This window comes from Eublepharis macularius, chromosome 1, assembly GCF_028583425.1.
Source record: "Eublepharis macularius isolate TG4126 chromosome 1, MPM_Emac_v1.0, whole genome shotgun sequence".
Classification (NCBI taxonomy): Eukaryota; Metazoa; Chordata; class Lepidosauria; order Squamata; family Eublepharidae; genus Eublepharis; species Eublepharis macularius.
Window position 1 is genome coordinate 140,620,421 of NC_072790.1, and position 144,179 is coordinate 140,764,599.

General features: G+C 42.1%; 1 protein-coding gene across 1 annotated transcript; it reads right to left on the bottom strand.

Annotated features, from left to right (window-relative positions):
- Window positions 1-3,480: 3,480 nt before the first annotated feature.
- On the bottom strand, window positions 3,481-96,156 carry PDE10A (phosphodiesterase 10A). Its single transcript, XM_054977032.1, has 19 exons — window positions 96,036-96,156; window positions 92,690-92,739; window positions 87,593-87,733; window positions 83,158-83,313; window positions 78,181-78,231; window positions 68,370-68,428; window positions 59,939-59,990; window positions 51,881-52,023; window positions 44,818-44,910; window positions 41,946-42,132; window positions 41,414-41,556; window positions 38,650-38,733; window positions 22,815-22,965; window positions 18,200-18,355; window positions 17,324-17,496; window positions 15,087-15,198; window positions 12,453-12,533; window positions 7,036-7,124; window positions 3,481-3,645 (listed from the first exon to the last, which is right to left on the bottom strand). Exons 1-19 carry the CDS (start codon window positions 96,139-96,141, stop codon window positions 3,528-3,530), a joined length of 2,145 nt encoding a protein of 714 aa, XP_054833007.1. The 5' UTR covers window positions 96,142-96,156; the 3' UTR covers window positions 3,481-3,527.
- Window positions 96,157-144,179: the final 48,023 nt, after the last annotated feature.

Consider the following 144,179-nt stretch of genomic DNA (forward strand, 5'->3'; position numbering starts at 1 on the left):
TATTCCCTCCTCTTCTCCTCACACCATGGGTACAATTAATATCTGAAGTATAGAGAAAAGTAAATCACTCCCTGATTTACTTTTACCCATGGGGAGGAAAATATGAAAGGAATTGAGGAATGTTGGAAGCCTAGGCTCATTCCCATCTCGCAATGATTAATATTCTGGGGTGAAGCAGTAAGAGTTTTTAAAAAAATGTTTCACAGCTTTGAACATTCCCTTTGTTGTTTTAACTAGAAACTAAACAATACCTGGTTGAGTTTCTTGTTTAAGATTTGAAAAGCAATTTCATACTTCAGTTTCAAGAGGTTTTTACTTTACAAAAGTATACATTTTCGCTTTTGGACACACTGAAGGTTGCCAAAATTTAACCATACTCCCCAAAATATTTTTATGTCAGGTGCTAGTTTAACTTGTTACACCACAGTGTTCTTCACTAGAATCTCTTTTTCTGTATAAAGAATTAGAAGCTATATAATCAGTTGTAATAGCAAATTCCTCTTTTAACTTTTGATATAGTTATTGACTTACAAATGAACTTTTTTGAGAAATTATTCAAAATGTGATAGGGATGTTGTATAAGCACCTGTTTGTGGACTCACACTGGAATTGGGGCAATCTCTTGTAAGAACTAACATGCCCATTTTTAACAAATTCCATTGAGAGGGAAGGCCATATATAAGCATGGAAAATAGAGTAGTTGTGTAATACTGCCAAGAACATTCAATGTTTAAAAGCACAATCCATCTATCTTCTGAGATTCTTTTAATTCTGTAAAAAAGAAATATGCTCAACTGACAAGACAGCAGGTAGAGTGAAGAGAACAGATAATATACCTGTCTAAATCCAAAACGAAAGATGTTCAGTCCTGGTTCACTCTGTCAGTGACAACTATGCATAAAACCCTCTTACTGATTGGATGGAAGCTCCAATGTGACTCAGCCATCCATTCAATCTCTATACAGCCTATTTTCTTGACAGTTCTATCAAGTGAGAATCATTATTGTGAAACAAGGCCATACACCTTTGTATGTACAATAATCATGTGTAGGGTTCACAAATAAAAAAGGCAATTTCAACACAACCTTAAAAAATATGAGCGTACAGAGTGTGTTCACTCATGCTATCTATACTACTGCAATGTGAAACAATCCACATACTTTGAATATCTGCCTGTTTTAAAATGCCACATATCCCAAATGTTTCTTGTCATTTTTTCTAGATGTGTACACAGTTCATAGGAGGGCTTTGGATAAATCAGAAATAGCTTGTATTGCATTATTGGCTTTGCTGTCCAGCTGAACCATGTCAGATTGTATGTATTTATGTATGTATGTATGTATGTGCCATCAAGTTTCAACCAACTCCAGCAAAGGGCTTTAAAGACAACTGAGAATCAGAGATGATTCACCATCGCCTTTCTCTGCAGAGTCTACCTTGGTGGTTCCCCCATTTAAGCACCAGCCTGCTTAGCTTCTGAGATCTGATGAGATTGGGCCTTCCCTTCCCAGTAAGATCACACTAGTTGTCTGTATCTATTTTCGTTAATATCTATTTGGTTCAGCCCTGAAGCAATGCTCATATATAAAACAAAGTCTGTAAAACTGATTGAAGCGAAGAGGCAGAAAATAACTTCTTCAAGACTATTTTTGAAGACCTGGGTGTTTAAAAGAAATTGTCAGAGCTCAAATGTAAACTTACACAAATGGCAAAGGATCAAGTATATTTCTGCAATTATATTTATGACTGTATAGTGCAGACATATTTATACGAACCTAAAAGAGTATGTGCTTGACTATAGCCTAAGAAAAAACTCTTCGTCACTAAAAAGTTTTTTTTTAAATTGTCCACTTCAAACAAACTTTTATGTATGCACAGTCTGTGTCTTGTAGGGGAACAGGATTGTGACAACCCTCTAGCAGTCCTCAGCCAGCTCCAAGCCCTCCACATGTCAAATGTGTTGTCGAAATGGGAAGTACACATGTCGAGTCCATTGTGCATAACCCAATCTACATGACTCTTACTCTTAAAAATTGGTGTGTGTGTGTGTGTAAAGGGTGCATGGATTAGGCCTACAAGTGATAGACTCTCCACAAGTAAATTCCATTTAAGTACTATATCCAACAGACAGATGTTAGCCAAGGCTATAGAGCAGGTATGATTTTGCTCCCCAGCAGCTCTGACATTCTCTACATGCTCAGATATTTGTGGGAACAGGCAGAACATGAAGGGAAAAGAAAAAACAAACAAGCTCCATATCCATTCAAGTCAATAGCAGAATGCTTATTGAAGTCAGTGAGGCTAATATTACACCCCATGGCTTAAGTTATATACTGTATAAAATTATATTAAATAGTTAAATGTTTGTACTAGGTCTAAAACCCAATTCTGCAAAGAGGTATACATATACTTAACACAACATAATAATCTGCAGAACTGGGGCCAAGTCAGCACAGACCTTCATTCACAGTATTCAAGTGCAATGATTTCCAAACCAGCTTGCTTGTTCAGCAGGCAACTCTACAGCTGACAGTGTCTGCCTACAAGATTAAATAGAAGGAATGGACGGGAGGAAAGAGTTCCAAGTCTTTTGGCAGTCACTTGGGAAGGGCAGAATAGTACTAGTGCGCAACACAAAAATTGATGAGAACTTCTGTTTCATTTATTGTGATGGTACTAAGATCACTTTCAACAAATATGACTGGCTGGAAAGTCCGGTTTCTTGTGGGCTAGTTGGGATTTGAAGGCAAGTCTCTCCAATGTTTGTTATAATATAACTGGCCAATTTGACTACTTGACAGATCTCTACTTGCATATTTAAAATTACTCTTACGCAGGGCACCAAATAAAAATATTCTATATTTCCAGTGTACAAATAGACACTTTCTTTAGTTTATGACATACCTTTGAGGAGCCATACATTATAACTACTTAAATGTTCAAGGTATGCAACGAAGCTGTTGTTCCCAAGCTATGAGATAGCTTCTAGAGCCTTCTATCTGGAAGTTAAATTCCCTGTCTGCAGCAAGATAAATTCAAGTACTCTAAACTCAGTGACAGTTTCAGCTCCAGAGAGTTTCTACTGGACTCCAAACTGATTACAAAAAGATCAAACATAAACATTCACAACAACAATGTGGAAATATCCTACTTACAGCAAAAAATCCCCCAAGTGAAATAGGCATTAAAGCCAATTTACTAGACTAGTATGGAATAGTAAAAGTACCATTGAAACCTCCTGCAATAAAGATAAAATTTAAAAACAATCGCTAAGATTTGCTCTCCCAACCACAACTATTTTAAATTAAGGCCTCAGCATGTATATTTACAGACCAAACATTTGTTTTTTGATAGTTGATTTTGGAACAGTTGAATTGTCAAGCTCTCTCTTAGTTCACACTGTATCAGTGAAGAACAGAAACATCAAAATTTTCCCAGTTAACATTTGCAGCTTTTATCTTTGGGAAAAAGTAAGTACAGATGCCTAAAAAGGGAATGAGGGTGATAAAACAATTTTTAAGTAAGAATCAGTCATCAATCTTCACTGGAAGTGAATCTGATGTCTCTCTTTCATCTGGCTCAGCCGGTAGCCATCCAAAAGCTTCTTCTCCTTGTATCACTTTTTCCCATTGTTTGAGATTTTCCCTAGAGAGGTAAAAAAGAGCCCAGTGGTGAACACAAGTTTACACTCTTTTCAGAATGAGGTATCAATATATCTAATTCTCAGTCTAGAGCCATAAAAAGATAAGACAGATCTTTCTACAAACCTGAAAAATGCTCTAGGCTTGCAGAAAAATCTGAAATCTAAAAATAAATAAATTTAAAAAATGGGGGGGGGGGTCAAAACCCACAAAAAGCAGCACCTGTTGCTTCAAGAAATGAATGCTCTCAGTTGTCATTGCTAGGCAACCACAATAGTATTTCCAGCCTTCAAGCTTTGATTTCTGTCAGCAAAGGCAGGGGGAAGGGTCCTTTCCAGGCCCAATTTTGGTCTTTAAGACCAAAGTCAAGCCTGGCAGCAACCACCAGCAACCTGATACCACGTGACTTGCATAACTAACCCAGGACTGGCTGCCTGCTACTGTTCAACAGCTGTTACCCCACAAAAGCTAGTTTTGTGTAGTTGTTAAGAATTTCAGACTAGGATCTGGAAGACCCAGATGCCAATCCCTACTCTGTCAGGGAAGCTCACAGGGTGACCCTGAGCTAATCACGTACAGCATAGCTTCGCTCACAGGATTGTTGTGAGGATAAAATGGAGATGAGAATGATGTAAGCTGCCTTGGGTTCCAGTGGTGGGGGAGGCAGGTATAAATGAAGCAAATAAATAATAAATATAGCTGAAGATGGGGGAAAGATAAAAATAAGTTAGTTGGTGGGTGGGAAGAAAAGAAGGAAGCAGGGAAAGGTGAGAGGATGGGAGTTGCTAAGAGGAGCGAAAGAGGAAATAATGTGGGGAAGGGATATATAGGGGAATGAGGTGCTCCCTAGAAGTCCTTGAGGTTCCCACACACAACTAGATCTGGCCTGGCGGCTGGCACCACACAACAGCTACCACTGCACAACTGGGCCGCTATCTGAAGAACTGTATTTTATTGTAATGTATGATTTTGATGCTAATGGGGTTTTATTCTGTTTATAAATGTATTTTGTATCCTGTTGTAACCTGCCCTGAGCCCACTTGCAGGGAGGGCAAGCTAGAAATCAAATAAACAAACACACAAACAAACTAGGCCATACTTTTCCTAGGTACAGGCTGCCAGGATGAGAGAAGAAGGGAAAGCTGAATACAACGGAGCAGATAAAGGCAGGTGGGCTGGTGAGTAAGGAGAGACAGACATAGAAAACGGAAGAAGGCATGGGGGGCTTTCAGAGAAGAGAAAAGGAAATAATGGTGTTGAGGAAAATGACATGTCTACCTGCAAGTCCTTGTAGGTTCTCTCTTGTCAAAGTACTATTCCTGATATATAAAAATCTTTCAAGACACCATCTGCTCTTTTATTTATGACAATTATTGTTTCCATTTTTGACAGTTCTTAGAGAAACCTAAGCAGACCATTTTGTTTTGCAAGAACTATGCATATCCTCCAATTAAAACTTCCCCAAACTACCAAATATGATCCATTTGTGCTATAAAAATACAAACTGTTTTAAAAGTTCACTAACAGTGTGTTAGTTTGCACTGATGACTCTAAAAATGTGACATGCATGTGGACTGCTATCATACTACATGTCTGGTTTTGTGGAAGGTCTGAAACAATCTTAGATATGTAATCTATAGCATAAATAAATATACGGTAAAATGTTCAGTTTTTATAAGGAAACCATTTTCTACTGGGACATAATCACTATTGAGATAGAATTGTCATTAAGCAAGGAAGACCATTAACAGTGCTCTGAAATGCCCAAGGAATCAGTAGAGCTATTTCAAGCTACAGAAACTGAATCGATCAAAATCTTAACAAGAACATATCAAAAATATGGAAAACAAAGCAATGGCTTACAGATTGGAAATGCTCAATATGCATTCTAATTCCAGAAAAAGAAGATGTCAAAGACTGCAGCAACTACTGGACCATCGCATTAATGTAATACAAGCAAAATGATGCTCAGAATTTTACAACAAAGACTTATCGTATATGGAACAAGAAATGCCTGATGTTCAAAAAGAATTCAGAAAAGGAAGTGATACCAGAGATCATATTGCAAATTTACATTGGTTACTGGAGCATACCAGAGAATTCCAGAAGAAAATCAGTTTTTGTAATCTATAGACCACAGCCAAGTTTTGACTATCTGTGGCTCATGAAAAGCTATGGCTGGTTCTAAAAAAATTGTGTGTGCCACAATATCTGATTGTTTTGATGTGTAATCTGTATTCTGACAAGAGTACAAGAATATGGGGAAGCAGAAAGCTATCCAATTGGCAAAGGTGTCACACATGGAAGTATATTATCTCCCTATCTGCTCAACCTGTATGCAGAATATAACATAACGAAAACTGGATTAGATTTAGATGAAGGTGGAGTGAAAACTGGTGGACGGAATGTTAACTGTCTGAGGGCCAAGCTACAAGTGACAAATGACACTTGAATGGCAAGTGGATTGAGTGGAGGGCAAGTGAACAGGGAGAAATACACTTGCCGTTCAAGTGTCATTCGTCACTTGTAGCTTGGCCCTGAGATATGCAGATGACACCACATTACTGGTAGAAAACAGTAAAGACTTGATATGACTAGTGGTGAAGGTTAAAGAAGAAATAATAATAATAACAGTAACAATAATATCATCATAATAAGTATACGTATATACTACCCTTCTAAACAGATTAGTGCCCACTCAGAGCAGCAAATGAATCCTTTGTTATTATTACTCCCACAATATAGCTTGGGAGCTAGGGCTGAGAAGAGTGGATTACCCAAATAAACAAATACTGTGCTATAGCTTTGCTGTGAAATAATTAATTTTTGAATTGTCCAATCATCTTCTGTTTTGTCATCTTTTCATTTCCAAATCCTCTTAATATGCCTAGATTGGATGCTTTCTAGCATTCAATGTTAATGTGATAACTACCATAGGATATAGGACAAAGGCTTAAAAATGGATGAAATCCTATAAACCCTTGCTTGGGAGCAAGTACCACTGAAGACAGTGGGTTAGATTCACTAGAATATTTATACAGGTGGAAAGAGTGCGACTTTTTTGCTTTCCCAGTTTTTTGGCTGCAGCAGGAGGGGTGAGGCAAGGAAATCATGCTCTCTAGCCAGAAATTCTTCTGCCTACAGAAATTCCAGTGGATCCAAGTAAATCTGCACGGACTTTGGATAAAAGTCAAAGATCAGAATATATCATCCAAGTTACCTGTTAATGTTTAGGATGACAGATAGTTATAACAATAGTAAAACAATCACATTCATATTTGACAGTTTCTACAACAGAAAATTTTATTTAGATTTACTTATTGCTTCACAGTAGACACCCTGTCAAATGGATTCCAGTTGATCAAGGTATTTTATTCAAAGTCTTGTAACTCACTTGCATGCCCGAAGCAGTGGTGCTGTGGAAGGTAAGATCTCCATGAGTGTGGTGTAGCATGGAATGGCTACAGCATTATAGAACCCAATCTGGAAAAAAATGGAAATAAAAACCAAGACAAGCTACAATTTATTAATTGGAAAGACAAAAAACTTATTTGCCTAGCAAGGTAACTGTCTGTAGTGGAAAATATTTGCTAAATATCTGTTACTGGCAATTGTGGACAAATGTCTTTTTACTTCAGGTCTTGGGCTTGACACAATCCCCACATTTAGTTTTAAGAGTTCTTCTCTCCTGACAGAAGTCAGGCAGGAAGGGGGAAGTCAATGGCTTTCAAGTGCCCAGGTCTAACTATCAACGCTTTAGAAATGCTAATGGCCATCCTGGGCTGAGATAATGAAATGATCAGCTCAGAACTTAGTTGGAATCTGTTATCTAGGAAGGAAATAGAAGCTTAGGAGTACAAGTGGCTAGACTGTATCTTCCTGGGGGTTTCAGGAAAGGATTCTTTGACCCACAAGGGGGTAGGGGAAACAGAAGAGATAAAATCCCTTGGCACAGAAGGAGAGGGGCCCTTTTGGCACATTCATCTTGGCTGATTACCTCTGGAGGAAGGAGCTCTCACGTGTGAGCTCTATCTTGATGACTGCCATTGCTATGTGGGACAAAGACTCCAAAGTAATAAGCTTTTAGCAAACTGTATTTTCTAAGTTAAAGAGTCCACTTTAGAATAAGATCAGCTAGGGCATGCACAGAGTGAGAGACACAGGAATCCATCTTTCTTTGTTATTCCTTGCTCAATCCGTTGCTGTGCAGAGTGTATGTGTGCGGACTTTTTCCTTTTAATAAATGATTTACTATTTTAAATGCTGGTATTTCTTTGTACCATGCAGATCTCCACCATTTGAGGCACTATTCAAAGTGGGCCCCAGGAGGAGGGAGATGGTTAAGTGCACAATCACACTTTCCCCATCAGTGCACGACTGTGATAAGCTGTTCCTGTGGTAACCAGACTTTAGGTAGCAGGAGAGAGACAGGCTCTAAGTGGGGCCTTGGAACAACAACACACAAGGAACACAAAGGGTGCTAAGTGGGGCCTTGGAACAACAACACACAAGGAACACAAAGGGTAGCTGAGATCACTAGCCATCTTGGTAGGTAATTCTTAAAACAGCTAGTTGGCAGCAGCTGTACTGAAAAAGTAAAAGAAAACCCTTCTGGAGGTCAAGAGGGCCTGGAGAGTGATGTGTCACCATGTGGACTCAGGCTGCCACTGGCACCTAGACACCTCAGAGGGCCAGATGGAGCAGTGCTTACAGGTCAGTGGGGCTGTTCTGCCACAGCAATACTTTTTATGGTTGAAAAGAACTTTGAGTAAACTATTTCACAGGCATTGTAAGTGACTGTTTATTTACCTACTTCATTTATAATCTGCTTTTTTCACTAATGGGGACCCAAAGCATCTTATATATTGTGATATCATTCTCCTCGCCTACATTTTATTGGCACAAAAAACCTATGAGATAGGTTAGGCTGAGAGTGTGTGTTTGGCCAAAGGTTACCCAGCTAACTTCTATGGTAAAGTGGGGATTCAAACCAGGGTTTCCTAGTTCCTAGCCAAAGCAAAGAGGCAGCCACAGGTGACAGACAATTACGCAAAAAAGGGTACCCCCCAGTGGAGTATTTTCTCAACACAGTCACACAGTACTTAACTGCATATAAATTCAAATTTAAAGTGCAATTCCAAAGACCCAAAGCAATATATGCTCCTATCAAGGCGCTCCTGGTCATCAGATAAGCGAACAAGTCCTCAGTAGCTTATATGCAAAATAAATGGTTTTCCTTCCCTTCTGTATTACAGATGACTAGTCCAGGAGAGCAGGGTTTTTTTTCTGGGAAAAGAGGTGGTGGAACTCTCAGGAGGAAAATGAAAAAGAAACACACGGGATTCTTTGAAATCATATTATTTTCAAGCACTATTGCCGAGTATTTTCAAGAGGTGCCAGAACTCCGTTCCCCCGTGTTCCCCCTAAAAAAAAGCCCTGCAGGAGAGTCACAAGAGGCCCACCCTACTAGCCATGGCTACAGACTATTGATGACTTTGATGCAGACATCCATGCTTTGAGTCTTTGGAATTCATGTTAACTGTTATTTAATACCAGGGCTGGATCGAGGGGTGCAGGGGGGTAGTCTGCTCCTGCCGCCGCCAAAGAGGGGGCACCGGGCGCAGCTGCCAGCTGCCAGGAGTGCGCCGGAGGCAGCGCGGGCAGCTGAGCGGCCGCCCGCACTACTCGCTTGCCCAGCAGGACAGGGAGCGCGCGGCAAGCTGGCCACCCCCTCAGCTGAGCAGGTGAATGGCACAGAGAGCTGGGAGGCTGCCTGCACCACTCGCTTGCCCCGCTGAGGGGGCGGCTGGCTTGTCGCGCGCCCTGTCCTGCGGGGCAGGTGAATGGTGTGGGTGGCCTCCCAGCCCTCTGTGCCATTTGCCTGCCCGGCTGAGGGGGCGGCCAGCTTGCTGCGCCCTGTCCTCAGCACGGCAGGCTCTCAACCACCAGTGAAGCCGCCGCTCCGCTGGTGGCACGGCTGCCCTGCGTGATGACATCATGAAGTGACGTCATCACACAGCGCTGGGAGCACGTGTGAGCTGCGCACGCACACGAGGGTGGCTAGACTTGGGTTGTCCCAGGCGCTGGGAACCCTAGATCCAGCTCTGTTTAATACACCCTTGAGAAAGATTGTTGAAACTGGCCCTCAGCTAGCGGCTAGTAGTGCAGGTTTCCATTAGTGGTTTATAATCAGGATTTCTCTACTTCTGTATACTTTGTAGGTAAGGCATGTTGGTTTAACTATAAATTAATGAGGGTGGAGGAATGAGTGGAGATAGGGATAAAGTTACCTAACAAAGAAGTGTCAGATTGGATAGAGAGGTAGTACCTGCCCTAATTTCAATAAAGGGATATTACTAGGGAAACTGAAATAAAACTGAGTTTTAAATTATTGTTAGAAATGTCAGTTCTGAAAGCAGGATTGGAAGAATATAAAATTTATTGCTTGATCTGTTGAATAAAGTAGCTTTAAAAGGAAATGGGAATAAGAGGATGTATTACTTAGAAAGAATGGGATCTGGGATAACGTTTCTCAGAATATAATAAATATGTCTATAAAATCATAAATACCATATTTAACATTTATAAACACCTCAGATATTGGAAGCATAGTTAAAATTTTGTCAAACTGCCAAGGCGGATTTAACACATATGTTTTGGAATTGTTCAACAAAGGTACACTTTTGAAAACAAATTTAGCAATATTACAGGATATATATTGTCAGGTTTATTTTTTTTTTAAATAGTGGATGTATGAGTGCTATAGAATTTGTTATAGCTTTGACAACTTCAAGGCAAATGTGTATGGCATCTGTTTGGAAAACAAAAACTGCATTACCAATAGCAGACACATTTAAAAAATCTGGACTGTGATCTCTTTAGCCAAAATGACATAATTTAAAAGGGAATCTGTGAAACCCAAATTGAATTGATTTGTTCCAAACTGAATTTTGTTTAAAGAGGACTGGAGTGTGAACTTTCATGGTTCTGTAAGATCATGCGTATTGCTTTTTCAAAAAAATTAGAATTAATTTAAAAACAATGAAACAAAAGCTTCATCTAATTAAATATTGGAGCCAGTACAGAAGCAATTGGTTCGGAAATGAATTCATCCACCTCCACTGAATAGTGTAAAGTTAAGTTTACACATAAACAAGCAAAAACAAGACCTTCATGCATATTTATTTTTATGTCATACAAGAAAACATTCTGATGTGAAATTACAAATAAGCTTTGAAATTCCACTAAAGAGACTACAACGAAACCACTGCTGAAAATACTAGGCACCACAATAAAATGTCAAGGTGCCTGTAATGATTTTAAATAAATGTGTGTATGTGTCTTTAAATGCTTGGTGTGGTATAGATGAAGAGTGGGGGGTGAAAGAGAGAGATGAGTGAGTGATATGATTGGTTGATAACTGAGAGTGTGGGCGGAGTGAACACAGTTTTAGACTGAGAGTGGAAAGAAAATATTTAGTCAGGGCAAGAGAGGGAAGCTGTGTGCAGCCTGAGCTTGTTTATGTTGTTTGAGAGAAATATAACCTGTGTGGAAGCCTGAACTGGTGTTTGTGAAAGGAGAAAGCAGGCAAACTGTGTGTGAAGCCTGAGAGAAGATCTATGTGACTGGGTTTAAGTAAAGTAACTTTGAGAATTGAGCAGTACTCTTTTGAAACCATCAAGTTTTAGAAATAATATAAAACTGATATGCTTCTTATAAAAATAAAAGTTTACTTTGTGTTTTTTTTATATTCCAGAGTATCTGTCATTCCTATATCCCATTCCTTTCCTCAGGACCACATAGTACCACAAAAAAGCCTGACTCTTGGGCACATCACTAAAAGGAGAAATTTAAGTTATTCTGAAATTTAATTCCTGGTGGCAGCAATCTACTAAGAAGGGGCAGGAATAAAAAGGCTTAAAGACCAAATCTACCCGAGAGAGAGAAAGGGGTCATAACAGTGTCACCGCAACCTGATACCTGATATTTAACAATAACAACAACATTCAATTTATATACCACCCTTCAGGACAACTTAACACCCACTCAAAGGGGTTTACAAAGTATGTTATTATTATCTCCACAACAACAAACACCCTGTGAGGTGGGTGGGGCCGAGAGAGCTCCAGAGAGCCGAGACTAGCCCAGGGATACCCAGCCGGCTTCAAGCAGAGGAGTGGGGAATCAAACCCGGCCCTCCAGATTAGAGTCCCATGCTCTTAACCACTACACCAAACTGGCTCTCTTTGGCCTGGAGCAATGTATCATTAATATGAGGATGACCAGCAGCTCTATTTCTCCTCAACAGTAGAGTTGGGTGGATCTGTGAAAGTAGCTGCCCTCTCCAGCTTTACGCAGGTGGCAGGGTAGGGGAGCTGTCGAGGGACCCAGGCAAGCAGATGCTGCTTCAATTGGGCAGCTGGATGGCTAGTGGCCTGTTTGCCAAGCTGGGGGGTGGACAGAAGGGAGGATGGGATTCCCTTCCCCCAAGTTTTGGCTTCAGTGTGAGAGAAGGATGTGGGCAGAGCAGAAATCAGAGGAAGAGAAAGAATATGAGCAGTGGAGTGGCCAGGGAGCAAGACACAAAGAAAGAGTGAATGGCTTTGAAATAAGGGGTGGAAACAAATGTGGAGGAAGATGTGATGCCCTTTCTCCCATGAGTTGTTGTGGCTCACCATTTGTAGTATTCTAATTCAGGATATTTTATGAACCATCAGGGTAAAAAAATAAGACAGCAACACATATATAGGAACATCTGCTTTCCAGTGAAATTGTACTGTTTTTTGGAAACATCAAGTATTTCAGACCTACCTGGCCCTGAGGAACTTCATCTTTTTTGTCTCTGTCCATCATGGGAATAGGCTGAATTCCTAACTTCTTCATTTCATCACCCTAAAATAAAAAGCAAACAGAAGGATCACTGAAGATACTTGATGAATTAATTCTTGATGAGGTACAAGAAATGTTTCTTATTTATATATAGCAAAATATTTAGAACAATATATTGAGGCAAAATATGGAGAAGGGGATTAAGAAAACAACAAAAAGGGATGATTTTACACATTCACATGTTACAAAGCACTTGTGGCCACCACAAGGATTTTGGATCACGTCATGGTGGTTTTGTGCTTTCCAGGAGTGCATGGGATGGACCCAGACTGCGACTGCACAGAAACAGGTTTTAAGCTTCCAATTCCCCACATATCCTCATTTGCCAATCTGAAAAGATTCCACGGAGTTGCTATTTACTTTGTTAGCTTTCATTACACACAAATTTCCCCATGGAACAAATAGTGGTTCCTCAGAGTTGTTTTAGATTGGGAAAATGGTATAGAGGGAAGGCCCCTTCTCCATATGTGCTGCTGTCCTAATCTGATTTGGGCCCACACACGCCTGACAAACACAGAACTTCCATAGTCTTCATGGTGGCCAAGAGGCCCCTGTAAGGTATGAAGGAGTCTGAGGAGAACTACTGGATCAGACCCAGGGAACCAATTAGATTTGAGTCCAGTAGTACCCATCATCAGATATTTTGACTCTTGAAAGCTCATACCCTGAAAATATTGAAGGTGCTTACTGCTGTTCTACTGCAGACCAACTTGACGATCCACCTGAAACTAAGGGGCCAACTAATTTAACATCCTGTTTACAGAACTGGCTAGTGTTGGACAAAAAGTCCACTGTCACAAACAGTAAGTCCACTGCTGTGCCATTTAGCAGAATTTTTTTCAGGTTCTCATAATGTATGCTAAGTTATATCAGTATCTTTTGTCGTCACAAAGAATAATCCTGCAGAATGTTTCTCCAATGATTCCTGAATTATGGAAATAAGTACCTAGGGATATCCAAAAATGTTCATTTTTCATTGTCTGTGCTTGACATGGCCAATCTGGCCACCTGAACCCATGCCATGGTAACATTGAGACTTAACTACTGTAATGCTGTGCTGTATATTGGACTCCCCTCTAAATTAACGTGGAGACTGCAGTTGGTGCAGAATTCTGCAGCTCAGTTACTATTGGAAGCTAAGAGAAGAATGAATTCCGTTCTGTAGTCACTCTAATGGCTACCTATCAGTTACCAGGCTTAATTCAAAGTACTGGCTATCACATACAAAGCTCTTCATGGCCTTGGTATGACATATCTATAGGATCATGTTTTTCCCTGTATTCTATCATGGCAGATTCACTCATCTGAACAGGGCCTTCTGCAGGTGGCACCTTGCAAATGGGCAAAATCAACAGCTGACTGTATATATGCATTCTGATGACCCCTCCCCCCAACTTATGGAACAGCCTGCCTGAAGAGGTCAGGAAAGCTCCCACTCTCCTGGTTTTTTGCAAATGATGCAAAATTGAATTATTCAAGAGGGCTTTTTACTCAGCTAGATTTGTACTATAAGAAAGTGGGCTCAAAGAGATGCATCATTAAAAAGATAGGGACCATAGACTTTACTATTATGTGCTACTATGTCAGTCTTAGAATTGTTTATGCTGAGTTTCAGCATTTATTCAACTCTCGATTGGATTTCTGCTGGTTTTAAATATAATTTGCACATATATACCCTATTACATTGTTTATTGAAATGTCCTTGAGACTGACAGTACTAACTCACACTGTGTAATCCGACTTGAGTCTCAGTGAGAAAGGTAGACTATAAATAATGTAGATAAATTTTCATTAAAAAAATCAGGGAATATTAAAAGCACCTATGTGTGCTATTCCAATTAATCCTGAATTGCAGGATCCTGGAAAATCAGTCTCCATGCTGGGAGAAAAATAGTGGTGGGGAGTTGCAGAGAAAAAGCAGAAGGTAAACGAAGGATTAAGTATCCTCCCTTCTCCCTGTGCTCTTCCTCACTTCCCATCTGTTTTGCATGTCAGAAACAAAGATGGGACCAGGATAGATTCCTTTGTTTGCTGCTTAATGTCTAATTTCACCCACCTTTATTTGGCTGAAGGTAGGATGGAGGCCTATAGTTTTTGTGGTTCTATTCTTGAAAAATATCAAACAGAAGTTTCTATTATGTGCCAAGACTAAGGCCCAGTTCCTACAAATGACAACTGAGAAAGTAAATCTGTTTCTGAACTGAACCACTTCATACTGTAGGTGCCAGCTCACGAGTGAATGTTCCTCCCATTCAAAACCAAGGAAATTCTAGTCATTTGGAATGATATTTGTCTCAACTTGTCTGTGAGATGCTAGTTTGCCATATGAAGGGAATGTTTTGTGTAGAGATGCATTCAATCATGTGATTCCCCCCCTGCAAGTCTTAAGTGGTACAGTTCAGAAATAGGTGTGCCTCATTTGCTCTTTATGATAACTTAGATAAAGCCAATTAAATAATTTTCAAAGAGCTTGCTTATTTAAATAGAATTACTCACAGATTTTATAAAATATCTGCCTACAGATGAGTAAGAAAATCAGGGATGAAAAACACATACCTCAGTCCAAAATTCTGCATATATATCACTGGATGTTAGTCTGGTTACATGCCATAATTTTGTAACAGAACACAAGTCACAAGCTGTCATCATCAACGCAATCACACGGTCCCTAGAATGAAACTAGAAACTTATTATACAGTTTAACAACATATCATATTTTGAATTTAGTTTTTAAATACATAATTATTAATACAAGAGCAGATCTATGTATATGAAAAGGTAGGTATGCAGAGCTGTGGCCTATGTTAAGAAAAACAGGGCAGCAAAGAAAAACCGATTAAAATTTGTGTGGTCACAGAAAATCAATCTACCTGGGGAGATTTACAGTGCAAACAAAAACTACACCTTTCTAATACAACTTATTTCAGAGAACTTACAAAGCTGTAAACTATGCTTAGGACTGCACTGTTAGTGGAACAGTTGTTCTTACTGAGATATTTAAGATTGGCAAATTTTTTTACTTATTATCCCTAAAAATACAAGCTGAAAGGAAGACAGTCCTGAATGTGAGACTACCCCTGCCCCAAAATTTATACAAAAAAATTATTACTGCACATACTTGTAACTTGCATGCAAATATAAAACTACCCTCACTTTTTCTTGAAAGCACTCCTGAAAAAAAAATTCCTTTCAGGTAAGTACAGCATTACTGGAAGATGTTCCTGCAGTTTTGTTTTTCCTAAATTATGGGGGGTGGGTGGGGAAGTGAATGTCTCGAGAGCCAGTTTGGTATAGTGGTTAAGAGCCGCAGGACTCTAATCTGGAGAGCCAGGTTTGATTCTCCACTCCTCTGCTTGAAGCCAGCTGGGTGATCTTGGGTCAGTCACAGCTTCTCAGAGCTCTCTCAGCCCCACCCACCTCACAGGGTGATTGTCGTGAGAATAATAACAACAGACTTTGTAAACCACTGAGTGGGCATTAGTTGTCCTGAAGGGCAGTATATAAATCAAATATTATTATTATTATTGTTTCTACGGTTGTACTATCACAGCAAAATAACAAGCAAGGAGGACAAGAGTCTCTTGGCAAGCACAGCAGACCAGAATGGACCCTACACTACAGCAGCCATTACCACTCCTTTGCCAGACGGGCCCTCTGATACCAAGTAGAACTTATTAGCAAGATCCTGTGGGTCTTCTGATCCAAAATTGGCAAGTAAATAAGCCACTGAAGTTCTCTATCTGGTTTTCTTGAAAGTGGAAATTTGTGTTGGCCCACTCATTCTTCCCCCATTGTTAAATACAGAAAACAGGGCCATAACAGTGAAGTCAGGAATAGCATTTGTACACCAACAGATACAGACAGAACTAGCTTACTAAGCAGTGATTTAATGTGCACCTTCTGCTCCCTGAGTAGGGTGTGGGGGGGGGGCAAGACTGAAAAAGTGAATGATTGAATAAAATCAGTTTTACTGAAGTAATTAATAATAATAACTGCACATATATACCACTCTTCTGGACAGATTAGTGCCCACTAGGAGCAGTTAACAGTCAGTGTTATTATTATCCCCATAATACAGCTGGGGAGCTGGGGCTGAGAGGAGTGGCTTACCCAAGGCCACCTGCTGAGCTAAAGAAGGAATGGAATTCGAACCAGCAGAGTGCTGATTTGCAATCCAACCACTTAAGCACTATTGGGCTTTACTTTTTAGCAGATGTGTTCAGGATTGAGGAATAATGTCACTGAACATTACCTATGGAAATTTTAACACTAATACTTTAAAAGAAGTTTTCCTAAACTGTTACTTTGGTTTTCGAAAAGCATTAAAATATGAGTATTTGGCTTAATTTCTTGGACATCTTCTTGAGTTCGATAAAGCACAGAATCTTCAATTCACAGGAGGAGTGTTTTTGTTCAAGGAAGGATTCTTGCATGAGTGGAAAATTCTGATTAATAAAAAAGGAACCTTAGGACTCTTGTTTAACTTCCTTAGAAAAGTAGCCAGAATTATAAAATGAAATTCTGATATGTCTACCTGTTCAACAGCAGGTCAGAGATTAGTTCAGATTTTGTTTCTGTACTCGGCTTATAAAAATACGTTTGTGCGAAGTTCTACGGTTAATGCTACTTGTAAATTTTTGGACAGCTAAAATTAGTCTGTAACACATGGTAACAGTATTACTCGTCCTCCCATTCTTCAAAAAAATAAAGATTTACGAACAAAGTCAGATCTTTAAAACACAAAACAACATTTGTATTTGAAACTGAATTATAAAAGTGAATTAGCTGTTTACCTATGTGCTTGGTTTTTAAGGTTCAGGGTTCTTGTCTGATAAAGGTCTTCTAGCTGTTTTCGGTTTCCAAAATACAAAGCGAGATCTGTAGCAATGATGGCTTTGCGAATGATTTCCAGTACTTGCTCATACTCTGTAGAATTCAAATTACTGAAGATATTGTGGCCTTCCAGCTATGAAAATATGATTTTTTTAAAGAGCGTAAGATTTTATTTCGAGTTGTTTTAAGCCTTGGATTTAGAACTGCCCCTTTAGCTTTAATGCAATTCATGTCCAAACATAAAATATTCTGTCATTTTTCACTGAGTAACAATAGGTTGTATTTGCAAGAAGCACTGAAGGACACTTTGGGGCTTCAAGTGAAGTTTCTTAACATCTGGATCAGAATCTTTTTGCAACCCTAATTTTTTTCAAAGTTATTTTTGCCTCCTTTTCCAAGGTGCTCTTCGAACTTGCCAAGCTCAAAGGGAAGTATGGCAAATGGAGCATTTCAAGTGCAATCTAAGAGAAAAACACTTGCAGGATTTTCACACTGAACAGATCCCAGTCTATGTTTAAATGAAATTATGTTACAATGACATCGAGATTCTATCAAAAAGAGTATTCCGCTGTTAGTATTTACTTCATGTTGTGTTTCCATGTCCCAACATCACTGGCTGCTACTTGTGAGATAGGGAAATATGTAACAATAATGTTACAATATGGAGTGTTATACATGTTCTGAAGGAAGGGAGGTTGGATTTTACAAGAAAACACTGTTTTTGGCAACATCTCTTCTTTATAACATGTAGTTTCACACAAAATGTATATGTAGTCTCATAATATTTATGCAATTTATTGATAATTTCTTTTTAATTTATGAGTACAACTTTGTACCTGCAGTATAGCTACTGTCTGTGAAAAATGGTGTTGCTCCATTGTTGAGGTGGAATAAAGAGCAGCTAGTGGATGATCAAACTTCTGAAGGTAGCTGTTGCTGTAACCTCTGTGATCTAGGTCATGACATAAACATGCAACCAGGAGACCTCTTCGCTAGAAAAAAAAGCAGGCAGAAAATGTAATTAGCCTTCAAATTAATTTTGTAACCCTAAATGTTTTTCTGCACCATTCCAGACACTCAAATTATATTATTAATAGATAAAACGTACCATAAAACAGGTATCTGTTCCTTAGCCTTAATTAGGATAGTCACCTACAAGTTATAAATGTTAGGCTGCCGCTGCAGATGACCCCATGGCACATATGAAATACCTTTCTGCTGAGACTGACCACTGGATCATCAAGATTGCCTATGATTGTCAGCAACTCTGAAAGGTCTCAGAGCTGAACTACACGAGACGAATTACACATGGAGAGCATGTGATTGCACTTACATGTGTTTCCCGTTACTTTCCTGTTCTCTCGCACACATCAGCCACAAAGCAGTCAGATCCTGTGTAGAGACTGGCACAGGTTTCCTCGCTGTTCCTCTGAGATGAGGGATGGCATCTCATGATGCACTTTCTCTTTGTGCATGCTCAAATCTTCCTTGGCAGTTTAGAGAAAATTCAGTAAAATTTGGCTATTTTTTCCAATGGGAAATATGATTTGGGGCTTTCCGGGGGCCTGGGCGAGCATTTTTGGGCCTAATTTTATCAAATTCACTGGGGACCTACTCCTAACTTTCCTCTAACAAACCCCCAAGTGTCATGAGGATTGGACCCCAAAGGACCATTATATGCCCCCCCAAAGAAGGTGCCCCCAGCCATGTCCAATCTTCATTATTTCCTGTGGGGAAAACTAGGGGAGCTATTTAGAGGAACTATCTAGGGGAGCTATCTAGGGGACTGGGATGGCATTTTGCAAGCAAAATCCACCAAATTTGCAGAAGACCACTAAAGACCCCTCAAGTTTCATGGAGACTGGACCATGGGGGGCATTTTATGGCCTTGCAAAGAAGGTGCCCCAAGCCACCCCATTTGTTTTTATTGTAGGAAAAAATGACTCCCACTGCAGAAACACATGGATCAGGGCTACCATGGCCCCTGGCACACTCTCAATTATAATATACATACCAGACAGCCCAACAGAACCAAAATGAAGCCCCCCACAAAAACCCAGCACCCCCTGACCAGCCACTCTCCATTAGTTTCTACTGTGGGAAAAATGATTTCTACTGCAGAAACGCATAGATCATTGCCCTCTCCCAGGGTCCAATCTCCCTGAACCTTGGAGGGTCTTTATTGGACAGTTAGGAGTAGCTCTCCCGCAAATTTAGTAGATTTTGCTTGCAAAATGCCACCCCAGCCCCCTAGATATCTCCCCTAGTTTTCCCCATAAGGAATAGTGAGATTGGAGGTGGCTGGGGGTACCTTCTTTGGGGGGGCCATATAATGGCCTCCCAGGATCCAATCCATGGGACTTGGGGTGTCTTTAGAGGACAGTCAGGAGTATGTCCTTTATAGATTTCTTTTGCAAAATGCTACCCCTATCCCCCTGGATAGCTCCCATAGTTTTCCCCATATGGAATAATGGAGATTGGAGGTAGCTGGGGGGCACCTTCTTTGGGGGGGCATAAAATGCCCCCCCAAAGTCCAATATTCATAAAACTTGGAGAGTTGTTAGACAACCGTTAGAAGTAGGTACCCAGAAAATATGGTAAAATTTTATTCAAAAATCCTGAAATCCTCAAACTGCGTTTCCAATTGGAAACAATGGTTGAATTTTGCTGAATGTGGAAAAAGAAGGTGCATCATGGGATACCATCCCTCATCTCCCCACGCTGAACAAAATCAGCACTCTGCACTGGCAACTCTCTGATTACAATCATGAATACTTGCAAATGCAGCTACATGAACTTACAGGACACGTGTATGGACTGAAGTTACAGGACGTGTTCAGCTTGGGGAAAAGTCGACACAGGGAGATTGGAACACATGTACTTCTAATCACTCACACAAACTCGTGTAAGTCATCTCATGTAGCTTTGCTCTCAGTTTGGGTTCTTTCAAGCCTTGCTGCCTGAGTTCCTTTAAACTGGAGAATGGGTTTTTGTATGTACATAAGTTGCACTCTACGGCCCCATTCCTTTTGTAAGGCAGAAGACAACTTATTTTATCACTGGGCTTTGTCACATGATGGATTTTCCCATTCCAAATCAATCACTGGCTGCAGGGGAAAGGGAGAGCATATGCTTAAAAACACATTTCATCTTCTAGAATCCAGGATCTAGACTATCCTAAAGGCATTTCTTATTGGCAACATATCAGGTTTATTTAAAAACAGTTATAATACAGGCAAAATCCATTTATCTTTTATTTTGTTAAAAAAAACAAAAACCATCTTATCCTTTATTTTAAATTAGATACAAAATATATAGCGGTAAATGTGCCTTGTAGACAGGTGGAACATTAACTATTTACTCTCAGATGAGTCCTGAGAAAAGGCACAGAATATCTACCAACCATTGATTCATATACAACACGAGTGCTAGAGAAACACTGTATTCCTAGAGCTCAGAATTCAGAGGGTTCTAATACTCACTGTCAACATAAAAATGAACAGTCCAAATTCTTGTCTGGCTCAGAGCCAGAGAACTTCTTCCCCCCTTCCTCCTCTTCTTCCTCTCTAGTCTTCTGCCACCTGAGTGCTAGAAAGAGAAACTTTCCTATTGGCTGACTAGTTGAAGAAATAAGTGGAGGAGGAAGAAGTGGAAGGGGGTGATGAATGACTCTTTCAAATAATTTTCAGCTCAAAAAAGCCAAGCTTTTTGCTAGAAAGCAAAGAAGCAGACCTATTTTCTATTTTTTTTACTCCCAAGTAGAGATGGGCATGAACCGAAATACGAACCAAAGTTCGTAATGAACTGGGCCGGGCCAGTTCACGAACCAGTGGTTCATCAGAGGCTATTTCTGATGAACCGCCATGAACTTTAGGTTGGTTCATTTGGTTTGTTTTTTGGTTCGTCACTGCAGACAGCCTGGCACCGACCAATCAGTTTCCTAGGCAACAGGGGATGGACTTCCTGCAGACCTTCTGCTGACCCGGAAGTGGCCTTCAGCTGGCCCGGAAGTGGCCTTCTGCTGACCCGGAAGTGACAGTTTGCTGACATGGATGGGACGTTTTCATGAACCAAACGAACTGGGGCAAGTTCATGACAGTTCGTGGTTCATGAAATGTGACGAACCACGAACCACATGTATTGTCGAAGGCTTTCACGGCCGGAGAACGATGGTTGTTGGGGGTTTTCCGGGCTGTATTGCCGTGGTCTTGGCATTGTAGTTCCTGACGTTTCGCCAGCTGCTGTGGCTGGCATCTTCAGAGACAAACCACATGGTTTGTCTTTTTTCCGGTTCGTTCCCATCTCTACTCCCAAGACTTAGGAGATCCGGCCCATGACACCAATGACTTGTAAAGAAGTCTGAAATGAATTGTTAACAATTTCTCACACCTTTTATTTTCTATGGTTCTGTGCAGAAATATGTCATGTATATGGCACTTATACAGGAAAATGAACCAAATTTAAGGTGAATGTTTTGCCTTCATGAACTACATTGGTTAATTTTACTTTTAAAGTCACATAAAGATTTCCAAATAACTAACTGGTTTCATAATGAAAATGTAAGATGTTGAATAATGAAAATGTAAATAGACTGAGAATCTGATCTATCCATGTACAGGTAAGAAAGATATTTCCATTTAATTCCATGTCAGAGACAGTTCATACATTTGCCGTTCCTGCACATCTGGAACAGCACCCAACACTAAAATAAATGGGCAAGACTTCTCTCATCAAGGAGAAGTGAGGTGAGCTGGTGAGTAACAAAGAAGCCTAAGAATCTTTTTAAAATTATGGGAGTCAGGCAAAAAGGGCAATGCATTAGAATTGCTACTTTTAGATTAGGTGGTGAACAAAAACACAATTTAAGATCCACAAGTGGAAATATGGGCCACTTACAACAATCTAATCTTGGATGATCATCAGCAAGAGGATTATGCCCTACTGTTCTTACTTAATAGCTACAATTTAATCTTGTATAACTTCTAGACCATTTTCAAACAGGTTATATTGTCAGATTACTGTGCCTCAGGGGAAGTTTTAACAGTCAAAGAGAATGTATGAAAAAGCATTTCCTTTTGTTCAAGTCAACTAATTGAACCAGACGTACTCCATTTTTCAAAACCCTTTTCCAAACCATGTCTAATTTTATGCATTGCTGTCATAGTATGGCCATCTTGTTGTTGATCTCAGGTATTCCAGTATTTAGGGACTATTTTTATACTGAAAGCATTCCATATCTTTTTCTGTACTTTTGCCATTCCATTATATACTTGTATACTGTGGTCACAACTATATAGGAATTCAAGGGTCAGATAAACAATTGATTAAATACAACACTGATAAGACCATTACATTACTTTCTTGTTGAGTATAACTTCACAGTCAACAAAGTTTGAAAGGATGCTATATTTGAGATGCAAATGTTTTTACTGAAACAGGCTCCCAACTTACTTCTGTATCTGTGAAAAGCTCATGATTATGCTGAAGGATGGCATACATGCAATGGGCAACTGTAACTGCATGTTTCCAATTGTGATAGGGCACACGACGGTAGTTCTTCTTTACGGACATAGTAAAACGGCAAAGTTTTTCTAGTTCAAAACTTTAAAGAAAAGAAAGTGATAAGACAAAGGAAATGTTTAAAGCAACATTAACCCAAGTGAACGAAAAACAGTTTCCTAAAAAATTATTTAATCCTCCATCAATATCTATTGCTTTATTTATTTCACTTAAACCCTGCCTTTCTTCCCAATGGGGACCCAAAGCAGCTTACATTGTTCTCCTCCATGTTATCCTCACAACAACTCTGTGAAGGTTAGGCTGAGAGGGTGTGATTGGGCCAAGGTCACCCATTGAGCTTACATGGCAAAGTGGGGATTCAAATCTCAGTCTCCGAGATCCTAGTCCAACACTCTAACTACTATACCACACTGATTACAAAAACTCAGAGAAACACTTCTTATTTCAATTTCCCTCAGAACCACTGGGCCCAGATAGTTAGTATCTACTCAAAGTAGGAAGTGTTTCTGATCCAGTAAAATTGATTTCAAAAGCAAGTTATATTTTGCCAAATATGAACCCAACATCCTCTCTCACTCCATGAGAAATAGGATTTTTGACTACTGCAGAGATATGACATGTTTTTATTTAAGAACAACAACAGGTAACTTAATGTCATTCAAAAGATTTTCAAATCACACAGAATACTTCCAAAAATGCCACCAGATGTGGTAGGAAATGGGAACAGTTCAGAAATCACTGCCCAGCCAGCAAATCCCTGAAGAAGGAATGCTCACCAAATAAATGTCAAGTCTGAAAAAGGAAAGCAGATGATCCTGAAGTTCTGCTTGGGCACCAGAAGGCTCACTTCTTCACATTGGGACATAGCACTGAAGAAGCAGCTTTCTTAGTTCTCAATGGCTCCCTTCTGTCAGTTTGTAAGGAGACTGACTGGACCTATCCTGCTTCATACCTTGAGAGTTTTATAACAGGCCCTAAGCAGCATTAAGGGATGTTTCCCCTCTATTTCCCCACATGACTGAACGCAGGCTTGGGAGAGCATAATTGCTATCTTACGTCCCAGCAGCAAAGCTGCACACTCAGAGAACCTCCCAAGACTTAGGTTTTGCATCTTTACCTGCTGGAATTAATATCCATTAAAATTTTGCTCAGAGTCCAAAATGGTGATACAATTTTGATTCCTTATTTAAACACCCACAGTTTTAGTGTCCATGTGGTAAACCCATTGCATACATAGATCCATTATCTTTGATGCAGGGGACTACTTCACACTTCCACTGGGGATTTCTTGAGATGCACCCACTAATGGACAGGAAAGCCCCTACATATACCCAGCTGAATGTCTCACAACAGAGCCCCGCAGAGATTTTAAATTCATGCATGTAGTCTGAGCTAAAATGTCTCCAGGTATTATCTTAGCAATTCTTATCACTTTTTGTAAAACACACACACATACATATTTTGAGGCAGTAGAAAAGAGCAAGAGTCCAGTAGCACCTATAAGACTAACAAAATTTGTGGTAGGGTATCAGCTTTTGTGAGTCCCGGCTCACTTCTTCAGGTACAGTGAGCTGTGACTCACGAAAGTTCATACCCACCACAAATTTTGTTAGTCTTATAGGTGCTACTGGACTCTTGCTCTTTTCTTCTGCTACAGACAGACTAACATGGCTATCCATATTTTGAGGGAAAGTTTTAGTAGATAAAGGGCATTGATACGAACCCAAGTACTATATCCAAGCTAAAGTCACAGTTTCATATTTCCCCCCCACTCCATCTTTTCACAGCTGGTCCAGGCTAAAAACTCTAATTACCCTTCCTCCAAAATATCAGATTCCATATAAAGGCTCAATGCTGACATCAAAGCAGTGCATTCTTCGTTCTTCAAACTCCCTTCCCTGCAGCTGTTCCTGCATGTGCAAAATGGGGCAGACTTACATGGCAGGAAAGAGAACTACCTTTCCTCTAAGGTAACAATTCCAAGTTAAAATCCATCTAATACATTTCACAATTTAAATTTGAAAGTTTCCAATCATTAGTATTTTCATATTGATCTATGAGCTTTAAAATATTTCCACAATCTTTAGTTAACGCATCAGTCATAAGATTTCAGTGAAACACTTGCCAGTAAGCGTGCTTGCAGTTACAGACTGAGTATACTCAGATTTTTAACCAAATCAAAATTTAAACAAGAAACCACACTGAATTCTATTTCTAAAAATTTTATTGGTCACTCCCCTTACCAAATTATGAGACCTATGACAATAAATAATTATAACTCATATGAAGTTATAATTAGTGAAGTCTACATACTGATTTAATATACAGAGTATTAACAAACAGATGTATAGAGAATAAACACTGACAGTAGCATGTTAATATTCCCCAAGAGAACTCGGTCCAACATGTAATTTAAACTCTTCCATAAAACTGTTTTTTTAAAAAACTGCTATTTCCTTTAGGAATTAATGAACATCTGTTTAAAATATTTACAGTGCAATCCTAAGCAGAGTTACTCAGGTCTAAGCCCATTGATTTTGATGGGCTTAGACTGGAGTAACTCTTCTTAGGATTGCACTGTTACTCTGAATATCTGTTTCAGTAGTAGTCATTCTAGCATCATGAAGAAGGCAACTCAAATTCACTAAAGACTTTCTGACAGAATCGTCTAGCTTTTCAAAAGCTCACTTAATCAAATAAGAGAAATAACGGAAATCTCTGAATTTTTCTAGTAGATAGTCTTCTGGTTGAAAAGTTAAGGTATAGAAAGGCACTTGAGCATTAGATTTTATTTTAACTTTTCCACTGACTATCTTAAACATAATAAGTTTTTAAGCAGTTTAATCTGAGGAACATTTTTACAGTTTTTTATTTTTAAGAGAAAAAGACAGTATACAATATATAAAGAAACATAAAGTATATAACAGCATGTTTAATCTGAGGAACATTTTGATAAGACTGATTTATTCATAGGTCTGTTATGTCATCCTTCCATATAACTTTAGACGTAAAAGTCCAATAGTATTCAAATAGGCCAAAATTGTAATTTGATCTAAAATTGATGCCAAATTACAAAAAAGATTTACATTTCTATATCCAATTAACGTAGTAATAATAACTGCGCTTATGTACCACTCTTCTAGACAGATTAGTGACCCACTTGGAGTGGTGAACAAGGTCAGTGTTATTATACCTACGATAGAACTGGGGAACTAGAGCTGAGACAAGTGGCTTACCCAAGGAATACCTACTAAGCTCATGGCAGTAGTGGGATTTGAATCAGCCGAGTGCTAGATTCGCTGCCTGACCACATAACCAATATGCTATAGCAACCTGCAGGAAAAAAAATCCTAGGATGGTTTAGATCTACCATGTAAACAAGAAGCTCCTTAGAGAAAATTGCACTGAAATTATAGCATTGGTTATAGAACGTTCATCTTAGCATCAGAAAAATCTGATGGCATGTGATAAAACTTTTGTGAGTTTTCTTTTTAAAGATTCCTAACATTTTAGTTAGCAATTAATGAACACTTAGCCAAAACATTCTTTAATTCAGGATATTACTCAGACTACAAGTATCAGAAAAATCCTAACAAAATTCCTAGCCTATAACAAGCTCAAATTTTCCTATTAAGATGATGATTAATTCACAGTGCTACAAGCATGGCTGAGATATCCAGCCCTCAACACAGGGCAAATAAATATGCTTTCCCATATAAAAAGAAACATAAAATACAATGCATATAAAGATATAAAACATAAAAAAATATAAAATACAAAGATATAAAACATAATTTTAGTTCCTTTAATTCCCACCCCCCATCTCTGGAAAAAACCCTTCTATACTCAAAGACAAAATCATCGTCCTCTGAGCCAAACAAAATCTGTAAAAAGAAGAAAAAATTCCCCAATTAAAAGCTCTGTGGGGCTCTGAAGCATACATAGAGATCTGCAATAGCTGGAACTGCTCCATTCACTTTAACACTTTTGATGCTGAAGTGACTGGTACAGTACTTGCGTGTGCATAGTTCCATGCACATATCGTAATTCCCACACATGCACAAGAACTGTTAGACTGTGGTTACTGTTTTTAAGGTATGCAACATGCAAGTGCAATTGATTATATGGGTAGCTCACACCTATCAACAGGTTTCTATGTATGTGAGATAACTAGGGCTGTGCATGGGGAATATATTCGGGTTTTGGAATACCCCAAAAACCAAAGCAGCAAGCCGCTTTGGCTTCAGATATTTAAATCGCTTTGATGTGCTCTATAAAGATTCAGAGCATACTGAAGTGAGGAGGGAAGCTGTCTCCTAGCCCCCACCCTGCCACTTAGTCCCCCCAGTCTCCTCCCATTCAGTCTCCCCATTCTCCCCACCACCACCCCACCCCAGTTACCTGGCTGTGGAGCCAGGAAGACCAGCTGGGCAGCGGGGAAGGCTGGAGCGGGTACCTCTGATGCACAAGCTGCCTCTGCCACCACAGTGACCAGCTGGGCAGCAGAGAAGGCTGGAGCCAGCACCTCTGCTGCCAGCGCCGCCTCCTCCTCTCCTCCTCTGCCACCAGGAAGGCACAGGTAAGTGAGGTGGTGGGAGGGGAGCCCTTTAAACTTCAACTGGCCCCCAGGGGAATTCCCCGCAGGCCAGTTGAAGCCCAGGAAAGGCCGCAAAGGTTCGCGAAGTGACCCAAATCGCTTCGGGAACCTTTGATTTGAGGTTTCCGAATCAGGGCCAGCATGCTGGTCCCAATTCAGAATCCCTAAATCTTTACGGAACGGGTCCAATTCAGGCATTTTCCCCAAATTGGATATCCAAAGCGCACACCCCTAGAGATAACCACACTAAGTTAAACACTCCATGGCTGAAACCTCTTGCCTCTCCAACACCTTGTGAAGCATCAGAAAAGAGTTCCAGGATACCAGCAGCACATGTTCATTGTATTGCTGGAGAGGTGAGAAGGTGTGCCAGCTGAGTAACTAGGGTAAAGGAGAGATCCAACTTCCAGTGAACATCAAGGCCTTCAAATTCTGAAGTGCAATCTAGTTGCTGATTTTGACATTTGTCTTTATTTATAGTTGCTGATTTTGACATTTGTCTTTTTTGAGAAAATACAAAGGAAATGCATACAGAAAAATATTCAAGAAGCATAGTTCTTTTCAAGCCCCTGGATGGCACTAGCTTCCATAACTTGACAGGAAAACTTCTGGCCTCTGCCATATTTAATAGCTGTTTGATAGCTGCCTGTGATATAAAAATCACAGGCTCCCTGGATTAATGTAGCCTGATCTGCATCAGTAGAATTCCAGCAGGCTGGGCAGAGTGTTGCTGAGTCCTGCCTGGGAGATTGAGTCATGAATGGAATGTTCATGCAAATGCCAAGGGCTGGAGTGATTAATTTACTGCCTCTCCTGTTGTGGGCATGCAGCCGTGACAAGAAAACATCCTGCTGAGTCACCTCAATTAGCATATTCCGATATCCCCTCCTTCCATGACTGAATCCCCACCCGAAGATTGAGAGCCATCAATCTGCACTGGTAAGTTTCTAATTTCTCTCTGGGAACATGAGATCAAGATCTAAAAATTCATCAACTCAGCTCCGGGAATATTAATTAGCAAACTGCTTCTTTGTGAAGCACCAGGAGATACTCTGCATTAATTTTGTCACACCCCGGCAACACCGATCAAAGGTAATCAAACCTTTGTCATTCCCAGGAGATGACCTTTAAAGTCTTTGTCCCAAAGGCTGAGGGGACTCCCCAGCCTCAGGACACGTTTTGCCCTATAAAAATCCTGGCTTTGCCCCCATTCAAATTGTACACACTTATCCAAGCATAGTGCCCCTAGAGTCTCTCTCTCTGAGCCCTCCTCCCTGACCAAAGACGCAGGACATTTAAAGGCCTCTTCCTCCGTGGACTACTCTACTCTACACTTCACTTTGTGGATAGGTAATATACCCCGAATCCCTCACTCTATTCCAGTCTCTGAGTAATTTCCTAGGACTCTGTGTGTTTGTGCAAACTGTTTTTATTGCTTCTTGTGTGTGTGCATTTTTCCTCTTTAAATAAAAATAGTCTTTAATTCAAGCTCGCCATTCTCGTCTGATGCCGTGGGGAGGAGACCCCATAAAAACTGGTGGAGAATCCCATTGCTACCCCTCTTTCATAGCCTTCCTCCTTGCCACTAATTCCTCCCTCTTACTTGCAAGGAGTCCTATTCTGGTAACAATATCATCAAGTAGTCAGTCCTTCATCATATACAAAAGAAGGCTGTGATTACTAAGAGCCAGCACAGGTTCCTCAAGAAAAACAGGGTTTCTCACCTGTAACTGTTGATCGTCGAGTCTCTTCTGTGCAGACACACATAGGGACTGCGCAGGCGCAGGCCAGCCGCGGAAAAGATTTTTCTAGCTTCCAGAGATGTGAAGGGGACGTTCGGATCCACCGCGCATGCGCGTCGGTGTTCCCGCCAATTTTGAATGCATATATATCCGAACGTCCCCGGCATTCCCTCAGTTCACCTGAGCCGCCGGAGAAACTAAGTTAACGAAACACTCACAGCGGGGCAGGCGGGAGGGAATGTGTGTCTGCACAGAAGAGACTCGACGATCAACAGTTACAGGTGAGAAACCCTGTTTATCGTCTTCGTCCTTCTGTGCAGCCCCACATTGGGAGAGTAACTAGCATCTCACCAATGGGGGCGGGTGTGAGTGTCTACTTGAACAAGGACTGCAGGACAGCTGTGCCAACAGCCGAGTCACGTCGTGCATGCACATCCACAGAGTAATGCCGGATGAAAGTGTCCGCAGAGGACCATGTCGCAGCTTGGCAGACGTCCTGGAGCGGCACTCCTCGCAGGAAGGCAGCAGAAGCAGCTTGCGCTCGAGTGGAATGAGCGGTAACCAACAAGGGACACTGGACTCCAGCATGCTGATAGCAATGTTTAATCGTAGACACAATCCAGCGAGAGATGGACTGGGCAGAAGCAGGTGAGCCCTTGCGAGGGCCAGAGTAACACACAAACAGGGCAGGAGATTTCCTGAAACATTTGGTGCGGTGCAAATAAAACAATAAAGCACGCTTTACATCCAATGTGTGTAGTGCTCGTTCCCCTGGGGATGAGGGTGTTGGAAAAAAGGAAGGGAGGAACACCTTTTGCTGTAGGTGAAATCTTGAGACTACCTTAGGCAGAAACTCCATGCTAGTGTGGAGCATGACAGTACCAGGGAAAAACTGCAGAAAGGGAGGGTCACACCGCAGGGCAGACAGCTCCCCAACACGCCTAGAGGACGTGATTGCCACCAGGAAAGCCACCTTCTGAGTGAGCAAAGGCAGGGGGCAGGAAGATAGAGGCTCAAAGGGCTGGAGCATCAGTTGGGAGAGAACCAGGGAGAGACTCCATTGTGGAATGGGATGGGCCCTAGGAGGGAAGGTCTTGAACAGGCCCTTCAGAAACTGCTTGGAAAGCCAGTGAGTAAAAACGGTCTTCCCATCAATCTGCTCATGGAAGGCAGAGATTGCAGCCATGTGGACCTTAACACTGGAAAACGCAAGGCCCTGGGAGCAGAGATCCAGGAGGTAGTCCAGGATGACAGGAAGCGGGCAACTAAAGGGAGAAACCCCCTTTGGGGCCAACCACCGGGAAAAACGTGACCACTTCCTCTGGTAGGACAACCTGGTGGACGGTTTTCGGGCATTCAAGATCACCCCAAGCACCCCAGAAGAGAGGTTCACTCCCGGTTGCCCAGAAGCCAGGCAGCCAGATTCAGTACAGCCACATCGTGATGCCACACCCCGTCCCTGGTTAAGAGGTCCGGGGCGTGAGGCAGGGGGAGGCATCGCCCCTGGGACAGGAAGAGCAAAAGGGGGAACCAATCCTGGCGAGGCCACCGAGGGGCAACGAGGATACAGTGGGTTCGGTAGGCCCTGACCCTGGAAAGAACCTTGTACAGGAGCGGAAAGGGCGGGAAGGCATAAAAGAGCCCTGGGGACCAAGGTATTTGGAAGGCATCCCCTAGGGAGTGGCGGCCAATGCCGGCCCGGGAGCAGAACAGCGGGGCCTGTTTGTTGCGGGCAGTGGCGAAGAGGTCGACCAAAGGCGTGCCCCATGTGCGGAAAACCTGGTCGAGGTAGACCCTGTTTAGGGACCACTCGTGCTGAGGCAGAAACACCCTGCTCAGCGCATCTGCCGAGGTGTTGAGATCCCCGGCAATGTGCACGGCCCTGGGAAGGACGTTGTTGGCCACGGCCCAATTCCATAGAGTCGTTGCCTCCTTGCAGAGCTTGAGCGAGACCGTTCCCCCCTGCTTGTTGAGATAGTAGCAGGCCGTGGTATTGTCCGACAGGATCTGAATCTTCCTGTTCCGAACGGCATCTGCAAAAGAAGCGAGGGAGTAACGGATCGCCCTAAGCTCAAGAAGGTTGATATGCATGGATGCCTCAGATGGGGACCAGATGCCCTGAGCCGAAAGCTGTCCACAGCGCCCCCCCCATCCCAAGTTGGAGGCATCGGTATAAACTGTGACCTCAGCTAGGAAGGGGCCGAAAGGACAACCCTCAGACAGGTTTCCAGGGACAGTCCACCAGGCCAGAGAGCGCAGCACCACCCTGGGAATGGAGAACTTCTGATGCTGGCCCATAGTGAGGGGGTTGTACCTCCGGACGAACCAGTTTTGCAGAGGCCTCATATGCAGGCGTGCAAAGAAAACCACCCCAGTGGAGGAGGCCATAAGGCCCAATAACGTTTGGATCAAAAGGGCAGTCTGGTAACGGTTATGCAGGAAATGACGGGCTAAGGAAGAAAGCCTGGTCAGGCGATCTGGGGGCAGGTAGGCTCTGCCCCGTGGTGAGTCTAGATGAACCCCAATAAACCTAATGGCTGTGCCCGGAGTAAGGATGGACTTATCCCTATTAACCACCAAGCCCAACTCAGCCAGTACAGACAAAGTGAGGGCAATATGGTCCTGGAGAGAGTCAGCTGAGGGTCCCACTAGGAGCCAATCATCCAGGTACGGGTAGATAAAGCACCACCTGGACCGTAGGTATGCCACCACAGTGGCCATGCACTTCGTAAAGACCCTGGGCGCAGAGGCCAGCCCAAAAGGCAACACCGTATATTCATATACAGAATCCCCATAGGCAAACCGCAGATACTTCCTGTGGCCCTCAAAGATGGAGATGTGGAAGTAGGCGTCTTTCAAGTCTAGGATAGCTAACCAGACGCCCACCTCTAGGAGCTCCATGACCCGTGCCAGGGTCAGCATCCGAAATTTCTCAACCTTTAAATAGCTGTTGAGGCCCCTAAGGTCCAAAATGGGCCGGGAACCTCCATCCTTCTTATCCACAAGGAAGTACCTCGAGTAAAATCCCCACGGGGAAGCAGCGACATTGACCACCCGGACAGCACCTTTGTTAACCAACTCTATAACATTATTGTGCAACATAACATCACAACATGGAGAACAACGGGGAGGGAGAGAGAGAGGAGGTGCATCTGTAAACATTAACTTGTAACCATGGGCCACAATGGACAGGACCCAAGTGTCAGAAGTAACACGTTGCCAACAGGGCAAAAAAGGCCGAAGCCTGTCCAGAAACTGGGCAGCAGAGGAGGTGTCCTCGGAGGCCAACAGGGGAGCGTTCAGGCTTAGTCAGAAGACCGAGGGCTTCTGCACCGAGGTCGAAGGCTTGGGTGAAGAAGGCTGTTGCCTGCCCTTGGACCGGCCGGAGCGCCTGGAAGAATGACGCTGCTGGGCTGAATAGGATCGGTGACCGTAGGACTGGCCCGAGAAGAAGCGCCCTTGACGCTGCTGGTAAGGTTGGTAAGGGGCCTGGTAGGATCGGAACCGACCATAACGATACCTCGGACCCGATGACTGAACTGAGGGGGCGACTCCGAGGGACTTGGCCGTCTGCTGATTCTTTTTCATCAGGGAGAGGGATTCATCCGTCTTCTCCGAGAAGAGCTGGGGCCCCTCGAAGGGGAAATCCTCCACTTTCGCCTTCTTTTCAGGCGGCAGGGCAGTGGACCGGAGCCAGGCGTGTCGACGCAGGACCACCGAAGTCGCCATCGAGCGCGCCGCGGAGTCGGCAGCATCCTTGCCCGCTGTCATCTGCTGTTTTGACAGCCGTATGGCCTCTGCCTGAAGGGCCTTCACCAAGTGGCGGCGATCCTCGGGGAGATCGGAAAGGTAAGAGGACAGCCGTTTCCAGAGGAACAGATTGTAGGACCCCATAATGGCCTGGAAGTTGGCAATACGGAATCCCAAAGACGCGGACGAGTAGAGTTTCCTGCCCATGCCATCCAGCTGTCTGCCTTCTCGGTCCGCCGGGGCCGACGAGGAACCGGAACGGAACCGAGCCTGACCCTCCTCAGCCACGATTGAGGAGGGTTTCGGATGACTGAAGAGGTATGGGCAATCATCCTGCTTTAAACGGTAGTACCTCTCTACCTTCTTTGCCGTCGCGGACACGGACGCCGGTGTTTGCCAGAGCGCGAGAGCGCTGTCAACAAAATCCTCCACAGGGAGAAACGCCACCGACGCGGGGGACCCTCCAGAGCCTCCAGAGCCTCCAGTAGCTTACTCTTGGGCTTGGAGGTCGTGGAGGAGACGTCTATCTCCAGCGCGGCGGCCATCCGCACCATCTGCTCGGAGAACAGCCTGTAGTCGTCATTCGGAGACGATGAACGGGGCCCACCCACGGTGTCATCCGGGGAAGGATCAGAGGCCGCGTCCGAAGAGCACTCCGACGGGGACGCCAGACCTTCCTCATCCTCGGAATCTGAAAACTCCGGCGAGGTTTGTGTCGGAACCGAGGACCGGTGAGCGCTCGGGGCCGACGGACAAGCCGCAGGAACCGACGGTCGCAGAGGCAAGCCAGGAGGTGGAGGAGCGGATGCCGGGAGCCCGACTGACTGAGCCGGAACAGAAACCACCGGAACCGAAGGATGCTGCAGGAAGGGCAGCGACTGCTGGAACCACGCCATAAAATCCTGCCAGGAGGTCATGTTCCCAATCCCCGCGACAGGCTGGCAAGGGGGCAGAGGAGCAGGCACCGGGGCGGGCCAGCGAAGAGGCATCGGAACCGACGAGGTAGACGGCAATGGAACGGAGGCCTCCGAAGGCGCCGGGGCGGAAGGCAGGGAGCGTTCGAATGACTGGAACGGTTCCGCGAAAGATGGGAACGACACGAATTCCTCGGGAACCGACGGAGGAGGCGTGCAAGGAGGAGACGGGGTGTGGAGACTCACCACATCGTCAGGGATCAGGACCGGTCCAGATGGAGTACCAGGGCGCACAGTCGGAGCCGGGGATAAAGCACGGCCCTTGGCCCTCGATTTCGCCTTGGCCTTCTTGGGCTGGGGTTCCGAAGCAGCCTCTGCGGCCGAGGGCTTGGAGGAGGACTTCGGCTTGGATGCGGAACGCTTCTTGGCCTTCCGGTCGGAAGGACGATCCCCGGAACCGGAGTCAGGTCGGGCCTCCGGAACGGGTTGCCCCATCGGTTCCGTGGGGAGCTGCTCTGGCGACTTACGAGACGGCGCCGGCGACGGAGCGGCGGAGCGGGGTCTATCTCCCGAAGAGCCGGATGGCTTGGGGGGGGGAGAAGGTTAGCATCCCACAAAAAGGCACGGAGCCTGGCCTTCCGATCACTCCTTGCCTTCGGGGTGAAGGACATACAGATGGAGCAGCGCTCGACAACATGCCCCTCGCCCAGGCAGATGAGGCAGAGCTCATGGCCGTCCGAGTGCGTCATTTTAGTGCCGCACTTAAGACACTTCTTAAACAAAGAAGTTTGGGACATAATGAACGGTATCTCCCACTGACAAGGGGAAAAAATACCGACCAGAAGATCACGATCCAAAACTCCGAAGAGACGCTGAGAGGATAAATGCTAGACAATAGAACCTTTTCGTACGGCGGCGAAAAAGGAACTGAGGGAATGCCGGGGACGTTCGGATATATATGCATTCAAAATTGGCGGGAACACCGACGCGCATGCGCGGTGGATCCGAACGTCCCCTTCACATCTCTGGAAGCTAGAAAAATCTTTTCCGCGGCTGGCCTGCGCCTGCGCAGTCCCTATGTGGGGCTGCACAGAAGGACGAAGACGATCAAGACATGTCACACTAACTTCATCTTTTTTTCATAGAATTACTTCTTTGGTGGATTGAGGAATGGTGTGAAAACATTCATCACACACAGAACAAAGATCCCTCCTGTGGTTGGGATATATAGAGATGTGTAGTGTTCCTACTTAAGTCTGACAGTGCAAGCTCTTTGTAACGAACAAACCGTGGATGTGGTATGCATGTAACTCCTGTGAATTTAATAAAGTTATTCAGGAATGGAGGCTTAAGCAACACCCCTGTCCAACGAGCTATAAATAGTCTTCTTGAAGGGAGGATAACAAGTTTCTGCTCTAGAGGAGCCTAAACAAGGGTGGTCAATCAGAAAACATATCAATAAACTTGTCTATAGGCATGATCGAAGAAAAATAGTGACAGAGTTCCAAACAAAAATAAAGGAGTGAAATCTGTCTAGAAGTGCAGAAGGGTGCTAGACCCAGCATTTGTTAGTTGTTCCTTGTCTCACTATCCCCTTGGTAGTGTGACAATAAATTGAGAGATAGGGGATTTGACCCTAAGATTGAAGGTAGGAATACCTTCCAAGCGATGCTGGTACGTTTAAGGGCATTGCATACAAACTCAGGCGGTACCCAATGGGCCAGTATCAATGACAGCAAGCGACTGTATGGTCTGGTAATTTCCCTGTAACTGGCTTAAGGAATCATATGCTGTTCCCTAAAAAAGACAACAACATGCCCTTGAATGGAACATTCTCAATCATCCTTTCTTATCCCCAGGGAGCGCTGTTAAGCATAACCGGGTTTAACACCTGATAACTACAGCTGAAGCTCTGGACCTGGCTAAGGACTTTATAGTACGCCTTCCAGCTGTCCTCTGCTATTTGGCTGATTAATAGCCTTCTTTGATGGCCCCACTTAGGGGCTCTGCGTTTGTCAAGAAAAGACCTGAGTATAAATTGTGAGCTCCTCCTATGAAAGGAATTGCCTGAGCTTTAAGGTTTTGAGAATGGAAGGTGCAGACGAGTCTAGTTGCAGTCAACTGAATATAGTCTATCTCCCCTTCTGCCAGTCCAAGGCAATAAGAGGGCAAGACAAAAAAACAGCCTTAAACCTCCTCAGCAAGCAGGAAAGATGTGTAAGGGAAGTAAAGATGACAGGGCAAACAACCTGTTGAAGGTTGCAGCATTTCTCGATCTTCCGAGGAATAGTAAAAGTAGAGGAGGGTTGTTTTGCACCAGCTATGAGCAAACTGCAACAGATCTTCTGTTGGTAGGAAGGGCTATGGGAGCAGAAGAGACGGAACAAAAGCATGCAAGGCTTACTCATAGGTCTTGATTAGAGGTTGAAACAATGTGGGATCATTTTCCCACTGTCAGTTGAACTCAAAGTAAGCACAGACATGGTGGAGGCAGAGCTAGGACCTACGAGGAGGGAGTGGACGAACGGCTTGGAGCTGAAAACAACTGAAATCACTCCAACAGCGAGAATGCTGGGGCAACTAGTTTGCAAGTCACGCCAGTTATATACAGGCATCACGGTTGCTGAAGACGGAGATGATGAAGCCCCTGAGAAAAATATAGGAGCCAGTCACTTCCAGAGTGAGTAAGGCGCATTAAGATCCTGAAATGGGATGTGAAGCGGCGGGAAAATCAAGGCAGACTAGTGTCCTCTACCAATACAGCAAAAGGTTATGTCAGGCTTTAAAGCAGGCGGAGCATTCCTGATTGAGTCAGATCTGCTGAATGAAGCTCCCTGCCAGAGAAAGGGAAGGGGGGAGGGGGGATAGGTCATCATCTGACCAGCATCCAACAGGGCTTAGTCGGAACCGACTGATTAGTCAAAACTGGCAGTCGGTGCCTCCTGTTTAGATTTGAAATGTAACTGTTGTTCATCTAGGTTTTCGTGCAGTCACACATTTCCTCCCTCCTGCCCCGCTCTGGCGGCTCAGGAGGACTGAGGGGAATGGGGGTGCTCCGCCCTCTACTTGCGTTCGGCAGGAAACTCCTGCACATGCGCAAAAGGGGCAGAGCGCCCCCTTCTGGTCATTTAGAACTAAAGAATCTTTTCTGGTTGGCAGGCCTGCACAAGCGCAGTCCCAATGTGGGACTGCACTGAAGACTGTAGATGAACCAAGTGAAGAGAAAAATGCTTAACTATTTTTGTATTCAGCTTTTCAGAAGTAGAATGGTTTCTTAAAACTTTGGTCAAGACGCCTTGTTTTCCTAAGACATTCTTTAGCCCACAAACTCCCCCTTTTCTGCTGCTAGACGCTTTTCTTGAGAACGGAGCTGCCTTTTGCTTCCCGAATGCTCTGACCTTGCAGATTAGATAAGACATTCCGAGCAAGAGAACCTCCATGGCCGGACAGTATGCCAATTAACATTCTTGCTTAACGGAACTAATTGCACCTGCAAGATAGGACGTGGGTGTCTCGGACTGCATCCTTGCACCTAACTCCTTTTTGCACACAGTCACTGTTGACTATGATATCACCTTCTCGCTAGCTGATTGGAGAATGGGCCCTCCACTCTCAGGTGGCGAGAATGGCATAAAAAACCCATTATCCATAATGAAGATTCAGACCTGTGTGGGTTACAGTAACTACTATTGTAACTCGCTCAGTATCTCAAAATCTGGCTCTGTCTGGGTATGGACGTTCCTGAACCCATCCATTTTGCTGTGCTATGAAGCCTGACTGATTTGCCTCTGTGACCAGAGATTTTGCCTTTTGCCTCTTGCCAACTTTGAAAATCAACTTCTGCTTTGATATTGGTATATATAAGTTAGAGCAAATAAAACTATAGATATTTTTGTTTTAATCCTCACAATATGTCTTGTATATTTTGATGTGACCGTGCACTTTAATAAATAATTATATTATACTTTGTGTTTGGGTGTGTGACTTTGGGGTCCCAAAACTCAAGGTACTTTGCCGAACCCATTTTTGCAAGTTCGCATGAACCATCTACCTTGTAACTAACTTTGTGAACTCTGCCTGCAACAATATTCTTGCGAGGTAGACTTTGCTACATTTAGCTCCCTTATAGGCTTGGGGGGGTGTCCCTCCCCTCCGAAAGCTTTAGGAACGCTGAGGGACTGGTGGCAGAATTTGAGGGCATTTGAGGGGCTTTCCTTCTCTTGCTAGTTTGATAATTTTGTTTAGCCTGGCTGACAGACCTTTGCTGGCTCTTCCCCTTAGCTGGGTTGAGGCACCAAGGGCATGTAGCCGTGACAGCAAGTGTTTTGAAGTACTTCTTTAAACTTTCTCTTATTACCATTTTCAAAATATTTTTCATAGAACAGCGGCCTAACATCTACTTTTTCAGTAAGTGTTTTGCTTTATATTCATATAAATAGACATCAGATGCTGTGCATGGAAAACCCCCTTAATGTAATCATCATTAACTGGAACTGCAAGCACTACTTCATATGAATTGTCATCATCGCATACAAAAGAAAATAGCTCTTTAGAGAAAGAAGGATAATATTGGTATAATAAGAGTTCCTGTCTGAACAGAACTCACATGTACAGCAGACTCAACAACAGAGAACAGAACTGGAAGTAGAATCCTTTAAATGAAACGATCCTATACAATCCTAGGCAAAGCATTGCATAATAGTCAAGAACTTAAAAACTGGCCAAAATCATTATAAAAAACATTTCAATTAATGAATTCCTACCAGCCTGCCCCACAACATTGATGGACCATATGGACAAAAATGGCTGGCCAGAAATCTTCATAGGGACTGATATCAAAGTGGTACCTGTTATAAAAAATAAAATCAGTTAGAACAAGACACCTGCATACATATTGATGCTTATGAATACAGAGTCGCTTCCGCTGCAAATAAATTTCTATTGCCTCAGCAGATGTTTTTATTTATATCTGATGAATACCTTCTTCTTGACTAATACAAGCTATCACCAGTGTGAAATAGAGGTTAGATTGTTGGAATAGGTTGTGGGAGAACCAGGTTCAAATCACCATTCTGCTAAGGAAACTTGCTGGGTGACCCTGAGCCAGTTACACATACTCAGCCTAACATACCTCACAGGATGGTTGTGAGGGTAAAATGAAAGGAATATAATGTGAGTTGCTTCAGGTCCCTATTGTGGAAGAAAGATGGAGTATAAATGAGGTAAATAAATAAACTTAGGATGCGTTTACAACTGAGTGCTTTGTTATTGAACAAATGTAATATGTACTTTGCCGTCGACATCTTTTGGAGGAAACATTGACTTGCAGAAGGTGCCTCAAGGTTCTCAGCTGGGGCAGAGGGGTTATCTCTGTTCTAACTGCCACAACTTGGAACTCCAGCCTCCTCTCTCTTTTTCAGGCTAGGCAGGGTGTGTGTCACTGTCATGTCTGTACTCATACATCCATGTCATTGTCTAGTGCTGACTTCAGGGAGCTTTTGAAAGCAAGTTATGGTATTAGCAATATAACATTGGGGTACAGCAACAGTGCCGCTTCAGTGCAACCCTTCTTAGTGTCTAGACTTGATAGGTAAAATATATGAGTAGTTCTCAGGACTGGTTTGCGCCAAAAGTTATGTTTTACTATTGGGAGGGGGAAAGGAGTAATTGTGCTCTATAATAGAATGATTTTTACATGTTTTGAGTATTCCTGTCAACCTGCTGTTACTGCTTAGTTGCTTACCTTGCTTCTGAGTAATCCTATGGACATATCTGTGGGAATGATCTGATTCCTGAATAAAGCCTTTTAACCAAGAACCTGGATTCTTGCTGTAATGGTACAGGGGTCTATCTGCCATAGCCTGTCATCCATTGCCTGACAGTCACTAAAGAAGTTATAAATCAATTCTGCATAGACAGAGGAGCCCTCACTCAACAAAGATGGCAACAAAGGACTGCCATTCTGTCCTGGGCTGTAGTTGGTCTCTAGTTTGCACATGAACAAACACTGGGAATTGAATTATCACCCAGGACAGAATGGCAGTCCTTTGTTACCATCTTTGTTGAGTGAGGGCTCCTCAGTCTATGCAGAATTGATTTATAACGGTTATTTGGAGCTTCACTTTTTTAGTGACACATTAAAACATGCCTGGCCTGAAAAAGAAAATATGTGTTTTATACTGATATAGTCATAGTTTTATGTGTGCATTAATATAATTTTGACCACTGAAGAAAGGGCTGAAATGCATTGGGGTTTTTGGTTACTATACATGTATAACCATATTTTGATTAGCTGATATTGGATGTGTAACTTCACCTTGTTACTGTATACTGAGTTTTTAAAGGTACTTCATATATGTTGTTTTTAATCTTAAGATTCTGTGAACTGTGTAATAAATAGTTGTAATTCATTTTATTATTTTGCTCCTCAACCTTTTGCTTCCTGACTTGATTTTCAGGTTGGTTCCTCCCCTTTCCCCCCTTCTCTTTTTCTCTAATGATTTTAAAAAACCAAGAACACAATCCAAACATTTTAAATTGTATTTTATCTCTTCACTCAATATTGTATTTTCCTATCAGCATTCATAACCCCATGTTGAGGCTCAGAAAGGTGGAGCTGCTTGTCTTTTCATTATTAATTCCTCCTGCAACGTAACTGTTTGCAGCAGGTGTTCTAGTTCCCTTTCATTGAATTCAATAAAATATTAGGGTATGTTGGATACACTGCATTGCATAGCCAGTCTGTTAGATCTGAAAGCAGCTTTTCTGCTTATACAAATGATTAAGTATATTTTCAAGATCTTTTCTTATGTTTGGAAAGAAAGCCAATCATATTTATAAATTAAAATCTTTTTTACTGAAAACGTAACTTTAACATATCTTTTAATATCAACCTGCCAAAGATAAATGGAAACTTGCCTTATTCAAGGTGACAGTGCTAGGGACTTTTACCTTCCAGCCCCAAAACGTGGACCTCTCTTCTTCAAGCTAGTTGGCACCATTGTTGCAGAACTTCTGGAGAAATCTACACATTTTTGAAGTCTTTGAACTGATGCATTAACTGCATGGTTGATGATGGTGCCATCTATGATTGTTTTAGGAAGTTTCTAATATTTTAAATGTTGTTACTATTATTGTGAACTAATTGGGGAGGGCTGTTCAGCACCAGAAGATAGCAGAAGAATCTAATAAATGAATTAATTACTGCAAAGAATAGGTAAGTATGAAGATATTTTGAAAGTGCATTTATTTGAAAGCCTACTTTCACCAGTTGACTTTCCTGCATTGGCTAAATGAAACATACGTGCTGGAGAGCACTAAAAAGCAGCATTAGAAAAGGGACTTTAGAGAAGAATTAGAAGGTATCAGTTCTGTGACTACACTACAGTCTAATTGTTTGATAATGGTAACAACTACTATATTGCTGGTGCTCATGGGAACTAATTTGAAGATTATTGAGAGGCACTGCAAAAACGTCAAAAAAATAAAATTTACTCCCATATCAAAAGATATTGCATTAAAACTCACAGTTCAATTTCTTGGGCAATATTTGATGGAAGTATACAGTCCATGAGGTTTTTCCATTCTTCTGCTGTACAAACACTATGATAGGAAAGCTTCTCCATAGTTACACGGTAAATACACTCTGAATGGTGAATTCTGTGGTACATCTAAAATAAAAGATTTTTTTAAGAATATGAGACATAGCCATCTCCACCAAGGTTAAGCAAACCAGCACAACTTGAAAGTATAATGGTGTTTTAAAAAGAAGTAATACTATTTTGGTTACTGTCATATGATACCATGAGCATTTTCTATGAAAAAGACACATTATTTTAAACAATACCATTTCAGAAGGAATCAGCATAATTTTATAACTTTCCAAAATAACACCATTTCAATCAAATTTGCAAAACTGGTTTGATTAAACAAATATGATAATTATTAATTAAAATTAATAGATCTCAAATTGTTGTTAATAATTTATACAACAATATTTTATCAAAAGCAAGTCATTTATTTTTGTTTCCCTTCGCTGTATTTGTGTAGTGCAACTTACGTTAGCGCAGTGTAAGGCTAAAGCACAAAAGACTGCGAACATTTTAAAGTTGTTCTCATCTGTTTTAGAGAAGGCACTTCCACTTAGTTTGTTCACCATTTGTACAACACCTATCACACTTCCTCGGCTCACAATTGGCATACATAAAATGTTTCTGGTGGTGTAGCCTGTGTAGAGGTCTACTTCTCTGGGGAGTTGAGAGGAAAAGAAAACAATTAGTAGATATTTGTCCCATAGATCTGAACGCTTTCATCCTCTTGTCACATGACTACCTTGTAAGTCTTTGGAATTATATAGAACTTTTAACATTCAATGTATTTTAGAGTCATTATCCTATAATCCTTGCAACAACCCTTTAAAGTTGGTAAATACTATTATTCCCTTATCACAGATAATGACTTAGATTAAGAGAATGTGGCCTACCTCAGTTCATGACTGAGGCAACATCCAGCATCCAAAACAGAACTTATGATTTATAACTTTATGATTAGTTATGATTCATAACTAAGTCATGTAGCTATGCTTAACTAGCTGTCCTATCGCTACCTCTCTGATCAGTTGAATTATGGCGCTAGTAATATATAGCTGAGAAAAATCTAAGATAGAATTATTAGCAACAGTTGAGTGAATGGGATACATTAATAACTTCCAATATACTGATATAAACAACTGGTTTCATCATAGTGGGAAACCATAGCACATATCCAATTATGAATACGACATCACAGTATGAATAAAAAAATATACAATGGAGCCAGGTACTGAAAAGGGGAGATGTTTCTACAAATCTGGAATAAGTTCCAAATTTGCAAAAAAATCTCAAAAGTTAAACAGCTAGGGAGAGTTTTAACCTACTTTCCAATAGAAAAGCAATGTGTGTGTATAGGATTTCCCCTCCCCCTTGAGTCTTCCCTTGTTTCTGCCTAAATCCATGAATCTGTTGGGCAGATAATTCAAAAGTAAGAGGAAACAACTTTTATGAAGCAGGAATTAAATGCACTATGCTTCTGAATACACCAGTCCCATTAACAATATACTTAAAGAATTTGACATTCACAACTTTAAGGCATTCTCAAACTTAGTTACTTAGCAATCAATGGCATGGAAGCTATCATTTCAAAATATTTAATGTCCACATTAACCATTAATTAACCATTTTCTTTTTATGTTAAAAAGAAAACATTTTAATGTTGAACTGTAAATATACACTTAACATTCCACTTGTAAGAGAGAGCTGGTGATTATTTATCTATAAAAGAAAACATGTTTATTTTTTTAGGCCACCTGAGCCTAGCAATGATGTTTATGGAGCAACAACAAACTAAACTAAACTAATATTCATTCTAGAAACAGTTCCATTAAGTATCTTGCCAGAAATATCTACTAGGGGTGTGCACCAAGAAAATTTCCATTTCAGTTTTGGTTCTGGGGGTTCTAGAATAATTCTGTTCCATTGCTAGTTTGTTCCAGGTGAACCAGTACTGGCTCAGGTCTGATCCATTTGGGTTTTTTCCCCATGTCTTTTGACCCATTGCATGCATGTTGGTCACACATGCATAAATGCACGCTGTTCTTTTTAAGGGCAAATGGGGATGGGGAAACAAGGCTCTGGGGCAGCCGTTTTCTCATTTAACCAAAAACAACATCAACCATTAGTTTCCCTCCTAATCTAAACCATTCATCCACTGAGTTTTTCTTCTAGCACAACACACAGAATAATAGACCCATAGAAGGCGAGTGTCACTGGGTAGGGCACCAGCAGCGGGGTATTTCTAAGGAGAGTGCTCCAACTCGTGCAGTGCAACAACATTAAAAACAATCCTACTTCATGTTTTTTCTTTTTCTTTCATGCCAATAACGTATTACTTTTACATTCTCCTGTTGCCTGTCGCTGCTATGTTTCCTTATGCTTTGTAGTTTTGTTCCCACAATGACAGGCGAATCTAAATCCTTCCCTTTGATGCTCTGTGTTCTGCTGCAAAATGGAGCATTCTCATTACCAATCATCTCTATCACCCAAGTGCAGGCAGACAGGCAGGCAGAATGATTGGCTAAATTCCACCCCTCACCCCCGCCCTGCCCAAACAGTCCTATGTTTTTTCCCATACGTTTTCCTTTTGCTTTGGGGGCAGGCAGGATTGTTTTTAAAAGAGCAGAATAGGTACAAGATTGCCACTTGCGCATAAAAAAGAGCCCTGAAAGACTATGGTAGCAGTCCTAAACAGGCCAATAAGTCCCATATTGTTCAATAGTTCTTACTCTCAGGGAAGTGTCTTTTGAATTGCAGCCTATGACTGAAGTCTCTCTTCCAAACATTTCCAAAGCTGATAGGAGGGGAGGGGTCTCCCACTACAAGGACCTGATTGGCAGGAAGGAAGACAATGCCATTTTCTGGGTAGCAACAGGGTAGGGTGGGGAGATCACTCATATGCACTGGATTCTATCCTCCTTTCTGCCAACAGAGTCAATAATGTAAGGACTCTCTCCACTTGGGATCTGACTGGTGAATGCTGTTCAGGAAAAACAAGATGCTGCCCTGGGAGGGTAGTCTAGTGCCTGCCTGCTGCTGGAAGGTACAAAACAAAATGAAACACACAAACTTTTGGGTGTGAGGGACTCATTACAATTTAGTTTCCTAGATTTGGTTCTTGATTCCAGAAACTGCTTTAATGAGCCGAACCAGTAATTTTGGTGTGTATTTTTGACTCATTTTTTCTATTCTGCACACCGCTAATATTTATGATATAATAGTAAATTTCTGTTTCTTCTTGTAGGTAGGAACAAATGTTGTAAAGAAACCTGGAATAATACAAGTACACTACTAACTGCCTTTATTTACTACAGTCCTAAGTGTAGCCCACTAAATTCATACCTGTTAAACCGTGGATCTGCATAGGCATCAGGAATGTTGAGGACTTCACCCGTTCTTGCTACTTGACCAGCAATTCCTTTTTCAATAGAAAATCTGTAATAAAGACAAGAGGTACGCTTATATTGAGTTTTTTTTAATGGCTATACAACAATCCACCCAGTTTACAATGGACATACTTTTATTTTTTATTTACTTCATTTCTCACCAGCCTTTCTTCTCACTGGGGACCCAAAGCAGCTTACATCATTCTTTTCTCCTCCATTTTATCTTTACCATAGCCCTGTGAACTAAGCCTGATAATGTGTAACTGGCCTCAGGTAAGCCAGCAAGCTTCCATAGGATTCAACCATGGGGCCCCAAATCCTAGTACAGGTGTGCAATCTGGGATACATGAACCAGCAAAATAGAGTGGATTCCCATCCCACCCCACAACCCACACCTGAGCTCCAAAAGAGCTTTTCAGGTGGTCACCAACTGCCTTTTAAATTCCACAGCTCCAGTGAGGCTCATCCCTTCAGCTTCAGTTTGAGTCCAGGATTCTCTGGTTTGACACTGGGACTCTGATTTGAAGTTGGATCCCTTGCTTCACTTTGGTTCTGTTGGGCTTTGTTGGTTAATCTTGCATGGGAGTGGGATTTGCAATGGACTGGCTTTTAGCCAGGAGTTCTCTCTGCTTAAGGTTTCCCTTTGCCTGGAAATCCTTGGAAATGTTTCCTCCATAGGAAACAAAGGAGAATGGCTTGGGGCAGCTTGTTCAGGGGCCCATAGAATTGGACCCTGGGGTCCAATCTTCCTGTAAATGTGGGGGAAGAAGTCTTTAGTGAATAGTCAGGAGTAGATTCCCTGCAAATTTGGCAGTTTCCCCAGACAGTTTTCCCCATAGGGAATAATGGCTAGATAAATTCAGGATTCTCCAACTGGATTAGAGAATCTTACCTGGATTTCAGGGATGTTGAATTTTTCGTATCTCTGAAACCTGGAACTGGATCACCCAGATTTTACTTAATTATTTATTTAGGTGCACAGCTCTAGATCTTTGTCTGACACTCTATCCATTACAACTCACTGACTCTAAGAATCTTATGTAAATTTTACCTTGGAAAGATGCTTTAAAAGACAGTAAGAAGGTCTGGGAATAATGGAGATATCTACTGGTATGTGTGTGCACATGCAAATGTGTAATAAATGTACAGGTTCTTGGCCTCTTTGACTGCTTGGACACATCAAAGTTTCACATTGTGAACACCTTGATCTCATAGTATGGGAGAGAGCATTTTTTCCTGATTTTCTCTCATAATGCAGATCTGTACCTCCCCTCAATGCTGTTCCTGAGGGTCCGCTACCCCCTCAGGAGCAGCATGCCAGGGGCATTTTGGCAGCTGCAGAAGGCAGGAGGTAAGAAAGTCACACAGCATGATCAGAGATCCTTTCTTTCTGTGGAACTCCTCCATGGATTCCAACCCACTCTCCTACTCCTAAGTTCATGAGTCAAGCTGCTGATTCAGTAGCTGTACTGTAGGTTTTGATAAAGGACAGGCAAGACTATAATATAGAACATCTCTTACACCACTCAACTGTACAATCAACCACTTAATTGCAATGACTTGAAAACAAATGTTTTACAAACATTTAACAACAGATTCCTGCTACTTCGTTTGGAGAAAAGCACAATAGTGACCTAGTCCTTTGCACACTTAAGTCCAACAATACACCACTGTAAAGATATATTAGTTATACCAGTGCAACTGTGTCAATATTAGAATCAGAACTGGGTGATTTGGAAGGGATGAATAGGACTTTGTATATTAAGCTTCCGTATACCAGGGTTCCAGCCAGAGTAGTGACAAAGATTCACAAGCAAAGAGGCTATATAAAAAACAATGTCCCCACCCCAAAATGTCATGTGAATTTAGAACATGCAAGTAGGTACTCTGGCAATGGAAACAATTGAGATAACTATTACAGATTTATAGGTGAGGCAGGAAAATGAAAAAGCCTCAGCCTATCATTTAAAAATAATTAAATCCCAGAATTATTTGTATGGTAGGTTACACTAGGAAGGAGAGGATATTTTGACTGTCAATAATTGCAAAACAGATCCAACCTCTGAGTGTACTGTACTACTGTGTCAGTGTAAAGAGGCTGAGTCAGAAGAATAAAGACTTTGAAAGTACTATGGATTGTAATTTTTCTTCAGTATTTAGTCTGTGATACAATGAAGAAAGAACACTTTTCACATGCAATTAACTGCATGGCTTGATAATTATTAGATATGTGTCCTCTTAGGAAGCATGCCTCAGGACTCCAGACTGAAACAGCTAACAAAGCAGCAAGTCCCACTTATTTGGAGGAAATATAGGTGTATAAATATTTAAATTAATAAAATAATAAGAACCTCCATCCCACTCTTCAAACTGAGATATAAGGCCAATGTACCCATCAAGCTAAGCGAGGGAGGGATGTTTTATGCCTTAAAGAATTCCATTTGCAGAGATGCCTGAAGGCCAAACTAGACATTTGCCACAAATCAGGATCTAGCCACAAGCTGGGGCAAAAAGCATCCACTGGTGCTGTTTTGGGTCAGAAAAATGGTATGGGGAAAGCCCCTCTCCCTCTCAGTCCCAATCCAAATTATATCTGCCATGTGCCTATGGAACTATCAGTCAGGAGTCCAGATGGAGGAACTCAGACTTGACTCATCTAGTGTAGTCCCTAGATGATTCAAATCTCTTATTCTCCTCTATCTGCTGGCTACTGTTTATTGTTTCCCAATCTTTCCTTCCTCAATACATACTAGAAGTATCTAAAACAGGAGATACTGAGTAAATGTTCACTTTGGTAAGATCCCACAAGGCACTAGTGAGGCCAGTACGCAACCATGACATCTACTGGTGAATATCAATATTCCAATAATGGATGATGCTGGCCAGAGAGGGCAGTGGTTACAGCATCAAACCAGGATATGGGAGTCCCAAGCTTGCTGACTGACCTTAGGCCAGTCATTCAGCCTAACCTATTTCATGGGGTTGTTGAGAAAATAAAATGGAAGAGAGGATAATTATATTGTATGCTATTTTGAGCCCCCAGTGAGGAGATAAGTGTGTATATAAATAAATAAACACTTGTGACATTTTTTGCTCAGAACTGAGCTCTTTAGTAGCACAGATAGAAACTGTAGCTAGATTTCCACTTGAACACCTCATAGGTAATCACACATATTGTCTCAGTGATTATTCTGTATCATCTCATTACACATGAATCTCAGTATAGACATGAGGGGTGTCACAGCTGGCTGAGACCCAGGGAAGTTCTCTGTAGGCTGCCACCACTCTGGTACAAGTTTCCTTGGAAGGGCCCAGAGCACCCAACCAACCCCTTCTGTTTACTCTTTCCCAGAAGGTTTGATTTATCATGTGACTGAATGAGGCATGAGGACCCAGGCAGAATAATAAAGAATTTTATTCAAAAGGTTTATTAATAACAGGTGCTCAAAACTTAGTAAAATAAAGAGAATAGTAAAGGTTGGTGAATAAACAAACACACCCTAACACATCTATCTAGACTGTTCTTAACTGTCTCCTAGTGACTGGCTTCCAACTGTCTCACCCCTTCTGGATGAGGGATCACTCCATCTGCAGCAACCTCTGCTCAGCTCCGCTCCCTAGGAGTGAACCCCCTCCCACTGGTGTGAGGCCTTTTATCCCTTCTCTCAGGCACCATCCCCCTACTTTCCTATTGGTGCAATTTCCCCTCAGAATCCCCTCTTACCCAATCACAGGGTCCAAAGGGAACCTCATCCCCAGGCAGAGCAGATGTCAGCTGGCCTGGAAACTGGGAAGGTACCAAGTCATGAGTCAGAGTGGGGATGACTGAATGACAGCTCCCATACCCTGGAGAGCAGCAGAGATAAGAGGCTTCCTGAAAAAAACTCCCTGCCTAATCTCATCAATGCCTTCCTCCACCTCTCCTCTCCCACTTACCTAATCAAAGCTATTCAGCACATCTGATAGCCTTCCTGCCCGGTACTTAACAGGTCATTAAGCAATATTTTTACCTATAGTCCATCCCAGATGCCCTGCACTGGATAACCCAGGTGAACCTGATCTCGTCAGTTTGCAGAAGCTAAGCACGGTAAGCCTCAGTTAGTAACTGGAGATCAGGGTTGCAGTGGCAGGCAACAGCAAACCACCTCTGTTAGTCTCTTGCCATGAAAGCCAACTATGACTTGAGGTCACTCTCCATCACCATCCCAGATACTCATATCAAACCTTTCCCAATTTATTGTCCTCCCTCTGAACAAGCCATTAACCTATTGTTCTTAGGAACAAGACGTCAGTTTTGCCCCAGGGTACTTTTTTGCCCTATAATTGGGCTTCCCAGCCATGTACTCAGTGTGCATGTGTTCTGGATCCATACACCTACTCTCAAGTTTTCTTGAGCCTTCTTCTTTTCCTGAAATGCTGGTCATTTTGCTGCTGCTCCCATGGACCCCCCTTTCTTCAGGACTGGTAATTATCACCCTATCCCAAATTATTTTCTCCAGATCTTCCTTTCAAGTGTGGAGCTCCAAATTTGATACAAGGAAGCAGGAACAGCGTGGAAGTAAAAAGCTGAAACGTTCTAAAAAAGAGGCTTGTGCAGCCTGGGGCTTTTTGGGAGCCCTGAGTGATCATGTAAGCCTTGCCAGAGAGGCAAATGTAAAACTTGAGCTACAGGCTCAGGAGCTAGACAAGCTAAGAGTGGAGACATTTGATTTGCTTGTCAACAAAGGTACTTTTGCCTCTGCCACCCGAGACTCTAGGCAGGATTTAGAGGAAGATTTAGCCCACACTCAGGCTGCTGAGCACCAAGTGGCAGCGTAAGAGCAGCAGCTCACCCAAGCCGAACACACAATCCAATATGTTGCTGCCCAAGTTAAAACCCAGCGCACTGAAGCCAGCCACAAGACGAACCATAAAGAAATTAACTCCCTAAAACAATAGTTAGATCTACAGAGAGCCTTAATATCTTCCATCCACTCAAGACTCTCTCAGACCTCCTCGGCTCAGCCCCCTATGAGTCCTTGCCGGAGGGTGCAGTTCCCACAGCCACTTACAATCCAGACCAGGAAAACCCTGTTCCCCTTCACCCCATAAAAACCCAAACAGTAGAGAAGTGTGACACTAATGGCCATGTAGAACATGAGCAGATCCAGGAGAAAATCCCCTGGACTGCTACTGAGGCAAAAGCCATAGCAGATCAACTCGGCCCGTTAAACAAGGACATTGGCTCACAGCAGTCTCTCATTTGTACCTCACTGTAAATCGAGCTGATTTAACCCATCTAGCCAGACTCTGCACATCCAGAACGGATGCCCCAGCCATTGAATCTGGCATAGCCACTAGGGATCTCACTGCCCTTTGCATGACCCTGTGGATGGAAATAGTGCAGCTTATTTGGCCCAGCCAAATAGCAGACATGCTGTACATCATGGAGCACTAGGCTCCAGATGAAAACTCAGAGATGTACATGGCTCGTAAAAAGCTCCTTGCTGCCATTGCCAAGAAAGTTCCGTCTAGGGATCTTTGATTACGATGAGGACAACTTTAAGCAAATGCTCTATGCCGGCCTCAACCCCAATCCAAGGTAGCACTAGGACCCTTAGAACCAACAAACCTCAAATGGGTAGAACTTTCAGGAAAGTAGCAGACCTTTTCCGAAAGTCCCTTCTCTCAAGCTTTTCATGGACATAGTTATCTTCTTTTATACTTTTGCAATTGATTTTGCTTGCCTTGTGAGTGTATCATTTTACTGCATTGCTTTTTTATTTTATGGATTATTGCTCTAGTAATAATTGTTTTGTACTACATTTATCCCATTTGCTTTATGCTAATCATTTCTGTACGTTATATTTATGTTTTTTTGTTTTGTTTTTACCATTTTATTATGTGCCTGTGTTGATTTGTTGACTATTGTTTGCTTATATTGAGTTTTTGCTTTGTGATATCGTAACATTGTAGGTAGGGAACTCTTTCTCCCTTTCCCTTGAGATGCAAAGGCAGCACACACACTAAAACTGTACATACTCAGCAGATAGCTTCTGTCAAACCATATTCTAGAACTGCCTACATTAGAGACAGACAACATAGGGCTCCAAGGCCAAAAGCTTTCCCCCTGTTCTGCACACGCCTGTGCTGCTGCCATGTGCAGTTTGTCAAGGTAATAAAATAAACACTGAGATGAGGCAGCTAGCAGTGACTGATCAGAGTCATCAGTAGTAACAAAGTGATGACAGGTAGCTATCATGTGATACCAGCCAGGTGATGTACTTCTCTGTAAATGTCAAGGACACCTGGGCTGGCACAGTGAGTCAGCACTGTGTGGGGATAGGCTACTGACTAATATATAAGCATGCAGAGTCTTTTACTGTAAAGAGCTCCAGCTCTGCGGGTTCCTGGCGAAGCACTTTGTCAGCCAACGTAACATATCTGTAAATGTATCCACCTGTAAATTGTATAATACACCATTTGTACTGAAGCTTGGTGTGTCGTGTCTTCTCTTGAACCTGCCACTGGAGGCCTGTGTAGCATAATCATACCGTGACACAGTTCTCCTGTGGGCCAGCTGTTTCCAAAAGAAATGGCGGGAAAGCCTTAGTAGGCCAGAGAGAGTCCATGGATCTTACATTGCCACAGGTGGTCAACAGTTTCTTTTCTAAATGTTCATTACAATTTACTTGATTTGGGTCTGACCATCTCACATTAAGAAATTCCAGTATTTAAAAAGTTGTAACATACTTTAATACGTTTACTTTACCTACTTTTGAGCAGCACTGGCTTTTTCATACATGATTTCCAAAAGGACCGCCTCCGGAAGATGGCATTTCCAGGAGTGACGTTATAGCTTCAGAGGTGTAGCTTCATCGACAATATCATTCCCAGAAGTACTACCTTCTGGAGGCAGGTCCTGGTGGGAATGATATCACAGTATGACAAGAATTGTCATAGCACCTGCAAATATGTGCAGAAATTGGGTAATGAAATCTGCACAGAATATTAAACTTACACCTGCTTGCTAGTCCTACCTTATTTCTTTGGTCTTCTTGAAGACAGGTTTCCCTTCATTTTCTTCACCAATATCAAATAGGTCTGAATACAGTTCCTTGTTCTTGTGGTCTACCTGGAATAGTGCACAGCGGTCTGCATTCACCAGATTTTTTGCATATATCTACAAAAAGCAAAACTAGGATTAATCGAAGTTGGCTCAGATGAGTCTGTGTTATTTTTCAATTAAATATGAAGGTAACTAATCTGAACACTTTACAAAACCCCTATACAAACACAAAAGTCTTAATTAAGCTGCTGTTACCCAATTTCCTTGTTTTACATTAATTTTTCTAACTACAAATGTCAGTTTACCCATGTCTTTGCTGCTTTTTTAAACCTCTAAACATATTCCTAAGTAGAAGATATTTTTCAGCTGAAGAGAGGAACATGGATGATAGGCTTGCAGACAACATTTTAAAATGATTTTTAATTGTGGAGAGCTGATGTGCTATGGATAACTTCTGAGAAGCCAGAATTTACCCACAGCACATCAGCTCTCCACAATTAAAGACTCTGTGTTGCCAGAAATTATGTTTTGTACTATAACAGAAAACAAAATGGCATGTTTTTCAGAAACTCAACTATTCAAATACCTGTAAATAACAGTTATGAGTCAGCTTGCATTTCAAACTAATTTTACTGCTTTAATAGATTTTATAAAAGGTAAGCAAGAAAGAATATGTTGTCGTTTACTCCTATTCCTCTATTATTTTGAGGGGTTTGATTAAAGCAAACAACTGAAAAGGTTCGAATGCCAACAATAAAAATAATGTAGCACATGGTCTTTACCAAATATGACTGCAAGGCATTTTAAAAGTTTCAGTATCATTTTGAAATGTGCAATAAACATTTTGAGGAGACATACTATTTAGTGCTGTACCTAATGAATACATTTTCTAGCCTATACCATTGTTTTTTCTAGGTAATATATTAAGCACTAGGAATATGCATTTAGAGATGTGACTAATCAAAATGAAATATGCTTCACTTTTTTAATATGAATGGATTAAGCCAGGTCTGATGGTTTTTCTGGTGCCACCACAATGTTTGTGGCTACACCTGCTTTCAGTTCTCACACGCCTTCACTGTTTTTAAATTTCCATGTCCTAAATGTAGTAAAAGTTGAGGGATGGGGAATGAAAGGAGGGTGTGACACAGCAAATATTTCATGTCTAACCAGAAAATATACTTCATTGCACCAAACAACACTGTGAGACATTTGTGATAAGAATCTGACCTAAGTAAAAGAGACCATTGACTGAAGATCTTGAGATGCCCGATCCTTTAAAAGCAGGCCTGATTATGCATGAGTCCACTAATTCACATGTATAGCCAGAGAGGAGATAAGAGTACTTTTTTAATGCAATGAAAGATGTGAGTGAAACAAGGAAATCTCTCTCTCCTCTTATATCACTGTTCTCCACTATTTGATATTGGAGTACAGCAATGTTTTGTGTACAAAAAACAGTAAAGATCCTAGGAGAGGGCAGCAAGCTCTGGACAGGACTGTAGAAAGAGTATTTTCTTTCTAAAAGGGCTTTTCCTTCTCTGTCTATAGAAGTCTATTCTTAGGCCTTTCTTCTAGAACTCTGCTGCACACACTCTTAACTAGCAAGGCAGCTGGATTTATTACTTCTCTTTCCCATCCAGTTTTTTAGTTCTATTAATAAAGCTTTAGTTACTCTCAGTCAATTCATTGTCCTGACTGTTGCACAGGCATACTGCCAACAGGATGCAGAAGCCTTTCTTCTTTGTGGCCAGTCAATTAGTTGAGGACTGAGAAAGCAAGGAACTTAGTTTCTCTAGTTGAATAATGAATAACTGAATGCTATTTCATATTAAATTTAGTGGAGAATAGCTCTTGTGTGAGCTATGAAATTTCCTGTTCAATTCTTGCTTCAAGCATGAACTCACTAGGTAGCATTTGGCAAGTTACTGCTTCTGAGCTGTCCCCTGGAAGCAATTCGGAACCTATCTTCCTTAGCAGCATAAGGCTCAATGGCATTTTGAGCATGAAACACTTTTAACATTCTAAAGTACTATAAAAATGGTAATTAATTTTATCAGACGTCTGAGGTAAGACTCTCACTCAAATAAAAATCTTAATCAATTGATCACATTTGGTTTAGTTATTAAAATTAATAAAATTTGCATATATTTACAAATGGAAAAGAGTTGCATACTTTGTTTTCAGATGACACACATACAGTGCTGCAGCAGGCATTGTCTCAAAAGAGACTATCTCTTCTCTCACAAACAGGAGGGAATGCCTCTTCTAAGATTTTATGAGTTCATTACCAGACACAAAGCAAAGTGCTGGAGTTTATCTAGAAAGTGTTAAATGGTCTGGAAATGGAGTAGTTGAAGGACCACAAGCTCCCATATGAAGCTGCCCGACAGTTAAGATTCTTAATGCTGGCTACTCTCCAAGTGCACCAAGCGAGTGGATACCAATGACAGGGCTTCTCTGAGTGCACCCTATCTGTCTAATTCCCTCCAACTATCTGTCCACCTGCCACTTACTGATTTTCAGGCCCCAGGTAAAAACAGTTTTATTTACTGTGGCTCTTAGTAGTACATGAAAAAGATTTATTTAAACAACCCCTGCAGCTGCTGGTATTTTGAATAGAGATATGAAGGCCAAGAACAATTCAGAAATTTGGGGGAATAATGGGGAACAAATTCCTTTTTGAGTGAAAAAACATTGCTGTTTCCCTTGTGGAATGTGTGTAGAGAATGGACCAGAGCTCCAATGTTTACATCAGCAGCCACACACTTCTGTTACACTGGCCCTCAGGATTGCACCATCCATATTATAAAGTTTAACTTAATAGCCTACTATGCCAGTAGCTCTACCTATTATGACTCTATGAAAGTGTTCATGTCCAAATAATACATTTTTTTACTGCAGAATTTGTTTTCTGCCATCAACATTTTAAAAGGCAAAGATTAAGATACATGTGCTATAGTAGCACTACTTCTCAAAAACTGGGTATGCTTGCAATGAAGACTTTAATTACGTTCCATAAAAATGGCAAATAGTACAATTTTGTAAGCGAAGCACGTTATATGTGGTGCATTTTATGTTGTTCAATCAATAAAATTAGTTTTTACAGAAAAATAAATATTGCATATACTATAATTATCCCCAAAATCTGATTTTTTTCCTTGGGTGGGGTAGGGAAAGGAGGAGAGTTGCCTTTCCTGGCTTCAAAACTTCCAAAATTTTAAATCTCTATTTTTGAGGCTTCTTGTTTTTACGTAAATCTATAAATCAAGTCTACTTTCCTGCCTTAGTCTCAAGGAATACTTTGTAGATCAACTAAAATAAATTAAATTTACCATCTGCAGTCATGAAACAGAAGGGCTGTTTCCACACGGCTTGCCTGAAGCCGCGCCATGCCGCAACGTTGCAGATCGTGCCGGGGAAAACGCGAAATACCACGTTTTCTTGCACGAATTTTGCGCGATGTCATGCAAAACTCATGCGAGAAAACACGATATTTCGCATTTTCCACGGCACGATCCGCAACGTTGCAGCATGGCGCGGCTTCAGGTAAGCCATGTGGAAACGGCCAAGGTTGGAATACATGGAGCATACTATCCTGGTCTACATTTCCTGTGTGATAGGATGCAGACAATGGGAATGTAGAAATGCAGCCTATTCCCTAGGATGTGAAGTGACTGTGAGGATCTGTCCTATCTCCTGTGCTTCTTAAATTATGTAAGACCTTTAGGAAAGATCATCCATAGCTGTGGGGTCAGGTGTGTGTGTGTGTGTTTGTGTGTACACACATATATAAAGCTTCTGCATGCATGCATGTGTAAGTGTGTATGTATGTATGTATTCACTTACGTTAGTAAGGGAAGTCAGTGTCCTTTTGTCTGTGTTATATTGGATGCTACTAAAGCTGGTAGGTTAGTGAAAAGCATGCAGATTTTGCTGGATCTGCATTCCCTATCAATGGAAAAGCAGGTTGGCACTGTTGCTGAAAATTTGTTCATTTCTGGACTTAACTGATCTGGCCACAGTGATCCATGTGATCCATGCTCCTGTAACTTCAAGGGTAGATTAGTGCTAACATCCTCTATGTAGGCTAATCCTGAAGATGACATAGACATTGCCATTGAACCAGAATACAGTAGCCCGTCTGTTAACAAGTGCTGATTGGACTACCCATAGGACAAGAGCATTACACTTGATAGGAAATAGGAGTGAAAAAAATTACATTTAGGTAAGTTTTTAAGATATAGCAACTGTACAACACTTTAAAAATTGAGGATTAAGGAGGTAATCCTGCAGCATTTTATATCTGTATAAAACAAATCAGTTGTAGCTAGGTCTAGACTTAAAATAGGCTTGGGAGACTTAACTGTAAGTCTATTGGACAGATCTAGCCAGTCTCAGAAAGATTAACTTAGAAGTCAAAATTTACAGCTACAGGACAGAACATGCGTGTGTTCTTTGAGGGGTTCAAATGATCCTTAATTTTTAATCATTGCTCATTGTTTAATCACTATACTAGCTCTTTTGTAATAGATAGACCCTATCATTTTAAGTGACTGCAACAGTAAGTTAGAGAGTTAACCATAGGCAGATTTGTACTGTTATCTTCTGAAAGAGTCCAGTTCTGTAATGACTGTAGCACCAGTGACAAAATGTCATAGAAAAGGTATAAGTAAGGTGAGCTTAAGCACCTCTGTGAGTTCAACAACAGGGACAGTAATTCAGGACATTAACATCTATTTCTTTCATTGTGGTAAGCTTTGCAATAACTCCATAGTTTTGAACAAGCAATATACTAGATCCTTTCAAGCCAAGATGAGGGAGCTGGTGTGCTTGATTTTAAATGTAGAGGTGTTTCAGATACCTGCAACAAGGAAAATTAGTGGGATATGTTTATCCATAGATATAAACTGTAGAATGGATAGGGATAGAAAAGACATACAGAAAGGAAATATTGGGGCTGATGTTGCTTTATATGTCAAAGTGGGGATGAAGTGAAATAAACTAAAACATTTAAGAATAACAAATGCCCCCACCTATGGCTAGAAAAGTAATTTAACACTGGTGATGCGACATTGCTCACCCAACTCTGAAGTTAATCTTGAGATGTAGAAAGAAATATGGAAGGCAACCAAAGGACAGATTTGTTAATAATGGGTGACTTTAATTACCTTCACAATGACTTGGTAGAGACAAGTTCCAAGTTATGACAAAGGAACAACATTTCTAGATACACTCAGTTACTGCCTGCCCCTTGAGACATTTACAGTGCAATCCTATGGAGAGTTACTCCAGTCTAAGGCCATTGACTTCAATGGGCTTAGACTGGTGTAACTCTCCATAGGATTGCACTGTTAGTCATAGAACTGATTACAGAGGGAGGCAACTCTGAACTTAGTCCTGAGTTCTATTACAGACTTAGTATGAGATGTAAATGTTGTTGAACTAGCTAGAAACACTGAAAACAAACTATTAAGTTCAACATTTATGAAAAGGGAAAGTTGCCAAAAATATACAATATGGTCAAATTTGATTCAAAAGAGGAATCTTCTCAAAACTGAGATTAGCTAAAGAAAGTTAAAAGAGAGAATTAAAAGGGTCAAGTCTCTTCAGGATACAATGAAATTATCATGCAGACAGGATGTGTATCACAAGTTAGAAAAGCTACCATCAGGTTTAAGAAGATATGTAACCAGCATAGTCAAGAAATCCATAAAATGCAAGAAGGCTTCCTCTAAAAAGAATATCTTTTCCTGGTGATGAAAAAGAGCATGGCAAAATAAAGGTAGGTTGGAAACAGAAAGCAAAATAGAATTTGAGAAGATTATTAATAAAAATAGTAAGATAAGAATTTCAGTAAATATATCAGGAAAAAGCAAGAAGCCAGACAGGGAGGCAGTTGGGCCATTAGACAACAAATGAATGAAAGGACTGCTGGAGGAAGATGAGAAAAATTGCAAACGAGATGATTAATTCTTTGCACTAGTCATCAATGCAGAACTGTCCCTCCCCCACCTTCCAGGGAGGATGTCAAATTGGGATGACAAGAGACGAACTTCTAGGTCTAAGTTTGGAGTAGCGGTTAAGAGTTGCAGGATTTTAATCTGCAGAACCGGGTTTGATTCCCCACTCCTCTGTTTGAAACCTGCAGGGTGATCTTGGGTCAGTCACAGCTGTCTCAGAGCTCTCTCAGCCCCACCCACCTCACAGGGTGATTGCCGTAAGGATAATAATGCACTTTGAAAACTGCTCTGAGTGTGGCATTAAGTTGTCCTGAAGGGTGATATATAAATTGAATGTTATTATTATAATAAATTTAAAACAAACATCATGACGAGTCCTGGATAAACTCAAATGTGAAAGTGCTGATCTTCTAATAACTTGCCACTAAAATTGGTCTCTCTACCGAAAGACTGGAAATTAGCAAATATAATGCCCATTTTAAATAACAGATCAGAGGGAGAGGGGAATTACCAGCCAAGTAGCTAACATTTTTCCAAATTCATATATAGAAATCATGATTAAAAATAGAACCTGCTGAGAAAGAATCAGCATGGCTTCTAGAAAGGGAAGACCTGTCTCGCCAACCTTTTGAAGTACTTTGTGAGTGTTAACAAGTGTGCGAGATAAGGGTGATCTGATAGATTGAGGCTTCGACCCGCCCCACCCCAGTAAATCTCTAACTGAAGGTATTTAAGTCAGCAGAACAGGACTCCCTCACATTCCCCATCAGACAACGCGATCAGAGATATCCCTGATATATCAGGGATCAGCATACGCAGAGAGTCAGAGGTCTGCAGTAGGAGGAGGGATTGGCAAATATCACACCCTTCCTCCCATTAATCCAAAATCTATATTCTTGGACTCTGAAAAGGCTTTAGAAAACATCCTTTGCCAAAGGCGCTGGAGTAAACTTTGTAGTAATGAGTGAAAGGATGTGTCCCCTCATGAATTAATGATAAAGCAACAAAAGGGGGTGGGGTTACTATTTCTCAAAATGGAGGTGTGTAAGCAGCAGGATCCCACAGGGATCTGTATTCTCCTTTTCCCCCTTTTAATCTAGAAGATGGGGGAACAGTAAAATTGCTAAATTTCTAGATACCACCAAGTAATTCAGGAGTGTGAAAACCAGAATGGATTGTGAAGATTTCCAAGATGTGCAGACCAGTTGATTGTGCAGACCAGTTGAGTAGGCAGCAATATGGCAAAAGAGCTTTAAAGGATTACACAGCAGGGCAAAACAGGGCAAACTTTAAACATGCACTGATGGAGTCTGAAAGGGAGTGTCCAGGGAACAAATCTTGGGGTTGTAGTTATCATCTAATGCATGCATAGCAGCAGTGAAAAAGGCAGATTCTATGCTAAATGTTATTTGGAAAAGGGCTGAACATAAACTTTCCAGAATCTGTAATGCAATTGTATAGATATATGGTGTGGCTATGATGGAATACTAAATTCAGTAATGATCACTCCATCTAAAAAGGGGAATCACAGAAACAGAAAAAAGCAAGCAATCTAATAAAGGGTAAAGCACTTTTTCTATGAGACAAGGCTAAAGGATTGGGGAGGGGAGATGACCAAGAAGGAACACAACAGGGGCTTACACGTAGTGTAGAAGTAAACAGAGAGAACTTTTCCTGTCTCCCTTAATACTAAAATTAAAGGGCACCAATGGTGGGCAATAGATTCAGAACAGACAAAAAGAATTTTCATGCACAAAAAATAATAACTGATTTATTTATTTATGTCATTTATAGTCTGCCTTTCTCACTTGGACTCAAGGCAGATTACACAGTGTGAAATCAATGGGCTAAGACTGGAGTAATTCTGCTAAGGATTTCATTGTAAGTGGACTTTAGCCTAATCCTGTAGACCTCTTCTGTTCTTATGGGTGAATGAGAGATGCCACATACATTGATTTGAAATAGATGTGCATAAATAAATTTTAAAATATATCTACACTTTATTTCAAACAGACAGACCAAAAGGTTCAAATGTAACAATGAAATCTGAAGAAAAGATATCTTACCATGATATGTTCAAGTAGAGAATCTATTGCGACTATGTTATCAAAATATGTTCTGCAGAAGAGAAAAAGTTCTAATTTAAAAAAAAATGTTTTAGATCTCAACTCACAGTGTCTTGAGCTGCTTTTCAGTTACTGATAACCTCAGCTGATTATCTCCTGAGAAACAGTCAGTTTTCTCCCAACGCAGACTTCTGTACATTAAGCATTATGTGCATTTCACAGATGAAATGATTTTTTTATTTACATGGTTTATTAGCCTCATTCTCCATAATAGACTGTTTCAATAAAATCCTTTAAGTATTTTTAAAAAATAAATCAATTATATCAATAAAACAGCAGAATAAAATAGCACCATAAAAGATGCAGTAAGCTACCAAGGGACAATTAAAAGGCATAATAAAAACAATTTAAGGGAGAGCAATCAGAACAAAAGAGAAACAACGATTAACAAAAGCCCTATGTACATCTGGCAACATGGGCTATATTACTGGCTCCTACTATAGACTGGATCCATGCACAGAGATCTATCAGAAGGTTGGAACTGTCAGCTTTGACCTGCCTGGGGAATGGAGGGAGGGAATTCAAATCCCTCCTCATCAGTGAGAGAGGACATATGCTGTCAAAGATGAACAAGTACGTCCTCCATTAGGAGGACTTGCCGGGTTATCGGAATCGCTTCAGTATGGTTCTTAATGATTCGGAGCATACCAAAGTAATCCCCACTTCCCCCCTGAGCCCCCCTTCCCCCAACTCCAACCCCACTTATCTTTCCCAAAGGCTGGAGCAGGTGCCTCTGCCACTGCCACGGCCAGCAGCTGGCGCCTCTGCCACCCTCACCGCCGCTCTGGCCTCCGCGGCAGCAAGCAGAGCAGCAGCGAACGCCGCCGCCTGCCACTTCGGCCTTCGCAGTGACCAACAAAGCAGCAGCGAACACCCGCACCAGCACTGCCTGTGCCTTCGCTCCGGCCTCCACAGTGGCTGGCACGGCGGCAGCAAACTCTGGTGCTGGCGCTGGCACTGCCCACGCTGCCGCTTCGGCCTCCGCGGTGGCTGGCAGGGCAGCAGCGAGTGCCTGCACCAACCACGCCACCACTTTGGCCTCTGCAGCAGCTGGCAGGGTGGCAGGGAAGGCCGCAGCCAGTACCTCCACTGCCCGCGCCACCACTTTGGCCTCCGTGGAAGCCGGCAGGGCAACAGCGAATGCCGGCACTGGCACCTGCGCCACCGCTTCAGCCTCCACAGCAGCCGGCAGGGTGGCAGGGAAGGTCGCAGCCGGTGCCTCCGATGCCCATGCCATCCGCAGCGGCTGGCAAGGCAGCAGGGAAGGCCGCTGCTTCCACTGCCACCAGGTAAGTGGGGTGGTGGTGGGAGGGGGGGCGCCCTTTAAAAAGGCCCCGAAACTTCCCAAAACAATTCGAATTGCTTCAGGAAGCTTTGATTTGGCATTTCTGAATCAGGGCCATCATTTACAAATCAGGTCCGGATCAGGGTTTTTTTCTGAACCGGGAACCCGAAACGCACACCCTTAGTTTGCACCATAGAAAAGGTGAAATGGTCATGTTGTATTTTGATGCTGTGACTATAGGTCACATGCCACAATTTGCATCTGGCCACCATTGAATATGTTATGGTCCTGCACCCAGATCCACTCTGAGTTAGACACTGGCATGGATGCATGTTCAGATAATGTACCTTCAGCATCTGCTTCTCCAGTTTATACGGATACCTTTCAGTTTGTGGAGCCTGAGGACCCGGATAAGATCCTCGCAGAGATGAGACCTACCACCTGTGCTCTCGACTCTTGCCTGTTCTGATTAATAAAAGCTGCCAGAGGAGGACTAGCCAAGTGGATGAGGGGAGTGGTAAATGCTTCCTTGAGAATGGGAGTTATGCTGCCCATGCTCAAGGAGGCAGTGATTAGACTTGATTTGAAAACCCTCTCTCTAAATCTTATTATGTTAGAGAACTTCTGGCCTGTCTCCAATCTTCCATTCTTGGGCATGGTGCTAGAGTGGGTGTTTGCTTCCCAGCTCCAGGGGCTCTTGGAAGCAGGGTGGATAAAAATAAATGATTTTTTTTAAAAAATCAGATTTTTTTAATTTAAATCGGATTTTTTTGATTTAAATCGAATTTTTTAAATTTAAATTGGATTTTTTTAAATAAAATGCTTTTTGAGAAAAATATATTACTATCCAAAGGTTATTCCATCATGAAATAAAGATTAGTTTTTAATTATGTAGAATAAGGCTGTATATGTTTAATTTTTTTGGTAAATAAATTCCATTAATCCATTCACAATGTCATGCTCTCTGCCTACAAGATATTATCACAGATGCTTGGTTTTGCAGTTCTCAAAACTAAATTTGTGTCAGCTCAGCAGAGATCACATGCCTCTTCTTCACAGCAAAAATGTTATAACATGAACAGAATTGAGAAAAAGACCTTAATCCTATTGTTCTACAAACCTATGAAGACAGAATCAACCCCTTCAGTGCTAAGTTTCAAGAAGTTCAGTGAATAGAAACAATATTTTTCTGATGGTTTGGAGTGGAATAGATCTGCACAAGAAGAAACTAAGTGTGAGGAGGGAGGGGCAAGCAGTACAAAATGAAAGTGAAACTTTTTGAGCACAATACTGCACAAGTCTTTGGATCTTTTGTGTGTATGACCTGAGGTTTATCACATTCTTTCCTTGGAGGAAAAAACCTATAATGGCAGCAGGCCGTAAAAGAGACCCAGTTTGGGAATACTTTAATGAAGTTCCTTTACCTATCGGTAAGGCAGGCATGCGTGCAAAATGCAAACACTGCAACAAAGAAATGCAGGGCCTGGTGGCCCGAATGAGGCAACATCATGAGAAGTGCTGTGAAGAAGATGACCAAAGAAACACATTTGAACAGGCAGGATCTTCAGGTTGGTAAACATTTTTATTGAATCATATTTCTAAAGACTGCCTTGAACTGTCATGTTTGAGCAAAATTATATTTCTTATTATTACTGCATGTTACTGTCATTTGGTACAGTTATGAAGAAAAGCAAATATTCCTTTTGGGGCAGTGCTGTACAATAAGCAGAAATTGTATAAACAATAAAATAACAGCATTGACTTTTTTGTTTAGGGGAATTCATCGTCAACATTAAGGATTCTGGAAACTATCCACCTTCAAGATCACCATCCTCCTGTTCTACAGTTTCAGAGTTATCCATCCCGTATAGTGCTTCATTTGCATCATCATCAGACACCCACAGTATATCACCTAAAAGAAAGAAAAAACCCTTCCCTCCTGGAACCACCATAGATAAGTTTGTGATAAAAACTAGCAGATTAGAAAAAGAGTTAATTGATGAAAAAATTGCCCAGTTTGTTTATGCAACGAACTCTTCTTTCCGTCTGACTGAGAACCCACATTTCATTAATATGGTTCAGTCACTAAGACCAGGATACAGTCCACCCTGCAGAGCAGATGTTGCAGGGAAACTGCTGGATAAAGTGTATGACAGAGAAATGGAGCAATGTGCAACAGCTCTGGAGGGTAGAATTGTTAACCTAAGTATTGATGGGTGGAGTAATGTCCACAATGATCCTGTTGTATGTGCTTGTATAACAACAGAAGAAGGGAAAGTCTTCCTTGCACAAACAATTGATACGTCAGGAAATGCACACACAGCAGAATACTTACAAGAAGTGGCAGTAAAAGCTGTAATAACATGTGAACAAAAATTCAAATGTCTAGTAAGCAGTTTGGTCACAGACAATGCTGCAAATGTATCCAAGATGAGAAGAAATTTAGAAGAGCAGGAAGGGAATACAAAGCTAATAACATATGGTTGCAGTGCACATTTGCTGCACCTCTTAGCCAAAGACTTAAGTGTTCTAGAAATAAAGACTAATGTTGTTGACATTGCTAAATACTTCCGTGACAATCATTTTGCTGCAGCAGCTCTGAAAAGGATGGGTGGAACCAAGCTAACGCTCCCACAAGATGTTAGATGGAACTCTGTGGTGGACTGTTTTGAGCAGTATATCAAGAACTGGCCTATTCTGATGACAGTTTGTGAACAAAATCGAGATAAAATAGATGGCAATGTCACGGCCAAAATCCTCAACATTGGGCTTAAGAGAAATGTTGAACATATGCTGAGCATCCTGAAACCCATCTCTGAAGCTTTAAACAAAATACAGAAAAATAGCTGTTTTATTGCTGATGCTGTTGAAATTTGGAAGGAACTGAGTGAACACTTAAAAACAGAACTACACATGGACAGAATTAAATTACAAGCATTAAAAAAACGAATGGGACAAGCACTGTCTCCAGCTCATTTTTTGGCAAATATTGTCAATATCCAGTACCAGGGTCAAAACTTAAGTGCTGAGGAAGAGGAGTTAGCTATGACATGGGTATCCAGCAATCATCCATCTGTAATGCCAACTATAATAAACTTCAGAGCTAAGGGGGAACCATTCAAGAAATACATGTTTGCTGAAGATATTTTAAAGAAAGTCACACCAGTGAACTGGTGGAAGTCACTTAAGCACTTGGATTTAGAGACTGTTCAAGTAATGATTTCACTTTTAACAGCAGTAGCTTCTTCTGCAGGCGTTGAAAGAATATTCTCTTCCTTTGGACTCATTCATTCTAAATTGAGAAATCGTTTGGGACCTGATAAAGCAGGAAAGCTTGTTTTTCTTTTCCAGATTATGAACAAAGAAGAAGATGAAGATGACGAGTGAGCTACAGAGGACAGTATTTAAGTTTTTCATGTGTAGGCTGGGCTGACAGTCTAAGTTTCTTAAACTATATATATTTTGTTTAGCCAAATTAGTTAACAAACATGGATGTTTGTTTAAGCAAATAACATATGCTGTAATGTTATTGTATCAGTTAAATAAATAAAACTATTTAAATTGTTATTATTAAGGTAATGATTATTTTTCTCCTTCCAATAAAGTACAACAGAAAAGTTGTCCAAATATGAATGATTAACCTAAACTGTGGATAATTCATCTCACAATAAATTAACTATAATGTGTTTCTAATAGTATTAAAATCAATATTTTATACAACTGTAAAACTAATATGAAAAGTTGTTATTCTAAAAATCTTCATCTACTTGCATATTACAGTTATACCAGCAAGAATTAGTCTTTATGTAGAAAACTATGATTTAAATCAAGCCTTACTGACTAGTGATTTAAATCGTGATTTAAATCAGTTTGATTTAAATCAAATCCACCCTGCTTGGAAGAGTCTGATTTTCTAGACGCAGTTCAATCTGGCTTCAGACTATGGTTTGGAACAGAGACTGCTTTGGTTATATTGGGGGAATGTGACCCTGTCAATCATGCTGAATCTCTCAGCAGCCTTCAGTACTATTAACCAGAGTATCCTGCTGAGCCACTTCTTGGCACTGGGACTTAGGAGAACTGTATTACAGTGGTTTGAGTCTTATCTGGGAGGTTAGTCTCAGAAAGTAGTGGTGGGGGGATTCTTGCTCTGCCTTTTGGCCATTGGCCTATGGAATGCCACAAGGTTCAATCTTATCCCTCATGCTATTTAATATCTATATGAAGCCACTGGGAGAGGTCATTAGGAGATTTGGGCTGCAATGTCACCAATATGCAGATGATACCCAGCTGTATCTTTCTTTTCCATTTATTCCATCTATTTCCATCTATTGAACCAGCACTTAAATTTAGTGATGGGCTGAATGAGGGTGAAAAAGCTGAAATGAATTCTGGTTCGACAGAGGTTCTCTTGGCTAACAGAAAGGCAGATCAGGAACTTGAGATCTGTATTGAATGGGGCTATACATCCCTTGAAAAACTAGGCTGGTAGCTTGGCAAGTGCTGCTTGACACAGCAGTCACTTTAGAAAACTAGGTGGCTGCTGTGGTTCGGAGTGCTTTTGCCCACCTTTAGCTGGTGCATCAGTGACACCCTTTTCTGGCTCGGTCAGCTATAGAAATGGTGATTCATGCATTAGTTTCATCCAGATTAGACTAATGCAATGCACTGTACTTAAAGTAACCCTTGAAGAGCACTTGGAAGCCACAGCTAGTACAGAATGCTGCAGCTAAACTGCTGGTAGGAGCCAGTTATCAAGACCCCGTGACTCCAATATTACCAGCAATTACACTAGCTAACAATCCCCTCCTGAGCACAAATCAAGGTGTTGGTCTTGGACTTTGAAGCGCTACATGACTTGGGATCAGGGTACCTGAAGGATCGTCTTCTTTCATATGTTCCAGGAATTAAGATCACCGGAAGAGATTCTGGCTGTCCCATCAGCTAAAGAATCTCACCCAATCCAAAGGGGAATTCACATGTGTTTTCTGCCAGGCAAATTTCCTCTTTTGGTCAGCCAACTCCGATTCCCTCTTTGGAATTACTGCCCCAAAATTACTGCTCCCAATTTGGGAGTCCAGCAGCAACTTTTGCATAATTTTATGGTGCATTTGGGGAGGATCTAAAACTTTTTTGCAATCACTAAGGCAGGCTTTCTGAATAAGGGAGTTATCCACTCCTTCCTTATCTGATCTTCAAAAAATTCTGAGAAGGTGTTGATTCTCTCCGGAGCTCTTCCCCAAGGTAAAACTTTCTTAGCTCCCCTCCGGTTGGATTGGGCTGCTCCTACCTGATTTCTTCTCTGTCCTCAGTTAGCTCTAACCCACCGGACGGAAGCAGTAGGGAGAAGCTGCAGAGAGCAATGTGATCCTACTCAACAGCCTTTTCTTTCAACAACTCCTCTTATCTGTCTCAATTGATACTTGAGACTTCAGGTTCAATAAACTGATATTGTATGGGGGGTATCTTCTCCAGGTGCTTGTGTTTTCTTGACTGGCCTACTGGGTGGGCTTTGCATGAAGGTTCAGGAGAGTCTGATTCTTCTTGCAACTTGACTGAAAAGCTCTAGGTGTATGGGAGCCATGCTCTATCCATTCCATACCTTAAACATCTGTTCCTTGTGAGTTCTATCTGGCTTTGAAGCTGAGGAGTCAGGAGGAGATAAGGGAGAACTTCTCTAGCATTTTTTTTCCTGGGAGTCTCCAGTGTATAGGGAGAAGTGCCTTGGAATTAACCTCTCTTGCCGCTAGCCTTTTTAATCCAACAATTTATCTTTACAAGAGCCAGTGTGGTGTGACTGGGTTTGGGAGATGCAGATTCAAATCCCCACTTTGCCATAGATGCTTACATAGTGACCTTGGGCTAGTCACACATGCTCAGCCTTCCCTACCTCACAGAGTTGTTGTGAGGATAAAATGAAGGAGAGGAGAATATTGTAAGCTACTTTGGGCCCCCACTGGGGAGAAAGATGGGGTATAAATGAAGTAAATACATATTAGAAGGCATGGGGGTTCGTTTTAATTTTATGAGGGGGACCTACAATGTCTCTGGGTCCTGTTCCTTCTGCCTGTCTATTATTAACACTTTCCACCCATAATAAGTTTGCTATCTCCATTTAGTGACTGAATAGTGGTCTCTTCCCATGTGTACTTCTACTGGCACTAAAAACTTGCCCAGGAGCCTCTTTCAGGTTTCCATCTTCTGACTCAAGGATGAACTGGGTTAGGTATGGCTTCCATTCCCTAAACATGATTTGGTTTCACCATGCTCCCTAGATCAGGGACCTGTCATCTGAATCCAGGGAGGATTGGTCTGAATTCCTAGTTAGGAAAGGGTCCGAGTCTCTCAGTAGCTACCTCCTTGACACTTCATAGCACCATTCACCATTCAGCTTCCCCCTGCCACCCCCACACCTATTCTCGCTGATGAACTGGGAAGGCTTTGGAGGGAGAAGAATGGCAGAGTGCAGGAAGTATAGCCTCATAGCCTGGAGCTCCATATAAATGCACAGCTGACCTTCTGACTTAGCTACTGCCTTGGCAGGGTACAACCTCTGGCCAAGACAGTAACTAAGAAGTTAACCCTGCTTCCAGATCCACCTCGGATCACCCTCTGCTTAGGATGACCTCACAATTTGAATAACAACATATTCCTGCATGAACTTTTCACCTACAATTTCTGTTTATTTTTTTCTATTTTGTTAAACTTTTGGATAACAATAATATCAGATAACTTTTCTATACACAAGTGAAATACTTAATCAAGATTCTATCCTTCATTGCATCATCATCTAATTCTTCTTATATTGGTTGGTAAAACATACCAAACTTGGACTAACTCCATTTAATATTTAATACCATTTTATATTAATTAAATAGTACACTTGCAAACCTATTTTTTCTTATTTACAATTCATTAATCCAGTGTCTGTTGAATGATTTTCATCAAACAGGAATAAATATTAGACATACAAAAAACAATCCCCCAAAAGTTTAGTAAATACAGCTGGAGTGGAATGAAACATCAATTAAACCGAAAACATGCATATTATACAGCAATGGAGGCTGAGGTTCAGGTTTCACTTACTTTGATACATCAAGCAAGAAGTCATTCAGCTCAGTCTGCTTGGCAAGGCCCTTTGACACCTGACGGGAATATGGGACATACTATTGCTTATTTAAGCAGAAGGTTAGAATCAGAGTGAATCTGTGGAATATATATGTTTTATCAGTGGGCCTGAAAACTTTTCTGCCTGCCTCTTCCGTTGGATATAACGTCTGAACACAACAGCTTAAGATACTTTCTAACATCTAATTCCACAAACCTGTCTAGAAAGCTAAAATGTTAAGTTTTCTGTTTTATAAAGATTTCCTTTTCTCCAGTTCCTTCAACCTATGATTGTGGTGAAAAGATTGTCATCTTTTAATGACACAATAACAATTATGCATTCTTTTTCTTTGGGAACACAGAGAAGAGAGATGGATACAGCCTATCTAGAGATGTGAACACAGGGGAAGAAAAAATTTCAGGGGAAAAACACCAAGAATTTTATGTTTAAGGATTTTTTTGGAGGGGAACAATGAAAAAAATGTGGAACATGTTGTCTTTGGGACTGAGTGAAATGCTTTTCAAGACAAGGAGGATTTTTATGTAAGAATATTATGTAAGACAATCTACGGCATTAGATAATGACAAGATGGGACCCAAAACAAAACACTGTGGGTCGACTTCCGGTTTGGGATTCATGGAGGTCTAACGCAGCTCCATTTGTGGAGCTGACCGGATTGCCGTTTTAACCGGCCGGAGGGGTGAAAATAACCCGCGGCCGACTGCTCTCAGGCGGGGAGCAGGCAAAGAACGCTCAAGACCCTAGGGTGAGTTAGATCTCGGACGAGGGGGGGCTCTTCACAAGGAGTCTCCCCCCCGATCCTTGAGGTCCCACCTTGCGACGGGTCGGCTATAATCTCTGCGGCAATTCTGGGGCCAATTCGGCTGGCATAAGACCTACATACCCAAGCTTCGATCGGGGAGGGAAGTCGAGAGGAGAATTTAAGATCGAAACAGCGATTACAACCCGAGAAAGCTGGAGAGAAGGTAAAGATCGCTATCTCTTGAAACGGGACAGATTGACAAAAACAGAGAGGAAAGAAAGTAGACTTTTAAACTGCAACAGACTAGCGAAAAGGAGGTGAAGACTCGGCAGGAGTTGTATTTTAAAAGAGACTAAGTTTAAAGAAGTTATTACAAAAAGCGGACTATTGTTTTGAATACCTGTGGTTTTGGAGCTGTGGGAAAAAGACACCATCGCGAGACCTGCTGTGGGAAGACGGGAGACAGGAAGTGCGTAACAACAATAGAGTGGCTGGAGGGAAGCGGCCCTTGCCAAAGGACAGGAAGTGGGGAATCGCCATCTTTGAAAGTGGAAGGGTCGTGGCTTCAGCGGAAGAGGAAGTAGGCCATCTTGGATTATAATAACATAGAGAAACCATAGAGAAAAGACGCCCGACATTTTGGATATAAAAAATTAATTTTGGCAAAGATTGGGACATTTAAAAAAAAAAAAAGGAAAACGTTTAATTATACGCCACGGAGCTGAGGAAGAGAGCAGATTCGTGGGAGCGAGCTAAAGCAAGCCCCACGATGTCGAAAAAAGAGTGGCAATCGGCAATAGAAAACTTGGACAAAAAACTTATAGACATGATGAAAGAACTTAAGGACACGAAATTGGAGCTTATTAAAGAGGTCAAGGAAGTTACACAGACAGTAAAGTCGGAGCTGTCAGAAGTGAAAAAAGGTGTGGAAACGATTAGCAGTGAATTACAAGGAACGCAGCAGAGAGTTAAAACAGTAGAAGACGCGATGGAGAATTTAATAGACACGCAACAAACAGAGATGAGGCTGGTGAAGGGGAGGATGTCAGTTGCAGAAACTAAACACATGGAGAAGCAGCTTCGTTTTCGTGGTCTGCCAGAAGTGGAAGGGAAGTCAGCGCAAGAACAGATGACTGAGGTGTTGGCTGATTACCTGGGGAAGGAGGAGGAGGAAATTGTGGTTATCCTAGATGTGGCGTATCGTGTGAATTCGAGAATTGCAACCCAGAGGAAACTACCAAGGGATGTGATTGTGCAGTTTACAACTAGAAATATGAAAGAGAGGATTGTGACCAAACAATTTCAAGATCCATTGGAGATTGATGGCAAGACGATTATTATAATGAAGGAACTGCCCAGATCAGTGTTATTGGACAGGAAAAAATATAGAGTGCTAATTCAGACTTTGAAGGACATGAATATCAGATACAGATGGGAGTTACCGGAAGGAGTGTCCTTTGAGTTTGGAGGGGCAAAAAAACGCATCAGATCTGAGCGGGAGATGGAGAGATTTATCAAGGACAATGAAAAAGACTTACCAACAAAACCATGAATATGGAGTGTAAAGTATTATCTTGGAATGTAAATGGACTAAACTCACCGAATAAGAGAAAAAATATTTTTCATTGGCTACTAAAACAAAAATGTGATATTGTTTGTTTGCAGGAGACCCACATTAGAAAACAGGATGTAAAATATTTAAAATCTGGAAAATTGGGCAAAGAATTTGTAGCGGCTTCCAACAAGAAAAAAAGAGGAGTGGTGTTGTATATAAAAGAGGAGCTGCAGCCAAAATTTGTTATGAGAGATGTGGAAGCTAGATTTGTAGCAGTGGAATGTAATTGGAACTTAAAGAGAGTGTTGGTAGTCGGACTTTATGCACCTAACGGTGCAAAGGAAAGCTTCCTTGAGGACTTAAGGAAGCACCTAGACGATCTTGTATATGACCAGATAATTCTTGCTGGAGATTTCAATGGAGTGACAGATTTGGAATTAGACAAAAAGACTACAAAAGCACAAAAGAAAAGAGGACTATTGCCAAAGCTTTTTTTTGAGTTGATCCAACAAGAAACTCTCGAAGACGTATGGAGGAGAGAATATCCTAAAACCAAACAGTTTACTTTTTATTCTGCAAGGCATCTTACATTATCAAGAATTGATATGATCTGGGCCTCAAAGGACTTAGCGCTATGGACTAAGGAGGTAGAAATAATGCCGATGGTAGGCTCAGATCACAACCCAATTATGTGGAAATTTGGAAAAAGGAGAAAAAGGAAAGCCTGGAGAATAAATGAGGACTTGTTACAGGAAAGTGAGAATATGGAAACACTGAGAAGAGAGACTAAGTTTTTTATACAATACAACGTGAATAAAGAAGTACCAACCAGTAAAGTTTGGGACGCGTACAAGGCGGTTGTAAGGGGCATACTAATGGACTTAAATGGTAGAGCAAGGAAAAAGAAAGAGGAGAAAAGACAAGAGATTGAGGAGAAAATAAAGGCCAAAGAAGTACAGTTAAAAAAGAGACCAGGGAAAAAGAAAATACATCAGGAAATCAAAATTCTTCAAGAACAGTTAACAGCAATGAGTAACAAAGAATTGGAGTGGAACCTTAAAAGACTGAATCAAAAAGCTTTTGAGGGTGCTAATAAACCTGGGAAATATTTGGCATGGCAATTAAAGAAGAAAAGGGAAAAGAAAATAATAAATAAAATTTGTGAAGAAAACAAAACGTATTTGGAGCAGACTACCATTAGTAGAGCCTTTTATAAATTTTACGCTAAGCTGTATAATAAAAAAGAAGTAAACAAAGAATCAATAGCATCATATTTGGAGAAAACCAAACTTCCAGAGATCTCGGAAGCTTGGAGAAATAAGTTGAATAGTGAAGTAACTGATGAGGAAATAAATATGGCAATACAATCCGCAAATCTAGGAAAGGCGCCAGGGCCAGATGGACTTACGGCTAAATTTTATAAGACAATGGCCAATGAACTGGCACCACTCCTAAAAGAGGTGATGAACGGAGTTTTTAGGGATCAAAGAATTCCTGACACTTGGAGCGAAGCGAATATATCATTGATCCCAAAAGAGGGCCAAGATCTGACTAGCGTGAAAAATTATAGGCCTATATCACTACTCAATAATGACTATAAAATTTTTGCGAAGATATTGGCGGAGAGATTGAAGGGGTGGCTCTCGGAAGTCATAGAGGAGGAACAAGCAGGCTTTTTGCCAGACAGACAAATAAGAGACAACTTAAGGACAGTGATCAATGCTATTGAATACTACGACAAGCGTTGTGACAAAGAGGTTGGTTTCTTCTTTGTAGACGCTGAAAAAGCGTTTGACAATTTAAACTGGGACTTTATGTTTGCCACTATGGAAAAGCTACAACTGGGAGAAAGATTCGTCAGAGCAATCAAGGAAATCTATAGAGACCAGACTGCAGCAATTGTAGTGAATGATGAATTGACTAAAAAATTGACGATTAGTAAAGGAACAAGACAAGGTTGCCCGTTATCTCCATTGTTGTTCATTTTAGTATTGGAGATTCTGATGATACAAATTCGACAAGATGAGGAAATACGAGGAATAAAAATAAAGGACTATTCATATAAGGTCAGAGCATTTGCAGACGACATAATGTTAATTGTAGAAGACCCACTGGAGAACATGCCAAAAGTGATAGACAAGATCAAGGAGTTTGGAGATTTGGCAGGTTTCTTCATTAACAAAAAGAAGTCAAAGATATTATGCAAAAACATGACTAAGCAGAAACAACAATTGTTAATGGAAACAACGGATTGTGAAGTAACTAGTAAGGTGAAATACTTGGGAGTTGAGCTGACTGCAAAAAATATAGATTTGTTCAAGAATAATTATGAAAAATTATGGACTCAGATAGAGAGAGACTTGATCAAATGGAATAGATTGAACCTGTCATGGTTGGGCAGGATTGCAGCAGTTAAGATGAATGTGTTACCAAGAGTAATGTTTTTGTTACAGACAATACCAATCATCAGAGACTCTAAACAATTTGAAAAATGGCAGAGGAAAATATCAGATTTTGTTTGGGCAGGCAAGAAGCCTCGAGTGAAAGTAAAAGTTTTACAAGATGCAAAGGAGAGAGGCGGAATGCAACTGCCCAATCTGAGACTTTACCATGATGCAATCTGCCTAGTTTGGCTAAAAGAGTGGATGACATTAAAGAATAAGAAACTATTAGCCCTAGAGGGATATAAAAAAATTTTTGGATGGCACGCATACCTATGGCATGACAAAGTAAAGGTCAACTCGATGTTCCTGCATCATTTTGTAAGGAGAAGTCTATTTACAATCTGGAAGAAGTATAGAACTTACCTACAAGAAGGAACCCCCTTGTGGGTGGTTCCATATGAGGTGATAGATCCGAGAGCTGTGGATAATGAACAACAATGTTTAACGTACAAAGAAATAACTAAGATTGAAGTATCTAAACTTAGAATAAAGACGCAAGAGGAACTATCACCTAACTATGATTGGTTTCAGTATAGACAGATTAGAGACTTATACAACTCAGACTTTGCAAAAGGGGGCATACGAACAGAGAACTCGGAACTAGAGCAGACCCTTCTTAAAGAAGACAAGAAAAGAATATCCAAGGTATACCAAGTATTGCTGAAATGGTATACTGAGGATGAGATAGTTAAAACACAGATGGTGAAATGGGCTATAAATTTCAATAAAGAAATAACAATGGAGGCATGGGAATACTTGTGGAAAACTACAATGAAGACAACGACATGTATCAATATTAAAGAGAACATTTTCAAAATGATCTATCGTTGGTACATGACACCAAAGAAGATTGCGCTAGGGAATTTGAATACTTCTAATAAATGCTGGAAATGTAAGAAACATGAGGGCTCCCTCTATCATATGTGGTGGTCGTGTGAGGTAGCTAGGCAGTTCTGGGGGGAAATAATAAGAGAAATGAGTGAAATTTTACAGTTTCAAATAAATAAGAACCCAGAACTCCTGCTGCTAAACTTGGGAATGGAGGGAATTCCAGCCCATCATAGGACGTTGATTTTTTATATGACTGCAGCAGCTAGACTTTTGTATGCACAGAAATGGAAAGTACAAGAAGTACCAACTATTGAAGATTGGATCTACAAATTGCTGTATATGGCTGAAATGGACAAGATGACAAGAAAACTGAGAGATCTGGACTCAGGGCAGTTCAACACAGATTGGGAGAAGCTGAAACAATACCTGGAGAAGAAATGGGAGGTGGGCGGAAAACTGTGGCAGTTTGAGAACTACTGAAATATAATAAAAGTATAAAAGAGAGGGGTGACTTTACCGGGGGAGGAAGAGAAATGTGAATTTATAAGCAGTTAGATTAATTGATTGAGATATATATAGATATGTATAGGTCAACTGATAGAGAATAATTAATGATAAGGTTTAAACATGAGGATTGACTAACTAACAATATTTTCTTTCTTTGACAAGATTTATATGCACCAAACAGAATGTATAGAAGAGTTAAATTGATTGAGTATCTGAGGAGTTATATAGAATTACCATAAAAAGTTGAAATGAGTAATATATAGAGAATAAATCAAATTGTTTGATTTAAATGTGGGAAATTTTTATGGTTTATATATTTTTATAGGTTTATATAGAATTATTCAAAACTGGAAAATGGGATAAATTGTTTATCTAAAGACGTATAGTTTGGGTGTATAATAATTAAAGGAGTTAATGATGCACTGCTTAATATAATGGAGAATGTATATCTGTTTTAGACAGAGGAATTTAATAGAAGTAAGGGAAAAGGGACAGAGGGTGGGAAAGCTGTTGGAAGTCAACAAAAGGGGGGGAAAGGGAGGGGGTTAGAAACGAAAAATTAGGGGAAAATTGATTGTAATGTAAAAATAAAAATGTTCTAACCCAATAAAAAATTTTTCAAAAAAAAAAAAACAAAAAAAAAACAAAACACTGTGGAACATTTCAGCTTGACAAAGGATGGGGGCAAATCTTTGCAATCATCCACAGGAGTTAAAGAGCACCCACCGGGACTGGCTCCTCAGGAAGTTGCAAAAGTGGGTCTGTTTCCATTTTTGGTACCAACCTTGTGTGCTAAACAGCACTGGCTGGGACAGACCCAGCAGCACTGTCTAAGGGTGGCTTAGATTGTAACCCACAGATCTGCAGAGAGCTGCAAGAGAGGGAAAACCCCACCCATGCACCTCAAATTCCTCCCCTTTTATTCTCCCAGAGGAGAACTGATGGGTCTGGCCACCTCCCACCACCTGCCAACTGGGGGGTACAGGAGCTCAAAGCGCATGGTGTAGGAGAGAAGGAGGCTTACAGCAAACAGATGTGTTTGTTAAGGTGGCATAAGTTGCATCAGTTTTTACCTCCCAAGTATTGGGTATATTAGTAATTTTGCTTTTAGAAAGCTAAGGTATTTATATTTTTAAATTTTATAAAAAATGCCAGATAGTACAGTTTCCCCAGGGGGAAAAACAGAAATGTTGCTTCCTCCCATAGTTTCAAAATTTCTGGAAATTTTAGATATATATTTTATATATGTAGGCCTACCTTATCTATCATGACTGCCAAGCACACAGCTCACTAGGCTTGACCCACCAACCTATCTTCTTGGGTCTGGAAAATAAACAGTTGCCTAGCAAGTACAGTCCTCATGGTGTTTTTCTTAGTATGCTATGTCATGTTTCATTTGATTTTAAAACTTTGGGTTCAGTGGGATTTTATAAATATACTAGTGGGGGACCACATGAATTGTGGGAGTGAATTCTATCATCCCTCTCAGCCCAGCCACCCCTAGCTTCGCCACCATAGCTCCCCACACACAATTAGCCCCACACTTAACCAACTCCAGCTTTGCCACTGCAGCTCCCCTTCCCAGCTCTTCTAACCCCAGCTTTGCCACCACAGCAGCAATAACTCTCCCAGTTACGCCACAGCTTCATGGCCATGGCAGCAGCAACATTCCCAGCTGCCTGGCCACCCTGCAGCCGCACCATGACGCCAAGTCTCCCAGCTGCCCCATAGCCTTACTGCTGCAGTGGTGGCAACAACTCTCTCACTCCTCCCTCACCTGACCACCCTCCTTCCTGCCCATTTGCAGTTTTGCTGGCAGCACCAGCATTCACAACTGCTCTGCAGCTCCACTCTCCCTCCCTTCTTCCTAATTGCAGTTTCACTAGCTCAAGGATGGTAGTGATTCTTCCACTACTTGCTTGCACCTTAGCTTTGTCTGTGTTTGGGCTGACAACACTAATGTTTTGGGGGAGATTTAAACACCTTCCATTTTTTTAAGTTTTCAATTTTTTCTGCAAACCTGGGGTGGGGGGGGGGGAGTCCCTCAAGTCTGCAGAACTATTTCTTTTGTATGGCCTCAGTCTGTGAATTTAAGTATTCAGAGATGGGGGAGGTCACACCTGGTTATTAAAACAGATGATTAAATAGGTGGGAATAATGGAAAAGAAATTTAAATTAAGGAGGTTTATATTGTATGAACAAAGAGCTTCTGCTGTCCCTAAGAAAGAGGAAAAAGTACTTACTGGATGGATGAGGTCCACTTGAGTTTTTATTAACTTAATGGGAGAATGCTAAGCACCTGCTCTTTTTATTTTTCCAAAATTATCTACTTTTAGGGTACATTCATATAAAATTAATATACCTTAAATAAGTAAGGCAAGTGGAAGGTTTTCAGTGTTTGCAAGAAGTTAGGAGGGAGTAAGAGGGAGAAAAAAGAAGAGAAAAATCAGATTAAGGAAAGAGAAGAAATGTGGAGTGAGGGTTAGTGCTAGATACATGCTTAAATATGTACTCTGAAGAATCTATGCAATGTATTCCTTCTGTTTATAGTGAAAGTAAGCCTTCAAAAAGAGTCCCCAAAATACAAAATATAGCATTCCAGTGCACACAAACACACAACCCAAAGCCCATGTCAAACTGGGTCCTGTCACCCTGAGAGTTAAGACTCTGCTCAATCATTCAAGGCCCTCTCCTGTTGCAAGCTGCCATCCCTCTTCACTGACCCAAACTTACCTGGTCACAGCAAAAACTCATGGCCCTAGTCACTGCCATGAATATGCCCAGCAACGTCAAGGGCTGCTAGAAACCATGGGAGACGTCATGAATTATCCAGGACTGAACTTTGTACATACTTGCAGGAAACTCCTGGGCCATTATGAAAGACCTTCTGCAAATTGTCTCTGCAGACAAGTATATTTTCGAATGGAAGATAATGAGGAGTTGGAAAAGAGCAGGTGATCAGGACTTATAGTTCATGAAAGTGGTAGATGAGGAGAGTTATTATTGAATACTTTTGGAAATAGTTTGTTCAATTGGGCCAAAATTGAGTTAGGCCTGGGACAAGGTGAGTGGGAAAGTCACATACATCATTAATTTTAATGTACATTTTTACATCAAACTTTTGGGATAATGTGCAACAGGCAAACACAGCAATCCAACACAATAGTATAAAAAAATCACTTGCCTGTAGCACAGAATCAGAGATGGAAAAACTGCACAGATATGCACAAATAATGAAACATACCTTCACTATGCTAGGTTTATTCAGACATAATGTAAGTATGTTTTGTGTTGTCTGAACCAGCCTTGTGCTCATGTGATCCCCCTTCTCTGGCCCTCAATGTGCTAAAATCTACTTGCTATTTAACATAAACCATAGCTTGTTATTAAATCTGAATCAGCAAACACTTGTGTGTGTTTTCCTCCCAACTAGGATTGCAAGCCACAGTTTGAAGCTGAATTGCAATCTTGCAAGCAAGCAAGACTAAAACTATAGTTTTCTAGTTCAGATTAAATGACAAATATGGTTGTACTATGTAAGAAGTAACTCATTAAATCACAGATTTTACCTTTTGACACTTCAATTTTTTCATCAGTCAGATACTAGAAGGCTGATCTGGTAATGTTTTATATTCCTAATATTAGTATATTGTTATCATTCAAAACTATGGCGCAATTCAGAGACTTACCTCTACTTGATGTAATGCTACTGAGGCCCATGCAAGATTGGCTGTTGCAATCTGAAAAATGACAAGGAAAAAAACTTACTTCATGAAAGATGTAAAACATTTTCAACTTTTCAAAAACTATAGCAACTTACTCATTAAATTGCTTAAAATCACTTAAAATAACTGTGCCCTCCCTTTCAGGTGCATGCCCATAGAAAAATTGGAATTTAAGTAAACTTCATTGTTAAAATATTTCTCTCATTCAGCAAGTAAGCCCACAAGAATGAAATGTTCTCATTTAGTCTACTTTAGTCCATCCGTTAACTTCTGTTATAGAGTTCAACTGAAGGTCATTGTTGGCTGTCAGACACTGGGCAAAATATAGAATTTCATTAAAAGGGATGGGTTAATTTTGAACTTTTTTCATTTCAACCAATTTTTCTATGACAAAAATGACAGGACAGCAAAAACATGCTAAAAAACAGAATATTAACCAACAAAAAAACCCAAAAGCTGAAAATAGTGAGTTTAAAATATAAAATATTACTGTTTAAATCATATCACTGTTTAATAATGTAAAGATATCAATAATCAATCTTAATAATGGAAATAAAGAGTTCGAATCCAGCAAGGCATGAGTGTAAAGAAAAACACTTCTAGCACTAGTTTGGTAGCACAAGATCTAGTGCAACCCACTGCATTTCACTGAAGTATTGATTTGATCAAAAGGTATCTTGTTAGTACATCATGTCCATGCAAAAAAGAAAGTTTGAATCTAACAGTTTTCGCTTAGTACAAGCAGATTGTGAGGTTTACTTTTAGCACTTCCATCTTGCACACATGGAATGCTTTATGGGATCCAAGCCAAAATCTGAGTCATTTTCATAAAATAAAGTCTAACGAAAAGAATGTCTATTTAAATGAAAGCCTAGAAATTTCAGCACCCCTATTCATATACAAAATAATTTATGTTATGGAATAAATGCTCTGAGAATGATTTATTGAAAAAATACATGGATTTATACCACAAGGTAGCATTCTAGGGACATCTTTATATGTTCATAGAGACCATGATCAAAGCATGTGGATGGTACAAAAGAGCTTTGATTTTTGTGCTGAACAGAGCCACCACTACCAACCCTATATTGCTCCATATGCTGTTTTCATAATTTGAGGAAGTTTATAATGCAACACAGGTACCTTATATCTTTAATTTCAGAAAACACAGCTTCCATGTACCTAAGGAATTCTCCAAATCATACTCAGTGTGAGAGTTCCACTTAGACAAAACACTAAGGGTGTAACTGCTATAGTGGTCGCACAGAAAGAGAGACCAGTGTTTCTAAGGCAGTGATGAGGTATTTATTAAACAATTTCTAGTTTAAAATGCTGCAAGTTTTCAAACATGAACATTTTCATTATGTAAGGATAGCCAGAGTAAACACAGAGCACAATCATTCTCCTCCCAGCCCTTGGCCTAACACACACTGGCACATACTGCAGTGTAATAACCGTTATATTTAAGAAGAAGTCTCATATATCAAGCCAGCTGCTCCAGAACTGGCTTGCAGTCAAGGAGGGGAAAAGAAGAAACAGGGCGCAGAGAAGATCTCCTCACACACACAGTTACACTTTTGTTTCCAGGCACAATTTCAGGCCCTAAACAGCTTAGAGCCAGGCAACCTAGAAGGACAGCCTCCTGCTATACTGTTCAGCCTGCCAACTAAGACCTTGCTCACAAGTTCTGCTCTCTGTGCCCCTGTCTGAAGAGATATGGTGGGTGGTGACTAGAGACGGGGCTTTTCCAGCAGTGGCACCTCATCTGAAGGTGCAGTGGCACCTTTCCCTTTTCGTTTGTCTGGCACCTATCCTACTTCTGACAGCAAGCCAAAACTCTTCCTTTTTCCCAAGGATTTTCAATTAACAGTTTGATCTTTTAACAACATTTTTATAGCCCGTTTACAGTCTGGAAATGGTAAAACACATTTTAAGCTGCTCAAAGTTTTGTTGTCATGCCCTGGTTGGGTTTCAAAGCTGGGTTTTAATTAACAACGTTTATGTTTTATGTTTCTATTATGCTTTGTTTCATAAGCCTCTTCCGGCAAGTCACTGTAAAGTGTCACGGTAATTTTCTAAATAAATAACTGTGATGATGCTTGTAGGAGAGGTACATTCAGCGCTATTGTGAGAGAGGAGGGGCAAAAGCACTCAGGAAGCTGACTAGGAATTATGACAGTGCATCTGAGACTTATGCCCTCACAATATCTCCTGTGGCTGCTGGATGAGGGCAGAACCAGGCTGTAACTCCCTATACTGGCGTGCCAGAGAGGGGTGCTGTGGGGCAGAGCTCGAGTTAGTCTACTCCCTAAGCCATCCAACCATGGTGACCAATCCACTTGCACCCCTGTGGTGGCCAAGCCCCCTCGCAAGCAGCCAATCATCCCTTCCACCCACCCTACATAACCTCCGGCCAGGGTGCCCATGAGCCCAGGTAAGTAGGCAGCGGCTGGAGGCTCTACTTGAGAGCCGCTGCTGTAAGGAGCATGAAACAAGAGAGCGTCACAAGATGGGGCAAGAGTGCACAGGGAAATTTAGCGAAATTCGGGGTGTTCCCCACACTCGTATAATGGAGGAGAGCAATGTCCTGATTGTCTTACTGACCACGCCCACTCAAATTCCATAAAGGTAACCCATTCCAAATCGTAGCTCAGGGAGGGACAAGAATGCACAAACAAATAAGAAGGAGCCAAGGAGCTGGCCACACTAGCCCACCCCTTGACACTGGTCTCCCTCACCAGCAGCAGCCCCCAAACACCAGCCTTCATGGTCAAGGTTCAGCAGGAGGGTGTGCCCTGTGCATTTGGATCCAGTACATCCCATGCCCATCAAAGGATCAGTTGCCCAGGGAGCGGAGCCTGATGCTGCTGTCTGGAATGGGGCCCTTGGTCCACAACAGGGTCTCATGCGACCTACCCATGGCCAAGCCCCAGTCCCAAGCAGAGGCAAGAGTGGCTGCGGGTTGGGCTTGTCAGTTACCTGCTCCCCTAACTTCCCCAGGAGGATGGCCCGGCACCTCTCAACTCCCTCCTTCTCAGGATCAATGACCCAGACAACCATAGTGGCAGTGGAACATCAAGATGCAATTGAGTAGCAGTACCCCGTGTGAGGGTCATCCATCACCTGGCCACTGGCAGCACCATGAGCGGTGGGGCCACTGCTGCCTACCTCTTGGGACACAGACCCCTCTGTTAGTGCAGCAGCCAATGCTGCGGCTGGAGCAGGTACAAGGCCATGCCCCTCCTATGCACACGTCTCTTCTCCTTCTCCAGGTAGTTTGCCTCCCAGCTGGGACACCCAGAAACATGGCCATGTCATCCCTGGAACATGGCATGTCACGACTGCACCTCCAGCCCCGTGCCAGAAGCGGATTCCTAGCCTGCTCACCATGCCAAATCAAACCCCAGACAGATGTGCAAGGCAAGGCTCTCCCAGGTCTGACCACTGCACTTATAGCTGCATTCCCTTTCCTGGGCAGGGTCTTGAGAGAGTTTCCTCACTCCTGGCAGATCAATAAAATTTGCATCGAACAAGAATTCTCTCCCTGTCTACTTGCTTGGCAGTGGCTGATGGTAGCTCTCCCCCCCCCTTAATACCCCACTGGGCTTCCCCATCGTGCATCCATGGGGACAGTCCCTGACCCTAGGATGCCAAGGATGTGATGGCCTTGGGGATGCACCAGGTGGCTCTGCTCCATTGCATGGCCCAGCTCCCAAGCACACACAAGCTCTCTGGCAGTACTCACCAGTTAACAGTCCCAATCGGACTGGACCGGGTAGCCCAGGGGGTACCTGAGCTGGATGAGCTTCCCATTCCTGGCTCTCTCATCTGCCATCTCCAGTAGCCCCTTTCAGTTGAGGTGATCAGCCTTTCTGCCCCAGCACAGTGACGCTGGGCCCCTCCAGGAGCAGTTCCTGCCAGGATGCCCTCAGGTGGGTTCCAGCACCCTCATCATCCACTGGGGAGTTTGTGCTGTCCAGTCACCACTGCGGTGTGCTCCAGGGCTCCCCTGGCTGGAACCCCCCAGCAGCTCCTTCCCATGCAAGGAGGAAGTTCCTCCACACCTCCCTTGCAACAGGCTGCACCTTCAGGGAGGGGGGGCACGAGTGTGTCATGGGATGGCAGTGGGGGGCAGGCATGTGATGCCTTGGCTGCTAGCATGGCTCTTGCTGGATGCAGGGGGCATGCGTCTCGCTGGACACTTGGCTGAGCAACTCCCTCACCCATACACAAGGCTTTTTTCAGGAAAAGTGCCTTTCTGAGGGCACAGTGACTGTGCTGACAAAGGGCCTTAGCACCCAAAGCACTTTTTCTCCACAGGATGGGGGGGGAGGCATTGGTGGGCAGTGCTGGAGGAGCTGCCCACAAGGGGAGGGGCTGCGATGGCCTGCCTGAGTGGCAATCCCACCCCACAGAGGGCTAACCTGGAGCTGGCTGCCTGAGTATGGGTGCCACAATCATGGAGGGCCTCTGGTCCCCATCTGCCTGCTTTCTGGGGGGAGGGTTATGGTGTCAACAGGTGGCAGGGATCACGGTCTGTGCATTGGCTGTGCCTTTACTTGCTCCTTGCGGGCCTGTCAGGCAGGGAAGCATGGTCATTGGGGGATGCTGGCAGGATTATCATGATTCTAGTTTTAATGTATTTAAATTTAAATGTCTATTTTTGTATTATATTGTTGTAACCCACCCTGAGCCCGCTCATGGGAAGGGGAGGCTATAAATCGATCAACAGCAACAACAACAACAATACAGGTGAAAAATTCACCCGGTGAGGTGATTCTGAGTGGGAACATAGTCAACAATGTTCCTATAGTCTGCTTATATGAACAGCAGCAATTTGGGGCCATAAACCTGGGCCACAATTACAACAGTAACTTCCTCTCAAAAAACATTCACACTTTGCAAAAGTAACCTTTGCTCATTGTGCCATCCAGACCATACCTCTTGATGACTGACATGGAAGATGTCATTGCCCCAGTGTCGATAAAGTTCGAGGATACCAATCAAGTCACCAATTGCAGTAACAATTGGCAAACAAAGCACAGAATGTATACGAGTTCCTGATTCCAATCCAGTACCTCTGGGAAATCGCTCATCCTAAAAGAAATTAAGCACAATTTCATATTAATAGTGCTTGTATGTTTCTCTTTTTAAAAAGATGTGCCAGTGTTATCCAAATGGACAGTGTGTTCCCAATAAAAGAGTGTTAAGCTGGGACCATGGGTTGAATTTGCTGACTGGCCTTCACAAGTCACTATCAATTCACTGTCAGCAAAATATTAATGATCTGCTTCAAAGATTTACTATGAGGAATGTAAAAATGCTAAATGTGTTAAAATATTATAGAGATTGTTATTAACATAATGCAATGGCTGCAGGTAATTCTGAACCTGGCCCCACTGCGCAGATCAAAGCATCTGCACAATGGGGCCAGGCACAGAAGAAGGAGACATTGTTACAAATCCCTCACGCTTGCAAAAAAAGTCTTAAATTTAAAAAGATAGGGATAAAATAAAAAAAATTTAAATTCTAAGGTATTTACAATTGCCACACAAGATCTTTTGAATGGCCTAGGGGGTGGCCTAGATAATCCAAAATTATCTAGGCTGCTGCAGAGGTGAGCTGGTAAGGGACGGGGGAGATGGGCAGACAAGAAATACAACAAGGGATGGGGGGAGGAAACACGGTCAGTATTGCACGGTTTGAACATACATAAAAACACAAGTATATGATACAGATTCCTATGAGCAAGAAGCCTTTGCATCCTTTTCTCTCAAGGGAAGCATTCTGAATTAATACAACAATATTGTAGCATTTTATTTATTTATTTATTTAAAACATTTCTTTGCTGCTTTTCTACCCAAATAAGATATCCAAGGTGGTATTTTATTTATTTACTTATTATTTTACTGACAGAATGATATCACTCTATCACTGCAGTATTGCCAGGCAAACAAATAAAAATGAGAAAGGCCACACAAGCAGAATGTTTCACATATGTAGCAGAGCCACAGGTTCACAATCAATTACTCCAATGATTCTCTATAGCACTGGGAGCTCCATTATAAACTCAGAGTTCCCGTCACCTTTCACTTCAGAGCAACTCTTTTATCTTTATTACAACTAATGGCAAAATTCTATGTGATACTGAGGCTTTGTAATTGGACCCCCTAGATGTGCAATTTAACTGGGAAAAGTAGGACAGGAGATCCACTGTGGATAGAGGCCACCTTGCTGGGAAACCACAATTTGTCTGGGAAGAGAGAGCTAATTCTTCCTCCTTGTTTCACTGACTGGGAATACTTCCTTTGGCTGCTGTTAGCTTTGTTATGGAAAAAGACAGTTAATCCCCTTATGTCTTTGTTTGTATTTCTCAGAGCTTAAAGTAGCTGTGGGAGGGAGTTTTTGTCAGGGCCAGGGAGGAGAGTTAAAAACCCCTTCCTTGAGCACTGCATCCCTGATCCATGTCTTATGCATACCTTTACACATCTGCAACATTTTTTCTGCAACTCAGTTTTACATTTAGGGATCTAAACATGGATCCCCAGTGTCATGGGTGGCCTAGCCATAACCCCTAATATATATAAAACAGAACTGAATGTATACTCTTATATTGATTCTACACATCTTCATCTTTCTTCCCTTCCTCTACCTCCCTGTGTAGAACTTTGTATCATAAGATCTAAAGGAGAACTGTGGCAGTTTGAGAATTTTTAAAGAAAAATAAGGATAAGAGGGAGAGAGGGGATCTTACCATATAGGGGAAATGTAACTATAATCTAAGCTAGTATAAGGGTTAGGGGAATTTTTTTCAGAGTATATGAGTAAGAGTATAGTTAAATAAATATACTAATGGGGTATACTATATATAATATATTACGTTAGTGGATCAGATTGTATATTATATTATATAATGTGACTGTGTAATATTGTGTTGTGTGCTGTGCCACATTGGTGGCATGGCACATAGTAGGGGTTTTATAATACATATTATATTGACAGTAGTATATTTGATAGAATATATGTTTAAAAGAAATAGAATATGTTCTAACTAAGATTTTTGTTATATGTTATACTATATTATACTGGTCTGCTATATTGAGGGGTATAAGATGTATACTATACTATGTTGATAGTATAACCGATAGATGTATACTGTATTGATAGTATATTTGATATATATGATAGAATATCTGAAAAAAAATTAGAATGTGCTTAGAGTAAGGGATACCATTAAGTAACAAGAGGGGTTAAGGATTGGAAAGCTGTTGGAAGTCAATAGGGAGGGGGGAGGAAAAGGGTGGGGGATAGGGTTAATTAGATATTAAGGGAATGTATGTATTAAATCTGAAAGGTATACTCACCAATAAAAAAATTTAAAAAATAAAAAAAAGATCTAAAAGATAGGCATCTATTTGTTGCTACATTGTAAACTGTTATACATATTGATGCTTTATAAATAATCACAGTACAGAAGTATAATTGAGTTGAACACTGTCACCCTGATACAGAAGTCTATAGAAATGATTGCTTGTTTACACAGTCAAGAATGGTGCACTTGGATTTAGTTTAGCAGCCACATATACATGTAACAGATAGCAGGTATGAGTCCCGTGGCATGTTAGAGACTAACAAGATTTTCAAGGTATAATAAGCTTTTGGGCTTTTAATTCTATGAATAAAATAAAAAAAAAATTAAAAAAAGGTATAAGCTTTTGAGAGTCAAAGCTCCCTTCTTCATATACAAGGAGGAGGGGAATTTGCTATGCCTTTATATCCCCATGCAGAATTCTTCAGAATCTGTAGCTTTAAGATCCTCCAAAGGGCGGGCCTTCCCCCATGGAGCATGAATGGTTCATTTCCTGCAAAAAGAGTGCCCATGTTCACTCAGTTCTCCTGAGCCATCAGAGGCCAGTTAGATGAATAGAGCTCTTGGAAGGACAGCAGGGAGGTAGAGGACCAAGATCTCCTGACATGCTTCATCTTGGCATTGACCTTCTTATCCAGAGGCTAGGACACAGAACATTCTGAATGGGGAGATCCAGAGACTGGTGGCAACGGCAGTTAGGAAGACAGCCCGATGGAACCAAGTGGTTGGGTGTTGGAACCAACAGAACCAGTTACCTGTCAGGAATTGGAACCGACAGAACTTAGAGAACTGCTTGGGGTGATATGGCATGCCAGCCCTCAGAACCGTGGATGGTGGATCAGGTGTGGGCAGCAGACTTCTACACAGCAGAGGACTTGGCTGCTGGCTTATTAGAGGCCGAAACAACTTTCTCCCAGAGCACGGGCCCAAATGGGAGGCTCAATCGCTTCTTGCCTTTAGGGTGAAATGCTGGCAGTGGTGACATCTGGCAACATTATGCAATTTATCCAGGCATAGGATGCAAAGGTTGTGCTCCTCAGTCTGGATCTAGCTCAACTTGGTGTTGAACTCTGAGCACTTTTTGGACAATGATGATGAAGGCAAAGAGAAGAAAAAGAAACTGGCCAGCAATGGAAAGCTATGGACCTCTCTTAATGGAAACAAAAAAAAAACCCTGAGGGAACAGGGGCATTCTCCCTTACAACAAGTGCTGTTTTGGGGGAAAACAAACCACACATGCACCATAGAGGAAGAGCACCCCCACCTAGAGGCTCTTAAAGCTACAAGATATCTCTTCACAGATGGACTGCACATGTGCTTTCGCAATGTGGGACTGCATAGGGTAATGACATTGAACTTCTTATACAGGGTCCATGCAGTGTTGAAGTAGCACGCATGTACTCTGGATGGGGTCTTCCCCTGGGAAATCCTTTTGTGTGCACAATACAACTCTCACAATTATGAGGTATGTATTATAAGTGCAACGATCTGATGAAAATGTTGAAATATCTGTCAGTACATTGCTTTATGAACTTATGCTACTTTTCTGTTCTATGTGAAGCATTTGATTTTTAAAATAAGTACAAAATATTGGATTGGAGCATGAAATCTGTCAGTAGGCCCTGATGGTTGCATACTGTTTCTGTTCCCCACCACCACCACAGAATTTCTTTCCAACAATTAAAAAATGTATTCCGGGGCCACAAATCCCATGTGGACTAATAATAATTATGCAGGTCAGGAGGCTACAGTGAGAAGGCACAAAATCACCCTTTTGGTTTCTTCTATTAGTGCAGCTCAGCTGACGAAAGAGGGAAGAGATTTTACTCCTTTCCCACTTGACCCATGAGGCTATTCCAACTCAGTGCTATAATAGTATAGAAAGCTTTATACAGTACCATTTTTAGTGTCATTCCAGTGTATAATTACTTGGTCAACTAATTCTTCTGAATAAATTTTGAACTAAATTAAATTAAGACAGTATTCTAAAGCAAGATGACAATTTACCCCCAAAATATCTTCTACCAACAATGTTCTCCTAGATTTGGCTACATATGCAGATATTGTAGTTCCAAGTGCAATTGGCCCTACAGGAACAAGATACGGTTGTCCATCATTTTCTCCTGGTGGTTTGAACATGCAGAGACTCTAGTGAGAGAAAGACCAAAATAGAAAATAAAATTAGAACATTGGATTCTTTCTACAGTAAATCAGAATTTTAAATAATTAAATTTCAGTAATTTATAAATGCTTACACTCAGGGGTTTTTTTCTGGGAAAAGATGTGACAGAACTCTCAAGAGGGAAATGAGGAAGAAACACACAGGATTCTTTGAAATAATATTATTTTCAAGCACTATTGCTGAGTAGTTTCAAGAGGTGTTGGAACTCCGTTCCACCGCGTCCCCCCTGAAAAATAACCCTGCTTACATGCTTACACTAATTTCTGGAAATGTTAAAATACGGTCACTTTTCAATTTTTTTTGTCATCCTGAAACTTTCCAAAGTTAACAAGATTAACTCAACAGAATAGTATTTTTGGCACCAGACTTCACCAATAAAACAGCCATACCTTGACAAAACTAACGCATCTATAATCTATGGGTCTGTCTGTTCACATAAGGCCTGGTTTTCAAAGCAGTACGTCACAGTACTAGAACATCTGGGCAGACATTGAGACATGTCACATTCAAAGTTCTACATGCAGTAGGAGATGGTATGTAAGCCCAAAGCTCATGTCTGTATCACAATGTGTAGAATCTACACACTGTGGCCATATATGAATGGTCTATTTAACATACAGAAAACTCACAACAGGAGAGGGGGAGAGAGAGGGAGTCTCTTTCCTTTGGCCTGGCTGACCCAGATCTTTTCCGGTAACCCTTCCCCTCTCAGATTCCATCATCAGCCAACCATTCTGCAATTTAGAAGAAGGAGAGGGAAAGAGAACTCAAGGCCCTTCTACTGGCTTGTCTTGCCAAGCTCATACCAGTTCCTACCAGAGATTTAACTATGTCTTCTGTTTGAACAGAAGTGGTAACTACCTCACAAATCTGATGTGATGCTGAAATCTGCAAATATATCTTCCAAGTATTTTTAAATGGGTAATACAACAGCTAGTCTGAATTGGGCTGTGTTTTGAGGGCATAGTTTTGCTAATTAAAATCCCCCCCAAAGCTTTTTATTTGCCCAGGAAGGGTGGGAAAGAGGCAAAAAGAAAGCCCCTGGCCTGCCTTTTTTCCTTCCATTGCTAACTACAGATGGGAGTTGTGGCTTTGATTGGCAAAACCGCTTAGGTGGAGAAAGGGTTAACTCTCCAATCACCATAGCATGGCCCTTCTCTGAATTAATTGTTGACTACTACTGCACTTTAAAAAAAACTCCAGGAAGAGGCATTCATGAATTTCCCACTGCTGTTTTGTCCATAGGAAGAGCAGTTAAAAAAGGAAAAGAACTCAGAGCAACTCCTTACATTTGTCTAAAACTTATTCCATTTATAAACAACACTGTAGTTAAACGATACAACAACCCTGACCTGGCAGTAGGACTACCAGCCTCTTCATGGGGACAAGGGATCTCTCACTCCCAGCCTCCTCCCTCTCACCTGGCTAACAGGGGTGAAGAAGCATGGGAACAGGCCTAGGAACCCCACAGCATGCTACTGTGCACTCTGGAACACTTCTGTGTCACATTGGGTCATGCATGGGCTGAAATCAGCCCCAAACACTTCTGTGTCGCACTGGGAATGATGTCATTCCCGGTGCAACACAGAACTGTTCTGGAGTGCATATGCACTGCACATACCTGCTATGCATGTGCACAAAGAAAGTCTTCCCATCATGTCCCCCAAGACCCCCATCCCTTTCACATCCAAGGGGACTGGCAACCCTACCTGGCTGGCCCAGGCTATCTTGCTCTGATCAGATCTCAGAAACTAAGCAGGATTGGCCCTGGTTAGTATTTTTATGCAATTTCACAGCACTTTACTCAGACATAGGTATACTTCTTGAATATGTAAATATATCAAATATTTTAAAAACACAGCTGTTAAATATAGCATGTATTTAGTTTTAATTACCAATAAAAATTATGCAGTAGCTGATAACTTTGATGGGTTATCAGAAAATGAAAAGTAATTATCTAAAACATTTCAATTCTATCTATTATAACATTAGTTATATTACAAATACTGCTCATCATACACGTTAAAAGAGAGTCTTCTTTTTTTAGACTGTTGATATTTTGAAACTTTTAAATACCAGTTCACATTTGGAGCCATCCAGAATCAGCAATGATAGCTTTAGTAGTTCAAATTTCACCAAACCATATTTTGCTCCAATGTAACATAAATAAAAACTATAGTTTAAAACCATTCATAGTTACATATGCAGAGCGGAACTATGTACCCGCTTATATCTTTCTTTTATTTGCCTGCCTCCTGAGTCTCCAGATGCTTTTCCAAGTCACTCTACCCTGGACAACTGAAAGCAACTTGACACTATATCTGTGGCTACATTGTCACTGGCTGGCTAATCCCAGGTGGTTAGCCAATGAAATACCTGTGCCAGCTTTCCACCTTTCATGCAATGTTTAGCTTATGGATTGCGCAGTGTATGTTCTTGCCTTTTCAAACATCAGCATCCAGAGTATTTCTGTCAGGGTGTGGTGGAGACAACACCATATCTCAGCCCACCACATGGTCAAGCCCAGCATCCACCAGGCTTGAGGGAGGATGCCAAGGAAGAAAGACCAGCTGTGGCTCCCAGCTGAGAACGGAGTAGTGCTAGGGGAGAGGAGGTGGCTTAGACTGGTATCCAACTCCCACCCTCTCTGAGGCCAAAAGAAGGGATTTAAGCCAAATTTGACCCTGATGCATGATGGCTAGGATTGGGATTCCTACAGTTTCCCTTCCTGACTCTCCAAGAGTTTTACAGCTGTCACTAGATAGTGGTATAAAGCATAATTTATTCCCTAAGCAGTGTCGCTTTTCCATTCCACAGCTGTATTAAGGGGCCAATGAAAACACAACATTGTTCTGAAAGTAATGTAAATCAGCTCACTTATGACCTGACTTTTAACTGACCTCTTTCTGCTAAGAATTTCCCTACTATATCAGTTCCTTTCATAATTAACACATTCACTATAGTCTATTTTCTATTCTGATCCAGCCAATCTTGCCTAGAGAAAATTTCTATGAAAACCAAAATTTCCACTTTATAAAATATGGGCCAGCAAATGGTATCAATGATTGCAGATAAGGTCCAAGGTATATCGGGTGATAGTCTATTTATTTTGTTACCTCCCCAAGTTTGATGCCATCTGTTCAGCAATTGCCAGAGGTGCTAATAAGAATCTAAGAACAGCCGTTTCAACCACATAGGTTATCAAGTGATGACTGCAATTATATAAAAATTAAATTACATTTGAACTCAGGATACATATCCTGAGCCAGTTTGGTGTAGTGGTTAAGAGCACGGTACTCTAATCTGGAAAGCCAGGTTTGATTCCCCACTCCTCCACTTGAAGCCAGCTGGGTGATCTTGGGCTAGTCATGGTTCTCTGGAGTTCTCTCAGCCCCACCCACCTCACAGGGTGTTTGTTGTTATGGGGATAATAATGGCATACTTTGTAAACTGCTCTGAGTGGGCGTTAAGTTGTCCTGAAGGGCGGTATATAAATCGAATGTTATTATTATTATTATTATTATCTTGCTCTACTGAATCAAATTGGCAATACTATTTACAAACATGAGACAGTACAACATTCAATAACAGACCTTCCAGCCACCAAACATTGATTTTAAAAAATCAGTGTTTCTGTATGCTTCAAGAATGAGCATTTCATTTCACTTAAAAATGAGAATACTAAGTTTTATGAAAAATGAATGACTTTAGAAAGGTAATTACTTAGTTCAATAAAAAAAGATTCAACTATTCTGCTTTATGAAATCTTTAGAAAAGTCACTAGGTGGCACTATCTATCAGGCAAAATAAGTAACAATTCCTTATTTTTAATCTCAGATATGTTTAGTAAAGTCACCCTAAAACATGATCATGTGTATATTTGTTGCCTCTCCTTTTGTATTGTCTTTATTACATACAGATCCCATATAACAGCATATACTGCTGGGACCTACTTATTGAAATCTATATTTCTATCATTCCTTTTTCCCCAGTAATATATTAGAAGGACTTTGTTAAAGAAGGTATATATTGCCTACACAACAAATAGACAGCAAAAGAACCAAAGGACATGTGCCCCATAGTTCTTAAATGACATAAATGTGAAATTACAAAAGAACAACGTGACATTAAAGTCTGCCTTTATATGAAATGGCTGGCTGACAGTGGAACATTCTTATTTGAACAACAGCAACAACAGCACTACTGAATGCTTTTTAGCCTAATGTTTTCCTCCATGGTAAACACAGAAAGCATTTTTTAATGACAAAATAGTTAAAACTATGAACAAACATGGTTTGTCAAAAGATAAGTATGGTTTCATCAAGAATTTCTGGAGAATGTCAGCATGGATGTAGGCAATATACACTGGACTTTCAAAAACCCATTTTAATAAAATACTCCTAAGGAAACTTTGCAACCATGAGAGAAGATGGGTCCTCTTAACACTGAAAACTAGTTTATGAAAAAAAAAATCTGGATAAATAGGTCTTTTTCAAAATAGAGAGATAAAAATAGAGATAAATTATATGACATAAGCAGCAAGGAATAGATGTATTCAAATAATACAAGATGTAATACAGGATGGCCAAATATTTCTCTGGATACAAATAGAACGCACATTTTAACAAACATTTACCTATATGATGTATATGATAATATGATCCAAACATTAAAAGTTTCAACAGCCAGAAGTAGTTTACAGGCTGGCTAAACACCACAGCCCTTTAAAACAAAATGTTAATTAACAAAGGGAAGACCTTTGGAAGTTCAATACAGAAAAAGCAGCTCAACGGGGTAATTCATTAAAACCAATTAAATAATCATACATTTTTATCTCCTGCTAATCTTTGTGCAATGTTATATACCAAGCTATAGAAATGGCATTCTGCATACAAAACATAGCTCTTCAAATTCATACTTACGTTATTGCAGTCACCCAGGAAATACAATGCAAATCCATCAGCATTTGTAGCTGTCAAAGTAACAATAAAAAGTATCATTCATTATCAAGATGAATGAAATACATGTACTTTTGATAATGTCTGAACTAGCATAACTATTAGTTTTCATCAGTAATCTCACATGTGAGAGTTTTAAAAGAAAATACATAAAATCATACAAAATCATTTCATTGACAGTGCATACATTTGGACCTCTGCATTGATTTTGTAATTTCATCAGCTCTCAGTTTAATCATGGTCTCCCAGTCCTTGGACTTTTACTCAAATTGATCCCCATTCCACAAGATTTCCATTGAGCACTTTGACTACATTCCATATTTTAAAATAACTTTTCCCTCCAGTGTCCTCAGAAGACACGAACACTGCAGAGAAACAAAATATAGCTGCTATTGAAAAGGAATTGTATAATTTCACAATTTACTTATTTTGGCAAATGCCATCCCTTATGATTTCCCTAAGATACAGGAACCCTTAATGATGCCATTAATGTGCATTTGCTTTTCCAGTTCTCTCTTAAAATGAAAGATCGCACAAGTGTCTTAATGTAGCAATTAAAAAGCATTCTGTCAGGAGCAGAATACTTCCTTAGCCCACAGTTGCATTCCCACCAGATATTCTGATACTTACAAAGCCTTCTGTAAATTCTAGAATCTCCACAGGCAGCACAATTGTAGACTCCAGGAATGGCTTCTAAGAGCTATAGGAGCACACTTGAGCAATCTGGCAATTTAATAGAGACTTTACAAATACTCTCCCATTGTTTCCAGGTTAATGTTCCACAAACCGTAGGAAAGTTATGGCAGTACATTTACTAAGGCCACTACATTGTGAGATACATTCCCATAGCAGAATTCTCTGCCAATACTGGTGAAAAAATGGTTTAGGGATTTTAATTTAAAATGTTGGGATCAAATCTGAAACTGGATGTAATATTGTGAATCAGTGCATCCTTATTTGTAATGTCAATGAAAATGTGGTCAACGGAATTTCACAGGAAATATGTTAAAATATTTTATTTGTAAGTGGTTAGAGGTATAATGAGGGAACTATTCAATTTGTACTAACAGACAAGTTGGACTGCACTGATCTTGTGCTGTGTTACATAATTATCAAATAACTCATTGAAATTGAAAATTACAAAGCAACTTGGGGAAGCTTGGGAAAAGAACTTCCATGGCCACTTCCATGGCTATATAAAAGAACTTCCATGGATATATAATGGCCACTTTCGGTGCCATTATATAGTTCTAATCTCACTACCTATATCACCATACCACGGATAATCTGCCTACAGCTGATACTCCCGATACCCTTATCTTAGTAGTAAAGAACATCTCCAGTATTCGTTAAATTCTCTGAAAATCTGAATTATATGAGTCAATTTCATTTAATTTGTATTGGCTCATGTAGCCTGCTTGTGGGGAGGGCGGGTTAAAAATAAAATAAATAAATAAATAAATAATAGAACTTGCATTATTTAATCATGGCAGTGTTGACTAAGCTGATTTAATCAACAACTGACCTACAGTATCTTTTAAAAAAATCTTTAAAATCTATTAATTGGCTTAGCCATCATCACAGAAGGGTCTGCATGGTTAAAATCAGGGATGTGGGGTAGAAAATTTCGCTGTACTTTTTACTCCACAGAAAATATTTCATTATTAAAAATGTATTGTTTCATAAAATTAACAACAACAAATAGATGCCATTGCCAATCCAATGTTCAGTAAGTCTGGCACTTTCAAAGTTGCAGTTTATGATTTTTAGGTGATTATTTGAATGAATGGCATGAGAAAATACAGCTAACATTTATTGATTTATAACTTGGGGGTGGATAAAAGCATAAATATTCATAAAAATCCATTTTTAAAAAAAAAATCAAGTTATGAATTCAACTGATTGGCTCTGCACATGAAAGTAATTTGTTTATGTATATCTCTCAGATTGCAGAAAGAATACTGCAGCCACCAATCTGATACAGCACTAACAAGTACCACAAGTGATGAGGTGCTCCAGTGACCTCCATGGACGATAGTTAAGTTCTGTTGAACCAGATGAGTAAACCATAGCTACATATTTCATGCACAGTTCTCAGAGTATGCTAAACTGCAGTGCAATCCTCTGCACAGTTCATTAACTTACAGGAATCTTGTAGTACCTTAAAGACTAACACAAATTTATTCCAACATAAGCTTCCATAAACTAGAGTCCGTTTCTTTAGAAACTTAACATTTGAATAAGGGAACTCCCAATCATAAAACCCTAGCCTGGAACAAAACTGTGTTAGTATTTAAGGTGCCAAAAGACTCCTTTGTAATTTTGTCATAAGAGACTAACACAGCTACCCCTATGGAAATCCATTGTGTAAGTTTTCTAATGTAACAAAGTGATGTGAATTTCAGTTTATAGTGGGGAAATCTGCAGTAAATTAACTTCAATCACTAAGGAGGGATCAGTTCTGTTACACTATTTTTCTTTTTTTTTCTTTGTTGATTTAGAAAGCAGTATTAGTAAATGGACAGCGTGAGTGGTTTGCACTAGTATTGGTTGTTATCCTACAGTGAAATTAATCACTGACGTCTATTTGGTCTCAAAGACCTAGAGACTATGCACACAAGCTCTGTTCTCAATATTACAAGACTACTATTCCACAATTAGCTGGAAGAATTACCACTGGGATGTCAAACAGTACTTAATATAGCACTGTATTTAGCCTGAAAATCTAGCAATGCTTACCCCCAAGGGCATGAGCCTACTATGAGTGATTCCGCACATGTTGGATAATGCCCTTCCAATCCTCTTTATAGATCATTTGGAATGGATTTTGCTGTGTGCGGAACAAAAAATCCACCTCAAATGATTGATAAAGTGCATTGAAAGTACATTATCCAACATGTGCGGAATCAGCCTCAATGTCTACTCAGAAGGTTCCATCAGCAAAGATCTTGCTCTTTCTGCATTTTTCCTTTCAGTCTTTTGTCTCTGTCCTAATTGATTACTTCCTTTCAGTTCTCTACCTGGCCACATCTGTCTCCAAACTCCTAAATAAATCGGTAATTACCTCAAGTGTAGAGGAGCATGGGCTCAAGCACTTTTAAAAACATTTCTTAAAATTAGTGTAGGCATTGATGTCAAGTCTAAACTAAATGGCTAGTGTAGATAACATCCTATAGTGCAACAGATTTCTGGAACTAATTCTACTTTAGAATAAGGTGTGTACAGTCTTTACCTAATAATAATGCTCTAAACAACATTTTTAAATCAATGTACAGATTTTAAATGAAAGACACCCAAAATGTTTTCTTACCCATTTGAATAATACTACTCAATTCATATAGAAGCAGATGGTTGTTCCCTCCTATGTCCAACCTCTGCTCTATATAGCTGTTCAGTTCATATACCACTCCTTGCATATCAGTATCCTGGTACTATTGAAAACAAACACACACATTTCAGAATACAAATTAATACAAAAAGGATATTTATTAATTCTTGTGATTAAAATAAACTACTAGCTAATCTGGACAAAATAACTCAACAGAAAGAGATAATGGGTAAGAGAAAGACAAAAGAGTTGCTAAAACATAAGCAATTAAGATAAAAGACTCCTAGGGAGTTAATCAACTTATTTAGTAATTGCATAGATAAGCAATAACAAAAGTGAAAGTGTACTACTCTGTATAATACAAAACTGGGAGATTTTGCTAACTACAATTGGATAGTCATCTGTATTGGAGAACTGTAAGAGAAAATAATCTTATAACGGAAAATATAGGTTCCTTGTAACTGAATTTCACCCTGATTTGTCGCATTTAAGAATTATATTACATTTGAATACATACTAATTTTCCATTTTGTTTTTATGTCTGAATTTTCCCCAGAATATTACTTATATTTAAGATTTGCTTGTATTGTTGTTCAAAGTTCTATTCTCTCACACTTTTAGATACTTGAAAACATTTGAGTCTTCTAATAGTGAAGATGGCTGGTAGATTGAAAAATCTTTAAAAACATAAAACAAATACCTAGTGGTACCTTAAAGACTAAGAAAATTTATTTCAGCATAAAGTTTGTGAGTCAGGCCTAACTTTGTCAGAAGAATATAGACTGAAGAATGGAACTAAGAATATATTAGGGATGCCTGAAAATATTTATTGGGGTCTTTTTGTAATCAAATATTGTTCCACCCTTATGGGACTACTCTTTGGATCAAAAGCTGGTCTACAGGAGATCTGAATAGAGGTCTAAAAGGGGTTCACATTTTTTTTAATGTTTTTATGTTTTAATGTACTGAAAGGCACAGTTGCAGACTTTAATACCATGGAAGAAAATTGAGCCCCTTCTGTGTTCAAAATCTTGCATTTTTACTCCTTAAATATTTTGGCTAAGAGAGCCAGTTTTGAAGGAACTTGTGCTATTTTCTTACTTTTTTTATGATGCAACCCAACCTTTTCCAAAAAATCTGCTTTGTTCATGATTTCCGTGGATTCCACAGGAGGAGCATTCTCTTTTTAATCCCTGGATTTTGCTCTTTGAAATTTTGTGAAATTTGATGGAAGATCATTGGAAAGAAACCACTGGGTTAAAAATTGAACAAATCAAAACCTAATTGGGATAAAGAGTCTGTTCAACCCTAGAATATATGCCTACAGTATCAGCCACACTCCTGACTGTTGTTATATGAAGTGGTTATGATAAATGAACAGGGATTCCATCATTAAATCTCACTCACTGATCAGGAACAGTCAGGATAGAAAGGTTTCAAGGGTGGAAAACATGAGGGTTTAATCAAATATAGTCTATACTATACAAGACAGACTGCTACTAGACTTTTTCCAAGCCGTTTATTAATCAGTTGGATATAACAGAACATGCAACACAACAGCTATACATTCACACTTTATTCATGAGCTTTACATAACTTAGCAGAAACTATCTGCACACAGCAAATATACAATAGGGCAAATATGTAAAAAAAAACTGCCGCCCACTGATTTATTCTAAACAGCATTCCATGGACTTCTATAAAAGGTTGCTTAGGATATCAGCTTTAGTTTTGTTAATATGTATTAGAATGTTTGATAAGTCTCATCACCATGAAATGTTTTTAATTTGCTTATATAGCTATATACATAATTGACAATGAATTGAGAAGAATTAGTATGTGAATTGGTAATATGGCAGGTTTTCCACGCTAAAATTTAAACTAGAGATTACTGATTTGTAGTTCTCAGAAACAGAAACAATATTCACATCTTCAACTGTTCTTAGCTCAGCTGCATAACAACACTGGATTGGAATCACCACACTGCAAGCAGAGCTCCACTGGTGCCTTTCTGCTTTTTTCCCCTCATATTGCAGACACGTGCAACCCCAGAAAAGGGACTGTGGGACCCCTGTAGGATGTGACACAGCATCCCTTCTGCTCACACAGCATAGGTTCAAGTAGAAGCTAAGCAAGACCACTCATCTGATACAAGATAAAGTAAAAAATTATTCCAGATTAAGCAGAAATCCCTCAGGTAATTCAGGCATCTAAGGGAAAAGATGCATCAATACAATCCTAAACAGAGCCACATCCTTCTAAGTCACCTGACTTCAAAGAGTGTAGAAGAGAATAACCTCATTAGGACTGGATTGTTCAGTAGGAATCCAGGATGCAAAATGTTAAACTGCTGGCTGGCTCAATATTTCTTATCTGAATATCTCTATAGACTTTAAAAATGATGTTTAGGAAAATGTAAACAAAAAATGGGACCACATTGTCTTTATATTACTCATTCACAGTTTATAATGCAGTTTATAATGACAAAATTCTGAAAGTGAAGATTCTAACATTTCAGCCTGTAAAATGAAATTAATAGGGCATGTAACTCTTGACAATAAAACAAAGAATAAAAATAGTTTAAAATGCCATTGAAAATAACAGAAGGTAGAGATTTCATCTAATGTCTAGTAAGGGGAATGCATTAGAGCTCTATATTAAGAACTTAAGATGAAATTTTCAGATAAAGCAGCAAGCTAGTCTTCAATATTGTTACCATCACATAGGGCATTCAGAAACAGAATATTTTAAAAATCTGTATTTCCCAGGTTATTCAGCTTTTCTTCACCAAACTCTTTTACAATTAGCTTGGGCCTCTTTCCCAAGGCCTCATAAACAATAGTCAGCAAATTTGTTCTAGAAAAGATTATTTAATTAACTTTCTATTGCTCCGTCATCCTGTAGACACTTGCCATAGAACCAACAGTTTCACCTTGACCAATCAAAGCTTCTTATCCAGGTTTCTGTCCAGCAATGCAAGTAAAAGGACAGACAGACCTATCAGTATGGGGCTGGGATAGTGGCCCACAAGAACAACTGTTGGCATTTTTTTAAAAAGCCCTGTTCACTAACATTTGAGGCAGCTCCATCTAAGTTCCTCTCCCAATGCAGGAATATGCAGAAAGGAAATTGAGTTCACCCCCATAAATGTCAAGATATGTGGAGCTGACCTTTGGCCAAGGTTTAAATGAGGTTTACCTAATTTTAGTAATACTAACTAGAGATGAGCATGAACCAGGAAAATGCTGAACTGTGCAGTTCATGGTTCATAGCGTTTCATGAAATATGAACCACCACAAACTGGCCCTGGTTGGCAAACTGGTTTGTTTGGTTCATGAAAATGTCACTTTTGGGGCAGCAGAAGGTCTGCAGAATAGGGGTATGCACCTCCAGTTTCCCCCTTTCAAACTCTGGCCACCTTTCAGCTGATGGGAGGGGGATCCCACATCAGCTGAAAAAAGCTGCCAGCGTTTGAAAGCAGCAACACTTTTCTTGCGTGACAAGAAAAGTGTTGCTGCTTTCAAATGCCTGATGCTCTCCTTTTCCCCGGGAGATAAAGCGATGTAAGGGTCATAAGGCTACTTCTCCATTGGCTTCTTTCTTCCTGGGTATGCAAGCACTCTCTTATTTTTTTTTTCAATGTCAGGAATGATTTCTAATGTTGCTGCTTATTCCCTGCTTGCTTTAAAAGCCAGGAAAGGGTTAAATGGCTGCTTTCCCCTTCCTCCTTTGGGGTATGCACATGCATGGGTTGCAATGTTGTAACACAGTAACATTGTAACATTACTGCACATTTCTCCTGGCTTTAAAAGTGAGGAAATAATTAAATGGCTGCTTTTTCCTCCCTCCCAGGCATGTTTCTGGCTTTACCAAAGAGAAAAAAAAAACAAGCGTTTTGCACAGCCCTTTGGAAACAAAGTGGCAGGGAAGCTGTTGGGTGGGGAGGAAGTAGCAGCATTTTAACCCTTTCCTGGATTGGCTTTAAAAAATAAATAATGAGAGTGGAACAAGCACAAAAAGTACATCTTTTCCCCCAGAACTCTGCCACCAATTCACTCTCTAGCGGGGAGGGGACAGCCCAATTTGCAAATACAAAGGGGGGGAGGGTTCCAACATTGCAACATTACTACATCTGCTCAGTTTTTTTTTTTAAAGTGTGACATGAATTGCAAAGCCCTAAAAGCCTGAAACTGCAGCGAGGCTTCACGCAAGAAAAGTGTTGCTGCTTTCAAATGCCAGCAGCTTTTTTCAGCTGATGGAGAATCCCCCTCCCATCAACTGAAAAGCAGCTGAGTGCACACCTCTAGTGCAGAAAGCCTAGGAAACTGATCAGCGCCAGATTGTCTGCAATGATGAACCAAAAAATTAATCAAACAAACTGGCCTAAAGTTCATTGCAGTTTGTCAGAAATGGGCTCTGACAAACTGCTGGTTCACAAACCGGCCCGGTTTGTGATGAACTTTGGTTCATATTTTGGTTTGTACTCATCACTAATACTAACCTAGAGTATTAGTGAGTGACCTTATGCTTTATTCCCCTTTGTTTTACATCCTGTTTCACTAACTCTCCTATGCACTGTAGTCTTGTGGCATTGGCAAATGACTGGCAAGAAAACAGTCTAAAAGTTAGAAGCAGGCAGGTGTTTAGTAGGAAGTTAAAAATACAAGTACATAAACCCATTAATAAGTATAATGAGCATAGCTAAGTACAATTTTCACCCCTAACACTGTATGACACACAACTCCAGGTTTCTTACTGCAGTTTGTATATAACAAAGTCTTCAAAAAGATAAGGAAGGAAAATGTGACCAAAAAACACAATGCTAAATGAAAAGTTAGTTCTCCACAAACACAGTAGTGCTGTATTCCATGATGTGCCTTCAAAATGGAATAAAATAAGCATAAAAAGTCTGTAATTTATCTTTATGTAACTAAAGAAGTTCAAACAGATATTTTGTCTTATGCCGCATTTGTACTGCTATACTTTGAACTGCTTTAACTGTAGCCTCCCTCTTTTAAAGCAAATGATTTCATGGGAGGGTTAAGACCTAGAATCTCCAAAATTCCTTGGACCAGTTGTAATATGTAAAAATTTGTATGAAACATGTTCTTAGAGAGGCACAGTCTTCCCCAAAAGTAAAAGCCTTGGTCATCAATGAACTGTAATAGTTTATTGTAATCATGCAGAGGCAATCATCTAAGTGCTTAAGCAAGTATCCTACAGAGGGACAATAACTGTTTTGTTATTAGTGGTCTGTTTTGGTTAAACAACTAGAAATAGAGAAAATGGTATTAATTGGTAACACTGGTATTCAGCAACTGGATTTCACATGGTTGTATCTCAATTTTACTAAACCAGGTAGGAAGCAAATTGGTAAAAACAATTACCCGCCAAGGACTTGCAATAAAAGAATATCTTATAGTGACATTTCTCTGTTGACCACATAAATTCCTGATGACCTAAGAGCCATCAAAGTAAAGAAAAAACTCTGGCAAGATAGCAAGACTAATGACAGTTGATGTGGTACAGTGAATATTACATTACAGAGGGAAACTGAAAGGTTCTGGACCTGACTAAGACAAAATTCTCATGGGTCTTTATTAGAAAACTTTGAAAATAAGGGGAAAGATCCAGCACCTTCTACAACCTTCCTGGACTGGCAATTTGGAAAAGACATCCCACAATATATACTGACTTCTCCCCATCCTCTTTCCCAGAACAGTAGGGAACATACAATAAGTAAACCATAGTGCTTGGCACTCTAAAAGTTATTAGCTAACCAAATAAATGTGTTTGCTTGTTTTTGTTACAAGTCATGTTTTTATGGAGTGCAACACACAGATTACCATTTATTATAAATGTAACTATGAAATGTTATTACTGTAATAAATTTGCTCCAGCAGTTCTAACTAAACAATATATCCATAGATGAGTTTTGAATCAAGGATTCTCCTCTTATGGTGATTGTGGCAGAAACACACATCCAGTCTTCAACTAAAAAGTACACAGCTTTGACATGAAATATTTATGATTCAATATGTCTCCTGCTTCAGAGAGTTCAAGACCTGTTTCACAATGGGTAAAAGAAGGCTCAAAATGTCATCCATCTGGCAAAACAAAAGAGAATAATTAATCCCTGCTGCTTTCTGAGCAAGGTAAGAATGGCTACCACCTGGAGAGCAGTAGGAGTAGAAACTTCCTATTCAGGGCACTGTGGCTCATCGACGTGCTATAAATGTCTAGGTCTGTGTTTAAAATGTGCAATGATCAGGTAGATTCTCCTAACCCTAACTGTCTGTAGGGACAGAAGACATAATGACGACTTAAGAGGGAAACTTCTGTTGACCCCATTTATCTAGATGAGATTATCTTTATATAACTGAATCCCTGCTGGAAGGGGGAACTGCCCTTCAATCAGTGGACAGCAAAAGAGTAGCTCACTCTTTAAAAAAAAAAATCATAAAAGCAGCCAGTGGTTGATCCAGAATGGGGCTACAAGAAAGGGCTTTAAGACTTTCAAAGATTTTCTGTGTTTAAATCTCCCTCTCTCACTCACATTACTCACAGACACACACAACAAGCACTATTTTTTCCACAAAGGGAAACCTATAAGTAATGTAAGTTTAGGCCTAAGACATGATGGTTGGAATAGCTGGCATTGTTTATAACATAGGTGGGTGGGAAGGCAGCTATGTGGAAGTCGCATAGTGCTGCTTCCCTCTCAGAATAACTAGTCTCAGAACAGTGAAAGCTCAACCTTTTATGGTGCTTCTCTGAGGTGATCTGGAAGAATCTTCTCTGTCTAGCTACATCATCTTTGTTAATATGCTTTGGAACTTGATCAATTAAGCAACTTTTCTCCTACTAAGGTAGAAGGAATTTGGGAAACTGACATGAGATATTTCTAGAAGCACTCTCCAATCAATTTTTGTTTTGCATTCTACATATTCTAAACATCACAAAACCTTCAGAGAGTAAATGAAGCTCTTTTAAAACATGGGCCAATTCCAGACGGCCCTCCGCATCGCGAAACGTTGCGCGTCGTTGCGCAGAAAACGCGAAATATCATGTTTTCTCGCACGAGTTTTGCGCGACGTCGCGCAAAACTCGCACGAGAAAACGCGATATTTCACGTTTTCTGCGCAACGACGCGCGACGTTTCGCGATGCGGAGGGCCATCTGGAATCGGCCATGGAGTGTTGATATCAGCAACCAGTGCTGTTTTGGCCCTCCCCTCAGGAGATTGCAAATGCTGCCTTCAGCCACATGATACAATTCAGCTGGACTACTGGAGAACAGGAAGCCTTAGCACAAGCACACACATATATATATAATGATCCTTGAAAAAGAAAGCAGAAAGAGGGACCTGTGTGGCATGGAGCAACCTCTCTTGTCTTTTTTCCAGCCAGGTATTATGTGCCAAAAAGGGAAGCTACTAAGAGGGGGAAAGAGACTCAAGGCCAAGATTAGGTCACAGGTTGGTGGAAGATTGGCAGGGTAGATGCCAACAAGATCCTGAAGAAGAATCCTCTAGAATTTGGAATCTGGTTTGGTAGTTCTGAGAGTACAAGTGTGACAGAACCCTATGATTCAGTATGGCTCAAGAGTGCCACCAAGAGCATCTGGATTCTTGGACCCCTGGGGCTTACATGACAATAATGCTTTATACTCCATTCCACATTAGGGCTACCTGGATACCTTAATCCTTTTTTGACAAAGCACAACCGGTTTGGGCCAGATTCCCTTTTTGTCATGTTAGTGCAGAACCATTAAATTGGCAGGACCATCCTGTAATAATTCTCTGATTAGTGGAAACCTCCTTTGTTCTTTGAGAAGTGAAGTATGCCCTGGATCCAAAGGTGTTTCAGGAGAATCCTGGATGGAGGCAGAATGGATGGACTCATGGGGCAATAAAGGATGAATAAGAGAGACTTCCTGAAGGCAGGAGACTACCTGGAATCATGCATTAGGAGAAGGACAGTTCAGAAGTCTCCATTAAAATCACACTTAATCCACTTTAGGATGGAAGTATGGAAGGTTTCCACAGCTGGACTTTCCTGCAGACTTAGGAAATACCACTCTGCTTGTACTGTAGACTCAATAGTGTTGTTCTGGATATTAGATGGCTGCATCACTAGATTTCCAGTTACAGTAGAGAGAATCAAAATGATAGGTGTGTCTTTGGGGAGAAGCATGGGAAGATTCCTGTTATTATCCTCACTATCTTTCCTGGCCACCTTAAGATGTTAAAGTGGTCCATGCTGCTACCACAGCAAGATCAATGTCTGCTCAATGTTCCTCTCCCAGAGCAGAGGAGTCAGAGTTACACCAAGCCAGTTCTCCTGATAAAAGGGTAGTGCTCTTCTACCAGCCTGTACCTTGAGTGAGAAGAAGCCATGCCGGGATTATTAACGTCTGTCTACCTAGCTAAAAACCCCAGGGTAAAAAAGGAAAGGAAACATCATCAGCTATGGTACAGTCTCTAACTAGGCAGAACTACAGTCCTGTAAGCCCTGGACATGAAAACATTAGAATAAGCCTCCCCGCTCAGGTACAATAATTTCCTGTTTTCTGTTTGCCAGTATCCTAAAGAAGGGAAGCTCCTATTGCTGGAATGTTCTTCTGATCATATCCATTGAATACAGAGAATTACTGCAGATACTAATGAAAACAGCAATTTGAAAAAATTGCAGAGATTTTTAATTAAATGAATGACAGGAGCATTCTATACATCTGATTTCTTTAAAGCTTGGTTATAAAAGCAATTATTTAACTAAAGGCATAAGTAGATGGATATCATGTAGACAGAGAAATGAATGAAGGAAAGGGCCATGGAATGTGACGAGACATGAGGAAAAGGTGTTCAGAGTCTCCTTCCCACATTATTTTCACGTATTGAATCCAAAAACAACATTTCATTATCATGAAAACCACATGCAAGTATTTTCCCATTTTTGTATGGCTGATTTTGATATTATTTAGTACATCTATAGATGGGTCTCTTGAAGCTCAGACTGATAATGGTATCTTAATGATAGAACAAATGATTCCAAAGTGATGGAAATTATTGTAGGAGAATTTCATTTCATCATACCTTATTTTTCTTTTTACTGTTCATCAGGTTTTTAGAGTATAATGGAAAATGTTTTGTTAAAAGAAAAATAAGCACATTTCCATTTTAAAACTTTTAATAATTCAAGATATTTCCATTTGTAATCTAATTTTCACAACAATAAAATACTACTTATTCAATTATTTGTTCATAGCCACAACTGAAATCAATTACATTTATACCTGTTTAAATAATAGCACACATCTGTCTTCTCTCACCCTCCCCATAATAAAAAGATCTCATGGTCCAGTGGAAAAAACCCTCAAGTTCTCTTACTTGATGTTTCCCAAAAAAAGATTCAACAGATAAATCCAGATTACCTTTTAATTTGATTTCTTTCACAAAAGGGGTGCTAAGGCAAACTAATAAATCATATCAAAGTATCCAGAGACTTTGCTAAATGCAATGGTATGTTCCAAACAGAGAAAAAGATCCTTTTTCAAAGAAATGAGAATGAAGACATCAACAGCACTGTCCAGAGCAGGCTCCAAAAGGAGCTTAGAACTGGCATCACACTGGGTGAAGAGATTCCTCTCAAAATAAAAAAAAAATCTGGGATTACAGTTACCTGTAATTGATGTTCCTCAACTGGTCATCTATGCAGTCACATCTGGCTACTGTGCATGCACAGGCCTGCCATGAAGAAGGTAAAGGCCCCGAAAAACATGTAAGACACCACCCCGCATACTGGCTTCCCACCTTTTTTGACATGAAAGGGGAGTTGAATGCCTCTTCTTCAGTTCCTTGAAGCTACTGCTGAAAAGAGTGGACTAGGTATTAAAGAAAAAATAATAAAGCTTACAGAGGGGCTGGAGGAAGGGATGTTTGACTGCATAGGTGACCACTCGATGAACATCAGTTACAAGTAAATGCAACCCTGTTTTCATTGTCATGGGCACTGTTCAGTCCCACATGGAAGAATGGTAAGCTGACTAAGTATGGCAAGAGGATGGTGGGTTTGAACTCTCAGTTGAATAGAGTCTGCAGCACTGTCTTTCCAACTTGTTTATTTATTTTTATTATTTTAGACTTTTTATTATTTTAGACTTTTATTCCACCCTCCCTGCAAGCAGGCTCAACTTGTGCTTCTTATGCAGCACTGACATGGAATAATGCTTGGCAAAAGCAAAGAAAGATCACCAGGCAGCTGCTTTGCAAACTGTGTTGATGGACAGTCCATGAAGAAAAGCAGTGGAGGTCGCCTGTGCACAAACGGAGTGAGCAGAGTTCTGTAAAGGGCAGTCAATGCATACCAACTTGTAGCAAAGACAAATGGAGGAAACAGTCCAAGAACAAATAGACTGTGACAAAAAAATTTGACCTTTATTTGGGCCATTAAATTAAATAAATAAATTTGGATCCTGACCTTTTTTCCCCTGGATAGCTCGATCTCATTACATCTTAGAAGTTAAGTAGGGTCATTCCTGATTAGTACTTGGAGGGGAGACCACAAAGGAAGTCCAGGGTCGCTATGCAGAGACAGGCAAGGGCAATCCACCACTGTTTGATTCTTGCCTTGAAAACCCTAAAGGGTCACCATGAGTCGGCTGCAACTTGATGATGCTTTTCATTAAAGTGCTCTGTTCTGTTAAGGTAGAAAAGCAAGGCTCATCTCACATCGAAGGAATGGAGTCAGTGCTCACAAGCATCCTTGGGTTGCAGAAAAACTGAGTATGACATGTCCTAATTGATATGGAAGGCAGAGGCCACTTTCAGTGGGAACTGGGTAGAAAGGCAGAAAACTACACTAGTATCGTATAACTTGAGGAACAATGGATCATATCTCAAGGCCTGTAATTCGCTAGCTCTACAGGCAGATGTGATGGCTACCAAAAAATGGTTTTCATTGTGACAAGTTGGAGGGAGCACATGTAGTGAGAGGTTCAGATGGTATTTCAGATGGACTCCACTACAGATCTGGGTGAAAAATGGGGGGAAATTGATTAAGCAGTCCCTTTAGAAAAAGAAGAGATGCCCTTTGTGCAAAAACTGATAGTGAAAGGACACTATGGTTACTAGATGAACTCTAATGGAAGTCTGCAAGCCCTCTTTCCACCAAAGACAGGAGATAGTAAACTGCTTCCTATTAGCCCACTGACAGAATCTCTTCATTTGAGAGAGTAGGAATGCCAAGTAGAGTGCTTCTGGGCACTTAAAAGGACCTCTTGAACATGGGTAAGAAAAGAAGGTTAACGAATGAATCAACTACTCCATTAAATGTAGGTTGTGGGTGTCTGGGTGGCAAAGGACCCCTGGATTAGAAAGTTGCCATCTGGAAGATCTGGAAGCAGGGGAAGATATTGGCCTCATGACACGTTCAGAAGCATACCAAACCAGGGTTGTCTGGGCCAAAAGAGTGATTATTATTGTGGAGTTGAGTGGGAGAGGGGAAGGATATAGAACAGGGTCCTTGACCAAGGCATCTGGAATAGGAGTGTACAATTTGGGTCTGGGATTCAGGGAAAAAGCCAAATTTTTGCCAGTTTGGCAAAAATTAGCTTTCCCGGATAAAAGTAGAGAATCCCAGATCTGAACTGGGATCCTGACCCCAAATAAATTCAGGAATCGCTGCTGAGTGGCTTCTCTTGCTGTTTCCCTTCAAAGAACCACAAGTTCCTGCCTTTTTTAAGGAAGGGGGGGTCATTTTTCAACCAAATTTACAGAGAGTCTACTTTTGACAGTCCTCTAAAGAACCTTCAAGTTTCATAAAGATTGGACCCTGGTGTCCAATGCTATAGGTCCCCACAGAAGGTATCCCCAGCCACTCTATATTTGTTCCTATTAGGGTGGAAAAGTCAAAGCTGACTCCCATTGCAGAAACATACTGAGGCAAGGCTGCCATGCCCAAGGCACACTCCCAAATGCAAGCTGCACACAGAAAGCCCCAAAGAACCAAACTGAAGCGTGGAAAAGGAATCGCCCCAGAAGTGAAGCAAGGAGACCAACATTAAATCAGAGAATCACATCCATTCCAGCCAACCAAACTGAAGCAAGGGACCCTGCTGCAACTTAGCCTAACAGCAGGAGGGGCAGTTGAGTCAGCTGGCACAACATAAAATGTACACCCTAATTGGGACACACACCCTAAAAACATCAGCCCATGTTCGCACAAATCTGTGCAGAAAATTGAGAAAAGCAACCCCAGAGAAATGTTATTCTCTTACCAATGGAATGGGAATATTCAGAAAGAAATATTAGTGAAAGCAGAGAATATGAGTGACACACCATGCGCCACAAATCAACAAAAGCAAACCCACAGAAACACCAAAATGAAGCTACAGAATGCTGTTGTGTAAAGTTATGCATTTGACATGCTTTTCTAATGTTAACTTTCCTCATTGCAGCACTGGGAGGGAAGACCAATGATGAAGGCCTACTGCAGCCTGCAACTCAAGTGAGGCTTCCCTAAGCCAGTGAGAGTGGCTGCAGAGAGACAGGAGACTTGAATTTCTCAAAATTATTCCTCACTCTCACTTTCAGCCTGAAGCCAACTTGGATCCATCCTATATTACTGGCTTGCTTGCCATTGTCTTGTGCTTGTAGCTGTCAGTCTATGGATGTCAGGCTATAGCAGATAGACCCCTGTACCCTTGCAGCAACAAATCCACGGTCTTGGTTGAAAGGCTTTATTCAGGAATCCCATCAAATCCTCAGATATGTCCATAGGATTGCTCAGAAGGAAAGTAAGCAAACAAGCAAGATGACAAGAATACCTAAATGTGCGAAAATCATTCCTCTTATAGAGCACAATTACTCATCCCCCCTCCCAACTGTAAAACGTAACATTTGGCGTGAAGCAGTCTTGAGTACTCCTCACATAGTTTACATATTCCATCTAGACACTAGGAAGGCATAAGATTAAGGCTGAAACACAGTGATTCATGAGAACGAACAATTTACAAGGTCAGAAGCCCTGGGAGTTTCAAAGCAGTTAGTTAAGGCACCTGTGGCTTCAGTGGGCCTTTGAGAGCAAGGTAATTTATGGCATTGGCAATATGATCTCAAGTCATAGCATGGAACAATGGTTCAGCACAAAATATTGGTTCACAGCAACACTTCAGCTGAAATTAATGGCATGGATGGGGGACAAACATGACATTTCTGCCTCCTCAAAATTAGAACTCCCCCTCTTACTCAGGTCCAGGTTTATCAGGATAACATTTATGAAAGTTTGAGAGGAGTCTGGGAGCATTCATGTGTGAGTGCTCCATCCATTCTCTAAAGGATTCATCAAAGTCTTTCCACCTTAGTAAATAATAAAGCTTGTTGTGCTTTATTTTAGAGTCTAAAATTTCCTCCACTTCATGATGGATTTGTCCATCCACTAGCATTGGGTGTGGGGCTCCCTTTTCTGGATGCCACTCGTCGGCGGGGGGGGGGAGCCTTCTTTAAAAGGCTGAAGTGGAATATTGGGTGAATTTGTCTTAAGTTCTCGGGGAGTTCTACTTCCACAGTTACTTCGTTGATTCATCTTTTTACAGGAAAAGGTCCTAAATATCTCCACCCTAATTTTTTGTTAGATTGATCCCCTTTAATGTTCTTGGAGGAGATGTACACAAAATCTCCTGGTTGTAGTTTCCATTGGTCAGAGTGTTTTCTGTCAGCAAACTTTGTATAGTCCTCTTTTGCTTTGTCTAAAGTTTTTGTATGATTCCCCATTGGGAAGTTAAATTAGTCCACCATTCTCTTAAATCTCCTGGCTGTTGGGAGCCAGGGGTTGTCTCCTTCATATCCATGTACTATTTTAAAAGGAGTAGCTCCTGTAGAGCTGTGTATTGAGTTGTTATACGCATATTTGGCAAAATCAAGAAAATCAATCCAATCGCGTTGATAATTAATGTAACATCTTAAAAACTGTTCTAGCACTTGATTTGTGCATTCTGATTGCCCGTCGCTCTCGGGATGATAGACAGAGCTAAGTCCTTGTTCAATTCCAGCAATTTTGAGAAGCTCCTGCCAGAAGTTGGCAACAAACTGTGGGCCTGTCAGATATTACCTTATTAGGGAAGGAGTGCAATTTGACCACGTGTTTCATGAACAGGCTGGCCAGTTTCTTAGCTGTGGGGATTGCAGTACATGGGACAAAATGAGCCTGTTTGGAAAACAAATCCACCACTACTAAAATGACTGTATATCCTTTCGAGGGGGGAAGATCTGTGATAAAGTCAATTGAAATCACAGCCCATGGTCTAGGAGGGGTTTCTAAGGGTTGCAACAGACCAGGGGGTTTTTCCCTCCTAGATTTTCCCATTATACACACTGGTCATGAAGCTACATACTGAGACACGTCTTTTCTCATAGCTGGCCACCAGAACTGTCTCTGTACCAAATGTAGGATTTTGAGGTAACCGAAATGTCCAGCAAGTTTTGTATCATGGCACTGTTGTAATATTTCTTTTCTTAGGCTCGCTGGAATGTATAATTTGCCCATTTGGTACCAGTTCCCATCTTCTCCCTGTTTCAGATCATCTTCGGGCAATTCCCCCCCTTCTTTTTCCATTTCAGCTTTAACTCTCTCTCCCCATTCCGAGAGATCAGTTTTTGTGTTGTTTTGCATTTTTGCAGCTTGGCTGCGTGTCGTCACCACTCCTCCCAATTGGGCTGGTGAAAAAACTGTATCAATTATCTCCTCCCTCTGGTTGTCATGTTGGGGCATGCGCGAGAGCGCATCTGCTAAGAAATTTGATCGGCCAGGGAGGTACTTCAATGTAAAGTTGAATTTGGAAAAGAATTCCACCCACCTTAACTGTTTGGCACTTAGTCTATGGGGGTGCACAACGCTTCTAGATTTTTGTCATCAGTCCACATTTCAAAAGGAAATTAAGCCCCCTCCAACCAATGTCGCCAGGTGGTAAGTGCAAATTTTACAGCAAAAGCTTCCTTCTCCCATACGCTCTAATTGCGTTCAGTTTCAGAGAAGTTCTTGGAAATATATGCTCAGGGATATAACTTTCCCTCCTCATTTAGTTGCCGGAGGACCCCCCCCCCATGGCAACGTCACTAGCATCCACTTGGACCACAAATTTCCGGTTCTCATTTGGGTGCCGCAGAACCGGTTCCAAAATAAACAATTTTTCAATTTCTCAAAAACCTCTTGGCATTCTACAGTCCAATTTAATTTAGCACTAAGCTTTTTGCCTTGCAGACTCTTCCCCGTTGTTTTCAACAAGTCTGTCAAGGGGAGAGCGATTTGAGCAAAGTTCTTTATGAAAGGTCGATAAAAATTAGCAAAACCTAAAAACGCTTGCAGCTGCCTTCTTGTTGTGAGGGGTTCCCATCCCACCACTGCTTGAACTTTTGCCGGGTCCATTTTAAGTCCCTGATGTGAAACCCGTTATCTCAAAAAATCCAGTTCCTCTTTGTGGAACTCACACTTGGACAATATCACCGGCAGCTTGTGCTTTTGCAAGGTGGCCAGCACCTTTCTGACCAATTCAACGTGAGATTTCTTATCAGGAGAATAAATCAGCACGTCATCTAGATAAACAACCACACCTTTGTATAGGTATTCATGCAATACTTCGTTGATTAAGTTCATGAAGACGGCCCATTTGTAATCCTGGGGCCCCTTGAAACCCGAAAGGCATCACGAGGTATTTGAATTGTCCCAAAGGGGTGTTGAAAGCAGTCTTCCATTCATCCCCCTCCCTTATCCTCACTCGGAAATAAGCATCTTTTAAGTCCAGCTTTGAAAAGATTCTCCCTTGGGCTACCACGCTGAACAAGTCTCTAATTAGAGGGAGGGGTAGGCACTTGACATGGTCACAGCATTTATTCCCCGATAATCAGTACACAGTCTTAGCCCCCCATCCTTCTTCTTGCGGAACAATACAGGGGGGAGCTAGCTGGGTGGATGAATCCTCACTCCAAATTTTTATCAATGAACTCTCACAGTTCCTTCCTCTCTGTAGGACTCATGGGGTATAGTTTTCCTTTAGGTAATTTTTTCCTTGGAAGTAATTCGATAGCACAGTCTGTAGCTCTATGAGGGGGAAGTTCATTGGCTTCTTCTTCATCAAACACTTGTTTCAAATCCCTATATTCGAGGGGAATGGTTTTTTCCTCCTCAGTGGTTAACAACACAGCCTCCAACGGGAAGGGTGCTTCCCAGCTCCACACTTTAGTCCATACATGTCTTATGCATCCATCTCCTTTTAAAAAAAAATTCTCCTGTAGAGCATTTTATATATGGGTCATGGTCCCAAAGCCAGCGGCTACCAAGCACCAGGGGATATTTGGCCACATCTTACTTTAATGATACTGCTCATGCAGCCTATTCGGCTCTAAGCAGTGCCACACTAGAATTAGAATTAAAATTAAAAGGCAAAGTTTTTAATATGTAATCTGTTTAGTATTAAAATCTAAAAATTTAATTTAATTTAAAATTTAATAAGATTTTTCCTTAACCAGTTGGGAGAGAAACTTGGCTATTTGGCCACATCACTGACTATATATGTTCTGTTCTCCCAATGATTCCCCATGCCTGTCAGGGTGGGTTCTGTTCTATAACCAGCAGGATTCATATTAGATCCGTCCATTTGCGCGAACACTATGGGTTCTTTGAGTTCTACAACTTCTAGCCCTAATCCTGTGACTAGGGCCGGCGACATTAAATCCTGAGTGTATCCTGAGTCTATTAAAGCTTGCACTCACACATGTGTCCCCCTTTTCAGGTTAAGTAAAGTCACTGGCATAAACAGTAGGGCCCCTTTTTCTCGCACCTCTGGCGGGTTGGGCTCTTTTGAGACCTGCCGTTGGGACCTTTTTCCAGCAGGTCTGTCTCATTTCCCGATGGCAGGGTGAGGCTCTTCTCAGCTTTTCACTATGCAGGTTCCTCAGCGTCTCCGGGACCCTCGTCGGCATCTAAGCCGGTTTCAGGCCTTCCCCGTTTTGGAGGTAATCTTCGGCCCAGGGATTTGGGGGGGGGGGCTGATGGGTTCGGAGTGGCTCGGCCCTTTCCCTCTGGAGCTGGTCATGCGGGGCATTGGGATGCAAAATGACCAACTTCCCCACATTTCAAACATAGTCCTTGTCTCCATCGTAATTCTCTTTCAGCCTCTGGGATGGGAGGTTTTGGGCCCAGTTGGGTGTGCTCTCTTCCTTCAGCGGCCGGCTTCTTCACCCCCGCATATTGCTGCATTCACACAAGTTTTACTACTTGGTCTTGATTTTCAACCTCACACGCTAACTGGATCCAACCTAGTAGGGTTTGCAGGTGATCTTGCATTAGCGCCCTGTCCAACAGATTTGCATTGAGTCCATTTCGAAAGAATTCAATCTTGATTCCTTCATGGTAATCATGCACTTTGGTGGCATATCACCTGAATTCAGCAGCATATTCTCGCACGGATCGATGCCCCTGTTTTATAGTCTTTAGTTTTGTACGTGCCCTCTCCTCTTCCACAGGGTCTTCAAATTGGGCTCTTAGGACATATACAAACACATTTAAATCATACAGTTCTGACATTCCTGCCTCATATAGAGTTATGTACCATGCAGCTGCAGGACCTCCCAATTGGGAACCCAAATGACTCACTTGGCTGTGTTTGGTTGGGAACAAGTGTCCCCAGTCCTGGAAAAATTCCATGGCTTGAACCATAAAAAATCCCAAATCCTCAGGGTTGCCATCAAATCTGGCTTCTAGTTTAAACCACCCTTGCGGCAGCCCCACGGCAAGAGCTCCTACTCCCTGATTTTCTACGAGCTGCTGTATTGGGGCCGCTCTGGAGGGTGGCTGAATGCATCCCTGCGCCATGTAGGGAATACACAATGGGGCTGGCTTGAGTCACCACTCTGTGCGGTGGTTGAAAGGGTTGTGCTTGACACACACCCCATACTCTCCGAGGGGGGTATACTGTGGGGCCTCCAGGCAGTGGGTGGCCTATTTGTAATCCTGTCCCTGTTGGGACTACAATAGGAGCTCCCTGTGTTTGGGCACTTCGGGGCACTCTCATCCTTGTTGTGGCAACCGATGCCCCTGCAGTTATTACAGCTGGCAGGATGCTTACTGGCTGGCTTCCCCCAGTTGGACCGACCCCTATTCCTCGGGGTGGTATATTAGAGGTAGTCACTATGACAGGAGGCTGAACGGGTCCTCCCTCTCCCTGCTCCAGTTACCATTGGAAACTGCATAGCTGGGGAAATTACTTGAGCTCCTACTGACGGTGCAGAAGTTACTAAAAGCGACCTTCTCCTCTCCAAAGGCGTTAGTACCACAACGTTGATTGGTCCCTGGCCAATCTGTGGAGCTCTCCCTCACTCCCTCGGCAGCAGCTGCTGAAAGGAAGTCTCTGGCTTTGACTCCCTGCACTCCCTGCATGGGTCCATAGTCGGTCCTACTGGCAGACTCATCATATCATTTACTAGCTGGGCAATTTGTCCCAACTCCTGTCTCATCATTGCCACTTGGGCCTCGATGGTCCTGTACCTCTCCTCCACTTCTCTTGGTTGCGGCGTCTGGCTCCTGAACGGGTCTGCTGGCCAAGCCGCAGCTCCTCATTCACTCCAGTCCAGGGTGTCGGTACCGTCACCTACATAATCCGAAAAATCCTGCCCATTTCCAGAGGGTAATCCAGGCTCCCCCTGTATTTGTAAATCTTCAAGTAATGCTTGCATTAATATCTCCTCCGTGTTGCCCAGGGGTAATCCAGGGTCCCCCAGTATTTCTAAATCCACCTGGGTTAGGGTACGTTGGGCATCCACAGTGCCTCTCATCCAACCCCTTGTGAGTCTTGTTAACGACAACAGCTTGTATCTCATCACCTGAAGCTGTTCACTGAGGTAATCCAAACACTCCTCTCCTCTTAAATCTGTCACATCGTCTGGCTCTGGTGAATCTCGGGCGAGGAACAAGCTCCCTTGGCAAATGCTTTTCCATTGCCTGTGTTCCTTGCGAGACTCAGGGTCTCCCCCGCCTTTTTGAGGGAGATCCTGAGGGGGGTCAAACCCCCACAGCAAATAACTATTCCTCTGTAGTGGGGAGCTTGCTTATGTAATGTCCAAGTTCATCATCCCACCACAGATCTAATCCACTCACGGCTATATCCACCACTTCCATTTCAAATATGTTTTGGGATGTCCCGAACAAAAAGTCCCCCATGGGCTCTATCCCTGATTCGTCCTCAGGTATGGAGATCAGTTGCTGTTCCAGTGAGATGTTGGACACCTCTGTCTCATTCAGGCAGCATCCAAACAGAGCTCCTCTCCACCTCACTTTCTCCTCCCAGGGTCTGGATGCCCATTGTCTGGGGGTTGGTAAGGTTGTCCATATAAGGTGGATAACCCTCCTTTTGGGGATTGCCCCCAGCTCCTTAGGAGTCCTTCCAGGATTTGCACCTGGTCCCAGCTGACAGTCTGGGAGGCTAGTTGAGTCCTCTGGCTCTGTGGCCCCCAGGCATAACTCTGACGACATGAAGCTGGTAGCCATTCTCCAAAGGTTACAGGTACAGAGGAAAATAAAATGAATTCCTGTCAAAATGTCAGTCTATGGATGTCAGGCTATAGCAGATAGACCCCTGTACCCTTGCAGCAAGAAATCCACAGTCTTGGTTGAAAGGCTTTATTCAGGAATCCCATCAAATCCTCAGATATGTCCATAGGATTGCTCAGAAGGAAAGTAAACAAACAAGCAAGTTGACAAGAATACCTAAATGTGTGAAAATCATTCCTCTTATAGAGCACAATTACTCATCCCCCCTCCCAACAGTAAAACGTAACATTTGGTGTGAAGCAGTCTTGAGAACTCCTCGCATAGTTTACATATCCCATCTAGACACTAGGAAGGCATAAGATTAAGGTTGAAACACAGTGATTCATGAGAATGAACAGTTTACAAGGTCAGAAGCCCTGGAGCTTCAAAGCAGTTAAATAAGGCACCTGCGGCTTCAGTAGGCCTGTGAGAGCAAGATAATTTATGGCATTGGCAATATGATCTCAAGTCACAGCATGGAACAATGGTTCAGCACAAAATATTGGTTCACAGCAACACTTCAGCTGAAATTAATGGCATGGATGCGGGACAGACACGACAGTAGCTGGGTTCTGTTCTGAGGTGTTTCGCCACTAGTTCTGAGTTCTGCCTGGCTGCTGTGTATGGCTCTGGGTTCTGCCTGGCTGCTGTGTATGACACTGGTTCTGTTGGGCTGTTATAACAGTGTCCCTTACTTCTGTTTGGATTGAGTGCAATGGACATGACTCTCTGGTTTGATGTTGGTCCCCTTGCTTCACTTTGGTTCTGGGGAGGATTCTATTCCCTTGCTTCAGTTTGGTTCTGTCGTGCTTTTCCAGGAATAAACTTGCACTGGCATCCTTGCTCTTGTGTGTTTCTGCCATGAGAACCAGCTTGCAAACTTTCCTGTGATTGGGAACAATGGAGAGTGGCTGGGCAGCTTGCTCAGAGGGAATTTGTGTCTGGGAGGGGGGTATCAGTTTGGTTCTGTTGAGCTTTCCCAGGGATGAGCTTGCATTAGGGAGTGTGCCTTTTCCACTGGCATCCTTGCCCTTCCTGAAATTTGGAGGGTCCTCACAGTCCCCCGGATAATTTTCCCCATAGAGAATAAAGGCCAGATAAATTCAGGATTCTCTAACCAGATTAAAGAATCTGACCAGGATTTTAGTGATACCGATTTTTTTTAATATCCCTGAAACCTGGATACAGATCAACCAGGGTTTTTTTGAAGCAAACGCCTAGACCTCAACACTGACCTCTCAGTTGATTTACCACTTTTTAGGTTCTAGACAAATGTTTACAAGTAAGTAAAAGTGCTAAGGTACTGCAGAAATTAGAGCAGCTAAGGTGGGGGAGTTTAAGGGGAAAGTTGGCTAGTTAAGCACTCAGTAATGCCCCTTCCTCTCTCCGATGGAAATCATTCCCACTAAGGGATTTGCAGTACAAAGTTCATTATCTGTGTCTATAATGTGCTGTGTAATTGTTTCCTTACCTACCTCCTAACTATCTGAATAGTGTTATTAACTGTTACTAAGTTGCAAGTTGCTAGTATGTTAACTAGTAACCAGAGCCCATTCACTTAATGAAGTGCAGAGTATCAGCAGAGTAATTTCAAATGAACAGAGACTGGTTCAAAGTCATGGAGCAGACATGTAACTTTAGAGCACTTACCCTGTTGACTTGCTTAGCAATCGAAACATCTGTGAGGAAAGAAAGCAAAACATTAGAAACTCGTGGAAAGTCCTGAGACTATTTTCAAAAACTCTGGAAAATCTGCACAATCTTTGTGCCACTTTTGACATAAATGTCTACTGAACCATAGTATAATTGCTTTTCTTACTGTTATCCAACTACTACTTAGGGCTATTGGTGAAAGGAAACTTTGAAACTATTTTCCCTATATACACTTCCACCATTTATTTAAATTTGGTTTGTTTAATGTGACCAGAGCATTTGAGATCTCTGTGTAAAATATTTTTCCACAGCCAATGACTTCAATCCAGCCAGGGTTAAACAAAACAAAAGAAAGTTTATTTACAAAATGGTACACATGAGTGAATGGTATTAAATTCATAAATATACTGGGGTTAAACAGGGAGTGTTTCAAAGTAACAGAACAGGTTTGTAATTAGCCAGCAAATATCTCTGCTGCCTTCTCTCAGCAGTGTTAAACCTGTCTCCCCCTCTCACTCTCTCCAACAGACTCCAACTGTCTCTGGCTCAGCATTCTGTCCCCTCTCATGGGTGGTTTCTCAGGAGAGGTGGAGCTGGAGCCCATCCTGTACATCACAAGTGCCTTTCACCATCTTTGGCTGATGAGCCAGCTGTGACCTTTCCTGGGCAAGAAAGACCTTGTTATGGTGCATGCCTTGCTAACAGCAATACACTGCCCTTGAAGACTCTCTGGAAGTCTTACTTGGTATAGAATGCTGTAGCCAGAATGCTAACTGGAGTGAGTCATAGGGACCATATCATTCCAATCTTGTTCCATCTGCAGTGGCTCCCAATTGGCTTCTGGTCCCAGTTCAAGGAGTTTTAAAGCCCTATATGGCTTGCGGCCAGCATAACTGAAGGAACACCTTCTCCCATATAAACCTACTTGTCCACTCAGACAGGTGACAACCTAAGAAAGGGCATTTTAGTCATGGCATCGAAACTTTGGAACTCCTTCCCCAGGACGATTCTTCTGCCTCCCTTTATCATCGTCTTCTGCTAGAGGGTGAAGAATGTTTTGTTTTGTTTGGCGAACCCCAATACCTGTTTATTGGCCTTCCTTCCTGGCTGTGCTGTAATGTATGTTTGTCATTTATAAGTTTTCATTACATTGTTTAAAATATTTATACATAATCTATTTTAAAGGCTGTTTTGATGTTGAAATATTTTAATATTGAAATTTTCACCACCTTGAGGACCAACTGGGATGGGAAACTGTCATGTTATAAATAAAATAAATTTTGTATAAGAAAAATGGCAAGTATACCCAATATTTGAGAAAGAGCTGCAAACAGCTGCACCCTATGCTATCATAACACATGTATCATTAATTTCTGCCATCTGAGAGAATGAAAAAGTAGAAGTTGAAGATGAAAACAAATTCTGAAGAAAACGAAAGGATTATGTGGACAGAAACTCTCTCATCAAGTCACGGTAGGTAGAACTGTCAGCAGCACTCCTCCAAATTACCCAATTTTTCCGCTGGAAAAATTGAGAAAGTCTTCCAATTTTGAAACATACCAGGTGGGTATTTTTTAAATAACCCTTCGGGCCCGGCATTTCCACCCATACAGCACCTGCTGGGGAGTTCATTCCTGCTTTCTAATTTCTTTGATTTTGTGCCCTTTTTGATATACAATCACCCTTGGATCTCAGTGAGAAAAACTATTAATAAATAAATACAATGCAATCCCACCCCTGACACATCCCTCCCTGTCCTGCCTATACAGCATATCCCATTTCCCCATGCCACCATGTTTCTTAGACACCCATTATGTCTAAACTATCAATTAGCACCAAACACTCCAGCCTTCCCATCTTCACTTGGAGGCTTCTTGTATTGGCATATAGACAACTGTAATGCATTCAGGCAACTATAACACATTTCCCTCTCCAACAACCCTCGCATCCCTCAGCCCCTTTACATATGGCCCTTCTTTACGATCCTACTCTCACTCCAAAGTTTTATTGTGCTCCTACCAATATTACCCTGAGTGTTTACACTATTGTCCCTTTGGACTGAGCTGTCCCAAATCGGAGGCCAGTTTCCAAGCACCTAACAAATCTAAACCCTTCCTCCCAGCACCACTTTCTCATCCATGTGTTGATACTCCTAATCTGTAACTGTCTAGCTCTCCCTGTGCATGGAAACAGTAGCTGTTCTGAGAATGCTACCTTTGAGATCCTGGCCTTCAACTTCATGTCTAGTAACCTAGTTGTTTCCTCCAGGACCACACAGCTACATTCCCCAATGTTGTTGTTGCCAACATGCACCAAGACCACTGAATCCTCCCCAGAACTATCAACCTATCTAGACAGTGAGTAATGTTCACAACCTTTGCACCAAGCAGGCAAGTCACCAAATGGGCAAAATGCCTGTCACAGAACTCACTCTCTACATTCCTGATAATAATAAAATCTCCCACTATGAAAAGCCTGTCCGGGGTCTGAGCCCCAGCCCCCAGACTTGACAAGAGGGAACAGCAGGTCAACTGGTCAGCCAGCAGACAATAGGTCAACCGGTCTGACTGGCAAGCAGAGGGGGCAGCCGGGGGACAGCAGGTCAACCCCTCCCATGGGCAAATGGAGCCAGAACCTGCCTGTGCCAGGGGCAAGGGGCAAAGGCCCAGAGCCTCAGGAGGCAGGGGGAGACAGAAGGAGGCCAGCGAGTCCCACTCCCCTCGGGAAGGAAAGGGGACTAAGCAAGGCAGAAGGGGGCAAGGGCAGAGGGGTTGGGGGCCCAGCAGTCACCCACCCAAAAACCTTACCTGAGGAGGAGAAGCAGCAGCAGCCCCAACAACCCAAAGCCACGCCCCAGCTAGAAAATAGTAGCCTGGCCCAGGAGTTGCCAAAAGCCAAGCCACTCCAGGTGGGGCTATTGGAGGCACTCTGCAGGAAGCCCTGGGCAACCAGCCAAGGAGCCGCAGCTGGACCCACCTTCAGCCATCAGCTCAGCCAGGCAGGCCGGGCTGCTAGCCAGGGGACTGCAGCTGGACAGGCCTGCAGCAATCAGCCAAGGCAGGGAGGCTGGGCAGCCAGGGAACAAGGCACAGCTGGTGCTGGTCAGTGGGGTCAGATCAGCTACCCCAGCTGCGACTGCTTGGTGCAGCCCAAGATCAGGCTGGAAGAGGGGTGGGACAGTAGAAGGAAGCCCTATAAAAGCTGGCTGGGAAGAGCCCTGTGGTGGTGGGTGTGAGTAGGGAGTGATGATGTGGAGTGAGAGCGGTGCGATGCAAGCGTGGAGGTTTGGAGGAGAGCTCTGGGAGGAAGAAGTGAAAGAGGACGCAGAGGGTAAGCAGGCCAGGTTGAGCAGGCCAGCGAGTGGACTGAGAGGGAGTCTGGGTGAGGTATACCGCCCCTCCTTCCACAGAGCAGGGTCCTGCAGAATCCCTGGCCCCCCTATGACGTCAGGAGCAGACCGCCCAGTGCCACGCCCAGTGGCAGCGGTGGCAAGCCCTGACAAGTTGGTGGCCCGTACGGGGAGAGACGTTCCGACGCAGGCGCCAGTCAAGGGGCGGCCTCCCAAGGCCGCCGCCACAGCGGAGCTTGGACTGTGGCTGGAGGAACGCCAGGATAGGATGTGGGGAAAGCTGGAGGCAGCCTACCCAGCCGCTCCAGTGGAACTAGCACAGACAGCGGAGCTGCGGTTGCAAGCCGGCGTGCTCACAGAGGCCTTGCCAAGGGTTTGTGCCCTCGTTTGGGAAAATAACCCACCGCCTGGCAAGCAGGTGCAGAGTCTATGCGCCACCGTGAAGATAGGCCGGCTGATCCTACAAGCCCTGTTAGACTCTGGGAGTGCAGTCTCAGCAATTCGGCCCCAGCTCCTCCCAGCTCCTACCCCAGTGCACCGCTGGATACCGGTGACGGATGTGATGGGCCGCACCCAGCCGTACCCTACGGCCCTAATCACGATAGAGTACCTAGGGGTCTGCCACCAAATGGAAGGTGCCCAGTTAGCTCACCTACCCGTGCCAATGCTGCTGGGAAGAGATGCCCCGGGGTTCTTCAGGCTCCTCCAGCAGGCAGCGAAGAAATTGGGAGGAGACACCCCAGGGATCGCCGGGTCTCGGCTGAAGGCGGCAGGGGAATTGACAGACCCCCAAGTTGCCACCGCTCTGCAAGTGGAGGAGGCCGACGACCCAGGAGAGGGTCCCTCCACCAGACCAGGAGCAGAACCACGGACTGGAGACCCAGCTGGGCCCCCGGCCGATCGCCCATTCTGTGACGCCCAAGGGGCAGATGAGTCCTTGCAGCGCTTACGAGAGACGGCAGCTCGTGAGGAGGAGCTAGTGCGGGATGAGCGGAGGTCCCAACGGCTCCCGCGCATCGAGAAGCAAGGAGGGGTTTGGGTTCGCATAGCTCGCGCCCCAAGTGGCCAGGGGGAGGTCCGCCAGCTATTGGTGCCGACTGCCTACCGGGCCGAAGTCCTCCGCACGGCCCATGAGCATGCGTGGGCCGGGCATCTGGGGCACCACAAGACCCTGAAGAAGATCCTTGAGCAGTTCTACTGGCCCTCCGTGAATGCCGACGTGAAGGCCCACTGCCGCTCGTGTCCCACCTGCCAGCGGGTGGCAGCCCGCCGCCCACCGAAGGCCCCCCTCTCCCCACTACCCGTCATGGGGACGCCCATCCAACGCATCGCGATGGACTTCATCGGACCGCTGCCACGCACACCCCGGGGCCACCGCTTTGCCCTGGTGATTGTGGACTACGCCACACGGTTCCCTGAGGTCATCCCGCTGAGGACCATGCAGACCCCGGGGGTGGTCCGGGCACTGTCCAAGTTCTTCGCGATGGTGGGGCTGCCGGATGAAATCTTGAGAGATCGAGGAGGCCCGTTCCATGCCACCGCCATGCGCCAACTCTGCCAGAGTTTGGGGATCCGGCAGGTGTTCACCTCGGCTTATCACCCTCAGACAGACGGTTTGGCAGAGCGGCTGAACCAGACCATCAAAGAGGCCCTGAAGAAGATGACACGGGAGAAGCCTCATCAGTGGGACCTGTACATCAACCCACTCATGTTTGCCCTCAGGGAGACCCCGCAGGCCTCCACTGGCTTCAGCCCGTTCGAGCTGCTGTATGGGCGCAAGCCGAGAGGGATGCTCTCCCGGCTGACAGAACGCTGGGCGCCCCAGGCCAGCAGCCCTGCGCCCACCACATGGGAGTACATAAGCCAACTCCATAACCGGGTGCAACAGTCCCAAGCCGAGGCGAACCGCAGACTGACTCGCACCCAGGCGAAGCAGAAAGCCACCTACGACCGGGGTGCACGGATGAGGGCCTTCCAGGCGGGAGAGAAGGTCCTGGTGCACCACTCGGTATTCCCCAGAGAGGAAGGGGACCCATGGAGGGGCCCCTACCCGATTCGGAGGGTGCTGGGCCCCACTACTTACGAAGTCCAGTGCGGGGTTGGCCGGCGTCGGCGGAGGACCCTGCATGTGAATCTCCTGAAGCGGTGGCATGAGCGCCCAGAAGAGGAGTGTGGCGTGGCTGAGGACCCGTTGGAGCTTCCTGACAGTGAGCTGCCATGGACCTCCGAAGCCCCAGAGTTCGAGGAGCCCAAGGTAGACCCCCAGCTTGATCCAGCTCAACGGGCCCAGCTACGAGACCTCTGTGCACGGGTTACCGGGGTCTTCTCCCGCAGGCCGGGCAGCACCAGCCTTATTCAACATGCCATCCCGACCAGCCCGGGGCAGACAGCCCGGGCTACCTGGCGCCCCATCCCCAGGAAGCGGTGGGAGGCAGTGGAGAAGGAGACAAACGAGATGCTCCGGCTGGGTGTAATCGAACCCTCACGAAGTGCCTGGAGGAGCCCGATAGTCCTGGTGCCCAAGCCAGATGGGACCACCCGGTTTTGCATTGACTATCGTGAACTGAATAAGGTGGCCCAGTTCGACGCCTACCCCATGCCCCGAGCAGACGTGCTGGTGGACCACCTGGGGTCCGCCCGCTACCTCTCGGCCCTGGACTTAACAAAGGGCTACTGGCAGGTGTCCGTACGGCCGGAGGACCGGGAGAAGACGGCCTTTGCCACCCCCCAAGGCCTCTTCCAATTCAAGAAGATGCCGTTTGGCCTGCATGGGGCAGCAGCCACCTTTCAGCGGCTGGTGGACCAGGTGCTGGGAGAGTGCCGGGCGTATGCCATGGCGTACATTGATGATATTATTATCTTCAGCCCCGACTGGCCCACCCACCTCCAACACCTGGAAGCCGTCTTAAGGGCCCTCCAACGAGCTGGACTAAGGGCGAACCCAAAAAAGAGCCACCTGGGGTTCCAGGAACTCCAATACCTGGGCTTTGTGGTCGGGGGAGGACGAGTCAGGCCACCACCGGACAAGGTGGCCTCAATAGCCGACGCCCCACAGCCCAAGACCAAGAAGCAGGTTCGGCGATTCCTAGGACTGCTGGGGTATTACGGGCGGTTCATCCCCCACTTTGCCTCCCGAGCGGCGCCCCTGACGGACAGCTTAAGGAAGGGGCTGCCCAACCAAGTCCGGTGGACCCCAGAACTAGAGGCAGCTTTTAAGGACCTGCGGTTAGCCCTCTCCAATGCCACGGCCCTATGGAACCCGGACTTTGACCAGCCCTTCACACTGGCCACAGACGCCTCGGACACCGGCCTCGGGGCTGTGCTGACCCAGGAGCGGGATGGCGTGGATGTCCCAATTCTGTTCCTAAGCCGGAAGCTCCAGCCCGCCGAGAAGCGCTATGCCACAGTGGAGCGGGAGGCCCTAGCGGTCAAGTGGGCGGTGGGGGCCCTGCAGTACTACCTGGCCAACAACCCCTTTGTACTGCTGACAGACCATGCACCCCTGCAGTGGCTCCATCGCATGAAGGCGCACAACCCCAGGGTGCTGCGGTGGTACCTCTCCCTCCTACCCTTCCAATTCACCATCAAATACCGCCAGGGGGCACGGCATGTGGACGCGGACTTCATGTCCCGCATGTTCGAGGCTGAACCGGACCCCCACAACTCAAAGCCAAGTGGGGGTGTGTGTCCGGGGTCTGAGCCCCAGCCCCCAGACTTGACAAGAGGGAACAGCAGGTCAACTGGTCAGCCAGCAGACAATAGGTCAACCGGTCTGACTGGCAAGCAGAGGGGGCAGCCGGGGGACAGCAGGTCAACCCCTCCCATGGGCAAATGGAGCCAGAACCTGCCTGTGCCAGGGGCAAGGGGCAAAGGCCCAGAGCCTCAGGAGGCAGGGGGAGACAGAAGGAGGCCAGCGAGTCCCACTTCCCTCGGGAAGGAAAGGGGACTAAGCAAGGCAGAAGGGGGCAAGGGCAGAGGGGTTGGGGGCCCAGCAGTCACCCACCCAAAAACCTTACCTGAGGAGGAGAAGCAGCAGCAGCCCCAACAACCCAAAGCCACGCCCCAGCTAGAAAATAGTAGCCTGGCCCAGGAGTTGCCAAAAGCCAAGCCACTCCAGGTGGGGCTATTGGAGGCACTCTGCAGGAAGCCCTGGGCAACCAGCCAAGGAGCCGCAGCTGGACCCACCTTCAGCCATCAGCTCAGCCAGGCAGGCCGGGCTGCTAGCCAGGGGACTGCAGCTGGACAGGCCTGCAGCAATCAGCCAAGGCAGGGAGGCTGGGCAGCCAGGGAACAAGGCACAGCTGGTGCTGGTCAGTGGGGTCAGATCAGCTACCCCAGCTGCGACTGCTTGGTGCAGCCCAAGATCAGGCTGGAAGAGGGGTGGGACAGTAGAAGGAAGCCCTATAAAAGCTGGCTGGGAAGAGCCCTGTGGTGGTGGGTGTGAGTAGGGAGTGATGATGTGGAGTGAGAGCGGTGCGATGCAAGCGTGGAGGTTTGGAGGAGAGCTCTGGGAGGAAGAAGTGAAAGAGGACGCAGAGGGTAAGCAGGCCAGGTTGAGCAGGCCAGCGAGTGGACTGAGAGGGAGTCTGGGTGAGGTATACCGCCCCTCCTTCCACAGAGCAGGGTCCTGCAGAATCCCTGGCCCCCCTATGACGTCAGGAGCAGACCGCCCAGTGCCACGCCCAGTGGCAGCGGTGGCAAGCCCTGACAAAGCCTACCTTCCCCCAAACCAGAGGGTTAGCTTTAATACAAAAGGGTATTCATCCATCGTCCAAAGAAGGTGTCCTATCTATGGGATCATGGCCCACTTCTAGCCTACACCCTCCAACCTCAAGAACCTGTCTCCTCAATAAAGGCAGAGCTGTCAGCACAGGAGTGGGACTGTTTTTCTAGGTCTCTAAAGGTCTTGTCCACCTACTGCTCTCTCTCCCTCAGCTTCTCCTGGTCGGCAACCCCTAGCCTCAGGGGAACAAACTTGTTCCCCAAAAGCCAAAAGCTCTATGTATCAAACACACAGCCACAATTACTGCCCCATTGACAGATAATTGTACATGTGGCACTCCCTGCAAACACTGGATAGCCTCCACTCCCTGCTAGTTTTCTCCCTTCGTAACTGGTTTGGACGTTTAAAGGTGTTTTATGGCTGAAATAGGGTTATTACCTGAATCAGTGCAGATTTCCGTAGCAGGAAGGATACTGCAGTGCACTGTCCTCCTTGCTGATGTGAAGCTAGTAAGTTCTTTTTCAAAAACTAAGGCTAGAAGGGTTCTCTCCTTTTCCCCCTTGGATTCCCAAGGTCAATTCTCATTAGAAGCCCTATTCATAAGCACTGGATTCAAATCCACCAGAAACCTTCTTACAGAGTAAGACCTGGCAGGAAATGATAGATGGATACCATAGGGTTAATTTTGCAACTAATGAGGCCTTGTGCAAAGCTTCTCCTGTATTTAATGAGCATTTCTGACACCAGTGCACCACTATATAGTTTTTCTTTGGAAGGGGTGGGGAACTGGTAGGACAGCAGGCTAGGGTTGGGGGAAGACAAGTATGAACACCATTCTGAGCTGAGCCCAAGTTCATAGATTTGGACACAATTCAAAATGAGGGTGAGGTATTTTGAAGGGGGGGCTGCATTTTAAGTACCACCTGCTAGTCACTAATTACAATATAGGGAGTATGCTCAATGGGCTAAAATAACATAGATAGCTTCCACTTCCTGAGAACCAATGTTTCACAGCCCAGCTGAACTCTATGGATTTGGCTTTAACATAAGAACAAATTGTAACAGCCAGTGTGTTTGTTTTTACTATAATGTGGAATCTTTGGGAAGATTTCAAATTGCATACAAACTGTTGCTTTCCCTTACCCTTTGCATTTGCCTTTCTTACCTACAATTTTCTGACTACTATGACTTTTTGTATTTAATTTCACCTTTATGTGTTAATGGTTTTAAAAGAAAAAACCTGAAGCTGAAACAGTAACCCTACTACATAAGAAAAACAGTGACAGTAAACATCTGTGATTTCTCTGCTTCCAGGGTTAATCTGCCATAGAATATAAAATAGGCGGTCTCCCTGGCTCACTTTCTTGTTTCTATGTTCCTGAGTACGTTGAAAACAAACAGACTTTTGCTGAACTTTGTAGTGCAATCCTTAACATCTGCAGAAGTCAAGACTGAACAGTTCGCTCTTTTCAGACCAGCTGACAAAGGAAACAAAAGAAAATGCCCCTTGGGAACCATCTGCTAACGTCAACAAGGGTAAGGGGATCATTAGCAGCAAAAATGATAGGTTACCACATGGGAAAGAGCTGTGATCCGGTGCGGAACAGATTTACGTCAGGGGAACCATCTCATTCTCTCTGAAGGAACCCTACTGTAACTACAACATACGTACATTTGTATTAGAGACATATTTTATTTACTGTACTCTGGGGACTGAAAAAATTACACAGAGGAAATGTTTGAGTGTCCTCTGCACAAACACAAGCACTGGAAAAATGACTAGAACAAAAATTCCTTCTTTAGGATAGCTAAATTAATTTGGCTGGAATCATATTCTGCCTTATACTAAGGTTAACTACATGCAACAGAGACAGATTCATTTGTTTATACCAATCTCTGACCTAATCATATATCAAATATAGAGTAGAGGAATCTGGTTTTTAGAGCAAAAAGCAGCATGAGGGTGCATGAGGGTATTTATTCTTACAGCCAAAAGCATAAAATACTCTTGTCAAAATTCTCTGAGTTTAATGCTATACTACATTCACCTCCCTGAATAATGAAGAAAAACACTGTATAAATCAACAAAAAGTCTACGGTGTTTTAAAGCTAGTGTAATACCAAATATCACTGTGCTAGGCTGAATTTCAAAATATTTATAATATCTCTATCATATAATTCTGTATACAGTTATGTTTACAATTACATCAGTACACAATTTCTCAGCAAAATAATACAACTTTCCACAGACAAATACAGAGGTAGTCAAAGTCTCTAACTGGTGTCTGTTTTTCTTCCAATTCCAAATGAGAGCTTCCAAGTCTCCAGTAACAAACAGGCCACTGGTATGAGCTCATTTTCATGTACTTCCTTGGGCTGTTTATCTTATGCAAATATCTTATGGAAAAACAGTGTTGCACTTACCTGTAACTGTTGTCCATTTAGGTCTTCCGTGCAGGCACACATGGGGACTGCGCGTGAGCAGGCCTGCTGATTTTGGAGATTTTTATAGCTTAAAATCACTAGGGGGCACCCTTGCCTCCCAGCATGCCTGCATGGCCATTTTCCCGCCAAAACGGCCCCCTGAAGGAGGCGGGGCGCCACCGGTACTCTCAGTCCTCTTTCGCCACTGAACTCTCAGGTAAGACAAAAGAGCATCAGCGGGGAAGGAGGGAGGGTATGTGTGCCTGCATGGAAGACCTAGATGAACAACAGTTACAGGTAAGTGCAACACTGGTTTTCATCGTCAGTCTTCCAGTACAGTCCCGCATGGGAGATTAACAAGCTTAAATACCTGGGTGGAGGCATGGATGTCTCATCATAGGAAGATAGACTGGAGGACTGCTGTGCCCACTGCCATCTCCTTCCTGCCCAGGATGTCCAACGCATAGTGTCGGATGAAGGTGTCAGCCGATGCCCACGTAGCTGCTCTACAGATGTCTGGTACTGGAACACCTCTCAACAACACTGATGAGGAAGGCTGGGACCATGTACCTCCAACAGACAAGGTAGGTTAGCCTCTTTGTAACACAACAAAATAGCTTGGACCACCCATCTAGCTAATGTCTGGGGGCTGCACAGAAACATGAGAGGGGGAAAAAAACCCACCAAGTCTAAAGTGTATCCAAAATTTACTAGAACAATTTAAAGTGGCAAGTGCTCAATTTCTCATATGCAACAACATTTCATAGTCAATACGTATTGTGTAATAAACTCCACAGGTAAAGACTCCAAGGTACAAGGTAAGTCAGTTCAGCAAATAGCCTTGAAATATATCCAAGGTACAAGGTAAGTCAGTTCAGCAAAAAGCCTTGAGATATAAACTTTTCTTTCTTTCTTCTTTCATTTGCAATGTGACCAGTGGATTGATGGTGATTGAATCCAGACGCCCAAAACTGGGGCCGGCTCTTTCTCACACAGATTTTCGTCCCCACGGACTTCCTCAGGGGCATGTCAGTATTGCACTATAACAGTCACACAAATCTTAAGACATTGCACATTCCCATATACAATAAAAATATTGTTACATAACAACAACTTACCAGTGTCCTTTACAATTCTTTCATAGTACCCAGAGAGCGACACCGGTAGCAGCTACCTGGCGTGCTCCTTCACAGTTTGTATGGCTTTTTTATGCTGACTCATTGCATACATTGTTCACAAATTAAAGGCACAGTCTTTATGCTGACTCATTGCATACATTGTTCACAAATTAAAGGCACAGTCCTCCTTTTCTGGGTCATTAGCCAAAAAAACAATTTAGCATCAGTTCATTATTAAGACCACGCGGCTTTAAACATTTTAATTCATGTATCCACCTCGCCTCCTTACGTAATAACACCTTCTGTGTCTGTTGGTTGCTCCCTTTCAGTGCTACAAACAAAACTGCCACTTTGGCATCAGTTTCCTGGTGCTTCTCCTGCAGGAAATGCTGCGTGAGAGGAGCCTTATTCCTGATACGAGAAATATGCTCTAGCACTCGTGTCCGAAGGGGTCTAATTGTGCTCCCAACATATAGTTTTGGGCATGAGCACATCAAAAGATAAACCACCCCTTTAGTCTGGCATGTGGCAAAATGGTAACACCTCACATCTCTATCTAAGTTAGGGATGTTCAAACAATCCCCCTCCCAGATTAGGTGACATATAGAACAATGCCCACATTTGTAATTGCCACAGGGTATAGCTGACACAGAGATGCCAGTGCCCAAGTCTGAATGTACCAATAAATGTTTCACACTGCTAGTGCACCTATATCCTGTAAGGGAAGGACGTTCACAGCCCTTTATGTCTGATATCAATGGCCAATGCTGATGGATAATGTGATTTAAAGGTCTGGCTAGAGGGGTGTAGTCTAACACCCAACGAATTCTGTCCAACGTTTGCCTCTCTCTTGATGCAAACAAACTTTCTCTTGAGGTGTTTTCAGCTCTTATTAGTGCCTTCTGCACCACTAATGTTGGGTAGCCTCTAGATTGAGTAAGAAAGAACATTGGCAGGACTATTTCTTGAGACAAGTAGACCTTTCTTGAGAACTTAGGTAGGAAGTCAACCTTGGTCCTGAGCACTACTTTTTCTGGGTGAATTTTCAAATAGGGGGGGTTTGCTACGTAAAGCAGCCAACTCCTCGACCCTTCGCGCTGAAGTAACTGCTACCAGTAAGGCCACTTTCATTGATAACAGCCTGAGATGGCAATGCTGCCAGGTAAACTTTCACTGAGGAATTGGATAAGCCTTTATGTTTGAGGTCTAATAGCAACTCCAAAATTTCAGAGAGGGAACACTCAATGGGGTTCAAGCCTTTTCCCTGACACCAGATCCTAAATCTCTCCCACTTCAAACTGTAGGATCGGCGGGTAGACAACTGTCTGACATTCTGCAACACGTGAACTGCACCCTCTGAGAAAGTGTCTCTTGGCGTATCACCCAGGCAGTCAGCTTGAGTTTGTCTACGCTGTAGTGTAGTACCCCCCTCCAGGCCAACAGGTCCGGGCTTGATGGTAGATAGTATATCTGGGTCTGCAACCTCATCAATCCGTGGAACCAGGGTTGCTTTGGCCAGTAAGGGGCTATCAAGATCGCTGATGTTTTATCTGCCTGAATCTTGCTGACCACCCTGGTCAGGAGCGAGATAGGTGGAAAAATGTAAAAGAGGCGGGAGGACCACTGGAGCTGAAAGGTTTCCCCCAGCGAGCTCGAGCAAAAGTGAGCGGTTTTGCGATTTTCTTCTGAAGCAAATAAATCTATTTTGGTAAGACCCCATCTGGCAAAAATAGGGTCTAAGTAGGATTCCTTTAAAGATCATTTGTGATTGTCTCCCCCTACCCTGCTCAGATAGTCTGCTAGGGTGTTGTCCATGCCTGGAATATGAACTGCTTGGAGCCACATCAAGTGTTCCATGGCCCAAGTCCAAATCCTTATGACTTCTCTGCAAAGAGTCTCTGATGCCGTGCCCCCCTGTTTGTTTAGGTAAAACATTGTAGTCATACTGTCAGTAAGTATCAGGGAGGTCTTGCATCTTACTGCATCTGCAAATGAAGTCAATGCATACAAAACTGCCCTCAATTACAGCAAATTTATATGAGAATCTTGTTCAGTCATGTCCCATAAATCTTGTGCATATGACCCATTAGAGTGTGCCCCCCCCCCAACCAAGGCTGGATACGTCAGTAGTAATAGTGATATCAGATTTTCGGTGACCAAAGTGTAACCCCTTAAGGAGGCTGGTCTCATCTAACCACCTGTCTAGAAACTTGAGAATCACCCTCGGGAAACTAAATTTCCTCTCCTGTGTATCCCTTCCTGCCTGAAAATTTGAAATGAATCAGAGTTGTAAGGGTCTCATATGTAGTCTTGCAAATGGTACCACTGCAGTAGTAGAGGCCATAAAGCCCAACAAGGTCTGAATATTCTTGGTAGATTGGAACTTACAATGCTTAAACCTGTTTGTTAATGCTTTGATCTTTGTAATTCTCTCCACAGGCAAGAAAGCTTGTCCTGGATCCCATTCAGTACAGCCCCTATACAATGTACTACCCTAGAGGGTATAAACTGAGATTTCATTTGGTTCACAAACAGTCCTAATCTTTGAGATGTGGAAAAGGTGACCAAAACCTGCCTGGTGACATCCTCTTCTGAATGGCCCAAGATGAGCCAGTCATCTAAGTAAGGAAAAATACAGCAATCTTAATCCTAAAGTAGGCTATAACCACTGCCACACATTTCGTAAAAACTCAAGGCGCAGTTGAAATTCCAAATGGTAGAATCCAGTATTAGAAAAATGCACTTACCATAGGTAAAGCGCAAAAATTTCTTATGTTCTAGGAATATAAATATATGAAAGTATGCATCTTTGAGGTATAAGTCAGCAAACCAGAACTGCGGAGGGATGAGAGACAGAATCATCTGTAATGTGGTCATTCAGAACTTGCGCACTACCAGATTTATTCAAATCATGGAGGTCTAGGATGGGCCTGAAACCCCGGTCTTTTTTCTTCACCATGAAGAGCTTGGAATAGAAACCCCATCTGGTGGAATGATCTGTCATCTCTTCAATTGCCCCTTTAGTTAAGAGAGCCTCTAGTTCTACCTGAACACCCGAATGATACACTGAGTCGGCAAAATTAGGACGTTGCAGACAAGGTAAATTCAAAAACTCAACTTTATATCCAGAATGAACAATCTTAAGAACTCAACTGTCAGAAGTGATGTTACACCACTGAGTAAAAAAAACTTAACCTGTCCCCAAATTTAGGGTCTGGGCCCAGTAACAGTCAGGATTGCTTCTGAGTATGGGTTTGATCCTTGGGTTGCTGCTGGTGAGAACTGTGCTTGCCCTTATGGTTCTACTTTCTCCTTGAGAAAGAGGGTTGTGGGTTCTGATAGGGATGCTGGGATTGGTATGCATACCCTTGATAAGGATGAAAGTGCTGCGAGCGGCCCTTAGAGAAGAATTTGTATTGCGCTCTGCCAGATGATTGCTGCTGAGGAAATACCTCATAGGACCAAGCCATGAGCCTGACCTTCCTTTTTTGAGCCAGATATTCATCTGTTTTCTCAGAAAACAATGTCTTTCCTTCAAAGGGAAGATCTTCTATTTGTTCCTCGTCTCCATGGGCAAGGCAGTAGCACGGAGCCACACATGTCTCCTGAGGACCACTGCTGACAAAAATGCCCTGGTTGAAATATCTGCAACGTTACAGCTGGCATTAATCTGGTGTCGAGACAAGTGTACTGCCTCCTCCTGGATGACCTTCAGGTAGATCCGCTGATCTTCAGGTGCTTTGAGGATGAACATTGTGGCTTTGCTCCAAAGCAGTAGTTGGTACACAACCATCATAGCAGAATAATTGACAATTTTAATATTAAATGCCGCTGAGGCATAGATTTTTCTGCCTACTGCATCCAACTTCCTCCCCTCTCTATCTGAGAGGGTAGAGTGTGACCCCTGCCTGGTTTTAGACTGCATTTCTTCTGTCACCAAGGAAGAAGGCAGTGGATGTAATGAAAGGTAGGGACAAAGCTCATCCCGGGTTCTGTACATGCTCTCAAATTTCTTGTTAGTGGCTGGGGTGGAAGCCGGCTTTAGATTCATGTTGGTCAGCATCTCAGTGAAGCCCTTGATTATTGGGAAGGCTACATTGGAACTTGACCCTGAGTAGATATGCTGTAGTATCTGGTCTTTGGATCAGGGCTCTGTAGAGGTGACATCAATCTCTAAGGCTTTTGCCGTACGGAGAAGGACATCGGTGTAGGCTTGGAAATCATCCATTGGTGATGCTTCCTCCATGGTCCCAAGTGCCACGTCAGGCGAGGGCTCTGAAGGGGGGCTGGGACTGGATCTGGGGAAGTAGGTCGCTCCCTCGATTTCCCCTTCTGAAAGCTGGGGTGTCAACCTGGATCCCGCAACAGAATACATTCTCATGGAACGTGACAGAGAACAATCCCTGGGGGTAGGGTGGGGGGATGTCAGAATAGCAAGATCTTCCCGAGTGCTCTTTCATGTAGACTTTCATGCTGATTGACAGGTGATCTCACTCTCCATTGAGGGAGTTCCCCTTCCTCGTGCAAAGGAGGAGATATCCAGGATCTGTTTGAAGGTGATCCAGAGTGCTCAGTGGGCGTAGGGGGTTTATCTAGAATTATCACGTCCTTCTCTATCCAGCCTCTCAAGGGGGAGGAGGCGCTGCATTCCGAGGAACAGTGGCTCAATTCCTTCTCCCTTTTACTGGGGGGGTTCAGACCCCAGCCTACACACCTGGTCATCAGTGGATGGATGGGGTGACAAATGCAGAGCGCATTTGGGGGTTGGAGCCCAAAGAGGGTCTCTGTTCCAAAGACATCTCCTGGACCTTTGGTTCTGAGGGCTGATCTAATCAGATCCGAGGCAAATGGGAAGGAGTGGAAGAAGGCATCACAGCCAGAGTCAATGATGTGTGACTCCGAGGTGTTTTCACCGAGGGGGTCGGATCCAATGATGCGGCCGGCATTGATGGTTCCGAGGTGCTTCGAACCCTAGGGTTGCTCGGTTCCAAGGTTGGTGGTTCCAACTGAGGTCAAGACTCCGAATGGGACGGTGAAGGGCGGGCATGCAGAATCTTCAATTCGCTGGACTTAGGATCCAAATGCTCAGGAGCACTGGACGAAGCAGGTGTTTTTGCCTTACAGGGGATGCATGGCTGCCATGGCTCTCTGCCAGAGAGAGGCCTGTAATCTGCCCACTCGTTCTGCCCTTGCCTTAGGTGTAAAGGTACGGCAGTACTTACACACCTGGGTATTGTGGGTCTCACCCAGGCAAAAAAGGCAGTTGGAATGCCCGTCAGAGCAAGTCATCTTCCTATTGCAGGAAACGCACTGTTTAAATAAAGCTTTATCAGACATGTTTCCGTAGAAAAGATCGGTGTACTCTCCAAGTCGACAAAGCTAGAACATCCTGAACTGGCAGCAAAAGAGGAACTGAGGGTACCAGGGGTGCCCTGCCTCCTTAAGGGGTCAGTTTCGGTGGGAAAACAGCCATGCATGCATGCTGGGAGGCAAGGGCGCCCCCTAGTGATTTTAAGCTAAAAAAATCTCCAAAATTGGCAGGCCTGCGCACGCACAGGCCCCATGTGGGACTGTACTGGAAGACCAACAATGAACTATAAATACAATAGATGCTATTAACACAAAAATATATATTCAAAATCCGTATTTAAAAATCACCTGTGTTATTAATCTAAAGCTTACTCAAAGCTTTTGAATACTGTTTCCTGACAGCAATCTGTTCTCCACAGGAATAATTCCTCAAAGAATAAAGACAACTGTCTGTTTCCTTCGGCACCAGCCCAAGGTTCTTAGGCTGAATGGTCACTAGCTGATTTTTAAAGGTACATATGTCCTAATAGAAAACCTCTATGTTGTGTTTAAAAGTAATAGTCACATAATATTGCTATTTTTACATATTGTTTTGCTAAGAAATTGTATTATTTTGCTGAGAAATTGTGTACTGATGTAATTGTAAACATAATTGTATACAGAATTATATGATAGAGATATTATAAATATTTTGAAATTCAGCCTAGCACGGTGATATTTGGAATTACACTAATGAAGAAAAAGAGCAGCAATTTGTTAAAACGCAAACAAACAGACAGCTTCTTCTCTTATTGTGAAATGCACCTTCCTTGCTTCTGCAGTCTACTCTATACAACTCACTTCGTGTATTATCTGTGTAGTTAACTCAGCATTCCCAGTTATAATCCCAGAAGACCCCTTGAGGACTTATTTATTTAATGTTTTTATAGTCCACATTTCTCACTGAGACCCAAAGCAAATTACACAGTGTAAATCAATACAATCAACAGTTGGGACATTAAGTAAACCATGAAATAGGGTATGCAAGTGCAAAATTTGCATAAATTCAAAAACAAGCAGAAATCTGATATAGAACTGAAACAAATCATATTAAACAGCACAGAAATTACCCAGTACAAACATACTTACAGCAACAGACAGTATGCAGTAGTATAATCTATAGACCCTATCTCTTTACCAATGAACTATTTCCTTACCCTCTGACTTGTGTAAAAAAGCCCCCCTGAACAGTTTAGTTTTGCAGTTTGTTGAAAGCTAAGGGAGCCCTCCTAACCTTATCAGGCAGGATATGCCATAAGGAGCGGATCACAACAGAGAATGTGTATGTATAGGCAGTTGTTGATTTTACCCATTTACAAGGTGGCACCTGCAGAAGGCGGCACCTGCAGAAGACCCTGTACAGATGAGTAAAGGTGCCATGGTAGAGAATAGGGAGAGAGGCAGTCCTGCAGCTACAAGGGACCAAGGTCATGAATGCTTTGTATGTGATATTCAATATCTTGAACTTAGCCCAGTAACTGATGAATAGCTAATGGAATATCTGCAGAATGGGATGCATGCTCCATCTAGCTCCTGATAATGACCAAACTGCAGTGTTCTGCACCAACTGGAGTCTCCAAGTTGACTTTGAAGGGAGACCTATGTACAGTGCATTACAGTAGTTTAGTCTTGATGTTACCAGGGTGTAGATTCAGGTGGCCAGATCAACTGTGTCAAGGTGGGGGCCATCTTCCAGGGTAAACAGAGTTGAAAGAAGGCCTTTTTTGCAACTGGATTTACTTGCTTCTCTAGCAGCAGTTCTGGATCCAATATAACCGCTAGGCTATTAACTGAGTCTGCAGGGGTCAACTGAACCCCATCCATTAAGATCTCTGCCTTCCCAACCAGCATCACTACCATTTTGTCTGGGCTTGATTTCAGTTTGCTCACTTTCAGCCATTTGACCTCAAATGTCAGACAACAACTCAAAACCTCACCAGGGGATTTGGGTAGCAAGATATAGAGCTGGGTGTCATCTGCCTATTGATCACATCCAATTCCAAAGCTATAAATGATTTCTCCTAAAGGCGTTACATAGAGGTTGAATATCATGGGGGATAATATTGCACCCTCTGGAGACCCTCAATATAATTCCCACACTGAAGATAGCTGGTAACCAACAATAACTTTTGAGTCCATTCCAGGATAAATGATTTAAACCAGTCTATGGCACATCCCCTGATACCTACTTCTGCCTCCAAATGACTCAGCAGGTCAGCATGATCTACTATATTAAAAGCTGCAGACAGATCCAGTAGGAGCAACAAAGAAGCATGGCCTTGAAGAAAAATGTCCTACCCCCTTAGCAGACATTATAAACATGCACAACGCTGCATACAACAAAGCAGGAGAAGAGTTTCAAGAAGAGTTTCCATTTTGTGCAAAAAAACACCTTTAAACATCTTGGGGTTTTTTAATGCTTATATTAACATACTTGCACTGAGTTTTTAAGATCAACTGTAAGTTAGATGAATACTGATATCTTAAATATAAGAAAAGACCAGCTGAATCAGACTAAAGGTCCATCAAGTCCAACATTCTGTTTCTTATAATGGTCAACGAGATTCCTCCAGGAAATCCACAAGAATGGATCAAGGCAATGTCCTTCCCCCACCCCATCTGTTGTCTCTCAGAGTCTGGTGTTCAAAGGTGTGGCGCCTCTGGACACAGAAAGCTAGATACAAGAATTTGCAATGACTGTAATGAATAAAACATTAAAATATAGAATATATAATTGCAGGCTGGTGTTATTTTGTTGTCTCAAATTTTTTTTATTGTCTCAGCACCAAGGACACAGTAATGCCATACTATGTGTGCAGTCAGACCTCGCAACAAGTTTCAATTAACCCAAGATGTTTATGTATGTAGATTATTGCCCAGTTCATGTACTGTATATGTTTCCCCCTCCTCCCCCCACCCCTTGTTGTGCAGAGCAGTATTAAGGATTCCTGCTTTAAAACAAACTGATGTTTGGTCTGACACCTGAGTGTAGGCTCAACATGGGCAAACTGAAGTTCACTCTTCACAAACAAGGAATCTATACCTGGATTAAATCCTGATTTGTGGGGAGTAAACCCAAGTACCTGCATTTGTTTGTTTCAGGGAACTAGAGCTTCTTTCAAGCCAAGGATACCTTATCATGCTTGGTGTGAGTAGAGTGGTCAACTCCAGGCTGTAAAATTCCTGGAGATTTGGGGTGGAGCCTAGGGACAGCAGAGTTTGGGGAGGGGAGAGATCACAGCAGGAATGTGATTCCATAGAATCCACCCTCCTATGCTGACTTTTTCTCCAGGTGAACTGATAGCTGTATTCTGCAGACACGTTCTAATTCCAGATCTCCAAGCCACACCTGGAGATTAGCAACTCTAGTGAGGAAGGAAGAAGGCTAAGACCAGTGGTCTGATTCTGTATAAGGCAGCTTTGTATGTTTATATATGTTTAGAAACATAAGCACAGAAGAGCAACATCTGGTATTAATATAGTCTACTGGCTGCAATAGGAGTGATAAAGGCAGCTAAATAACAATGGAGACTATTAATATCCTATGACACCACTTCATTTCCAACAGCAGTGAGAGGCACCAGAACAACAAGAAGATACTGAATAACAGTGCATCACCACATTCTTTAAAATTCCCCTAAAACTCCATTTGGTTATCTAGACCATAATTTTTTAAAAAATCTAAACATAATATGTTTCCAGCTCTAAACTATTCAAAAACTAGCTGTACTACTTTTCCATTTACAGCCATGGCCATATATCTGAAACTGAAAATGAATATGCAGTACTGGGTTAAATTCTAAAGTTATTTATGTTTTTTTAATTAATAGAATATTCTACATGAACAGTTATAATGGCCTGTAGCCTCCAAAACTGCTAGAACAAAAACATTATAGTGAGCAGGGATAGTGCCCATATACTGTCCTACATGACTCACTAGAATATATGTATGGAGGGGAGGAGAGTGGCTGGCTGGATATATGGAGGGAACATACTGACCTCCCACTCCTGCGGTTTACACTTGCACTGCCTGCACCAAATTGGCAAATCAACTCTTGAATGCCATATTTTGACAGAATACAAGTAATACACTTCTGAGGAGATGTGAAATCTGTACTAAACCTAACGTTCAATTTGGACAAGATGAGAACTATCTTATTGGCAAAGAATATAGTAAAAGCACAGCAGTGATCAACCAATTCTATTACTTCCAGGAGTTCAAATCTAGATGTTAGCAAACCCCAGACCAATACTGATAAAGGAGATTCTGCTAATATAATTATAGCAGGTAAGAAAGCTTTCTTCACCATCATAACCAACACCCCTCAGGTTTTCAAATGGGGTCTATGGCATGCTCTGTATGATTAAGCAGAAATCTTCCACCAATGAAATCCAGACACTCATGATTTATGGTTATTCCAAACATTATACTCAGACTCAAAAGACAGCTGCAGCTAATCATGGCTTCCTAGCAATTGCACTTATATGTTACATGTGTTTGTATTTGATGTGTTCACACTTTACCTAAGAATATGTTAAGTAGCTCACAGTTTTTCCCTTGGTTTGTATTTATTTTGGCCTCCTAACAGGCTAGTTAGTTACAGATTTAGACGTAGGAAAGTTCACTGTTAAAGTGAGTCTTATACAGTTAAAAGGTAGTAAAACCTCCACAGTGGTCTCTAGCCAAAATAAGGTTGTCTGAACACTGACAGCATGAACATGAATTTGGATGACTGATGCAGTGTTAGTCAATGGAAAATTGTCTTACTGTATCACTCAACAAAAGCATGTACATTTGTGAGAGATTTATTTTATTCTGCAAAGCCACTGAGCATGTTGAAATGTGTCAGGATTGTCATGATTAAAATTCCAAACAAGTATAGTTAGGTGAAATCAGAGAGATTATTTGGGTTTAGAAGTATTACAATAAATGACAAACAATAAATGGGGAGTCTGTAAGATCACTCATATGAGACTTTCATAATCATATGTGGTCTTCTACCCCTCAGCATCTCTGTCTCTGAATATGCAGGGATGAGAGTACAGCAAAATGCCATTCTAAAATCAGCCTGTCACCAGGGCCATAGTAACCCATGACCAGGCCCTTAGGCTTTCCGGTATTTTGGACCCCCTCCAGCACTTCAATCTTTCACCCCACTACAGCTGACAGCCTGAGCCTCATACGGTAGGTACTAGACCACAGTACATAGCCCTATACCCCTTTTGAAGGACTCCTGAAGAATTCTATTCACAATTTTAAAAAATATTTTTATTGCGCAAGTAGAATTCTTCAGGAAAGCACATTTTGGAGGTATAATTGTTCAATACTGTAATATTTTGAATAAATTTTTTATTATTTATTAAAAATATATAATTTATGGATAATTGTTTTCATATAAGCGACAATTCATTTCACTTCAATAAGGAAGCAGTTATTAATAGAGGTTATAGAACAGAATCAGTTAATAGTAATTTATGTGGGGGTGTGCCTCAGCAAAAAAAATTGACTGGTCCCTAGTCCCTGTAGGGCCCCTAGGCTTCAGCCTAGTCAGCCTTATGAATAACACAGCCCTGCCTGTCACTAAGTGATGTTTGTTCAGAGCTTCCAAAAGGAACAAAGATCCTACCTTCCTTTGCGTTGTATTTCCTTTGCAGCCATTTTTCTACTGTCTCAGCACTAACACTTTCTGACACAAATTCATCCAGTACCTGGGGGTGAAGAGAAAGATAGGCCTTCACTTTTTCATCTGTCAGACCTACAAAAAAGGAGAACAACATTAGTGCTGGTGTTCGTGAGAAATTTAAGGATATTATTAAGAAAACTATTAGGAATAGGTCATATTGTATCAGATATCTCAGACAGAAAGGTTGTTCTACAACAGCAGTTTAATTTGGAATTCACTCGGTTTTTGCCAGCTATCCAGGTGTCACTGAAGGCAAGCCCCTTTGACTTATGGTATTTTCTGTACTGCTTTTCAAACCTGGTTTGTGGCATTTTTATCATAAAATGCAATTGCAGCACTATGGTGCCCTGTGTGGACAAAGTGCTATTTAGACTTCCCAATGTGTCTGTTCCTTTATTTTTTTTCCTTCCAGCTTAATTACTTCTCTTCCACAACTGAATGATTATCTCAAACATTCATGGATCAGTGTAGTCTTACTATAATCATAAAAATATTTTTTTAAAAAAATGAGCGACACGTTGACTTGCTAAAAGTAGCTGGCTGTCTATCAAGTTAATAAAGAAAGAACAGACTCCCCTACATCCCCCAGGGAAAAGGAAATAAAAGTTAACCATTTATTCATGAGTTATGCCTCCTCAAATGCTGAGTCTAATGATAAGGAACTTCCAGGAGCAACATGAAGGGGAGCTGGAGAGCTGCCATGGGGAAGAATCAGCAAAAATCCCCCTTGGTGTGCATGGATCCAACCCAATGACTCCTGATTCTAGCAGGTGTTACACTCCTGTCAACACCAACACCTGTGTGCATGTGTGTGCGCGTGCACACACACAGCATTTCAGAATCCCTTTTATTGTTCCTCCCATTTTTAGTATCTTGGACAGGTTACTCCCACTAGTATATAGTAAACAGGAACCTCTCCTTGAAGATCAGTCAAGCCCATCCTGAACTTAGAATACCTGAGTGAATGGTAATGATGGCATGAGTAACAGAAAAAATAGGTAAAAATAGGTATCTTAAAAGTGGCATTGTTGCTATTTTAAATTTAATGTGCAGTAAAATCATGATCTGTTGGATTAGAACAGAGGCAAGTAAAACAAAATAGTTAAGCTCTGTACATGAATGCAGAATGTTCTGCCCTAGGGGAAGAATTGTAAAATGGGGTTCCAACACATCTAACAAGTAACTGAGATTCTGGGAGCTTCTAAAAGTGTTATTGTGATGAAGTTCGGAGGTTTTTTTAAAGGGAGCAATAACTACTTACTATTTTAAATATGTTGTTTCCCACTGGCTCATATCCCGATTCATTTAGGGTAGCAGTATAGCAACTAGGGAAAACATACAAGAAGCCTACAGATGGTACATTTGGAATGTGAGCCTGTGAAAAAGGAAGCCATATTGCAGCCTAAGTAATGTGTTGTTCCTGAATGGTTAAACTATTCAAAAGGGCAGAATAAGCAGAAAATAGCAATCAACAAAGTTTAAAGGTGCCAAAAATAGGAATACCTCTGAATTTTGCTCTGAAGTAGAGAAAAAGGGAGGAAAGAGGGAAGCAGAAGTGGCAGAGGCTACAGAAAAAAATACCATGATAAAGCTCTCCACATGATACTAGTCTTGTAGCTGCCAGATTATACCAAGCAGAAACAAGGAGACCTTTTTGTGAAATCTTATTGCGCTCTATGAATGCTCTCCACAACCATTTTGATAAACTTTTGGAGTATAGGGACAGGGGTGAAAATGTTTGCCTCCTTTCAGATTTCAACAGCCATTTTAACAGAAGCAACTGAGAGCATGATACATTTACCTCTTTTGAAAGTAAAGGGGACAACCTGATTCTTCCTTTTATAAAGCCCCTATTTTGGAGAAAAACTTGAAAATCAAGTCTATTGCTTTCAACAGCTACAAACATGAGCAGTGCTATTAAAGTACTAAAAGTACATCACATACAGAAATAATAGATAGTAATAACAGTATTTGCACAAACATGACAGTAATAATTCAGGTATACACAAATGCTTAAATCTTATTGATGCGCATTGGTTTGATGATGCACAGTAATGTAGAACTCAGCCAATGAGATCAACTGCCATATTTTAAACAATATAATAAACAAACTGTGCATTTCAAAAATGTAGTTTTGAGTACACCCATAATGGTAGGAGCTTTAGTAGTTAAGTCTGTCTTGTTTTAACAAGCCACAATTTCAAACCTCTTCCTTCAGCCGTCAGGATGTAAGAATATGATACAAACATTTTTTAAAAGTATATTGGAAACAAGAGCAACCAAGTGCCTAGAGGGAGTAGGTTATATATTTTCACAAACAGAAAACACACAGAATACAAATGTGTTAATTAGTTCTGCTGGGGACAGAACTAAGCAGAGGAACTCCTTAACAACTACTTCTCATTGAGACACTGCAGTTGAGAAACATTTACTCTAGAACTAATAATATTTACATAACACTTCTAAAATATGCAGAACATTTCATATATATCATGTGACAACCTTGTAAGGTAGGCCAGTACTGTCATCCTAACTTGGGGGATGGAGACTGCGGCAGAGGCTTGCCTAAGACTACCTAATAAGTTCATGGTTGTGGTGGTATTTGACTTTCTCAATCTTAGCAACTGCCCTAAACTGCAAAATTTACCAAACTGATAATATAAATACATAAAGCTCTCTTTATACTCAGTCAGATCATTAGTCTTTTAAAGTCAGTATTGTCCACTATTACTGGCAGCAGCTCTCCAGGGTCTCAGGTGTTTTTCTGTGATCCTTTGTAAATGGAGATGCAAAGAATTAATCATGAGGCCTTCTATCTGCAAAAGTGATGCTCTACTATGTACTGAGCCTTCCACCAAAATAATAACCGCTATTACACTGGGCTTTGGCATCTGAATTTGGGAACAGTCAATCATGATCATGACATCCTGCTTCACCAACCTTTGGACATTCTGTTGACAAAAAAGAGACAGGAACAATCCTGTAGATAGTAGATAGTTGGACTATAACCACTGATAAGCATTGCTTCCATTTTACTGATTTTTCCTGAAATTGCCATAATTCATTCACAAGGGATTGGATCCAACAGTAGAAGGCACTAATAGAAGAGTTTATCCATGCTCTTCCACTCCCCCAGCAGCTATTTCCATCCCCAGGAAAATTTATTCCTGGGTCATGAGACCCATGAGTTAATGGAACTCAGGGGGAAGAGGGAGAAATCACCCTGCCTCTTCAGTGAATGGAACTCTGCTGACAAAATTGCTCCCTCCTGCCTCTTTTCTCATTGCAGCCCTCCAACCCATGCAGCTGTTTTGCTGCTCCATGCCAGTCCCATGACTCTAGGAATCAATGTTCTCAGGGTAGGAAACAGCTGTTGGGAGAAGAGGAAAGTAGGGAAGATTTGGAATCCTTGCATGAGTAGATCACTGTAACCAACACATAGTTATTATAAAAAATCTAGATAACATCACTGCCAAACCATGGCAGATACTACTACTACTAACAACAACAACAACAACTGTGCTTATATACTACTCTATTAGACAGATTAGTGCCCCACTCAGAGCAGTGAACAAAGTCAGTGTTCCTCACAATATAGCTGGGGAGCTGGGGTTGAGAGGAGTGGCTTACCCAAAGCCACCTGCTGAACTCATGGTAGCAGTGGGATTCAAACTAACAGAGTGCTGATTTACAACCTAACCACTTAACCACTATGCTACCGGAGCCCAGTGATGTGAGGCAATGCTATACTTTTCCATGGAAAAATGTCTGCCCTGTATACATAAATTTAGTCTGCTTCTCTTGTTGTCATGGCTGTTATGCTGTAAATGCACAGATATACCCTAGTGTTTGTATGTGCTCCAGTCCTGTACATGTGTATTTGCAATATATTGATAATATTATTTAAATAATTAAATAATCTATTTAAATTTCAATCAGAACATTTTTCAGAAATTTTTCTCAAATTCTCACACAGTGACGCGAGAAAACTCACATCACTGGCTAAAATCATAAAATTAATCCACTCTTTGTTCAAAGTTGTAACCACTAACATAATCTTGGAATATCCTTTTCAAGAGACACTTTTTCTCATAACCCTACTGCAAAGGAGAGCTCAGCCCTTGTGAAACCTAACACTACTGGCGCGGCAAAAATGATAATCATCAAACAATAAAAAACAGAATTGTGTTTTGGTATAAACCAGTTAAAGGTTGCATTTCCTGCTACCAACAATTGACTTATTCTC

What these genes read in the sequence shown, in the direction of transcription:
- PDE10A (XM_054977032.1), bottom strand. Translation starts at nt 96,141, where the DNA reads ATGCAAGGAGTGGTATATGAACTGAACAGCTATATAGAGCAGAGGTTG. An exon ending in TTCTTGCTTGATGTATCAAA is followed by an intron (nt 59,991 to 68,369) that starts GTAAGTGAAACC and finishes TCTCTTCTGCAG; the next exon opens with AACATATTTTGATAACATAG. An exon ending in CTTAAAAACCAAGCACATAG is followed by an intron (nt 15,199 to 17,323) that starts GTAAACAGCTAA and finishes GTTTCATTCTAG; the next exon opens with GGACCGTGTGATTGCGTTGA.